Here is a 137,169-nt window from a genome sequence, read left to right as displayed (position 1 = left end):
TAAGCAAGAATCCCGATGAGGCTCATTACGATTTTCTTACTCCCCATTCCTCTGGAATTTCTCTTGCTGGAAAGATTTTGTTAATTAGTGTTTTTGGAATTGGTGATTCTGAGAAGGGCAACTTCAGCTGGTTTTACAGGGATCAGCTTGTTAATGTGTCTGTTCAAATAACTGAAAAATTCCAAGTGGCATTTTTATTAGTTTTTCAAAGAATCACCTACTCTGTTTAGACTTGTTTACTTAGGAGAGGTGTACCAGCATATAAAACTGTAATTCAATTTAATAAATGTGAAAGTGATTGTGAAATGAGGTATTGACATATTTCTTTTTGCAATGTGTCTTTTTTTTTTTTTTTTTTTTTTTTCCCAATGCTTTCAGGAAGATTATTCCATATTATCCTATGGAATGGAAAAATTGATGACAAGTTGATGTATCCTTAGTGGGCCTGCTTATCAGCAGAGGCTGTATAGGTGACATCTGCCGCAAATTAAGCATTTCTTTATTTTGCTCTTATCACTAAAATGAGGTGCTGTTACAAGAACACTATTTCCATAGCTTTGGTAGTCATGCTTTTTTTTTCTTAATCTGAAGACAGATCCTTAAAGGGTAATCTATGATAAATTCTGAAGGTCAGAAATTTCCTGAAAATACAAGTATGTGCTCTGGTAATTATGTAAAACTTGTTGGGTATATAATTTCTATTAACTAAGAGGTCAGTCATGCATCAGTAGCTGCCTCAAAACATCAGGTATGATGTCTATGGTGAATTTTTAATGGAGTTCACAAAAGCAGTTTTCCATCTGCCTGCTGTTTTTCATTGTCTAAACTTAGAGACTGTAACAAAGAATTCAAAGTAACTTCTACCCAAGGCTGGTCCAGCGTGCTTATTGTTAGTAGAAAAATACAGAAACTGTGTTCAACCCAGGGCCTGTTATGTCTGACTTCTTTTCATCAACAGTGGTCTCAATGCCCTGATTAATTGCATTCTGATTTGTTCTTATTTACTTGTAAACTTGTGAAGAACCTGAATCCTTTTTCTGGATCAATGCTTTGTAGCTTTAAAACTTTCTGGAGGTGTCTGCTGTGGTTTACTGCCTTTAAATGTGTTTCAGACAAAACGGTTTCAACATTTGCTGCCTTTCTCAGAATTGCCCATGTTTTCTGAATTGGGATGTGTTAGTTAGAAGCGATGTTCTCAGAGAAGCTGGCTGGCTTCTTTCCTGAAACTCACTGCTTAATAAAACTAGTTGTCTTCATGCCACCTTGATTTACGCTTGTGCTAAAAAGTCTTCGCAACCTGCCGTAATTGAGAGTATCAGAAGTGCATGATGCTACAAACATATTTTGTCCTATTAGATACGCACACTCCCAGAATCAGAACCATAGAATGGTTTGGGTTGGAAGGAACCTCAAAGATCATCTAGTTCTAGCCCCCCTAGACCAGGTTGCCTAAAGCCCCATCCAACCTGGCCTTGAACACTTCCAGGGACAGGGCATCTGCAACTTCTCTGGGCAACCTGTTCCAGTGCCTCACCACCCTCACAGTGAAGAATTTCTTCCTAACATCTAATCTAAATCGACCCTCCTTCAGCTTAAACCCATTACCCCTTGTCCTGTCACTACATGCCCTTGTAAACAGTCCCTCTCCCGATTTCTTGCAGGCCTCCTTCAGGTACTGGAAGGCTGCTGTAAGGTCTCCCCAGAGCCCCCTCCAGGCTGAACAATCCCAGCTCTCTCAGCCTGTCCTCATAGGAGAGGTGCTCCAGCCCTCTCATCAGCTTTGTGGCCCTCCTCTGGACTCACTCCAACAGCTCCATGTCTCTCCTGTACTGGGGCCCCCAGAGCTGGATGCAGTACTCCAGGTGGGGTCTCACACGAGCAGAGTAGAGGGGCAGGATCACCTCCCTCGACCTGCTGGTCACACCTCTTTTGATGCAGCCCAGGACACAGTCGGCTTTCTGGGCTGCAAGTGCACACTGCTGGCTCATGTTGAGCTTCTCATCAACCAACACCCCCAAGTCCTTCTCCTCAGGGCTGCTTTCAATCCGTTCTCTGCCCAGCCTGTAGTTGTGCTTGGGATTGCCCCGACCCACGTGCAGGACCTTGCATTTGGCCTTGTTGAATTGCATGAGGTTCACATGGGGCTGCCTCTCAAGTTTGTCAAGGTCCCTCTGGATGGCATCCCTTCCCTCCAGCATGTCGACCACACCACACAGCTTGGTGTCGTCGGCAAGTTTGCTGAGGGTGCGCTTGATCCCACTGTCCATGTTGCCAACAAAGATGTTAAACAGAACCGGTCCCAGTACCAACCCCTGAGGAACGCCACTCATCACTGTTCTCCACTTGGACATGGAGCTGTTGAATGTGCACTGGCAATGTTAGCTGTGATGTTTAAGACTATTTTTAAAAAGCAAAGCACAGGCACATGTGTAAACCTTCAGTGGTGTCACTTTGTCAGCTAATGGAAATACGGCAACCTCACCTGGGATGGCTTTGTTGCTGGGAGGTATTTTTACTGATTTGTACCCACAAGCTCATGTTCATAAGAGTCACTGCCAGCTGATCAAGTTTTGTGGGTCTTTGGGGCCAGAAAAACAAAAATACTAGAAATTTATCTGCCACTGCATGTTTGTATGGAGGTGCTGTTTAGTTTGAGGTTTTGGGGGGGGAGGGTGAGGAGGTGTTGTTTGGGGTTTTTTGGTCTTGTGTTTTTTGGGGGGTTTTGGTTATTTGGTTTGTTGGTTGATTTTTTTGTTTGGGTTTTTGGTTTTTGGTTTTTTGGGGTTTTTTGAGCGTGCTCTCTCTAGATAGTAAAAGAGAAAACCTAGAACTGAATTCTTATTTGTTGGTCTGTTAAGTCCATAGAAAAACAAATCAGGTAAGTTTCTGTAGCAGAAAAAGGCAAGGTAAAAAATAACATTTTTTTCCTGGATATTACTCTAACACCTAGTAATTTATCCTTCCTCTCCTTTATACTCATGAATTTAGAGACTGAGATAATTCTGTACTTGCTTTTCATGTTGTTAACCGTCTTGTCTTTGAGACACGGTCAGAAGGACTCTTGTAATCATGAGGCATCTCCAGTGATGAAAGAAAGAGGCAAGTAGTATTTCTTCCAGACCTATTTAAGCTATTTTTTCCACAGACAACTTTTCAAAATGTTACCTGAAATGGAAAGTACCTAGGAAAGAAATGTGGCAAGATGGTACCTACATGATGACCCTATGAAATATTTTGTTTTGTGGCTCCTATACTTTTGTTGCACGCCTTTTTGATTGTGTGGAACTAGAGGCTCAAAGATGTTAGAGAGAAAGTACCCTTCAGAAAAAAAAAAAAAAAATCGGTTTCTTAATGTTTATTATAGTATTTGTTGTGCTTACCTGGTATTTATAATATCTGGGTACCTGTTTTCTGGCTTTTTGTCTCCTCACTCATGTGTTATGGTTTGGATAGAATTAATTGGATTTATGCATGGAAACTTCTGTGTTTGTTGCTACCGGCAGAATTTTGTGTGTCCAGCGTCCCCAGAGAAGCAGCTTCAAAATAAGAAAAGTAATAGCCATTTCTTCGTGGTTTGATTTTTTGCAGGCTACATTCTCGTGAAAGATGTTTAATATTTTAGGATCTTTTGCTGGCTTGTGTTTTGTTGTTTGTTTTTTTTTTTAGCTTGTGTGTTCTGACCTTTTGCTGTCATTTCCCCTCCAGGTTTTAGGAGAAAAGAGGAACCTGAGAGACTCTGGAAAAGGTAGAAAAAATGGTATTTAGAAGGTGTGCTGCCTAAGTATCTAGCTAATGAGGATTCTCCCTGTAGAAACTCAACACTGCTTTCAAACTGCCCTTTTGAGTAGTCTCAAAGAACGTCTGTGGTGGACTCCTTCCAAGTAGACAAAGGCACGAGAGGTTCTCCTCTTTAGGCAGCACTGGTGAGAAGGGCTAACCTTGCGGCTGGGAAGACGAAGGTGCCTGCTTCGGTCCCACTGCCGATGTCTGCCTTCCTCTTTGGTAACTGCTGCAACGGTGAGCTCCTTTCGTAACCCTCGTTGGGAGAGGCTTATGGAAAGGAGACTTCTTGCAGACATTTAGCTACCTACCAGTGTGCCAAGCTAGAATGCAAGGACTGTCCCTCTCATGGAAAAGCTGCTCTTTATAGCAACTTTTCAAAATATCAGCCACTGAGTACCGTCTAGCTGCCGGCCAGCGTAATGGGGAGGGCAGGGCTGGGCAGAGATGAACCGGAGAGAAGATGTGAAGAAAGGACAGGCAGAAGACATAAAATGGGGCAATGGGGAAGATGAAAAAGCAACGAATGGCAAAGAGCTCCTTTGCAGCAGGGATTTGAGGGGCTTCTTCCTCATTTTTCCCCATACTTCTATTTTATGCTGCATCTTGCATTTGGTTGTAAGTTGGGAGTGAAACTCAGCAGAAACCCATTAATTCAGGTTCAAAAGGGCTCTATTCCAAGGATAACTCCTGGTGTTCTAGTGTCCTGTTTTTATCTGTCCCGTTTCTAGGGTGGTTGTTGGTAATTCTGCTCATGTTCTTATTTTGAGACTTTTGGCCAAGGCCCTGCCAAAACTCGCTTTGGGAGGAGCATGCCATGGGTGGTACCTGCTTTACACTGCTTTGCACTTTATATGGGGAAACCCCAGGCTGTTATAGGGAAGCACAGACTAAAATCAGTGGAAGTTAAAATAGCAGCCCTGGGGGGTGTATCTTAAAGTGATATTCTCTTTTCTTACAACCTCTGTCAAGTAAGTGAACACTTAATGGCTTCTGTGACTAATTCTGGGTTCCTATGATTTGTCTTGGCATGAATTAAATCCTGCACTCACACTGGTAAAATTATTCCCCTGAAGTAATTTCTTTTGACAGTAGTATTTGCCTTGCAGATGCTAGTGATTAACTGCAGGTTTCAGTTGTGAATACTGCAGTTGTTTTCATCCACTAGACATTCTTGAATTCTTTTCCTTTCTCAGTGTTTCATGACCAAAGGGAACAGCAACAGAGGTCAAACTGATGCTACAATATAATTTTTTAATTTTTTTTTTTTAAACCAGCATTTTGGAAGTACCTGATATAGCAACACATTTTAAACCAAGTTAGAATATTCTGCTTTTTATGGGTTTAATATGCTTTTGAGAAATATCTGTTCTAGATATTATTGTTGCATAGATTTGAGTAACCATAGGGAAATAAACACCCAGAGAAGTTAGTTAGTTAGTTTGTGTATCTATTAAAACCAAGACAGTGAGAAGGGAATCTGTTGTCAGTGCCAGATAATTAACTTCCCATATCCCTTGTGTTTCTTTTCTGATACTTACCCCTTTTTTCAGATGATGTGATTTCTAAGTTCTCTTTCCAATTTTACTTTGATATGCCTCCAAACTCTCTTCTTTTGGGAGGATCCTTCTTGGAAATGAGCTTCTCCAGTAACAGCCATAACCCTAAAGACTTTTCTGAAGTAAATCAAAGTATGAAGTAACATCCAGGAACAAAAATCCCTGGGGGAGAGGATAGGAAACAGGGTGGATAAAAGCAAACAGTTACTGTGATGACATCACTACTCATTAATATTTTTTGTTCATTCATATCTTTTGCCTCTCCCCTCTGGAGCACCAACCATGAAGAAAAGCCTACCCAGTACTATCAGTCATTGTAAATACTTTTCCTTCACACACAGTCAGAAGAAATCAGTCTGGAAGAGATTTCATGAGGTTGTCTGCTCCATTACCCTATATTATCTGGAAAAAATAGTGTGTCTGCCCTCTTTTCATCTGTGATGGAGACTCCACTATATTTCCAGGTAATTTGTTCTGTTGCTTCACTGCACTTCATGTTAGAAGAAGTTTCCTACTGATTAACCTGAATTTTTCTTGCTACAGTTTAAGCTGATTACTGTTTCCGCTATCTCATCCTTTCCTTATGCAACAGCTTTGAATACTATTACTACATCGCCTTTGATCTGAAGTCTGCTAAATATGACTGTTTAGGAAAATTACATTAACTGGACATGTTTAGTCCATTCTCATTATTCTCCCTTAAGTGCCAGCACATTTCTTGTGCTGAATGTGATGCCCCACACTAGGCACAATGTTCTGGTTAAGGTCTTGCCAGCAAGGTACTATTTTTACAGATTTTCTTTCTCACCGTGCTCCTTTTTTCCCTTTTTCCTTCTTCCTTGGCAACAACCTGATCTTATTAAGTATTGCTGAGGTTGTGATGAGTTTTAATCCACAATTTTTCTTCTCAAGAACTTCTTTTTCTTCCATTGTTTCATTTGAGGAACAGTAAAGTTCTGCCACACTGAGATGTGGTTTTCCTCCTAGAAAACCTGGCCTTGAGTGTCTCAGTTGGGTGGGAACTTTGTGCTTATGCTTCTTTTCAGATAGCTAACATGCTCTCATCAGTTGTACCTGAGAATAGAAGTATTATTTCTTCTTCCTAGTTTTGCTTCATAGGATATATTTCAGTGAAATCCATAGCATTGACATGGAATCTTATAATGGAAAATAAAGAAGATCCAAACAATTATATTTTTTTTATTATTGTTATTATTTTTAGGAACAGGGGGGAGGGTAAAGGGAAGCTGAACCAAGATGTAAGGCGTTTAACAGCAGCTCTTTTCAGATATTGTATGTAAATGGACTCTTATGCAATTAATAAATATAATGTAATGTAATAATGTATGCAGGCATTTATTAGAATAATCTTAACATTGCTTATTTTTGATGTCATATGGAAAATCTTTTGTCTCAGCTGAAAGATATCTTTATTAGTTTTTGATATGCATACTAATCCCTGCTACTGTCCGATGTGCAGAAGTGCAGGTGGACCACCTTCAGTCTACAGTTACTTTACTGTAATTCCCAAGCCAAACTTTGCTTCTCTTCAACAATGTTCCAAATGTACGACTTCTATTATTTTCTGCTGCTCTGGTTTCTTTCTCCTTTTACTTAAATTAGGCTGTCTCTAACATGCTGAACTGAAAGATTTTATTCAGTAAATATACCGAAAGAGCACCGTTACCAGGTGAGATATTTCTTCAGCCCCCTTGTTAGCTTCACACTGTATTAATTTCTGCAGTGCCTTCCCCCTCCTCCCCAGTGAATTAACTACCATGAATAATACATAAAATTATGAACTGCCTTTCACCCTGAAGGAGCAGACCACAAGGTTGCTTTAGATGCTAGTCAGGATTACGTCAAGATTACTAACATGTTAGTACTACCTTTTGGGCTTAATTGCATTTTTCTCTCACTAAAATGAAAGGACTACTAAATACAGTAGCTGTATTAGTTCCAAATAATCATGGACTTCAAACTGTTCCTTTGCACTTTTACTTCAAAGACAGTCTTTTTGATAACTTGTTAGACTGAGTTGTGCTCTTGGGCTGTAGAGAGTATTTGATGGCAGCAGTTAATGTAGACTGTGCATTCATAACTCATATCTATGAGCAGTTTAAAGGTAGAAAAAGATGGTTCTGACACTTAAAAAAACAACCGACAATGGTAACAACATAGCAACGCTCAGTTTAGACTGTTTTAATTGCCAGTTCCTAATATCTATCCTGATAGAAAATGTACAGAAGCATCGAACAAAAATTGGCATGGTAGATGGCAATTTAGTAATCTAATAAAACGTAAATGGAGGCTGGTGCCATGTCTTTGTGCTGCTGGAAGTGCATTATGCTAATTCTGTATATGTATGTGAAGCTGAATGTCCTGCTGACAAAACAGGACATGGCAATGCTCTTCTTTTAGGAGAGGCGATTGACTGGAGCCCCTTTTGCCCACTCGTATTCTTGAACGTGTTTTGCCCCAGGGAAGGGCTGGGTGGCTGTAGGGTGTGAGCTGGCACGTGGAACCTCCTAAGCAATTTTCAAAATTAGTATTAAAAGCCTAAGCCAAGGAGTTATTAAAAAATGTAAATGAACCTGATAAGCAGTGGCATTTTTTTCCAAGATTAGTGTAATATTCACATTAATTATGATACTGTTAGATTTTAAACTGGAGCTTCATTTTCTGGAGGAGGGGTAGCAATCTTTCAGTCACAGCAGTGGGAGAAGCTTAAAGGTACATTTAAGATGGCAGCTCTGTTCTCAGAGCATTTCTTTTTGCGCTTTGATTTCCACTGTGTTTCTCCTTTTGATGCTGAAGCTTTTTGAACTGGGACATATGTCAGTTACTGTTTCATTAATGTGTTTTCTAGCTTTGAAGCTCCTGAAAACTGAGCCGTGGGCTGAGCTGGGCACTACGCAAATGATTACTTTGGGATACAATCCTTGCCTCAGAAAATGTAAAATCTTGAGTTGGAAAAGGTGCAAGAGAAGATATGAGGATAGGAGACAGAATAGTATGTTAATGATACAAGCAGCTAGCATTTAACATAACAACAAACATCTCAGGTTGCCTCTTGCTTAACAAATATCAATGGTAACGATTTGTAGAATGAAAAGTCAGAGCAAATCTTCATCTCTGCATTGGTTAGCAGGAACACTAAAGTAGAGCTCTAGATAGGTAGGGGTTTAAAATATTATGAGGATATTCTTTGTTTAGGCAACTCCCAAACAGAAGATCTTTGGAATCCATTCTTTTTTAGAAAGGCCCTTTGAATCTCCCATGTGATACTTCTTGACTACAGAAGGTTTTATAAAAAATTATCACATGATATGGGAATGCTTCTTCCATTTTGACAGTCAACATTTGCTAAAAAATGTAACAGGAAAGATTTTGTTGTTAGTGGTGGTTTTGTGTGTGAGTTTTGCTGTTGTGAACCTCCACCTTGGGGAAAAAGCAGATGAGAACCTGGGTGGAACAAAGTGGCAGTAAGGCACTTCCCCGTGCAGGCCTTGCCAGTCCTTGTCTTGCATACTGAAACGGCTTTCCTCGCTATGGCAGTGACAGATTGACTTCTGTCTGTCTGCCAGAACTGCTAACTGATGCATTGCAAGCTAAGTAGAAAGGTGAAGGTTGCAAAACCGCCACCCCGAATTCCCACCGGCGCCTGGCAGTAAGCTTGTACTCGGGCTGCGGCACACGCGCTGTGATCTTGAAGTGAAAATATCTTCTTAAGAGGGGTATAAAACTCTCAGGTCATTTTAGCCTGCGTGCTTTCCAGGTGTAGGGGAAGGAAGGAAGTGTTACAGCAACCCATTCTCAAGAAAGAGAGCCATGAGTGGTTGTGGCAAGTTCTCGGTTTGTCTCTGGCATGAGTGTGCTGCTTAACTTCAGGCAGCTGCTTTAGGCACCTCTGTGGTGCTGGTACATTCTTTAGGCTGTCTGCTTATTCTGTAGAAAAAGCCGGGTCTTCCAGACCTTGAGAGGCATGTGTCTTCCTCTTGTTGAATATGTAAAAGCTTAGGGAAATTACCATAGCTAAACTGGCTAGCGAAAGGTAGGAAGGTATTGGGAAAAGCTCTCAAGGGTATCAAACATTGTCGAAATGTTTACAAGATTAGCATGGGCACGGCATGTTCTTTGACAACTAAGTATGATGGTCATTGTGACCAATGACCAATGTGGTTTTATTCTGCACTGAAGTATATAAACTGAATTGTTCAAAGACATGCAGAGACTCAGGAAATTAACTTGCAGTTTTACATCCTCATTTTATTTTCCTTATACTGAGATGGGCTACTAACTGAGAGTTAGCTACGCTGTTTCTGCCAAGACTTCTCTACCTGGCTGTGACCTTGCACGGCTCTTTAAGGTTCATTGGCACCTTGCCCCTGAGGAGCAAATGCTGACAATGCTACCCATGATGGAGCTGGTATTTCCCAGCTAGCTCTCCCCTGCCAGGTAGGGTAATGGTCCAGTTTACAGATTATAGCAGAAACCTGTGCCAGCACCTCTAACTCTTGGGAGCAAGACTGAAGCACAAGCAGAGGAGATGCAGTGTTTATCTCTTGAGAATACTGTTCTGTTTCCATGGCAGTAGACAGCTCAGTCCAGATTTGGGCAATCTTGTCTGCAAAGTAGCATGAAAAAAATTAGGAGAGAAAAACTTGACTGCAGCTGAATGGAGGCAGTCAAAATTAATCAAGCTTGCATACACTAAGATTGGGTCTGCTATATGAGACTGCAGACGCTATGAAGGAGCCTCTTTGCTTCCTGCATAGCCAAGGCATCTGATTTAAAATCTGCCTGCCTCAGTCGGCGAGACTCTGCATGAGACTTCTGCCACTTGCACTCTAGGAGTTTCCCTTCTGACAGGTAAACTATAACTGCTCACAGTGGGAAGACAAAACCATTGCAAAGCGTAATTATTAAACTTTGAATCAATAGTAGAGAATGAACTATTGTTACAAAATCTCTTCAATACACTGACAGAGTGATCAATTAAATGTCAGTAGCTTCAGGGATGCCTTGAAGTTCATCAGTGCAAACATCTTCAGAAGATAACCTATTAAAGCAGACCCCTTGCCTTCTTGGGGTACATTTATTATGGTCTCTTACTAAAAATTAATGAATGGAGTTTGTTAGTCACAGAAAGGAAGAAAATGATAGATGAGGTAGGTGTCCAGTTAAACTTTGGTGGACCACAGAAGTGAGGTGGAACAATGCCAGATTAATCTGAAAATCCTTGTAGTCCTTTTACTGTGTTTTCACTGATTTTGATGCAATGTGAGGAGAGGGTTTGCTGACTTCCTCAGATAAATCACCATCATATGTGGGTTATATATAAAATTTGAAGAGATTTTAGGAGAAGATCAGTAAAAACTAGCATTAAATGAAATGTAAAACTGCTCCCAGAAAATTTTAGTAAGTGGACCTTTTCTTTTAAAAATGTAGACTTGCAGTTCAATAACAGTTTGAATATTGATTGAGGTAGTAGATATTATGTGTGCTGGATGATAGATAATATAATTTACTAAAATAAAAATGTAAAGGTATCTTTTTCTTTTTTTCCCCCTAGGCATCAAATTAAGTTCAACTCAATTTGATCACTTCAGGGACTTAGAAACTAAGGATTGATTAAAGTTTCTTTGTAAGGTTGTTTAGTGGTAGTTGGACAGTGCCCCTGTATATTGGCTGTTTCTTAATAGTCTTTCCCAATGAAATGAAAGTGACAGATGTTTCAGAGAAACCTGTGTTATAGATCTGGGGGGTTTTGTTAGGTTTTTGTTTTTTTTTCTTTTCTGAAGAGACTGCTAAAATAGATAATATGGCGCCTCTTCCATTTAGACAGATTTAGTTCTTTCAGGGCATGTTCTTCTGTAGCTGAAGAAATCTATTTGTCCTGTATCTCCCTGGTGATTGTCTATTATTTTTATTATGGGAATGCTTAAGACTTGCAACAAGATGAGGCCCTTGTTATGCCGACACAAAGTTTTATTATTGATGTGTTGTCCAAAAACTTCAGTCAAAATGAGTGAGATGGACAAAGAATACAAAATTCCAGAAATATTGGGAATAGCACTTCTCAAAATTTTCATGAGGCTTGTGTTCCAGTGCTGGGAAGCAGAAGCAAGGTCAGTGGAGGCTAGCTTCTCTATGCTGGCTCAGATAGCCTTGCTGTTAGAGAAGATACATGGCTTGGGCATTTCCCCACTTTCCCATCTCTCTGCGTTTTCTGCTCACTAATGGAAAGGTTTACCCCTTTTGAATGATGGAAGTTTGTACCCAAGAGCTGTAACTAGGTTGGAGGCACTGCATTCATTTCCCTGTCCCTCAGGACTCTCTATGTTTGACTAGGTCATTCCAAGACTTTTTTTTTGTTGTTTTTTTCTTTTTTGTTTTCAGTCTCTGTAAATATATAGAGCACCTGCAAGAACCTTGGTCCATGTATTTATATTCTACTTGAACTAAGCTCAAGCCTGTTGAGGACCTCTGTACTGTGCTCACTGTTTAATTAGTCTTCTTTACAAAGCCACTACCTTGCCAGCAGGTGACAGTGCCTCAGAAGTGGCATCGTGGGCTGGCAAGTTATGGATGAGAACTGACCTTTAACTGGAATTGAAGCAATTTTCAGGATATATCAAAAATTCATTCCCACTATTTCAGCATTGGGCACTAAAAAAATGTAAGTATGGACAGAGCCTGAGGCAATACCTCCTTTTATAAGCAGAATGTAATATCCTGTATCTCCTGAGAAAATGTGCATCCCACAAATGTGAATCAGCACTGACAAAGCTACTTGAATTACAGTGGAAACAGGTGAGTAATCTTTCTTTCCACCATCTTGAATTGCTAATACCTCTGGCATGAGTAATTGGGGGGAGTCAAAGGGCACCCTGGAGTCATGAATGAAAAAGGCGGTGCTGTGAGAAGATTCTGGAATGACTGTCTTTTGGGCAAAGGGCATGTGGGAGCTACTCCTGATTTTGAGGAAAAATGGAATCTGAAGTGGAAGGCGATGGTTTCTAAAGGATTGGCCCCTGTGAGAGAAGGGGTCTTTGGGTCTGGAAGTTTATCAGGGTGGTTGGAGGACGTGATTGAATGGAACGGCTTCACTTGCATTAAACGTGTGTTTGTATAGTGTTGTGGGCAAAACCCAGAGGGACCTGGACAAGCTCGAGAAGTGGGCCCATGTGAACCTTGTCAGGTTCAACAAGGTCAAGTGCAAGGTCCTGCACATGGGTTGAAGCAGCCCCCAGTAGCAATACAGGCTGATTGAGAGCAGCCCTGTGGAGAAGGACTTGACGAGAAGCTCAACATGACCCAGCAATATGTGCTCACAGCCCAGAAAACCAACTGTATCCTGGGCTGCATCAAACAAGGTGTGACCAGCAGGTCGAGGGAGGCGATTCTGCCCCTCTGCTCTGCTCCTGTGAGACCCCACCTGGAGTACTGCGTACAGCTCTGGGGGCCTCAGCACAGGAAAGACATGGAGCTGTTGGAGCGAGTCCAGAGGAATGCTAAGATGATCAGAGGGCTGGAGCACCTCTCCTATGAGGACAGACTGGGAGAGTTCAGCGTGGAGAAGAGAAAGCTCTGGGGAGACCTTATAGCAGCCTTTCAGTAGTTAATGGGGGCTGATAAGAAAGGTGGGGACAGACTTTTTAATAGAGCCTGTAGTGATAGGACGAGGGGTAATGGTTTTAAACTAAAAGCGGGTAGATTCGGACTAGATATAAAGAAGAAATTTTTTACAATGGTGGTGATGAGACACTGGAACAGGTTGCCCAGGGAGGGGGTAGATGCCCCCTCCCTGGAAACATTAAAGGCCAGGTTGGACGGCGCTCTGAGCAACCTGATCTAGTTGAAGATGTCCCTGCTCATTGCAGAGGGGTTGGACTTTTAAAGGTCCCCTCTAACCCAAACTATTCTATGATTCTAAACCAGTCATGAGTTGGGGAATTATCACTTTATTTTAACCATGCAGGAGGCAAGCGCTGGGGCTCCTGGCTGGCTGAGGCTCTGGAGGGCGAGAGGCTGCTCACGGCGGGGCACAGCCAGTTGGAAATGGACGGGACCAGCACCGGGCAGCTCACAGCCAACTCCCCACAGGCACCCTGCAGTCCTACTGCCCAAACCTTGCCATCTGTGCCGAAGATGCTTAGTCAACATGATCACGTTTGAGATGGGAAAGATGTGTCTGGAGAGGGCTCAGAAATGGAATGGGACAGGCCCTTGTTCCTCTGTGGGGGGAATCTGAGGGACAGCCCCGTGAAAGGAGTGCAGCACCACCTCAGCCCCCAAAAGAGAATTTTGCACTGGAACTGCCTGAACCTGGAAAGGTCAAAGAAATGGTGTAGTTTGTGGTATCGGAAGCCTTTGAAGAGGAATGTTGCTTTGAGATCTTTCAATCACCTGTGGGAGGACTGAAGAACTGAGAAGATGACTTAACCATGTAGAATGGATTGTGCTGTGGATTACTAATTAGGCAATGCAATTAGTGTTTACCTCTTTTTTCTACTGTGTCATGCATGTGGCTTCTCAGGAGACTCCAACCTTGGGTTCCCTAGTTTTTCTTTCCTTAAGAAATATAATTTACAAGGAACTTCTCCAGTTTTTCTATGAGACACCCCACATTCCCCAGAATTTCACAAAGAACTGAAGATCAGGGGTGAGGGAAGGTAGATGAAGCACACCTCTGAGCACCCCTGCCTACTACTGTGGGAATAACAGTAGACTGATTTCATGACAGCTTTCACATTTTGTCCATCTGTCTTGCCCAATCTTAGTTTTATTTGTATTTTTCTAGAGTAAGACCTTTTTTCACCAATTCTGTGTTACTGATCAAGCCAAGCTTACATTTGAACTGTATTAACTAAAAATGCAATCATGCTTTGGAATTTGAAAATAATGACAACGTTCTGTTGGCTTTGTTTCCAGCCTTGTCCAATTTAACTACACCATGGCTCCTTACAGTTATATTTCACAGACGTTTACTTAATCTATTTTTTTTTTTTAACTTCAGAGTAGTGATTCTGACTTATCACCAATGTACTTCAATATAATGTGGCTGTCATGTTCTGCAAGATCTGTAATGAGTCAGTACATGTATTTGTAAATAGTAGAGATTATTATAAATAATAAGGGAGAACAGAAAAATATGTGAAACAAGTAGCAGCTTAATAAAATGTTAATGACTGGATATTTAAAATAATTAGTTCATTTACTTAATCATCAACTAAACTGATATAAATTGATCGTATTTTGGCTATGTTGCACTGTCTTCAATTATAATTTTCCATTATAAAATTGATTTTTTGTGTGTTTCCCAATTATGACGTCATATGAAAAATACAAAATGGTGACCTGCACTAAAAAATCTTGGTGGCTTCTGCCCCTCATGTCCTCCTCAGGAAGACAGACAGTAGCTGGGCAGGTTAACCTTCCCAGGGACCCCCTGAGACTGAGTCAACAGGGACTGAGCTGCTTCAGAAGGTGATTCAGAGCATGGCTGTAACTGGGGTATACTGCATTTGTCCTCGGATTTGGTTTTCTTTTCCACAAGCCCTTTCTTCCATTTACTCTCTTGTTGTGAGACAGCTGGTAACCCAATGACTTTGTATTGCAGTACTCAAGCTTGCAAGAAGAGTGAGTGCTGCTAGTAAGTAAAATGCTCATTTGGCTTGGGTTTCTGATAGTGGTCTTCACATCTAATTTTATTGCTTTCCTAGCTAAAACAATAACATAGGACCTTTTCTTTCATAATACCTATCCAGCAGGGAAAATTGCTTGTGTATTGCTCACCGTCACTCAATTCTTCAAAGAGAGTTCAAAATGTGAGCTTCAGAAATGTTTCCACGTTTACATAAATATGTTTGAGAGTATGTAAATAATTTCTGGGTTTTTCCCATTTGCAGATATATTTTATGGTAAAACTCATTCAGGAGGCGCATTTCTCTTATATATGTCCTATGCTTCCACTTTTATTTGAAACTGAAGAATGCAAAAATTCAGGTTGGTCTCTTGTAGGGTGGGGAAATTAATTCATAAATGTTACTACAATTGCCTATGTAGAATATTGTCATTCAAGAAAATGTCGGCTCCGCAAGGTCAATGTCTAATATAATTTCATCCTTTATTGAGAAGTCTGCCACATGCTGAAAATATAAGGAAGACTGACACACAGAGAAATTAATAGCATTATATGTAGTAACAGACATGTTGTAGAATATGGACATTTTGACATGACTGAAAGACTATTATATTCTGGAAGAGACCATTCCTTTTCTTACCAATTGGAAAAAATATTTCTGTGGCTTATTCTTGCCCATGCAATAAAAAACCCCGTGTGCTTAAGAAGCCTGAAGCATAAGCAGATTTCTCATAATAAATGCCTTTTCTTGGCATTGGCATTATGGAGTATGACTGTCAAGTTTTTGTTTATGAGATGCCATCCTTGCTAGTCTTAGGTTTCTTAGGTTGTTGGGTGGGTTGTGGGGTTTTTTTGGGGAGTGGTTTTTGAAGGGGGTTCTGTTTGGTGGTGTTGGTGGTGGTGTTTTGATTTGGGTTTTTTGTTTGTGGTGGTTTTGGTTGGGTTTGGGTTTTTTTGTTTGGTTGTTTTGTTTTGGTTTTTTTTTGTGGAGAGGTTTGCTTGACTTGTAACTTGACCAGACAGGTGGGACTTGAGCAGCCAGTGACAGTTCAGAGAGAAGTCCTGGTATTCTGTGATGATACAGTTTATCTAGTGTTTTGGCAGCTACTGCCACCCCATGGTTTTCCATAATGGATGAATGCTGCAGAGCTTTAATCTGTTTTATTTCTCCAGAAACCTCTCGTAGGTCAGAGAGAAGACAATGAATATTCATTTTGCTCTTACTCCCTCCTTCTCTATGCCCCCTTTTCAGAAAAATCTCCTCTGCAAAGAAAAGGAAGTATGGCATGAGCAGCATTGCTTTGGTTTAGGATGGGCGAGTCCTTTCCACTGGATTTACAATTATGTAATTGAATATTAATTTTGGCTCCTGGGAGTTTTCACTAACTGATTATATCTACTTTGGCAGGATATATTTTGCCTTTTTTTTTTTTTTTTTGGAACTTCAAAACATACATCTGGAGAAAGCTTTTGAAACTCATTTCTTAAAGTTGCTGCTGCTTTGGGAGTCTGTGTTTATATCATGGATGCCACATATAGACAGAACTGGGTTAAAGCAATCTGGTCTAAGCACTGTGTCCTCTGAGCATTGCTTCCAGCAGAGCTTTGCCCTCCCAATGCCAGCAAATGCCCAGCCAAAAGCTCTGACGTGGAAGGGGGACATCTCAGATACCATTATTCCATTCATTACCATACTTCGTGCCAGGGAATACCCTTGGTGTGGAGGAAAATTCTTCTCTTGAGGAAGTGGCAAGAGGGATCACCTTTAATATTCCCTATCTTCTCTCCGGGGCTGGAAGCTTCTTTCCCTTTGACCAACCCAGCTGAAACCAGGCATCAATAAAATAGGCTGTAAAAAATAACTCAGCTGGTTTGGAGGCAGAGACTTTGGCACAGGTATTGGGCTCCCTTATATATTTTTGGGGACTCTCAGCTTCCATCCCACCACTACCTCCAACACACAAAGTGTACCGAGTATGATGTCTACCCGCTGCACCGTATCTGTTTTTTCCAGCTGACATAAAAGTTGAATCCCCTCTCCTTGAGCCCGCTCTCCCTCCCTCCCTCCCCCCCCGACCCCGGGAGGCCGGGGCCCCCCGCAGCACGGTGCGCATCCCCTGCCCCGCACGCCCAGGCTGCGGGCGGTGTGTGACCCAGGTGCTGCAGGCACCGACCTGCCAGGTGACGGACCCTCTCCTGGGGGGCTGAGCAGCTCCTCTCCGCAGTCACCTGTAGCTAGGCGCTGCTTTTCCTGCATTCCTCCTAGAAATAGCTATTCTCAGCCCCGATCCCTTCCCGCGTGTTTTCCTTAAGTGAACCAAAATTTACATGTAGCAGGAGCGGAGGTGGTGTTGCCTTTTTCGGAGAGATGTGGTATTTGTTTTTGCTATCGCCTCCCTCCGCCCCACAGGGCTGGGAGTGGGGGGCTGGAGGGGTGCGGAGGGACGGCTCCCCCGCCCCGGGGAGGAGCTTCAGCCCCAAATGAGGTGCGTTTTCACCTTTGGGTTCGTCTTCCCGAAGAGGCGCTGGGATTACGGCAGCACCGGTCCCCGAGGTGCCCCGACCCGCCGCCCATGGCTCTGCTTTCCGCCTGCGATGCTCGCTCGCAGTCCCGATGTGGAAAGGCGGCGTCTCCCTTGTAAAATGAAGGGAGCGGGGTCTCCGAGCGAGCCGCTTTTACGCCTGTCGGAGTTGAGCATGGAGGGAGGTAAAACAGCTACCTGAACGGGGGGAAAAAAACCCCCAAAACCCAACCTCAACAACAAGTAGTTCTCGCCTGGCAGAGAGGCACGGAGAGCGGCGGGGAATCGGCGTCCGCCGCCACGCACAGCCGGAGCCCGCCGGAGAAGAGGAGCCACTTTCTCTCCTCTGGCAAAGGTAGCGGAGGGGCGGCGGGGAGGAAGAGGGGCTGGCGGGAGGGAGGGAGCGTGGAGAAGCCCACGGCAGCCCGGCGCTGGTTCCACCGGCTCTTCCCCGAGATGCACGCTCGTTTTCAGGATTTGTCTGAGAAAGTAGCGAGCCGAGCTCCGCACAGCCAGCGCTTCCAAGGGTGTGCCTGCTGCCCGAGCTGCTGGGGGGCTCGCTATTTTCTCCCCGAAAGCAATCCCTCCCCCCCCAAAATAGAGACGAGGGAGAGAGAGACAAACCTCTCATCCTTCTCCTCCCCCCCCCCCCCCCCCCCCCCCGTTAAGCTGTTAGGATAATAAAAGATAGATGTCCGTTAAATAATTAACCGCACACTTTCTATTCCATCAGCTCGGTTCACGCAGCCCCGTGAGGGAGAAGGGGGTGGGGACGGTGGCGGATCCGTACGCGGGAGAAGCGGCAGTGCCATTTCGGTAGTCCGCTTTCGGGGGAAGCGGGGAGAGAGCCCGGAGCTTTGGCCAGGGCGGGGCGGGGGGGCAGGAGGGAGAGCCCTCCGCGGGAGGATCGCGGCGGAGTTGGCCGGCAGTGGGTGGCGCGGGCCGGGAGGGCTCTCCAGGCGGTGCGGGGCGGCAGGATCACGGCGGGAGATCGGGGGCGGTGATGGAGGGGGGCTGGGGCAGGCGACGGATAGCACCCCGCACCCCCCTACCCCGGTGATGCTTGGGGGGCTTCTCCTCGATTTCTTCTTTCTGTTTGCGTTTAAGGCAGAAGCTCGTCCCCCGCGGACCTGCCCGCGACCGGCTGCCCCCCCCCGCCCAGCGACCGGTCCCCCCCTGCCCGCTGCCGCCTCCCGCTCCCTCCCCAGTCATGTCCGACCCGGAGCGATGGGGAAGCTCGAGGACAACGAGAGGGTGATCCTCAACGTGGGGGGCACGCGGCACGAGACCTACCGCAGCACCCTGAAGACCCTGCCGGGGACCCGCCTGGCCCTGCTCGCCTGCGAGTCCCAGAGCGAGTCCCCGGGCGGCGAGGAGCCGCCGCCGCCGCCCCCCAACCCGCCGCCGCCACCGGCGGGCGGCTGCCCTGAGCCCGGCAGCGGCTGCAGCCCCCGGGGCAGCGGCGGCGCCAGCGAGTTTTTCTTCGACCGGCACCCGGGGGTCTTCGCCTATGTGCTCAACTACTACCGCACCGGCAAGCTGCACTGCCCCGCCGACGTCTGCGGGCCGCTCTTCGAGGAGGAGCTGGCCTTCTGGGGCATCGACGAGACGGACGTGGAGCCCTGCTGCTGGATGACCTACCGCCAGCACCGCGACGCCGAGGAGGCCCTCGACATCTTCGAGGCGCCCGACCTGCTGACGGGCGAGCCGCCTCCCGACGGCGACGACGACGACCTGGCCGCCAAGAGGCTGGGCATCGAGGACGTGGGGGCGACCGCCGAGGGCAAAGGCGGGCGCTGGCGGCGGCTGCAGCCCCGCGTCTGGGCGCTCTTTGAGGACCCCTACTCCTCGCGGGCCGCCAGGGTAAGCGCCGCCGGCCGGCGCTCCCGCCCGGGGCGGCTGGGGAGGCCGAGGGGCCGCCGGGGCCGCGCACGGCACGGTGCCCTGCGTGGGAGGCAGGCGCGCAGGGCGTCGAGGGGAAGCTCGCCCCGCCTGGGGTGGGCATGCAGGGGCGGTGCTTTGGTGGCCGCTGCGTGGGGGGGTGACGTTCGGCCCGCGTGGGGCAGTGGTGCTTGTCCCCTCGGCATCTGCAGGCAGTGTCAGGCAGTGAGGGGGGTCCCGCTGTGCCAGCATCCCCCCGCGGGAGTGTACGTGGGGTGAGGTGGGAGCTGTGCCCCGAGAAGCCTGTGAGGGAGCCGCGCTCACCCCCGCGGCCTGGGCGGGGGTGTAAAGGTGTGCTCGTTGGGGGACCCGTTTGGGTGTGTGTGGGCAGGAACAGCCCCCACGGTGCCCTCGTTCTTTCTGAGCACCTGCATGGAGGTGCATTTGGGGCCGGGGCAGCTGGCCCCAGCGGGAGGCCATCATCCCTCCCCCAGCTGTCAGTGGTCTCAGGTTTGGGGTGAGGTGGTGACAGTGATGCAGGAGAACGGCCTCAGCCCTTTCCCGGCTTCACTCTGTCTGTGCTGGGGGGTGATCCGAGTTCAACAAAGTAAGTGTGACAGGGGGTCACCCTGCCTCTTCCTCCATTGATTTCTCAGGGTGACCCTTGCTGATTCTGTGACTGAGGGTATGGGTAAAAGTACGCAGTAAATGGTTGTACTGAGTTTCTGTTATTTAGATAGGGATTTTAGATTTTTATGCCAGCTACTTTATACTTTGCCGATTTGGATTTTAGTTCTGTCTTTTAGTTGCTGTTGTCAGTGGTGATGTGGGTTCACTTTCTAACCCAGGGCTTTGGAGCAAACAAACGGTTGTAATTCCTTTGAGAGAAATACACGGGGATGCCTCAAATTCAACAACGAGAAAAGCAACCACCAGCAAATCCTCTCTGTCATACAAGAAAAAACCCTTGTAACTGAAAATGTTTCATTATAAATAAGTGTTTTGCAGCATATTTACCAGGATTCCCACAAAGTATTCAGAGCTAAGCCTCACCCTGCAGAAAGTGGAGTTCTGGTGGGTGTCGTCATCTGACCAGTTCTACTGATTTCACTGGCAATCTGATAGATGTGACCATAAGCATGTGGTTAAGTGAGTTCCTGAATTGTACCCTATGGCCTGATGCAGTTTCTGTGAAAGGTAGCAACTCCTATGAGTTAGTGAGGTAAGTTAAACAGAGCGTAAAAGTCCTCGTATTTATTACTGTCGCTTGCTGCGTGCCAGCGTTATGTTTTTGAAAGTTACCCACCAATACATTTTCCCTTGACAGCTGGCTCCAGCTGATACTTGAAATAAGTTTTTGATAAAGGATCGGTTCTGAAAACTACCAGAAGTGTCTATCTTTGCTCATCAATGACATACCCACGTTGCTTGCATCTTGGCTGTCTGAATCCTAAAGAAAATTTGGCCATCGGTTACCTGAGGAAACAGCAGTGTGGCCGGTGATTACCCTGCAGATTGTCTTTCACTTACTGTTTTGTGGAAAGTTGCTGGCAGTGTTGAATCTCAGCTTTGCTGGAGAACCAAGGAGTACAGAGTCAGTGTTAAATGGAAGATACTAAGAGAAATAGGAAGGTAGGCGTGCTGATTGCAATTGTATCCTGGAATTGTAGCTGTCGCTTGGGTTTTCAATCTGCTTTGGTCCACTCTTTGACGGAACCTGTAGGCACTTGCTTTCCAAATTTTCCATCTGTACTAGACCAGCCCACTGTCGGTGGCTCGGGTAAAGATATTTCAAGTTTGCAAAATGAACGCTGTAATTATCACTATAATAGAAAATTGCCACATGGCAATATTAATCTCTTAGAAGATAAGGTATTTACCTTTTTATAACTTAAAAACTGGCTTTAAACATTATATTCTGTTTTCAACCCCAGGCAGCTGGAGTAAGGCAGTGTCAGAGCCATAACAACAGCGTCTAAATCAGTGTTTTCATTTTTTTCAGGCTGCTACTCTGTACCTTGATCTTTCAGGTAGGGAAACAACTTTGAGAATTGCTGGCAAGTTTTAGAGCATAAAGTAAACTTGTATTTAAGGACTAGCATGCATGTAGTAAGCACTCTTGAACGCAGTAATTTAAGGTGATGGTAACTTTAGTTTGGAACTGAGACATTACTGTCAATTCAACATTTTCCCACACCTGAAACAAAGATATTATTTTCTTAGTATTGTGGCAAATACACTTCTGTTTTGTGTCAGCTGAAATGATGACTAACTCTAAAAACATTTGAGTGAAATCCTGGCCTTACTGAAATCAAGACAAAACTCTGTGAACATCAATCTTTGTCTCATAGCGTTAGCTACTGACTCATATACCACTTAGATTATGGTGAAGCTGCTTAGTGGTAAACTTTCTTAATAACCGTGGTAATTATTTTTTTAGCATTGCTGCCTGATTTAACTTCAGCAATGGCTTTTCTGGGAAGTATGTTGATGATAAAAATGGGATATTTTCTATTAATGAAATGTTACTTAATATTTGTGATTTTTCTTTATCCTAAACTGTGATCTCTAAAAATAGAAATTTATAGAAATTCAAATATAAGTTGCCATGGTAACCTATTGGGGGATAGTGCACGCACAAGATTATTCTAGCAAGACCATCCAGTGATGTTATATAAATAGTGGAACTAGTGTGTTGACATGAGGGTTTACTTTACTTGAGATTCTAAAAAAAAAAATAAATAAATAAATTCAACTTTTAGTGTATGCTGTTTGATAGTCAGATAGAGACATCTACTAAACATGTATTTTGTAAATATAAAATGTAATCCATGTACATACAATTGCTACAAAACCTGCAACACTTTTCTTTGATTCTCAAGTTCAAGAGTTACATCTGAATATTATTTCTGCTTTGATTTTATTGTTTTGGATTTCATAGACTGTGAAATGAAATTAAAGAGTACAGCAGTACTCCTTTCACCCCAGGTTTAATAGAGCAATCATTCACAAACTGCTATTTGACAGAATGCTGTTATGTAGATATGGAAAGCTACTGGCATAAGATGCTGTCATAGGAGGAGAAGCGTTGGGCAACTAAGATTTTCTGTGCATTGGTTTAAGCATCTCTGAAACAGACCCCTGATTCTTATCTGAATCAAACCTATGTACTGAGTTTTGTTAGTTAATACCTGTAAATGATTTTGGCATCCTTTGATGGCTCATAAGTGCAAAGTACTCATCATGCTTTAGTGAAGTACAAAGATACATCTGAATAGTTTGTAAGAAAGTACAAGAGGCATAATTAACCACTGAGTTTAAAGGAGTGTAGATGCCCAGCAGGACCTAGAATGGCAGCACTAGTCTCAGAATATCATATTTCAAATTAATTAAGCTTTTAAGACATTTTGCTTTTGAATAATAGTTGAAACATGATGCTGTTTAAAGAAGTAATTAGTATTTGTAATTGATTCCCCCCCCCCCCCCCCAAGGATTATGGATTACTCCTGTACTTTGTACAGGAACTCAAAAAATGACCCTGGGATTCACAAAGTTCATAGCCACATATCCTTCACTTTCTGAGAAGAGTGTAAATCCGTTCCCAGATACGGGGACAGCCCCTGTGAAGTTGGGTAGCTCAGCAGCGTGGGACTCGGTGTGTCGCCGGGCTCTCGAGCAGGCGCCTCCTGCGACACCCTTACCGCTTTCAGCAGCTGAAGGCAAGTTACACAACCCCTTTGCTGTACAGTCTTTATCTATACGAAAGATCGTAATTACTTGGTTTACAAGAGAAGGATAAAAACTAATTAGCAAGTATTTGTAAAGTTTGCTGTAAGTAAGAATTCACTGAAATGCAAATAAACCCACAAAAGCCTTGCAGTCTAGGCATCGAGATACTTATGCCTTGCAAGTGTTCTTAAAAACACTGATCTTGTGCTGCTTCCTTGTGACATGAGGAACTGGGCTTGAGCGGTGAGTGCTATTATTTGATGGAAATACAAAGTTCCCATCTACCGCTTTACGTGAAGTTATGCTGTCAGAGACTCCTTTCAGCGTCCTGTAACATGCACACCAGCTTTGAACGTTCGGTGCGAGTGGTTGTAGGAAGAATCAGAGATGGGAGAGGGAGAAAATAGGATTTTATAGATTCCCCTCGAAAGGCTAAAGCTACAGAAATCATATTGGAGAGCATTCTTATCAAAGATAACTTATGTCTTTATTTGGTGGCTTGCTTACGTTTTCTCCAGGTACCTAGCTGCCTTTCGTGTACTATGGCGAGTGACTGGAGCGGGTTATGTTTTTAGGGCTTTGGCTGTTCGTGATGCAAGACAGTTTTTATTTTTGGTGGAAGCAATGCTGCTGGGATAGATTGAGATATTGTGAATGGAGTGGTGAAGATATGTTAATCTTAGAATATATGTTTGTAGACTAATAGTAGCAAAGTTTATTTGCTTTCTTAACAAATAGAAAGGCTCTTTAATTTATATGTGGAAACGTTTACTCTCTCTTTCATTAAACAAGGCAAGTAAGTATACTTGAGATTTTACCATTTAATAATTTTTTACTTATGCAGACATCTACCTGAAAATGATACAAAGAAAATAGTAAAGGTTGATAAAGAACTGCAAAGAGGGTGTTCCTTTTGCCATGTTGGTAATCAAAGTGCTGAATTTATTTTTAAGTGGGAAGAAAGTCCATTAGATTAAATTGGTGAGAACCAGTCATTTTGCTTGAAGCATTTTGCCTATGGGAGCTGTCATTTTTTAAAGAAACAGCAACACTTGTTCCTAATGACAAAAATCATAATGCATAACTGTTACAGATATTCATACGCTCTATAGCTTCATATATACATGGGCCGACTAAATTGCATTGTAAGTAAATTTTATTAATTTAGTTCTAGTGTGGTGGCTTTTAAAAGCCTTAATTGCGAATTGTAGCTTAATACATGACATATTCAACATAAACTAGCTCGATCTACCTTAAATGTAGATGATCTCTGATGGTACTGACATATTGGTGAGGTAAAATCAGCAAGATTTCTGCCTCCCGAACTTCTGCCTTTTCCTCTACAGCTGTTCTGCCTGATGCTGCTAGTGTTTCCATGGAAACAAGCCAGCTCTTGGCTTCCTCTTCCCATTGAAAACAGCCTTCTTGCTGTCACTTATTCATCTGGGAAAAGCATTTTGTCATGGCTCTGACATAAATGCCACAGAGATGATCTGTCCTATCATTTCAGAAATAGATGCTGTTATGTATGTGCACATGCATACGGCCAGATCCGTCTTCCAATGACTCTAAAATAATTCTGTTAATGGACTTCGGTTGAATTTGCTTTGGTGCAACTGGAAGTGGAAATTAGTTTAAGATTCACAGCTCCAGATAATAACAGTGTGAGAAGTGTTTTTGGTTGAGAAATCTGGCAGACCACGTTCCCTTCCTTTATGAGGTTAATATGTGATGTGCTCTGTCATCTTTGTTTACAGTGGTAAAATTCTTAAATGGTTTACTTTGGGGTTGGATGAGAACTTACCTTCAAACTGATGAAGATGGTGGTGGGAGAAATAGCTCACAACTTCTGGTGAATATTGTATAGGTTTCAGATGAGGTACCACATTATCAGACCATTGTCACATGATGCAGTCAGAGATGAAAAAAGCGATGCAAGAAAACTGCTATCTTCAAGGTCCCTGTATTCCTAAAGTGTCTGCTGCTTAGTCCAAGGCAAATGTATCAATCAATGCCCTGCGAAGAAGTCAGCATTTTTGCTTGGTTTGGTGAATTTGTGTTGAGCCATAATCAAAGAAATTCAGAACTCATACTAATCCCAAATCCCTGATTAGTTTCCTTCGCTGTAGGTACTTTAATATTTTTTTAAGGGAAGTTTGTGTAAAACTTGCTTGTCCTTTTCTCCCTCAGTGATCATTCATTGGCAGAAAGTGACTGTTCTCTTCCTATGAAGTTACCTTGCAGTTGGGGTAGAAAGATCAGAGAAGAGGAAAGGCGTCCCTATGTAATTTTTTAATAATAATCTCTTATGAAGTGTTGTCCAGTAGTTTTAAGATGGAAGAGACAAGTTCTTCTCATTATCAAGCGTTGTTTCAGCACTGTTTATGTCTCCAGAGACTCCTCCTGCTCATCCAGCGCTTCAGACTCTTGGCTCATCTTGAGGAAACACGGTTTCCTTCAGCCACAACTGGAAAGAAATGGTTTAAGGTCTCTATATTTAGCACCCGATGGGGATAGTATATTCCCTTTTAATTCTCTTTACTAAATTCTTCTTTAGACCTCTCTTCTGGCAATGTGATTTACATAAGCTTATTGATTCAATGTAGGAACTTGTGGGGATTTCTGCAGGTTGGTTTTTTGGTTGCTTTTTTTTTTTTTTTTTACTATGAGTAAAGAAGTTAGAGAAAATATAGATCTGGTAATATTTGGAATATCAAACTATCGGTTATTGTTCTGCTTAGTATATTTCTTACAGTGATACTGTTCCTTTACACAGTTATTCTTTCACAAGCACACAGCCTTTCCAGTATAAATTAGTAACTGCATAGGAATAAAAATTTGTTTTTAAAGCAATGCTAAGCAAGGCTATTCAAGAATTTTATGTGGAGAGCAAATAGAGGAGCTATGTCCACTCTAACTTTCGTGTGCTGTTATTTCCAAAGAGCCTTTCTTCTGGTGCAAGGGCTGAAATGTGAGGATATTTCACACATCAGAAATAATTTGAAGTGCTGAACACAATAGATAATTGTGGAAGTGTGTATGGACATACTAATATAAACGTAGCTTTGGCAATATTTGTCGATGTGATAAAAGGGATACAAGTTGTTGAGATGACCTGGTACGTTTTCTTCTCTATCCTGACATACACATGCATATCTTGATATAACGAAATGGTAATTTTTTCAGAGAGCACTGTAGAAATAGCTGTAGAGAATGAACATGAAATCACACATTTTTTTTTTCTTAGTTCTACAAATGTGTTTAATTAACATCTTTGTTGGTACTTTATGATGACTAAAGCACTTTTGAAGGAAAAACTCCACTTCCATCTGTTAATCAGTAGTGTTAAAAATAGAATGCCATCTAATCACATGAAATACAATTTCTTGTGATTTGTGATTTGCTTTACAGAATTTTTGACTGAAGTGGTGACTTGAAGCTTAAAAACCGAATTATCCAATTGCGTGTTATAAGCATGTGTTGCCCCCCCCTCCCCGCCTTTAAGTTGAAAATTCTGAGATGTTGCTGTGCTTTTGGTCTTTTTACCAGTAGGTTAATTATTACGGTGGTGTGACAATTCCATCTTTTCTTATTACAGACAGCCTTTTGTAGGTTCTTAGTGTTTCTAGGTGAACCATAGATACTGGGTCTTTGATATGCTCCTGCAAAATGCAGTAAATGGAGAACAGTCTCTTACCCCTGTGCTGAATAACGTGGTAAAGTTTATTAATATACATTAAATATACCACACTATCATCTAGTCTTATTTCTGAAATAAGTATAGTTTCTTAAGTGTTTACATTTTCATTAGCGTATAGCATACAAAACTGTGGTTTTTTACTGTGCCTAGTCTTTGAAAAAAGGCAAGCATCCCTTGAAGATTGTACGTTTGGTTTTGATAATTTGTAGAGTACTAGCTGTATAGCAGTAATCTTCTTTTTAACTGTTTAATCCTTGTCCTAAGAGAAACAATTCTTTAGGAATGACTTCCACCACACTAAAATGCTTTCTTTGGTAAAAGCACAAAGCTACTCCAATCCTAGGGGTCTGATAGTACATGGGATTTTAGAGCAACAGAAATCAAATGCTGAAACTCAATTAATGGCTGAGAAAATTATTTTTCGGTGAATTGCGTTGGAGAAGATGAAGTTCAGCAGAGTGAAAAAGAGGGCTGCGGAACAGCGCTGTGAAATGCTGCGTACAAGCTGGTGCGATGATGAGGAGCGCAGGCTGAGTTCCTGGCGGTTTTGCAAGGGGACGGCGTTGGTGCCTGCCGCGGCACGGAGAGGAGGGGGCTTAACCACCCCCAGTGGCGTCCTGCTGGCGGGTGCTCTGAAGTAGAGGGAAGAATAATGTCTTCTAATCATATTCCTGTTGGCCTACTTTAATTTCTCAGATCATAAACGTTCACAAAATATATTGGGCTTTTATATGCTGTCTACTATAAGATTGAGGGTAGTCAAGTATGTAGTAATTAGTATTTTATGTAAAGCCTCTGCAATAACAGAATTTTTTTTTTATTAAAGTAGTGGTAAAAATTATTACAGGACAATGTAAAGGATGTTTTTTAAAGTATACAGACATGTGGGTATAAACTTTCTTTAGTTTTTAGATAAAACCAAAGGAGATGTACTCATTAGTCCTTTTTTACATAAGTATTCAAAAATTCTCTGTACTTTTCAAGTGAGCTGTCTATTTTATCTTATTCATTGGCACTTGATAGTCCTTTACCCGTATGAATGGCAATTATTTTTTATAATTGGTTTCAGGAGTATCTTAATTTTCACAGGATAATGATTGTTAGGAGCTGAGAAAAGTTAACTTAGATCTTTTTTTTTTTATATCATTCCAAGTGTTAGGCAGGTTTTTTTTTCTGACAGGAGTTTTGCAGTATTCTAAGTTTAACCTAGATATGGTTTGGAGAAGAACCTTACTTGTCTTCCTTGCTCCCGATCACATTTGAGAAAGGAGTTTTCTTGCATTTTCAATTCTAGGTCTGATATCTACCTTCGGTTTTCCATTTGAATTTGCAAGCACATCTGGATTTCATCTTGAACATTCTTTCATTAGTCTGGGAAATAATTTAAACAAACTGTAAAAAAAACTCAGTGGGAACTTGAGTTTTGGCTCTGCAGCTTCCTGAGGAGGGGAGGTGGAGAAGGAGGTGCTGAGCTCTTCTCCCTGGGATCCAGTGACAGGACACATGGGAATGGTTCAAAGCTGTGTCAGGGAACATTCAGACTGGACATTAGGAAGCATTTCTTTACGGAGAGGGTGGTCAAACACTGCAACAGACTTTCAGAGAGGTGGTCGATGCCCTGAGCCTGCCAGTGTTTAAGAGGCATTTGGACAATGCTCTTAACTCCCATGCTGTAACTTTCGGTCAGCCCTGAAGAGGTCAGGCAGTTGGAGTAGATGATCATTGTAGGTCCTTTCCAGCTGAAATAGTCTGTTCTAAATAAAGAAGTTCAGGTCTTCCAACCTTCTTTTCCCTTACCATGGAAAATGAAGTCCTTTACTTAATAATGATGATGTTTCATATTTTGATGATTTAAAAAATAAAGTATATATTGTAAATGGAATATAATAAATTACATCAACAGCTTTTTTTTTTTTTTTTTTTTGTAGAAACCAAGTGGGTATTTCGGCACAGGTATTGAACATCAGCACTGTTGTATAACTCACTGTGTTCGTTATCTGGTAATACTTTGTTACACAAATTGATTTAAACACTTTAGGCATCTTCATCCTTTGGCCAGTAAACTTTATTACTGGCTATGTTCGAGGCTATTTGAATATAGTTTTGAATTTGAGGATTGAGACTTTTGACAGCAGGCTGGTGTTATTTTCCTGCTTGCCTAGGTGATACACCTGTGCAGCTTGGAAAAAGAAATGGTGGTGTTTGTCATTTGTCTCCAGAACAGGCATGTGAAGCTGATGTTGCAGTGACCCGTGAATGGTCAACAAAATTGGTTTGATACATTGCAGCTACAGGGTCTCCTTGGTTAGTCATTGCATGTTTTAAGTTGGTGCCTAGATAGCAGAACAAATGAGCTGGGGAATTAGAAAGGAGAAAATATTTGATAAAAGGGAAAATTACATTTCCGTGAAAAATGAGCCATTATGGACTGAAGCAAAGAATGTATTTTAATTATTTTGGTTTATCACAATATAGCCATCCAAATGCTAAAACTGGCAAAGGCATTTTATGTTGCATGTGTAGGTTTTTTGAGTGATGTTCATTGCTTTAAGGATGGAAGATGTTGGTTTTCTTTAAACTGCAGGTTTATCTACTTATACGTCTTGTTGCAGTTGCTGCTTCCTTAACCTTAAAGTGGGAAGGGAGCTTTGATCTTTTTACAGATGACTTCCTTAAAGACTACGTTTATCGCACTTTGGAAACAGCTACCGTAGGTAGGTACGGTCTTGCAGCTGGTCTCCAGGAGCTGTGACAGCTGCAAGTCTCTCCCAAAATTATCTCCGAAGGCTCCCAGAGTTGGTTCTTAGTTTTCTGTTTCCTTGCTCTTATTAACCATTCTGCTATGGTTTGGAGTACAACGATAGCTATAGATACCTTTCTACTGTTAATATTACCTTTAGTAGCTGTGTTAGCAGCTTTGAAAGTGTGATGGCATGCATCACTTACTGAAATGAAAACCCAGGAAAATTGAAATGACTTTGTATTTTCAACAATTTAAAGACATTTAAATTTGGTATTTGGTAGCAGAAATGTACCCACTAGCCTCTAGAGAAATGCAGATGTAGTTCACGCTGGGTTTGTATTTCATTAGAGCAACCTACCTTGCACTGCAGTCCTGACAGATTCATGAGATGAAGGCAATCCTCTTTGATATTTGAATAAAAGCAGGCATTATTTCAATAGCTAACTTTCTAAAATAGCGTGAGGAAAATGATGAAACTCCTGTCTTGTGCTGCTACTGTTTGTGTGCTCCTTGAAAATATAGATCAGAAGGTGTGTATTAGTAATTATAATGAACAAATTTTGCAAATCTTGTTTTGTTTGTTTACTAGCAATGCAATTTTAAAATAACAAGGTAATTGTTACAGTTACCTAATCATACTGTGAGTAAAATGCTGCCTCCAGAAACCCAAGCCATGTCTCTGGGTGGGAAAGTCTTGGCAATAGTGGAGGCTAAAGGAAAATGCGTGACCTAAATTTTTCATTGCAGTTCTGCTGTTCAGACGAGTACAGTGTGACAACTGTGCGAGCTGCAGAAACAGGAGTCAAATGTGAGTCTGAGACCAGGGAGGAGAACATTTGTGCTTTCAAACTTCAGGTGGAGTTTTCATCCATATATATAAATACAGACGCAAATATTTGCGTGTATGTGTGTATATGCACACACACCTTTCTAAACAAATGCATATATTGGTGTTCCTAACCTGTAATTATGATAGTCAAGAAGATTTATTTTCTTTTTCCCCCCCCGTTTGTCCTTGAAGATTTTAATGAAGAAGGCTGCGTCCCAAATCTCATGACTTAATTAAATGTTCTTGATTTTACTTGTTTAATTCAGCTCCCAGCTACAAGTTCAAGTAGAGTTTTGTGGACTGTCTGAATATCCTGCTTTATTAGACTATGGTAGATCTATCTTACTGGATGTACATATATATTACTACATTGGCTTACAATATTTTGTTAATCATGTTTGATTATAGAAGCAGTGTTCTCTTCTTTATAAATTTTGTCTCACTAAAAATGGGAGAAACCTGAAGCAGTTATGTAACTAAAGAAATTTTGCTTTCTGTGAATGTTTATCTTACAGGTGACTCTCAGGTTCAATTAAACTTTTCCCTGCACTTGGCATATTATAAAGTCTCCCGTGAGTGCAGATTTGTTGCTGTCAGAAGGTTCTGAACTTGCTTTACAGCTTTTTCTCACTGAAGGTTTTGGATGAGTCTTTGTCTACATGGGCCCCTTATTTTCACAGTCCTGTTGAGATTTAATTGTTTTCAAAATCTCTATGTGTTGGTCTAACTTTGTTATAAATGGCCAGCTGGTTCAAAGTTCTTGGGTGAGGGATCCCTAAGTCTTTTCTCTTTAAAACAACCAACCAACAACAAAAAATCCAGCAAACCAAAACAAAAGAAGGTAAAGTTGCTTTTCACTTGGAAGTCCTGACAACTTAGGGCATCTTTTCTCAAGAAAGCACATACATTTACACTTGTTACATCAGGAAGCATCGCTCTGCTGAAGTAACTGAAGCTCGGGGACAGGTTAGAAGAGCAAGCAGAGGTTCAAAGACTGTTGTGACTGGGAGGGGAAATCCCTCCGCTCTTGAGAGCTCTGCCTTTTGTACAACAAATACAAAATCAAGATGGAAACTGATTTTACAGTGTTTTGTGCAGTCAGTACTGCATTATGACGTGCATTATGTCATTTAAAAGATACTTAATTATTCCAAAGCAAAGTTATATTTTTGTGGTATCTTTTTTTATTGAAAGCACCTATAAAATGTAAACAAGGAGATTAGTCTTTCTATGACTTTATTTCAGACATCCTAATACAGGTAATTATGTTGCTTTTATATATATATATATTTTTAATACAAGTAATTATATAATTATATTGCTTCTATAGAGTTACATAGAATGGCTCAAAAACCTATAAAAAGGTCAAGTTCTTCTGGTAAATTATCTAGAATTGTGCTAGAACCCTACAAATTTTTATATTGTAAAAACCTAAATGTTCTTTATATTATTTTATAAGACATTTTAAGAAAATCATGTCTCCCAGGGATGCAGCTTTTCCCTTCTTCAGCTGTTGGTAAAGGGATACATTAAATACAATCAGATTTGGCAATCATTTTCATCAAGTCATGTTGATGACATATCCCATGATTTTTCATCTTTGAAGTGTTGCAACCTGGTTTATTATTCATTTATCTGTGGTTTTTTTTTTTTTTTCATTTAGTTATTTTTTTAGAAGGAAGAGAGTATCAGTTCAAATCAAGTTCATAGATCTCTGCTTCTTGTGAGGAATACTGAATAAAGAGAAGCACAAAACCACAAAACCAACATTTAAGCGGAAGATGCAAAAAGTCATAGTACCATGAAAGCTGTGGATGGTGTGGGGATTGTGTTATGATGAGCTCATTTGGTCAGGCTAGGAGAGATATGGAGAGTGAAGAGGGCTCCGTGACTGAAGTGCTAGCAGGGAATTCTGGAGATCCAGGTTTATGTCTTTGCTGGGCCGCAACATCTCCTGTGATTCACCACACCTCTGTGGTTCACCCTGTCTGCAACCTGGGAAGGTACAAATGTTCTCTTACCTTAGAAAATAAATAAAAAAACCCCCACCTTAAATCATGCGGTGCTCAAATAATGCAGTTAAAAAAAAAAAAAAGGGTGATTGTATTTTAGTTGGTGACTGTCAAATATAGTGCAAAGGAGAGCTTAGGTACTTTTTAAAGGAGGTTGGGGATTGTTTGCTGGTTTCTGTGCCTGAAGATTTAAGCATGCATAATTATCTCATGGTCCTTTTTTTTTGGTTTTGTTTGTTTGTTTGGTGTTTTATTCAGTGGATCTATGATGGGAGTAAACTGGGAATGTAGTCATTTGGATATATCCATTAAGGAGTATGAGAGGAAATCCTCCATAACATATTGATAATTTTGTTTGCAGAGCAGAGTTGGAAGAGTCTATTCAGAAGAGGAAGTATGTATCCTACACCTAAGCAATATGGAAAAAGAGAACTTTGAATTCAGTAGGAAAACATTGTCCATTTTGTGAACTAACTAAGGCAGGGTCTACATGGGAGAAGGCTCTTCAGTCACATTAGTAAAAATTGCTTTGTGGGATGTGAACACAAGGAGGTTGAATTAAGGTGGGGTTTGGCACAGATACAGTTTGTCAAAGTTATTCCTCCAAAACTTACTGTTAGCATTTCTGATATAAAATGTGTCCAGAATTCAATAAACCTGAGACGATGTAATTCTCCATATTTCTCACAGATTGCTGAATGTTTGCAAAGACATTTGGCATTTGGCCTGTGTAGTTAAATTCTAGCACAACAGAGTAGAGAGTCTTAAAATGAGAAATATTGGTCAATCGTTGCAATTGGCTCTGCTACCAATTCGATCTGCAGTATATTAGAAAGATTGTTAAATATTTTCGATGATCTTGCATTGATTCTTGGTTGTGTTGTGTAGCAGCTTTTGAAGTGTAGACTGATGGTGAGCCTTAGCCATCAGGTACAGGGGAAATGGTTGAGCTTGTAGGCTGTACTTCTAGGGGATACATTTTATCAGACTTAAAAAAAAAAAAAAAAAAAGCCAAGATCCCAAAGGAACACCAGAACACTACTTACGGTAGCACTTAATTTTGTATTTCAGGACCATTGCATTGATTAGTGAAAGCTGGTTACTATTCTTTGCTGCTTTTTAATATGTTAATTAGTTGTGCTCAACTATATAGACAACCAGTATTGGCTAAGCAAACAGCAGTGTTGTAACTGAGTTACTGTAAATTTTGGTAAGAGATTTTTCCAAAGGAATAGGTAATACCTGTTCCTTAATTCTGAAATAACACCCATCTTTGGGTCCTCTTATGTACAAGAATTCTAGCTGTGGTTTCTCCCTGGAGAGATGAGTGAATTCTTCTGTATAGGTGAATGCATTTTCACGAGTAAGGTGTTGTTTAACAGTTTATTGTGAAACAAAACCAAACATTTTGCTGACGTCATCAGAAACCTGAATTGTTCTGTGAAGTGGAAGCCACGGAGAGGATTGCCATCAAAATCGTTGAAGTGTTTTGAAGATCTGCCTTTACAGATGCCTGGGAGCACCAGTCATGTTAGTTTCGTGGGGCTTTTTTTTCTTTTTTTCCCCCTCCCTCTCTTTCCCCACAAACACCTTAGTTCAGCACTACATTACTTTTACATATCAGGGAAGCTATACTGAATTATTACAGGAAATCCATTAATAGTTTTAACTGCTGTGTTTCTATGCTGGAAAAAAAAAAACCCAACCCAAACCCATCTAGCTATGTCTGGCCAAGATTTGAGGACATGCTTGAAGCACGTGACGATGTTGGCTGAATTAATTCCAAAAAATGGCAGTTGACAAGCGTTAAGTCTGCTGTGATCGTGGACAGGCAAGCAATTTCTTCATTCACTTAATTGCTTTGGAACAAGATGCAGGATAAACAAATGAGCTGAGTTTCTTTTTCTACCTGAAATGAACATTGCCTATAGCCTTAAGAGGAAAAAGCTGCTTTTTTGGGGATTTCTTCTAAAGCTTTTGAGGTTTGAAAAATTCTTCTCTGGTGTGTTGTTAATAGCTGCATAAGGCAGGGCTGGATTTCAGCATGAATCCTTACACAGAGTAATGTCTGATCTTGTAACAATATAAAATATTTTATTTAGAATTGAATGCACATTCCCAAGCAATAAACCAACTGTAAGGTATTTAGCAAGAGAAAATTTACAGAATTACAGCTTTATAAGTCTGCCTCATATGCTTTCGGTTCTGCACATGCACCATGCTGATATTGTGCAAGGTTCTGAATTTGGCAAAGCTCGTTCTGAACCAGGAGCGCGGGACAGATCATGTTTCACATTCACCGTGTAACTTTAGAAAAACAAACCTTCCATTACAGGAGTTTAACATGAAAAAATAGTGCCGTGTATTCCTAGTGGTAATTGCAAATTGTTGGCATGGGTGACTACTTTGGCCCTGAAAAAGCTATGAGCTGATAGCCATGATAACAAGCTGCAGTGCTTTTTAAACTGGATTTGGCACTAGAGGTTAAGAAGGTCCTCCTTCACTGCTGTGATATTTATTAGAGTGAAAACCCTAATATCTTAAAATATTTTCAAGTCTTATCAAGCTAAATAACTCACCTTGCTTTTTATAAAGCTTGGAGTTCATAGTTCTGTTCTTTTGAATCAAGGGTATTTGTATTTCCCCATTAGCGTGGCAATCTCTGAATCGGGAAAGAATTTCCTAGAATATGCAGGGAATCCTGCGCACACTGAGCATTGTCGAATTGCTAAGCTAAGTGTGCTAGAGGTTTTGAGTGCTCCTATAAATAGGAAACCAATCTGAAAAAAATACATTAAGACCTTGAGGAGAGAGGATCTTAAAGGACAAATCAGGAGATGCAAAAGAAAAATGATACATTTGAAACGGCAATTAAAGAAAAAGAAAAGCCAGGGGAAAGAAAAGAAAAGACCTGTTGGGGAGGGGTTTTTTGTTTGAAGACCACAAAGTAAGTAAGGCTCAGGAAATTAGGGGCTGGTGTTGCCCTGAAATGTAGGTTGTGTTGGTTATAGTTGCTTTTGGATTTGTTTTATTCTGCTGCCTAGGGAAGGAAAAAATATGTTAACAGTTTTGTAGGGTGAAAATATTTGCATCTATCACAGTCCTTGGGAATTCTTCATCTAATTAGAATGAAGTATTGGCAAGGGGAAGGGAAAGGAGGAGGACAGGGAGAAGCCTCAATGCCCATTCGTGCAGAGTTACACAGTCTTATTAGGCACAATTATGCACTTGGTTCTTCTAATTTTGAAAAGCAATATATAAAACCTTTCAGTTTACCATAAATCTCCCTGAAGCTGTATCCAAATGGCAAAAATTCAGTGTACCTCTCTAAGCTTCAGAATGTGATCCTGTACATGCATTTGCTTTTTGTTTTTCTAGAGAGTTGGTAGCTCATAATCTTGACGCTGTGCTCATGCATAACCTCTCTGTCAAAAGTGGTGCTTGTTCTGCAATATATGTAGCTTTTTAGATAGGAAATTTTGAAGTTAAATGCTGGGAAATATGTGACATATATGGCATTGTGGTGTAACTGTTAGACAAAACGCTTAGAGTTAAGTATGTACTGATACTATGAATATTATAATACGGTGACTTTCAAGAGAACTGAATGCTGGGTTTTTTTCAGTTCATAGGAAGGTAAAAAATAGGTCATGTTAAAACAAAGAGGCTACTAAGATTAAATTTTTAATATTTGAAATTCAGGAAAACCACTAAGTAGTATAGAGATTTTTTTTTCCCTTTTATATGTAGCTCATTAGTTTTTTACAATATAGCCTTGCAGGAAATTATCCAAAAGGAGGCTGTACTGTACATTCTGAACTGACATACTGAAATCGAGGCTTTTTCTCCATCTCAAAACCTTCTTTAGGGCTGTTGTTGGAAGAACATTGGTACTGCAATGGTAAGAAAGTATCCCAGTAAGGCTTTGAGGAACCTCAAATAGCAGGTGATTCTACTTTTTTTTAAACAAAGAAAACATTTTGAAGTTATTGGAGGCTAAGAAAAATAGGTGAGCTGTAGTCCACTGTGGGGTACTCTTCTGCAAAAGTTAATTTATGTGATATCAGCTAGTAGTGGTTTCTGTTCTTTTGGGAGAAAAGCACAGAATATAGTGTCAAGAATGGCTAATGCCTTGCTCTGCAGAGAAAAGGTGAAGACAACTTTAAATGATGGGGCGGAACTTTTAAAAGATTATGTCAATTTTTTTCTATGTTTCCCAGTGCAGGGATTCCCCTTCCTTTAATAAAGGAAAATATGAATGAATTAGAATCTTAAACATGTTTCCTAAGCTTCCTTTAATCTTATCTCATGCTTTTCTTTGCATAAAAGGTAAAGTCTAGAAGAAATTGTTGAACAAATCCCTCTTTTTAAAAATTTTTCTCTGTAGAATGTGAAGCACTCATTTTTCTCTCAGTCATTGTCTAGAATACAGGAATGTGATGACCTCTGGAATCCTAAGCTTGAGCTAATTCTTGATTTTTTGTGTCTTACAAAGCTATCCAATGCTTTATAGTAGAGTCCTTTTCATTAGATTTTTTTTTTGTGGTAAATTTATATTATGGCAATAAAAGTGTTTTTTTGATATGTAGTGTTTATGATTTGTAATGTATTTTTATGCTCACAGCAATGAAGAATAAGTGATTTGCTTCATCATTCACTTAACATACCTCTCTGTAGTTCTGACACTGGTTAAAGAAGTCATGCTTGTAAGTAGCCTAGAGCTGAAGATCCCTTGGCTGTAGGAGTCTTACATTATTTTCAAGGGGAATTTCAGAGTGAGTGAACTGTTTCTGCTAAGGATTAATATCCCCAAAAAAGTGGAATCATTGTCCTTGACTGTGTTTTCAGTTTTCTGTCTTTAAAGATAGCACTGTTAATGCTATTAGCTAATATTAATTTGATAAGAAGAATGAGAGACAAAAGTGACAGGAAGAACAAGTGACTTGAAATAACATAAAATGCTATATTGCTTGACCTGTAGGATACATTTTTATTACTGGTTTTAGGACATTTCTTATGTATCCATTTAATCAAGAAAAAGACTCAGAAAGGGAGACAAAGAACAGTAAAAACTGAAAATGCAACTTGGAGGTTTGTGGTACCTCTTTTCCTGAATTACAAATGATAGAAATTAAAGTGTCAGACAGACTTGATAAACTACTTTGTGTTCATAATCAGATCACTTTATGAAAATTGGACTTATTTTGGAACAAACAGAAAGAAATGGAACAGCCAAACACATGAAAATTGTTATGTGTGAATGATGGTTTTATGACACCTTTCATCAGAGGTTCACTTTGGAATGCCTTATTGATAATTGTGTAGAAAGGAAAACTCTGCCTAGACATGCACAGTCAGAGACAGTTCTAGTTCTGCACTAAATTTAGATTTTTCTTAACTTTTTTTTTATTCAAGTATATGAATCATCCTCATCATCATCCTTATTTCATAAATTTGTTAATTTTTGGAACAAGCTAATTTTCTTTTGGCTATTTCCTGTTTTCACTTGTTTTTTATCTTTATTTTTTCATATTCACTTTTTCTTATTACTTGAGGACTTTCTAAATTTAAGTAACCCATTGCTCTTCTGTAGAAAGATTCATCAGCAAGGCTCCATTTCATGTGTGGGTCTTTACATCTGTAGAGCTAGTGGTAAATCTCATGAGCTTAGGTGTCTGATCCTGCAACACAGAATACGTGGGCAGAGTCCATACTCTTTCCCCCCCCCCCCTTTTAATGGGTAATGGAAAAAAAAAATCTCTGTAGACTCACAGCTCAGCACTGTTAAGTATAATGAACAATATTCTTCTCTTTCTGAATATGGTTAGACTTACAAACTTAAAACTGCAGGGACAACTGCCTCTACTTTTTTTATCCGATCTGCAGATCCATTATGTCCCTATTACAGAATCCTCTACACAATTTCTGCTTGAGAAGTTCTCAAATGTTGTCGTATATAATTTTTCAGCTAGGAGGCCAGGAGGTGCAATTCAGAGCACCTAAAATTAGGAATCCAAGTTTCCCATCTTCATAATAGTTAGAGATGTAGGCCTAGATGATTAAAAATAGCTGAGAGGATGCATACATTTGGACAGAGTAAATCCCCTTCTGAGTGTTTTAAATATAATTCTGCTATATGTGTGACTGAAATAGGCATTTGTGCTCTCTCTTCCATTGTGATACATTTGTTTTCATGTAAGTTGTCCTGCTGAGAAATAAACAATGTGAAAAGTGAAAAAAGAGTGAATTGTATTTGTGGTCTCCTCAATACAGAAATGGCACTGATTTAACTAAATTGTTTGCTAAAGCTGATTTACCTAAATCAGCGTAGCAAGCTCGTATGACCATGGTTCAATCAGGTTGAGAATGCCCAGTACTCATTTAGCTTAGTCTGGCTTCCAAACCAATTTTCCCACACTTAACAGAATGCACCAGAGGCTAGCTCTGATGTAAATAAGTCAATTTGCAAACAAGTTTAGCTAAATTGGTGCGATATCTGTGTGATTTCTGTATAGGCCACTTGTGGTATTAAGGTGTTCAGACTCTCATGAGATATTCTAGGAAACCACTGTTGTATGCCTAGAGCTATCAGTTTTGCTCCTGAGTGCTTGGTATGTCTGAATTGCGCTTGCTTTCGGTATGCAATGCTTTTCTTGAAATTAAAGTACTTGAGTGAAATCAGATTGAACCAAGACTCAGCTGCTCAGATACTTGATTCCGAGCCACTCACTGCCTGTGTGTAGTACTTTTCTGTTCCTACGCCTTGGTCTCTTTCAGCTGTAAATTACATATAAGCACAGGCTTATATGTTTCCGTATGTATGTATGTACGTATGTATTTCACCTGTGCCTGTTTTGGATTGCGTGGCAGGAGCCCTGGTATCGGTTAGGGGCTTCCCTAGTTGTTACTGCAGCAGAGGTAGTAGTGAGTTCCCAGTGCAATTTGCTGCCAAGTTTGTGACCTCATCAAAGTCAAGCGTAGATTTAGAGAGCTTGAATGTTTGGGGTCTTTTTAGGAAGTCAGTAGTATCATCTTAATGCCATTCTAGTGTGTCTTATTAATGTTAATGGGGAAGAACTGTGACAGCTGCCAGCATATCTTATTGCAAATTATAACATCATGTGACCACCAACTGATTTTTTTTTTTTTTTTTTTTCACTCTTTACATTTGTGCTGAATTTCCTCCTTGCTTGCCATGCCCCTGAAATGCACAACAGAGCTATTGCATGCTCTTGGGACGTGCTGTGGCTGCAGGAACCCTGTTGAGGCAGACTTCTAAGGCTGTTACTTCAACGTGAGTGATTTCTGTTCCCCCAGCGCACTGCAGCTTCTGCCCTTCCGAGCCGGGGAGCAGAGGCTGGGATGGCCGCACTGCGCGGGAGGATTGACGTGAAGCTGGGATGTGTTCACAATCAGCAGAGAAATTCTTGTAGTAAATAGCGGGCTTGTGTTTTTGTGGTGGGGGTCGCATGCAGAAGGATCGAAGGGTGAGGTCTGCTTGTCCTCTGCCATGTGAGGAGCACAAGGAGCTGGCATGGACAGCTGCCTGGATGGACCTGTGGAGGTCCATGTAGGTGCAACCTTGTTTTTATCTCGCAGGCCTTTTTTGGTGATAGAATAAGAGACACACCACAGCATCAGCAACCTTAAAAGCTGTTTTTCTACATGAAACAATAGATGGCAATCACAATCAAAATGGAGGCCAGCACTTTTTCATTTTAAAAGGTATGTAAATAGTCTCTGTTGAAAGGGAAGGTAAAGCAGGGGCTCAGCAGGAAGCCTCAGACTAGGCTGCAGTAGGCACACACCTGCTCAGCACTGCTGAAGTGATGTTCAAGTGGAAAGCACTGTGCAGCATCACGGTAGCTCTGTTTAGTTTCTTTTTACTTTATGAAGCTGGACAAATTCCATAACTGTAAATTCTAGTTTTGCAGTTTTTATTTCTGATAGGAGAAGAAACTGTTGGGACTGAATTTTGCCTGCTGTCTTCTTCATTAGTCTCCTTTCTGCTGCTATACATTCCTTTTCATTTAGAGGAAATGAATGCAGCCCTCTGTGTTGGGTGGGGTAGGCGGTTATACAATTGCAGCTTTTATATAATTTACTCAGTTTGTGTCCGCTTGGGGAACAGAAACCCCAAACCTTCTCATGATCTTTTTGTCATTGTAGATAAGACCCATGCTTTTTTGTACGGGAAATACTTCCATACACGATATATATCCTTTAAATGCAGAAATTATGCTAAAAGGCATCTATTAAAAGTGTACCGTTAGCACCGTGAATTAGGGAATACTAAAATTCAGCATTTAGCAGTAACATCATCCTTATGTGTGTATTTAAGATGAAAAATTGTAGTGCTGAGTGATACTGTTCACCTAGTCAATGAGGACTGTTGCTACCTCTGCAGTTTGTTCACCAGACTCCATCGCATGGTATAGACATGCTGGTAGGTAGCTATTAGTTTGTCATGTCCTTATATTTCCTTGAAAACTCTGTAATGAATTCATTATCTGTAGATGAGGCAATCTGGTGTAATCAAAAGGAAGAATCCTAATGTGGACTGTGAATTGCTTTCATTCAGGACTGCTGTGTTTTCTTTTGTGCTAAGAGGCTTTCCCTTTCTTTGGATTCTATCTATTGTATCTCTGTGGGAAGTGAAAATATTCTTGTAACTTTGAAAGTTCTAGAGAAGGATGTTATTTTTTTAGGGTATGTTTGAAAGAAAACAGATTCAGAGATTAAATGAAGGATAACATGGTTATGCTGTAAAAAGACCACCTCAGCTTCTTTATTGCATACTAAGCTACCTTCTCAACACTGCGTGGGCATCGCTGTGATTTGTATCCATCCAAGCTGACTTTTTGTTCAGGATGACTAATGTATGCACTGGTCTGAATGGACGGTTTACTGCAATGTAGGGTTCAGCAGTGGCAAAGAGGCTAGAAAACAAACAGAGTTTCTGTTAAAGCCCAAGAACTGCTCTCCAAATATTGCCAGGACAAACAAAGCAGTGTGGAAAAACTGCTTTAGAAGGACGGCTACCCATTGCTACTTTGTTTTTCCAGAAGCTGGAAGCCAGCTCCATTTGCTCAACTGTAGTTAATAGCTTCAGCCATTTTAGAGGAAACTGTCTTGTAGTGCACTAGAAAGAGCTTGATTGCTTGACTAAATGTCATTGGAAATGTTATAAATATGAAAAAAACCTCTTGCTTTAAATTTCAAAGCAACAGGTCTTGCCAGTGGGACTCTAACCCGCTCATGCAATGTGTGGCTGCTCGTTATCACGCGTTTCAACGCATTTTGTTTCATACCTGTATTATAGCTTCCGGCAAATGGGAAAGGTTGCGAGGACCAGAAGTTTTGCTGCTTTACTGGCTGGTGGATGCTTATGTGGTGGTGCGTTACCTTATACCAATGGATTTCTTTAATGAAGTTTGTTCCTAAAGGTAGTAGGATCTATTACATTTTAAAATGTTTGTAACCACTGTAGGGTCTGACTTAGCAGAGAAATTAATGTTTCATGATTTTGGCCTCTGAGGATGTACAGACTTCCATGGTTTTGCTATTGCAGAGCTTAGATTTGATTCTGGATCCAAAGTAATGTTTTGTTTAGTCTGGAGCCAGGCAAAGTAAACAATAATGTGAAGAGGCATAGACTTTCTCATTTACCTCAGTGGATGCTGAAGCCAGGTTCTGACCATATTAGTGCCAACTTCATTAACCCTTTGACCGATGAACACAGTAAAAAAAAAAAAAATAATTCTTATTTTTCTGGTTATTTATGTAGTCTTGTAAAAAAACCTCCCCAAAACCAGGGAAGTCCATTAGCTTGAAAAGATTGTAGCTTAAGGACTAAGACTTAAACTAAATATTCAGATAGACTGATATCATATTTTCATTAATTGGAGTTGTGAAATTCTACAGTTGTGAAGACAATACTGTGGAGCTTATATGAGTTTTGTGGTTTGTAAGATTTTGTTGTTTTTCTGTAAAAGATGATATTATTCTTAGGCACAAAAGCTGTATGTTCAACTGCAGTCGAATACCTGTATAAGTATTTCCAAATGACTCCCTTTCAACAATACCTGACACAAACACAGAAAAAAATGGAAAATCAAAAATACCCGTTCATAGTAGCTTGGGCCCTTGTTCTGGTTTCAGCTGAGATAGAGTTAATTTTCTTTCCAGTAGCTGCTATAGTACTGTCTTTTGTATTTAGTATGAGAATAATGTTGATAACACACTGATGTTTCAGCAGTTGCTAGGTTTGGGGAAAGATGGTAAAACAGTGAAGAAGGTAATGACTTTTGTGATCAAGTCCTCTGGGTATGTGGGTGTAGCTTTTTCCTCGTAACTTCTGTTCTTGTAAGCGTGAGTTTGTTTTTATTGTGGAACAAGGATAGAAAAATGTGGGCTAATGAAGACAGTCCAGATCACCAAAGTATTCAGAAATTTAGAAATGAAGGCCTGTGGGAAAGTATAAAGGACCTAAGGTTGGTTGTGTTAGGGAACAGGATAATGTAGAAAGACGTAGGGGACTTCAAATAGGCTGCTGCAAAGAAAAGAGTAAGCTTTTCCAGTGTTCATACCAAAGAGACCAAAACATGATAGGATTAAATTGGAGGTGGAAAGATTTTGTATAGATTTAGTTTAGTTTTAGTTCAGTTCAGTGCTTTAGTTTGACCACAACAGATTCTGCAATGAGGCTGAGCTGAAGCCATGAGCATGAAACATCAAGCCTTACTTTGCTCCTGTCTCCTTGCATCTTTCCTAACTCTATGGAGTTGCAAATGGTCTTTAGGTTTTAAAGTTCAAACTGTACTTTTGTAGCTGGAGAGTTATAAATTAAGAAGCAATTGCCTTGGATGAGATCATCCATACTTTATTCCCATCCATGCTTGTTTTATGTTTTGGTCTTAATTAAAAATTCTTACAAAGTAGTATTGTAAAAGTGATAGAAATTGTTAATGTTTAAGAAATCATATGTTTCTAGTCACAGAAATTTGGGAAATGTGTATTTGCCAGAAGATTGTGAACTTAGACTTGTAGAACAAGAGAGCAGCCTCAGGTTGTAGGTTAAGGTTTTGTGTAGTCATAATTAATTTCTTTTGCATGCATTCTTATTCTGTGTTGTCATTGTATGTAGCTGCTAAAAGCATCTAATGACAAAAGTAGTTCCCTATGACAGGAGTGTTGGGAGCGAAGAGAATTGTGTTGTTAAGCAATGTAGACTAAAGCTATTTTACGTACATATTTAAATCACTGTGTAACAATAATGATGATAAAGAGAGCAGTAGTCCACCAGGAAGAGTTGGCTGGGAAGTTGGAACACTTTTGCTGTACAACCTCTATCTGCAGTCATGAATTTCTGCTCCACAGTTTCTAATCATGAAGCAAGCTTTAGGTGTTGTGTTTTTTTTTTTTTTTTTTAAAAAAAAGTAGACCTGAAAGGTGATTAAGAAGGTGCCAGATCCTGTTGTTCTGGCCACATCAAATCGAGTCATCATTTATCATTTCTGTCACACAAATCAAGATTTACAAGCCTCCTCTACATAAGAGAAGATGCCAGCCAATTTGTACCTCTGTATCTGTGCTCCATGCAAGAGACTTGTATTGGTTTATAAATAATCAAGAGGTATCTAAATAAGCGCAGGGAAAACAGAAACATTTATAGTGTGTGCTTGTGCCAAAAATACTTCATCTTTATTGAGAGACCTATCTTTTTCTCATGGAAAATGGTAGCAAGATTTTTACCTGAAACAAGGTCTGAAAATAGGTTTTGAAAAACTTGAAAATAGTATCAAAAAACTTCTGGAATACCCTTCAAAACCTTGAACTGAACCAGATTTTATCTTCCATATATTTTATATTCATTCAACTGTTTCTTCTGAATTTGTCATTCTTTCTGATGTTGTGGCTTTTCATGTTTGTGCTTATGCAGCTAAGTGCCTGTTTAATGCACTTATGTGCTTTTCTGAGTCAGGGCTGTAATATTTTCCTGTAGTGTGTGTGTTTCATATACGGAAGTCCATTCAAATACATGAAAAACAGCTGAAATGCTGGGCAATATTTATTACTTGACCAGTAGTAAATTTGTCCAAACTGCAGCTTGGAGGAGATAGAAACTATTCATAAATTTTGTTGCTGCTGTTGGGTAATTTAGGTATGGGGAAGGAGAAATAATGGGAAGGGGCAACATTTTTAAGGTGCTGAATTTTTTTTATCAGCTGTTAATTCTGAAACGTCATTTTCAGTAGAAATCTCATTAAAAATTAGAAACAAGGATAAGATAAGTTTAAGTATTTTGATGTTGAGGAAAAAAAAAATTCCTCCTGAATAAAATGGAAAAATATCCATTATGGACTGATCTATATTAAAATTTAGTATTTCAGTGTGTTTCTCAAACTGAGAAGTCCATTATTTTTATCGCTCAAGTGACTGTCCCTGGTTAGGCATTTGAGGCTTTCTGGGGAAGTGAGAAGAAAACAAGCAGAATTTAGACCTCTCTGGAGGAGTCTTACAATAGCAGCATTAAAGGGCGAAACACCCTGGATGTCAAACACCCAAAGCAAAACTGACAGACTGCTCAGGTTGGAGAAGACGATGTCACGTGCTTAGGCTGCCTGAGATGTGTACCGGTATGTCCGAGCTGTGGGTGCTCTGACCATGGTTGTCTGGGGAAGGTTCATTAATTTCAGAATAATAGTTGTCCTGTGAGAGGGGAAAATAGAAGTTGCGTCTCAGCGTTTCAGCAGAAGCAAGACATGTGCAAGGAGTTAAAAAAAAAGAACCCCAAACCTGGCATGCTTAGTGGTCTTGATGAGTTCATTAAATCTTAGGCTCAAGTAGAAGCAAATTTTAGAAAAATAAAGTAGATGAGATTTCTTATATAAATATGAAGGCCAGGTTGGATGGGGCTTTGGGCAACCTGGTCTAGTGCAGGGTGTCCTTGCCTGTGGCAAGGGGGTTGGAACTAGATGGTCTTTGAGGTCCCTCCCAACCCAAACCATTCTATGATTCTATGAATGTTTTCTATTAAAAGTATGTGTCCATAGAGGTAGTGAGTCTTTATGAACATCTGTTGGTTTTTTAACAGAGTTCATTATGCAGAAATATATCTCTGCTCATTTTAAAGTTTGGACATTAGACTGAATTGATTCACAAGAAGGTGACATGGGTAATAGGCTGTTATTAATGTGCATAACTTACTAAGGTGAGCTTTGTTCTGCTGAATTAGTAAGTGAATTGTAACAGAAATGGCCCAATTACCAGCCAAAATGGAACAGAATTTCTTTGTAGTCAAGGTATAAATAAATATTATCAATTTAGATGACTTTTAAATTTTATTGAAACAAAAAAACAAGTGGAGAAGAATGATGGAAGTTTCAACATTAGAAATCACAACAGTTAACTTCTCCAGAACAGCAACTGTTCTGAATTAAGGGAGTATGACTGCATGCAGGTAAGGGAAAGACTTTTCTCTTAAAGGAAGAAAGAAATATCATCCTTAGATACACCACTGCAAAAAAACAAAAAACTCTTTTTCTCTCTTTTTCCCTTTCTCTGCAAGGGAAATCAGTTGCTTTTGCTCTGCTATTAGGAATGCCTACTCAAAAATTCTTCCTATATGCTCCTGTAATTTGTGCCATGATGCATCTTTACACTGCGAGTAAGATGTGCGTGTAAATATTGTTGTCCAGGTGTGGTTGAACTGAGCGGTTGAAGAAGTGTGTGGGCTTGTCCCTGGCCCTGTGAATGTCAGCTGTCCTGCTGGGGCCACCTTATCTACTGCCAGTGGTATGAGACTCTGCTGTTGAGTCCCACCTGGCTGGTGTGATGTCAACTTGCAGACCTGTATGAGTATTTCTCCTTTTCTAGAGAACATTGTAGACCTACTTGTGTGTGTAGAGGGACTTTCCAATACACGGGAGAATTGGGAACTATGTTCTACATCCTCTCTCTCTGCATGTAATACAAGTCTTTTGCACAGCACTCGGTTCTGACTTGACTTCGTTGATGAAGCCCCATTTGCAAGGTTTAAATGGCTGTTTCACTTTGAAAACTCAAAGCAGGAGAAATGCCATTTCAATTAAATGGTAATTGCTCACCGAGATGAAAAAGTTATAAGCTAGTCAGAAATTTAGACCAGAACTGTTCTTTGCAAGAGTAGTTACTGGTTGCAGGAAAGAGTTTTTGAGGAGAAAAAGAGTTTGTACAACTTGCTGGCAGCCTTATACTGGAGCAGTGTACCGCTGCTGTGTGTGTTCCCTGCAGATGTATGAGAGGCCCTTTTGCATAATTATGACACAAAGGTGTGTTGTGCGAAGGAATAGCTATGAAAAAGTCTTTAATTATATTAAAATTTTGTTCTAGTATTAATGGAAATTTTTTTGCAGTCCTTATGTGCACTATGCTCAGTGCTGTTTCCCAATCTCTGTAGCATGAGTTGAAATATGAGTTAACTCAGTTCAGTGATCTGTTTGACATGGTAACGAAGATGGATGGAGTCTGAGGTGAAGGCCTTTTGTATGGGAATGTCAGCAGACAGATGTGCCCACAGCACAGGCTGGTTTTATTATTAATATTTTTGCTCACAGGATTGTCAAGGTTAACTGTCTCCAGCAGATGTTTTACCAGGAGTGCTAAGTTCCTGATGCCGCTGGAAGGTTTTCATCTGAGAGAGGCAGCAGTGTGTTTCTCTGGCACTCATAATGTTAGCGAACAATTTCCTTTCAGAGCGATGCTGCTAAAGGGAGAAAGAAATGTTAAAGTAATGAAAGCATATCTCTTGAACATTTGAGGTTAAAAAGTTCTTTGAATGATCAAAGCAGCAAATAATTCAATCAAAAAAGGGGTGGTGGTGGGAAACCCTGAAAATACTAGACCTGCTCTGATAACTATGTGACTAGATATGCTGATTTCTCAAATCAGCCCAGAGTTTGAGCAGAGCCGGGATTATTTTGGCAGCTATGCAGAAATGGGCACCTTGGCTTCAGTGTAATCATTCAGCTTGTGGTTTTCTGCCTGTAGCTTTGAAACGTGGTCTTTATGTCCTCTTTTCTTCACTGATTCCTCTGCCTTAGAAATTAATAATTGGCCAGGTAAGTCTGGACACTGAATCCATTTGAATGTAGAGCAGCGAGGGAGGTGAGGAGTGATCCACACAAGGACCTTTTGAACTCGCTCTCCAGAATGTGCATCGTGAGGGGCTTTTTAGGGCAAAATGAACCTCACAGTTGTGTTCTATATTAAGGAGACTTACTTGTTCAGTGAAAGAAGGGCTGTAGTACCTGTGGTGAGGAAAGATGCACGAAGGGTAATTATAAAATGCATTTGTGTAGCTGAAAGGGCAAAATGTGTTACCTCTGCTCTCCCTTCTGTCCGTCCCAGGAGTGACAAGCAGTTCCAGACAGGTTTGTTAGGAGTGATAGACTGGATCTGCTTCATAGCATTTCTAGTACGATGATGAACTAGTTCTCTTTTTGGAAAAATCTGATTTTGCATTGGTGAATAACTGCTGTGAGTACAACCAATAGCTTTTAGGCAATAGGTTTTTTGTTTTTGTGTTTTTTTTGTTTGTTTTTTTTTTAAGTTGTAGTAGAGATGGTGTTTTGCTCTATATGTAATTTCAGCATGTATCCAAGGCAGCCATTCTTTTGATTGTGACCCACTGGCATTACAACTATTTAAAGAATACCAAGCCGTCTAATGGGCAAGTGGGAGAAAAGCTAGAGAGATCTTCCAATCCCAGGGAAACCAGGGTGGTCATCATGGGAAATGGTTATTTGAAGAAGTTTGCCAAGGTAAAGGCCCTTCTAGCTTATCTAACTATTTCTGATAGAAAACAGAACTTGAAGCAGTATTTTTTTTATGTCTGTCTCTTCTACATAGAAACTCTACTTGTCATAAAACAATGGAAACTAGAATAAGCTTCTTATTTTTCTTAATCACTATTATATTTGGGACAGATAGAATAAGGTGAAGAAAACAAAAAGAAATGCGAATATGTGGGTTTTTTAAATTCACTCTGTGTTTGTATCTATTTGGCTTTCTATCAATGAAATATATTTGTATGAATAACAGTTTTCTTACCCAGATTTTCCATGACTTCAAAACAAATCAGCTACTAATAATGGGAACAGAATTTCGCAAATGACTACCCCAACTTGGCAATAACATTTGTTAAATGTCGTCTTTTTTTTTTTTTTTGCTATAGTATAATAGAGCTCGTAATCTGAATATATTTTCTCTTCAATGGAGAGTGATAACTACTATAATTATTAATGCAATGCCAGTCACTTAAACATGTGGTATTCAGTATGAATAATAGTCTTTCTTTTAAAACAATTTTCACTCCTACGGTAATAATTTCATTACTTACTTCATGTCATGTTATTATTAAATGGAGTACACCTAAATGCTCTTCAGAAAAGATACTGCTGACACTTTCAAATTAGTTTTAGGTCTAATTAAACTTCCACCATAACAGATCAGGCATTTGGGGATTTCCAAATTGCTATTTTTTTTTTTTTTTAAATAGCAGATGAAGTGTCACTGGAACACAGAGAGAGAGAAATACAAGTAGCTGCGACATGATGTTTTTGATCAATCACACAGAGCCTTTTTTCCTTGTGGAAATGTTAAATGCAGAGTGCCAAGTGTCTCAGGACAAAACTGAAAATTAAAACTGCAACATTTGGATGTGTCACTGGTCAGATGGGATGCCACAGAGGTTGATGAGGCAAAGTAAGAACATCTGATGTGTTGAAGCCAATGGGAGTACTGAAATGGGTAAAAGAGTAGGACAAACCCTTTTTGTAAATTTGTGATATTAATCACTGTCTTCAAGCCCAGAGCCTGTTAAGTTTCCATGAGCAGACAAGTAGTGCGATTAGGTCCACACGTAGGAATGCCTCCTGTTGATGTAGACGTGAACGATCTGGTCTTCCTGATACACGTTTTAAAATTAGTCTTAGGCCTGTGAAACCTGCCAAGAGAATACCACCCCCAGTGAAACTGCAGGAGGGGTCACATTATGATTCACATGTTGTATTTGCTTGTGTTCTGAATGCAGCATGACTGTCTGATTTGTGGTAGTATTTTTTAGCTCTGGATCAGATGTATATATTGAGAACAAATTTGCTTTTCTCAACACTGAAATGTTTGAGAAGGAAACATTTAAGGAGTGAAATTGTGGATCTAGCTGCATCCACAGCTCTGGAGGTAAGAGAAGTATCGACTGATTGTGTTTATCCTACATGCAATGAATAAAACTGCTATCACGTGAGACTTCTTTTATTCCAAAAGAAGAATTAAATGATACTCTGGCTTCTTGTTGCTGAAGTTCTCCATGGCTCAGAGCTGCAGTTTTCAAAGGAGAAAAAGCCATGTGCCAAATTGTATTGCATGCCAATAATGTTTCAACTCATTAAACTGCTTTGTGATTCCTGGTTGACAGATGTCAATAGTCAAAATATCACCCATCTTGTGAATTGCTTTAAACTGGGTTTAATGAATACTGGTATAGTTTAGTGGACCAACTCTTGTTTATACCACAATAGAAGCTCACTTTTTTTTCTTTATTGGATGCACTAGAAAGCTATTATTACTATTTCTTGATTTATTTCAGGATTTTGTTTTTCTCAGTATCACTATCCTTTATCAAGTAGGACAAAAGCCTCAGTTTTGTATGTGAGAATTCCATGGCTTTAATTTTAATAAGTATTTGCATCCTTAGTTTTCTACTTGTGGATCAGACAGTAGTATTTGCTGCTTTTGACTATGCAGTAAAAAATTGGCTTGGGAGAATATTTTAATTTTGTGAGGGAAAAGGATATTTTTTTAATATTACACCAAAATAAAGTACATGAGAGGCAGTTGCTTAAGAGTTTGGCATAAGGTTCTACTGGGCATATCTGGAAAGCTTTAGAAATTAATTTAATGTGGGATGGAAGCCAAAACGTAGTCCTCTCTATGGGACTGTGAACAATGCTAGGTTTAGTATCAACTTCCTGTTAAATGTCACTGTCACAACTGATCGCAGTGTTTCCTAGACCTGATTAGGATTTTGATTTCATGCTCTTATCTTGATAGTTCCTTGTATATTTTGATGATACAATAAGTCTTTTCCCATACTATTTTTTTTTCTCTCCTAAATTATAGTTAGAAGTCTAAATCACATTTCATTTCTGTCACATAACACAGCCCTATTTACAGTTCTGGCCCTGTCAAGAGCATGGAGGTGCTTCTAAGTCAGAGTCAAGCCAAAAGGCTTATTGGCTTCATTATTTAGGTTAGAAGAAGAGTTGAGGTGATGACACACATGCAAAAGATAATAAAGATTAGGTCAGTGATCCCAAGAAATTCCAGTAGAATCACAGAATGGTTGAGGTAGGAAGGGGCTTCTGGAGATCGTCTAGTCCAACACCGTGCTCAAGCAGGGCAACCTAGAGCCGGTCGCTTAACACTGCGACCGGTTGGGTTTTGAATATCTCCAAGGATGGAGACTCCACAGTCTCTCTGGGTAGCCTGTGCCAGTGCTTGATCATCCTTGCAGTAAAACATGTTTTTTTATGCATTTAAATATCATTTCCTCTATTCTGATTTGTGCCAGTTCCTCTTGTCCTGTCTCTGGGCACATCTGAGAAGAGTCTGGCTTCTGTCTTCTTTCACTTTCACTTGTGTGTGGCTGAGCTGGGTCAGGCCTAAACTTGACTTGAATTGTCATGATGTACCTGCATCAAATTGCTTTAAGCTTCTCTATACAAACATTAAGATACAAGTCTCCTAGATTTGTCTAAGACCATATGGGAAAACAGTATTCTTAGTATTCCATTTAGTGTGGTTTATTAGTGTTGCATTTTGATGAGTTTTCAGTATTTAAAATAAATCATCACTCATTTGATTAAAAAAAGAAACATTAACAATACTGGAAGAAAGGTAAATCTCTGTTCCACGTATTGCACCTATTCATTTCTGCTGTCTGTTACAAGTCGTCTTTAGCTCAGTGAATAAAATTATTATGCATTTATAAAACAATGTACTTCTACAGTGTCACTTTTGTTGGCAGAAAAATTTGATAGCACAGAATGGACCCTTAATAGTGAGGGTCTAAATGGTTGTCTTGTCACTTACAGGTGAATTTACTGTTAAAAATATACAAGACAAACAGCTGGTTTAGTTTTCAGCCAGTGGGAGGGTGGAGTATTTTACTTTTCCGCAAGGAAGAAATCCAGCACAAAAAAGCAAAATTCCAGATGTTTACTTCACAGTATGGGGACGAATCTTAATAACCTCCCCTGCCATGCCAAAGAGCAAGACCATTTTTCTCTGTTAAAACTTGTGTAGCCTACATGGGTTCATAATTGCTTACTGTCTGAGCAATGCATGTGAAATGTCCTGGTTTGCAGCAGCAAACGTTTCAATAAATCTCCGTGAACTATGAGTACAGCACACTAGCGATAGAAATCCAGCTTGGCTTAATAAGAAATGTTTGTTTATGGTTTCTTCAGTGCTGAGACATTTCCCTGTTATGTAGAAAATTTTAACAATTTGAAACAGACTAGCCTCAGAGACTGCAAGTGGCTGTTGCCAAAGCTCATGGCTCAATGTTGTGTGTTTGGTGTCCTCTATGACCTTCAGGAAATCATATATAAATACCTAAAGGGTGGATGTCAAGAGGATGGGGCCAGACTCTTCTCAATGGTGCCCAGTGCCAGGACAAGGGGCAACGGGCACAAACTGTAACACAGAAAGTTTCATCTGAACATGAGGAAAAACTTCTTCACTCTGAGGGTGACCGAGCACTGGAACAGGCTGCCCAAAGAGGTTGTGGAGCCTCCTTCTCTGGAGATATTCAAAACCCGCCTGGACGTGATCTTGTGCAACCTGCTGTAGGTGATCCTGCTGTAGCCAGGGGGGTTGGACTAGATGATCTCCAGGGATCCCTTCCAACCCCTGCCGTTCTGTGATTCTGTGATATTGTCTGGACAGCTTTTTTTTGTGTGGTGTTATTAACTCTACCATTACTCTCCACTGTTGTTCCTAAGCTATTAAAACAGTGCTTGAAATCTCCTTTAGCTATCATAGTGCTACTTGTGGCCTCAAACAATGCAGGATGTGTCAGTGCTGCCATTGTAAGTCATGGTTTTCAGAATGTTACTACGCTAAACACATTCCTTCTGCTCTGAAATATGATCAACAAGGTATGTTAGAAACAAGATTTGATTTTAATTAATTTAACGGAAAGCTCTTGAGAGTGAGAGAGATTGGCTTTGGCTTGGGTTCAAAGCCTCCGCGCTTCCCACTGATTGCTGTGTTGCTTCCCCTCAGCCAGTGTCCCCAGCCTTCCCAGCATCATCTTTCCTCTGGAAGGCTTTGCATTATGGTGAAAGGATAAAAGGCTGCTGTGAGGGCTTTTTCCCTCTGAGTGCTTAGGTTAAGAGCAACAGCCTTAGTTTCATCTGTACTGAATGTCGAATTTGAATCCAATTTTGTGGAAAATAAAGAACTCTGTCATTAAGACATTTAAACACAAGGTTTGCCGATTTGGCTAGTTCATGTTCTCTGCTGAAAGATAAATATTTATTCATGAAATGGCTCTTCTTTAGCTCCAACAGTATTATGAATAAAATTAATGTACTACTTTTTTCAGATAAGTAGAAATGATGCCTTGATTATTAGTTAAAGAGGAAAAAAAGAGAAATAGGTAGAAGATTAGTTTCCAATATCGTGGTCTGCTCATTTTAAGCCTGCAGATTTGTGTAGGGGCATAAGCCTTTGTATAAATAATTTTTTGCTCCCCTAATGGGACATTTGTGCTTTGAGGTGATTACTCCTTGAGAAGAACATGTACACTCAGACCGTCCAAGAGTTAAGGCAACAGGACATTAGCTTCTGCACTTGTTGTCCTGCAAGAAATCTGTAGACTTTGCTTGTGGAGGTTAATTACAGTTCTTTTGGGAAGTAAAAGTCCTCTCTCTTCATGCAGCTGCATGCATTAGGTATCATGAAGCATTGCCTTGGATTATAACCAGTCTGATTGCTGAGCCTGAAAATCTGGTCGTTTAAACTGCCTGCTGTTTGATTATGCCTCTCTGTCAGGACTCGGGATTACAGCAAGTGTCTCCTAAGGGCAGAGGTACCCGAAGCAGGTTGAAAGCTGCCCGTACGCTTCAAGATATACTCCCTTGTGGCTGGTCAGGACTGCATATGCATGTGTGTATGTGCTGAGGGGAGAATGAAAATTTTCTGTTTACAAAGAAATGCAAACAAAACTAGGCATTCCTTGAGTATCTGCTCATCTGGGAGTAGTTGGGGATCTTTCATGAAGAGGACAGCCATAGGTGGGAGTGCTTAAGGGACTAACGCTCAGGAAGAGTGGCTGCAAGGTGAAAAAGTATATCCTTGTCTTCCATTGTCTGACCACTGTTTTTAAGCATTGTGGCTTTTTCATGGACTCTAATGATAAAATCAATGCTGCTGTAGGCTAGCTTGGGCTTTGGTGGAACTAGGAGAACTCATGCAATCCAACAACTAAGATGAAAAACTCATTTAAGGTAGAGCTTGGTAAATTTATGGGTGGAATTGGGTGACAGGGTTGCTAGAAATTGAACCAATTAGTATGAGTCTGTGGGTGTCCAGCTTGGTGATATCACCAAAGGAGATGTGATTGGCATTGATAGTGTTCATTTGTACCCTTTTTGTGTGAATCACAGCCCACAGCTTAATGGGATTGTCCCCTGACCTTCCATTGTATATCCTGTCTTCTCAGGTTTGTTGGTTTTTGGGTTTTTTTTTTTGGGGGGGGGGGGGGGGGGGGCTGGGTGGTTGTTTTTTTTTTTTCTTTTCTTTTTGAAGTATACAAGAGTGGCTGCAAGTACACAGGTAGGAGAAACTGGTGGGATCTGCTGATGCTTTGAGAAGTACCGTCTGTCATCGATCCCTGGATGGTTTGTCATGTTCACATGCTCGGACTTGTCACCAGTTTTACAGCTAGGGGAGGATTCTCACCCAGGTTTGGAAGTCAGGAGTGGGTTGGTTGGTTGGTTTGTTGTTATTTTAATTCTGTTGCAGAATAGGGTCTGGACCACTTCCTTAGGTCTCTTCTATGACAGAAATGTAAGGGGTTTTATTGTTTGGGAAGGGGTTTGTTTTGTTTTAGAGAGTTGTAAAGTGCTTGTTAGCAGCAATCTGGGGTCATTTCTTTAAAAAATAAAATATAATAGAAATCTATTGTCTACTTGCCTGCAGTAGTAAATAGTAATACTTGTCTACTTGGCCTGTGAGGGATTATGCTTGATGATGCTGGTAATGTGTTCTGTTCCTGTGAATGGGAGCTGAGAAAGTGAGCCTGACGTTTCCAGCTTCTGAGTGTTTGATTATTATGACCTAATTAACAATTTTAATGTATTTCTTTATGAATGGAGTATGTAATACAGAATATTCCTTTAAGCAAATTGTTTTTTGAAAAATACTGAATAGAAAAATATCTTATACATTTCAGTTAGAAACAAAGCAGCTTTCACATGTAGGAAATATCTACAAAGATGATACAAAACATACTTTTTCCATCAGTCTGGAATATTTGTATTTTTCTTTTTGTATTTTACGTTTTTATATCAATGTATTTATCAGGCAGTAATAACTTTGAAAGACGAAGCATTTACCTTAGGATTTACACTTAAAGAAAACAAAATACAAAAGCAACAGACATCTGCTTCAACAGTTGTTCCATTAGCTACATTCCAATGACTTACAAAATGTATTCCTCAGAAAATGTTTTTAGTCCTGGGGTGGATCTCTCTCAAAAAAGGTAAATCTCTATAAATTAAACTAATTTAATATTCAGTCATTTTTAAACACTTGCAAATTTACTTTATGCTGAGGTAGTGCACAAATATTGCACCTTCTCACTCAATAGGTCTTTTGTTCAAACATATTAACAGATTTCTGTGTTTAATGAGAAATATTGAACTTCTGTTGCCACTACATAGGCTGCAGCTGTTATGAAGAGTTGACTAATGATTGCTCTTTCATGTACATCAGCGAAGGAATTGTTTACCCAAATGGTATTTATCAATTGTCTGTGAGCTATGGGAGTGTTTATCATATAAACACATTTTCTCTTTTCAAAAGACATGAAAAAATGCTTCAAAATCTTCTGAGTGGAGCACTGGTCCAGGCTGTTTGGAAAAAAAGCTGCTGCCTTCAGAAAGTTTGGAATATTATCTAATTACCTGCCATACTGTCTAACTTCCAACTATAAAACTCCTGGAAACTGACATCTTTCACTCTGTCAGAGGTATAGGAGGCCACGGTAGCTCCTGGGCTGAAAAAGCAGTGTGCTGTGATCTGACCTGAATTTGCGTGGGTTGTACATGCAAATGTCTTGGGAAGGGTCTCGAGGCTGTTCCTCCCTTGGGGCACAGGTCAGTCTGGACATTGGCAGGATGACCGGTTTATTGAAGTACGGTTTTCTCCTGTATTCCTTATACAATTGAAATTATCATCAGAAGTAAGATTGAAGGTATTTAATTCTGTAAGTTTTGCAAACTAAAGGCTTGCTAAACTTTTTTTCTTAGCTTAAATTTCCTCCCATGGTTTTTATTTTTTACTGTACAATGTTTATTCTCTTTTAAAGAGATGCTTTCTTTAGTTGCGTTTTGCTCTGCTGTCTGACACAAATTCTGCCTTTTTTTAGCAGTGTTTCTGCCTGCATTGGAAAACAGAGAAAATTCTCCAACCTTCTTTGCCTGTTTTCCATGTGATACAATGCTTTTTGTGAGAGGCATTGGCAAGGAATTTGGGTGCATAAAACTGTGAAATACATGAAAATCCTAAAAGCATCATATAAAAAATTGAGTGTCTAAATGTATAAAGCTCACACAGCATATCATCCTACTACATATTTAACAGTTTTTCCTGAGCAGTAGGCAGCTAGTGTTGGAAAGTTCATGAATATTTTATTCTCTGAGATGAAAAGTAACCATGTAGCAAACATACAAGACCTACATTTTTTATTTTGTTTATTTCTTTTTTTGGTTTTTGTTTTCATATGGGTGAATCAGCCTTTCATCTCCCACAAACCTTCTAAAATTATTCCCATCAACTTAGTAGTACTCATTGCTGAGGGCAGACCTCATCAGCTGGAGGTTCCCTTAGTGAAGAACTGAGCTAAACAGCATATCATGACTGTTTCTTTAGTCTTGCGACAGTTTATGAAGGAAAAAAAATGACAATTAAAAAAAAAGTTCTGAAATGATAATGCTGAATGTCAAAATTAATTAAAATATAGTTTGAACCCTTTGTGCTGCAGGGAACTGTAATGTTCTGTAACCTTCTAAACTTAGAACAGAAGCAAAAACATGGGATGTTGGCAAATGGGCTTTTTGACAGAACAACTAGCTGAAGAGAAACTGGGCACCCTCTGTAAGATGTTTGTTCTAGTTATGGTAGTCGGGCTGTTGTAGTTCTGCTAGACTAAAGATGGAAGAGAAATCTGATTTATAGGTAGAAATAATACCTTTTCGTAGATCAGAAGGCGTACATGGAAGAAATAGCCAAGGCTTTGGCTGCATCAGCCCTTGTTCAGCTGAGAAACAGAAACAAAACCAGAGGCAGTACAGGTTGAAGACAGTCGCTGTGAATTTAATTATGCAGATCATCTAGACAACTCAGAGAAAAGGATTCTTCCTACCTGTGGTGCAGAGAGCACCGTTGTGATGGATCACATTGTTTGTTCTGGAGAAGGCAAGCCTTAGACTGGTAAAACTTGCTGATATACAGATACTCCTTCAAGTCTACAGGTACGTTAGAAGGAATGCATTTTTGTCTGGGCAATTATTTTGTCACCATGTTGGAATTTCTTTTACTGCTTGTTGACAGGCATCTGTTCAAACTATTAGAATCCAGGTTTTAAATATTGTTTTATGGCTTATTTTCTCCCCCAAGGACTCTTGAGAGCTTCTGTTGTCCTCTGTCCTCATTTTTTTTTCTTTTTTAAAAGGTTTTTTTCCTTCTTCCCCCCCTCCCTCCCTCCCTTACATTTCACTCTCATTTTTCTGTGTTAATCAGAGAGTTCTGCTTTCTGTGGCAAGATATCAGGAAAGTTAGCTGAACATGCCAGTATAAGTTCCCCAGATGTCATATCACATGCATGGTGTCTAGAACAGAACTAAAGAAATGATCTGTACGCATTGTAGTTGGAGGCAGAGGAAAGGAAAACCTTCAGCAGCTGCCAACGTTTATTTAGTACAGATGCTGAAATCAGGCAATCATTCTGCAGCTGTAGTTCTGAGGTGGCCAGGAGATCTTCTATAAAGGGCCAGTAACTGAATAACTGTCTTTTTTTGTAAAATGGAAATGCTAGTTCATGGGTAATCAAATTCCAAAATGGTCCCTTGAAGCAGAACACAGATACAATAGGATGGCCAAGAGCACCTGAGCAATTCATGGCTGGTGGGAGGGGGCAGAAACCAAAGGAAAAGAGGCAGTTTACACCAATTGTAGATTTGTGATAAGTTTGTGTTTTATTTCTGTAAATCCTAAAATGTATAATAGTATTCTAAGTGTGTTATTCCTCTAAATCAGAAGATGAGATGAGCCAAAACACATAGAAAACATACAACATCCATAGCTCCTCATTTGAAACTGAGGATTCAAAACACTATTTACTGTATACTTAAGAAAAAGTGAGGACAGTTTGTGAATTGTGTGTAATAAAATGTGTATGTTTACACATACAGCAGTTGGAGGAGGGAAGAGAAGGTTTTGTCACAGCCTGTTGAAGAAATAATATCTTGTTGAGCGACACTGGGAGCAGGAAACGCTTTGAGCCTGCTGCCTTTCTTCCAGTTCACATGGCCTAAAAAGGTGGCCATACAAACGGGCCTGGGCTTGCCTCCCTTGAAGGGACTTTTGCTTTGCAGATCTATCAGTGAAGATGAGCGTTGTACTTAGAAAGATGTAAAGTTCCTACATATTCCCATTTGCATTCTTCCCTTTCAGTTTTTTTCTGTGCGTACCTTTCTTGAAAGGGTGGTCGTGAGGATTAAATGCTGTGGCAGTGCATCTCAATATGTGCTGGAACTCCCTGAGTCCCCCTTCAGTTTTTCAAGTCCTGATGGCTTTTCTTTTTGCATTTAAGTTTGAAATTATTGCAAATCTTCGAAGCCTTTGTGCTTTTCTCTTAGCATATGTTTATACCAGTAGAGTACCACCGAGTATTCGCTATTTCATTACATTCATGCCCCCTAATCAACACTGACTCTGAAGGTAAAACAGATGGAATTTGTTTGCTTATGAGTTATGCAAAATTATAGTTTATTAAGTTCCTGCATTTTAATAGGTAAATGAGCTAATGGCTATGTGGGTGGGCTGGGTACTACACAGTGTGTAGCTGCGTAGATGGACTACAATTGCTTCAATTCGCTAACTGTGCTTTCAAGTACACCTGTTCTCCATTGTGGTTTTCAGCTGGAAAATCTGCCATCTGGAATCAGATCAGGTTTTGAACACAAAAATGAATGGCTATAAATTTAGGTCAAAACACTGCGTTTTTTTCAGCTAAAAGAATGCACTTTTCATGGAACTTGATGAAAGAAACAACTATTTGTTGAGAAATATAAGGATAATTAGACAGTAAAGAGTTTCGTATTGCATACTAATAGGTGATGAAAGCTGAAAATGAGGGAAATGTGTGAAGTGTATTGGCACCACTTAAAATTTTGCAGATTGCACTTAATCAGAACCTGATTTGGCTTGAAATGGCTGTTTGTTGGAATGCCAATTTTTGTGTTCTGAGAGACAGAATATAAAGCTCCAATGACCTTTTTTTTTATTTAAAGCGAATGAACTGGAAAAGATAGGAAGCAGCAGATGACAGGTGTGTTATTTGGCCACTGTCTAACTTTATTTACATTATTCACAGACAGGAGATGGGCTTCTCATCTTAATTTTTTTTATAGCTGGACAAAGTTTAATGGAAGATTCTTTAAAAAATCAAGTTCCATTTTGGTTTTGAAAGTCACTGCGCCAACCCAGTTTCATAGTATTAGCCCAAAAGCACAATAAACTCTATTGCAGGGTATTTGGTAGTGTAGAAAAAGGCAACAATTAAGGTGGGAAAATGAATCTTTTAAATTACTTAAAGTTTTCTTGTAAGCATGACGAGTTTGTGGTCATGTGGGCGACTTACTAAAAAGAACCGATATGTGAAGAGAAATAGGGATAGTATGTATTAGCAAATTAATGTTCATCAGTTATTTAATTTTATAGCTCCGCTTCTTTTTGGTGTGGGAAAGTAAAAAATGAAAAAGATGAGCCAAAGTGTGCCTTTATATGCACTAGTGCCAGTGCATTGACCTCAGTGTGACTGCAGAGCTGTAACAAATGCTGAAATGTGGCTGATAAGAGGGAGCCTGGATGACAGTTTCCCCCTCTGCTAAGGGCAAAAGCAGATCCCCTTTCCTGCAGACATCAAAGATGACGTTACAGCTACCTGTGTGTAGGATGGAGGTGGTTATGACCAAAGGATACTAGCCGCAAGGAAGAATTATTTATCCATTTGTCATTCAGGTCTTCCAAAACACTTTAGGAAGTTATTTAGAGCTAAGATGAAAAGCTTTGCTTTGATATGAAATAAAGACACTCATTTTTTTTCCTATGGGACTGGTAAACTTTAGGAGAGGACAAGTAACAAGCTTGGGGAAAAGTGGTAATATTTAGCCACTCTGGTAGCTTCCAAAATAGTCAAGGGTATCTCTTCCCTGTCTTTCCAGTTACTACTTTGTGGTGATTACTATTTTTATGCCAGGGAAGGTGATTTTAGGTGTTGATTTTGGTGGTTTGAAAACATTTATTTATTTATTTTTTCCCCTTCAGAAGGGGAGTGTTCGTCTGCCAATACTGCGTGATGCATAAATGATGAGTACTGATGACAGCTGCTCACTCACATTTGTCATCATTATGTAAACCGCCGTCTGTCAGAAATGGGCACCATTGGAATAAAAAGCAGAAGAGCTCTGCTGAATATCAACCGCTGGGCTGGGCTGTGTAAAGATTGTCTGGTTGAAGACTCAACTTCTTCCTTTCGCGTTTCTTGCAGTGATTGGCTTTCCAATGAAATTGGTGTGCCTTGGCTAGGCGACGTGCATTCCTTGCTTCTAGTACTGTGCTCCCAAATAAACGTTCAGCAGAGAAGAACTAATCTAATGATGTGGCTTTTATATTGCGTTCGCTGTGAATGACAGTGCTATATTTGGGAGAAAAGTTGGACTACCTGGTTATTGCTTTTCCAACATTATAGCTCTCAAATTCTGCAGCCGACAGGCTTGGAAATAAGTAATGATAGACTACTGTGGCCAGAATTGAAGGAAAAGAGAAATGCGTAATCTGATATAGAACGATAGAACTGTTTTCTGCTTTGCAATATAGCGTCCTTTGGAAACATTTCTCTGAAGATACAGTATTTTTGTCCAATTAGTAAGAGATTATATTTGAGAAAATTCCACTTAAATATATTAGAATAACCTAAAGATAGTTACAAATTTCTATACAACCTGTTTGCTGTTCAGGTGCTTTTTTCAAGTCTATCTCCTTATTTTTATGTTACAGCTAAGTTATCACTAGTCTAAACCCAGCAGGATAATATTCCACATTGGCCAGTATACACTGGTACTGTAATGATCTCCAGCTGAGAGAGCTCCTACAGCAAAGGGATGTGTTTTGTTCAAAGGCTTTATGTTGCTGTAATGTTCAAAATTTTCAGTCAGAATTACTGATAGACTGTGAGTCTTGATTAAAAAAAAAAATCTTGAAACTTTTTTTGTTTTTAATGTTCCTCATGTCCTGTAAATCAGAGTCCTTGCAGAATGATGATGCCTCAACAGTGCTGCATCCCAGTGCGTGAACAGGGCAGGAGACAAGTGAGGGTTAAATTTTGTGTACTCTGGAGGTTTACCTCTCCATGTTGACAGTGACGCAATATGATACATCCTGCTCTTGATCACAGCCCATTTAAAATGTGATTAGTGCATTTAGTCAAAACTTAAATATAAATAGAAAATAACCATCCATATAAAAATATTTGTTGTGTGTGATTTTTTTTTCCCCTGGAGTAATAAATTAGCCAGTAAGAGGTTTCATACAGTTTTATGATGTTTATTAACTCTTATGCCACACTATAGAAAAAAATTAACTCTCTTCGATTTTATAAAGCGGTAGAAGAACCTTTATTTGAGCAGTTTGTGGCCAGATGTCCCAGATGACAGATGCAGCAAACAGTAACTTTAATTTTTAATGTGTTTTTAGCCTTACTTTATCAAATACTCAACATATCAGAATGAAAAATGGTTTTCATTGCAGTTTATGCTTGATCTCAGTTACCTGAGATTGCAGATTTTATGTTAAGGAGTTTGGAAGTACAAGGACAGCAGTGCAGGATCCATAGATTTGGCTCTCTGAACTGAACGAATGTACGAATGTAGCAACCAGCTACAAGTTTTTCCCCAAGCCTAGACTCCTCCTTATCCCTCTCTCTGTTTTTAACAGTGACACACTCCTGCGTTATTTATGTTTTGCGGTCAAGCCTTTCTTCTGGTTCTTCTTAATTCACCTAGAAAACTTACTTTTTCCATCTTTTGCCTTCACTAGGAGGCAGAAAGCTAGAAGTCAGCTGCGTTTTCTTTTGCTATACTTCCTGTGAACCTCTGTTACTCCTTTACAAACTCAAGAAATCAGCTTCAGGCATAAAGGCCACCTGTGTTTTTGTCTGTAGGTGACTTGACTCTGACGCTGACTGATCTACACCGCCACATTGGGTGTAATGGATTTTTAGGTAATCTATGGCTATTGTGTCTATACTGTAATGCCTGTGCTTTGCAATCTCTTTTGTTGTGCTCGCTTGGCACCTGAGTTCATGCTCAGCCTCAAATTCTGTGTTGTCTTTGCTTATTTGGTTTGTTTCAAGGGATGTAGTCCTCTTGTCTCGACTTGAGAAAAGAGCCAAGCTCCAAGTGGGTTTCCCTGGTTGGCACTGTGTTTGTCGGCTTCGTGGAGAACCTTCCACCAAAACATGAGCACCACTATTCAGACTTTGTAAGACCTTCATAAAGTGTCCAGCCATTTCTAGCCTGTTCAAAGACTTTTTCACTTGCTGTTTGCAAGGGATTTAGGATAAAAAGGTGGAAGAAACAGTAGAAATAGATGTGTGAACCATTTGTCATCTGCTAATGTAGACAGCTGTCCTTGTGTACCAAATATGCAAGTACCTTCACTCCAAGTGATTTTGTCACACTTACAGCTAGAAAGACTTTATATTTGCAGTACTTCTCCAGTATTTAAAGTGAACCAATAGTGTTTATTCTGTTACAACACTTACAGTGTAGCAGCTTCTTCTTTTGTTTGATTTTGTGTTTTGTTCTTGTTCTTTTCCTTCTTAATCTTCACCTGTGAACGGATTCATAGGATTTGTTAAATCTTTCTATAACATGTCACATTTGGTCTGATTCTAAGAATTTTTTAATCTTGCATTTGCTGCTGAGATAAAATAAGCAAGGGGGAAAATGGAAAACTGCTTTGCGGAAATGAACGTTATTACAGCTTTGAGGAAATGACACTGTAATTAAAGCTGAGACAGACATTTTATTCAAATCCCTTCTCTTCAGCTGTGCATAGCATATTGAAAATAATGTTGCGATAATTTATCATATTTAAACTCTTTAATGGACAGTTTGTGGAGAGAATTTGTACTTAATTGAGAGAGAAAATAGAGTATTTCTGCATGATACATTCAGACTTCTGTGAACTTTTGCACAAAGTAACTTGGAAACTGGCTTTATACTTCTATTTTGCATCAAACTCCATGTATACTATTTCTATGGATGTTTCTATATGGTGAAATTCTGTCTTTTCCTTTCAAGAGCCAGAAAATTGGAGTTTTGATTTTGACATTAATGCGTATCATATTCTGTAATGATTAAGGATTTCTTTTTGCATGAGTAGATGTGGAAAGGGAGAAAACAGAAAGAAAAAAATATTGATACAATTGACTAGGTTTCAAGTTCTTGCATTGCACCTGTGACTCTACCATCTGGAGACCTTCCAGATTTGGGAATTTGGAGGGGGAAATAAAAAGAAAAGAAAGAAAGAAAAGAATAGGAGTAAATATGAGCATACTTGCTCTCATTTCCTCCAATCTCAGCCGTGATATGTACTACTGAGCTGGAAAAGTCCATGAAATCAGACAGTTTTGATTAGTTTGTCAGCATGGGAATACTGATTTCGGTCATCTTTCTTTCCTTTGCAAGTCAGTTCTAGTAAGTCAATTACATGTCAATTCTCATTCTCACAGCATCTCCATCCCTATCTTAGAAATAGCAATCTATATTTTTCAATTAGAAAATAAAAAGATAGAATACAGACAAAATATGGAATAGGAGACTTGAAGATTCACCCAGACATGTTCCACAATTAGCTCTTCCCCTTGTTCTGGTCAACACCACCTCAAATTATTTTAGTCTTTTCTCATTGCAGCCTTTTGTAATGCCTTCTTCTCATTTAGCAAAGACGATAGTTTCTCTGAACACAGAGAATCAGTTCAGTTTCTCTGAACACAGTGGGAATCAAAGAAACCCATAGCTGTAACCTGCAGTTCTATCACCTGTTATTTTTCATTACAAATCCCTTTTTCCAGTTGCTTATATTTTTGTCAAAATCACTTCATACCAGTATGTACTGATCTAATTTACAGAAGGGGAAGTTTATCAAGCAGATCCCTTTCACTAGCAAAGGGGAACTGTATTTTTAAAAGGTTTATGCTTAAATGAGAAGAAAGTTATATGCATGAAATATAACAAATTTCATGTATACATGGAAAAAATACACAATATTCGCAAAGATGCAAATATAGAACTTTGAAGAATCTAGCTTGTTGGTTTTTTTTTTTAGCATGATTTTTGTAATGTTAAGTAAGAGGTTTTTATTTTTAGACAGGAAAAGTAACAAGTAGTATTATCAGTGTCCTTTGTTAGTGTAGGGTCAGAGTTCCCAGCTATGGAAAGCATATAACTAGTGGTATGAAACCCTCTTCAAAGTGGCTTGTAAAAGCTGCCTGAGCAGATAAGTGATATCTCATACTAAGTTTGAAAACCTTTGATATAAGCCAGGTAGGCTGAACTAAAATCCTTTCAGGTGAGGAGAAGGATGACTTTCTGCCCTGTCTTCTGAATCCATTCAGAGCGTTTAATTATGAGCTTTTGACTGTGAAAATTTGTGGTATATTGTAAAGTAGTATAGGTAAAACAGAGAAATGACCTTTTCTCCTGTGGTAAACTTTTTTTTTAAAATGTATTTTTGTTAGCAGAAGGAAAAAAGGCAAAAGATCTACTGCAAAATACTACACAGCTAAAGATATCAACTATGAGGAACACTTTCCTAATAAATCTGCTCTCTGCTTCAGCTTTTCACCCCTCTTGCAAGATATTTTCACAGATACTTTTCAAGGAGAGTTTCCCCAGTATGAGTGCTGAGCTGGAGAGGAAGGCTGAACACATACCTGACTCGCAAGTCTTAACAAGCTCAAATTAGTGAAAGAGTGAGCTCTTGTCATCATCTTGTTCTGTGTGATGAAATTTGTTGGAGCTCAACAGGTTATTCTAAAAAAGCCTATGCCTAGCAGCAGATAACTTATTGTCAGTTCTCAGTGTTGGAGATGCACTGAGATTTCTAAGATCATTCTGAGATAACTATAAATAGCAGCATGCACAAAGAAGGCCTATAATGCTTCAAAGGGATGCACAAAGCCTAGGGGGATGCTCAGACTTACTGCTGTGTGTGATTGCAGAAGAAAGTCGTGAGGCTTGCACACTTCAAAAGTCAGGGCATGCAACAGTTCAAGCAGCCCACGCAAATTCACCTCCCCCCCTTCTGCTTGTTCATTACAGTGCATATAATTGCTCAATCACTTTCATTTCTTCAGGACATTTCCTTTAGCAATGAAGAGATTTGATGATGTAAGTATGAATGAAGTTCTTAAGTAATGTTTATTGGTATTAAGCTCTTTAGCCAAATAGAAATACAAGCTTTTTGTTTTATTGCTGCTGCCTTTCCTTTACAATCCATGTCTTTTTTTTACCATGACCTTATCTATTAAAGATCTCTCTTGTCTATCAAAGCAAGCTTCTGTTCTCAAATGCCTATATGGTACATCATTTACTAGTGTTTTGGTCTATGGGTCGCATTTTTATGTGCTGCCGTAGCTGAAAGAAAAATTACACTCCAACAGTATCCTGTCTGCCAATATTTAAAAAGAATCTGTTAAAAAGATTTGATTTCATACAGTGAATAAAGGTATTTCTTTAAAAACGTAGGGCTAAGTGATGGGGGATGGAGTCTTAATTCCATGTGTCATGGTCCTCCAGTCCAACAAAATGATTCTGCTGCAGTGATGACACATACAGGTTTAAACCGAGCATAGTTTAAGCCCTCTCTGGAGTGTAGGAGGTGAGGTGACAATATAATAATCAGGACTACTACAGGTTTAAGTTCACGAGTGTCAGCCTTTTCATTGTATTATGGAGGCTGAGGTACACATAGCAGTTAGAGCAGCTATGTCCTGCAGTGGCTGATGTAATATGCCCTTTACTTTGTCTAAGTTAGGCTCTAGCAAGACTGCAATTAAGCCTTTGTATTGCTGTTGTTGTTGTTTTTATTACATAATAGTAGTCTGGTTTCTGTGTTTCAGTGAGAACACTCAGCCTCATGTAATGCACAGACCAACCTTTGCCTTTGGTTTCAGTGCTGTCAGTCCACTTGTGGGAGTGTTTTGGATTTGGAGACTGAGGTCTCTTTTCTCTAACAAAATAAAATTAATCCATTATTAAGTGTGACCTCAAAAAGAGGGAATGTATGGCACTGTCTTTATCCATATAGAGTCAGGTAGTTTCTATGTAATGGCTTCAAATAGATGCTTTTTGTTGCTGGACATTTACATTTCTTGCAGAGTACTTTACGTAAAGTGATAGATAATAAACTGGTTAAAAATACTACTGTAAAGGATTTTTATGAAAAGGTGAAATAGTCTAAACAAGTTTATAGTAACTGAATAGATTTGAGGCGTAAGTGGCAGGTGAAATTTGACAGATTTGACGTATTAATTGCCTCCAGCACTAGTTATTGCTGACTAATCAGTTAGTAAAGATACAGTAATGTCAAATCTGCAAATACAAGCCATATTAAAATACTCAAATTTATGTTCACGAACAATTCTTTTCCTCTGCATGCTCAGCCAATTTACTTCCAATGCCTTAATCACAGAATTATCAGGTTTTGATGAGACTACTGCACTTTCAGGCTCTTCTTTTTTTTTTTTTTTTATCAAGTAGTTCAGTGTTGTTTTTTCCTGTCTCCCAAAACAGAAATGCTAAAGCTAGTAGTGAACTCGAACGTTAACAATGAATGAGAGATAAGGCAGAACGTTTTGAAGATCCTGGAAATTATATTTATGAAAAAGTATTTTAGAGGAAAAAGGAAATGGCTCATAATTAAAGCAAAGAAATAACAGTCAGGCATGATCTTTATTTCAGTCTCTGGCAGAAGCTTTAGGAAATTGTTTAACGTTTTTGCCTGTCTTTGTTTCCACATCTATAAAATGGCATGATAAAGGTGTACAGGAAAGCTAAGCTAATTCAAGGCTGCAAAGTGTTTAGAGACCTGTGGATGTGTCAGATGGAAACAACTGCAACTTATGTCAGTATTAAAATGTACCTTATTTAAATTACTTGATTAGTATGCTAATTAATTTTTTATCTGAGCATAAGGCACACTATTGAATAGCTCATGTCTATCAGAATCATAACATATTAAAAAAAATGGTGGCAGAACCAGAAATTAATCTCATTTTCATGTCATACAAGGGAGACCAATTTGATAGTCTCTGTTTAGTTTATTTCAACTCTGAAATAATTTTGAACTTCTACTATGAATATGCAACAACAAAAATTCTCAAGCATTAAGAAAAGAAATGATCACAGATTTTTCAAATAAAGCAAAATCTGGAAATTCTGATTACAGGAACTCAAAAATTGTATTGGGAAACCCCTCAGTTCAACTAACTTGCACAGGTTTTTGATGGATAGTCTGTCCCTTCTTGGCCATCCTACCTATTTGATTTTGGAAATGCTTCTAGAGTTTCCCAGAGGCCATGGTTTTTGGGGGAGTAAAAAACTCAAGTTCCTTGGAGATACTTTTGTTGAGATGGTTGAGATGAAGTGTTTGGCTTTGAAATTTGAATCTGTTTTAATTTCATATTACAGTGTGAGGTGGAAAGTAAATATTCTTCAATAGAACTGTCTTCAAGTAAGTAATTTTTTTATTGAGAAACAGCTTCATGTTTTGAAACATCCATCCCATTCAGATTGAGCATACTATTGTTTTTTATTTACTCTAGATTAGAACATTTATTGTCCCATGGTGAAGTATTTAAGAGCCACTCTGCAAATGACACAAACAGCTAAAAATAAGTGAATAATGAATTAATGAGATGCGTGTTACTTGCTAAAGTGTCTCTAAGGGTTTATTGCCTTAGTGAAAAGAAAATGAAACGCTGTGTATATTTTCCTGGTGATGATGTGGAAAATCAGCCAGTAGGAAAATAATGTCTTTGTCATGGGTAACCTCCCAGGGAACAAATACAAAGGAAGCCAAATCAGTTCTTCATCTAGGAAAAAATACTGAAAGTATCATGATTAACTCTCATCTAATTAAATGATAAGCTTTTATTGAGTTAGGCAAATAGTATATATTTGAAAATTTTATCCTTAACTTATGGTTTATTATAGTTACTAATTTTGCTATGCTAAGAAATACAGATATGTAAAGCAGGTGAAAGGAGGAAGTTATTTGAGATCCAGAAGGAAACTCTTTTAATGTTTCTTTTCAAGAAAAGAACCTGAGGTACCTGATTGCAAGGTAATATGTGAGAGAGGAGTGCAGGCCTTCTGAACACGAAATTCCTGTGTAGATTTCAAAAAGAGGTAGTAACTGAATTGGTTACACCTTTTGATAATCTGCCTTTTTATAAAAGACGAAGCCTCCTCCATCCCTGGCAGTAATTTTGAATGAGTTTTAGGCTATACGATCCAAACCCCTCACAATATATAGAATAGGAATGAATCAGTACAGTGAATTGGCCCAGCCTCATGGTAATAAGCAGAGTGAATTGTGCCAATCTTTTTATACAAGAAAAGATGTGATTTTTAATGCGAGATCGAAGGTTTTGAGGCAGCAATCTCAGTCCTTCACAAAGCATTGCTACATGTGTATAGTTTACTATGTCTCAACATTGTCAACTCTTAAAGGAAAAAACCACCAAGTGTATCTGAGACTTTTCCCTAGCCACTTATTTTGTTAATGTCTTACGTGCTTTGCTTGTTGATTCTTACAGTTTTGCATTGCAACTTCAAAAGCTATTTAAGTATACTGGCCAGATAAAGCAATTGCTTAATAGATGCAAAAAGCATCAGAGCGAAGTTGCTCACTGCAGCTAAGACATAATCAAATAATGATTCTCAGTGTAAGTTATAGGCTAAAGATGGTGGTTTGTGTAGCTCTCTGGCTTAATAAATGTACAATATTTCGTTGTCTCTGTTCCTTCAACCCTTAGAACTGTGGACGTTTGTTTCATTTATGTAAGAAATATCTGATTTACTTTCCTAAATGACTAAATGATTTGCTTTCCTCTTACATCTTTAAAGCTAACTGTGCAAGAGAGGGAAATGTCTTAAAAATTTATACTAGAAGAATTTTAATTACCTAAACCCTAGCTTTAAAAATGTTTTTTTCTGTCCTGTTTAGTAATGACTTGAAAATCATTAATATTTAAATTGGAGAAGAATCAAAATAAGCAAACTTCAAGTTAGCTTTTCAAAATAGGAATTTGAAAAGCTGTAGTTCCTGAAAGAAAAACAAGTATTATTTGCACATAAGGTTCTTTGACCAGAACAGTTTCTATTAGCTAGTAATATATGGTTTCTTATACTGAATTTCTTTTGAAAACAATGACTTAAGGGGAAAATCATGGAAGTTAAAATGCTTTGTAGAGACTGTGTCCTTAAAACTGGTAGTTCTGAAGTGTAGGTGAAACCACACTGGTTTTATATGGTGCTGCATAAAACTGTAGAAGACTATCCAGGCAGAAAGATTTGAAACACCATATGCACCATTTAGTATGATTATGCATGGAAAGTTAGCTGAATGATAATCTAAACTCATAGGCAGTTGCCTATAGCCACAGTTTTTTGATGTATCTCTAGAGAAATTCAGAAGAAATTCATCAGGGGAAGATTTTCAGCCTTCTCATAAAGTTTTTTTTTTTTTCTTCTTTTTTTCCCCACTGTTTAAACACAAAAAAGGCAGATATCTGGGTGACAGCTGTTGGAAATAGAATGCAAGAATTTTTTATGAATGGGAGTGGGATTATTCTTAGCAATTTGTCAGGCTTGTAAAACATCCTTCACCTACTCATCTACAACTATTAATAACAGATTCACGCTGAGCTTGAAAGACAGCTGGACTTTCAATTATCTATTTTCCTTTTTGTTCCTAATGCATTGAACAACACCATGACCCTAACTCAATAAATGGTAATTGCCTGTGCTGGAGAACCAGTGATTTCACCATGTTTCTATTAACTTCATGGGGAAACAGGATTTGTTCTGCTTTTTAAAGTTCTAGCAACCTGTCTTCTAGTGGGAGTTACCACCTCACCTGGATTCTCCAGGGTGAAGATTCATCTTAGGAAATAAACTGAAATGCATACTGAATTGTTTATGATACCTCTGAAACCCATGAAACCTTTCAGAAAGAACTTCCCCAAGAAAGTCCTTTGCTTACATGGAGTAGGGTCCCAATGGAGTCCCATACAGGACCTGATTTAGTTGTGCTTAAGCAGTAGGCCAAGTGTGAACAGGCTTAGTATTAGAGTCTGTACTTGAGTGGAAAATAAGGTTTTGGGCTTCTCCCCCCAAAAAGGTGGTGGGATCTGATAGCCCGTCTACACCAATGCACGCAGCATGGGCAACAAACAGGAGGACCTGGCAGCCATTATGCAGTGGGAAAACTATGATATAATTGCCATCTGTGGTGGGTTGACCCTGCCTGGCGGCCAGATGCCCACCAGAGCCGCTCTGTCACTCCCCTCATTCACTAGACAGGGGAGAAAAAGTATAACAAAAAGCTTATGGGTCGAGATAAGGACAGGGAGAGATCATTCACTAATTATCATCACGAGCAAAACAGACTGAACTTAGAGAGGAAATTCATCTAATTTATTACTAAGCAAAACAGAGTAGAGGAATGAGAAATAAAATCAAATCTCGAAACACCTCCTCCCGCCCCTCCCATCTTCCCGGGCTCAACTTCACTCCTGGCTCCAGTCTCCACGCCCCTCAGCGGCACAGGGGGACGGGGCATGGGGGTTACGGTCAGTTCATCACACGTTGTTTCTGCCGCTTCTTCATCCTCAGGGGGAGGACTCCTCTCATTGTTCCCCTGCTCCAACATGGAGTCCCTCTCACGGGAGACAGTCCTTCATGACCTTCTCCAACGTGAGTCTCTCCCACAGGCTACAGTCCTTCATGAACTGCTCCAGCGTGGGTCTCTCCCACGGGCTACAGTCCTTCAGTAGCAAACTGCTCCAGTGTGGGGTCCCCCACGGGATCGCAAGTCCTGTCAGCAAACCTGCTCTGGCGTGGGCTCCTCTCTCCACGGGTTCACAGGTCCTGCCAGGAGCTTGCTCCAGCGTGGGCTTCCCACGGGGTCACAGCCTCCTTCAGGTGTCTCCACCTGCTCCGGCGTGGGGTCCTCCATGGGCTGCAGGTGGAATCTCTACACCCCCTCATCCTTCCTCCATGGGCTGCAGGGGAACAGCCTGCCTCACCATGGTCTTCACCACGGGCTGCAGGGGGATCTCTGCTCCGGCGCCTGGAGCACCTCCTCCCCCTCCTTCTGCACTGACCTTGGTGTCTGCAGAGTTTCTTACATCTTCTCACTCCTCTCTCTGGCTGCAAAAGCTCTCTCTAACTGTTTTTGTCTTTCTTAAATATGTTATCACCGAGGCGCTGATTGCCTTGGCCTTGGCCAGCGGCGGGTCTGTCTTGGAGCCGGCTGGCATTGGCTCCATCAGACACAGGGGAAGCTTCTAGCAGCTTCTCACAGAAGCCACCCCTGTGCCCCCCCCCCCCCCCCCCAAAAAAAAAAAACCTTGCCATGCAAACCCAACACATCATCACAGAAACATGGTGGGATGACTCACGCAACTGAAGTGCTGCAATGGATGGCTATAAACTTTTCAGGAGGGATAAGCAAGGAAGGAGAGGTGATGGGGTATCCCTGTGTGTTAGGGAGTGTTTTGACTGTCTAGAGCTTAATGATGGTGATGATAGGGTTGAGTATTTATGGGTAAGAATGAAGGGGAAGGCCGACAAGGCAGATGTCATGGTGGGAGTCTGTTATAGACCACCCAACCAGGATGAAGAGGCAGAAAAAATATTCTATAAGCAGCTGGGAGAAGTCTCACGATTGCTAGCCCTTGCTGTTATGGGGGACTTCAACTTACCAGACATCTGCTGGAAATACAATACAGCAGAGAGGAAACTGTCTAGGAGGTTCCTGGAGTGTCTGGAAGATAACTTCCTGACACAGCTGGTGAGTGAGCCAACTAGGAAAGGCATCCCACTGGACCTGTTGTTTGCAAACAGAGAAGGACTTGTGGGTGATGTGATGGTTGGAGGCTGTCTTGGGCATAGTGATCATGAAATGATAGATTTTTCAGTTCTTAGAGAAGTACGGAGGAGAGTGAGCAATATTGTCACCTTGGACTTCCAGAAGGTAGACTTTGGGCTGTTTAGGAGCCTAGTTGACAGAGTCCCTTGGGAGGGGGTTCTGAAGGGCAAAGGAGTCCAGGAAGGCTGGACATTCTGCAAGAAGGAAATCCTAAAGGCGCAGGAGCAGGCCATCCTCATGCGCCAAAAGACAAACTGGTGGGGAGGAAGATTGGCCTGGCTGAACAGAGAGTTTTGGCTGGACCTCAGGGAAAAAAGGAGAGTTTATGGACTTTGGAAGAAAGGGCAGGTACCTCAGAAGGACTATGAGGATGTTGTGAGGTTAGGCAGGGAGAAAATATTGGGCCAAAGCCCAACTGGAACTTAACCTGACTACTGCTGTAAAAGGCAATACAAAATGTTTCTATAAATATGTTAGCAACAAAAGGGGGGCTAAGGAGAATCTGTCCTTTACTGGATGCAGAGGGGCAGGGGGAAACAGAGTGACAAAGGATGAGGAAAAGGGTGAGGTACTTAATGCCACCTTTGCCTCAGTCTTCAATAGTAAGACTGCTAGTTCACTGGGCACCCAGCCCCCTGAGCTTGAAAACAGGGTCAGGAAGCAGAATGAAACCCCCATAATCCAAGGGGAAATGGTTAGCAACCTGCTACATCACTTAGACACACACGGGTCTATGGGGCCAGATGGGATGCACCCAAGGATACTGAGGGACCTGGCAGAAGAGGTCACCAAGCTGCTTTCCATCATTGGTCAGCAGTCCTGGCTAACTGGGGAAGTCCCAATTGACTAGGGGTTAGCAAATATGATGCCCATCTACAAGAAGGGCTGGAAGAAGAATCTGGGGAACTACAGGCCTGTCAGTCTGACCTCAGTGCTGGGTAAGCTTATGGAGCAGATCACCTTGAGTGCTATCTTGTGGCACATACAGGACAACCAGGTGTTCAAGCCCAGTCAGCATGGGTTTATGAAAGGCAGGTCCTGCATGACTAACCTGATCTCCTTCTATGAGAAGGTGTCCCACCTAGTGGATGAGGGAAAGGCTGTGGATGTTGCCTACCTAGACTTTAGTAAAGCCTTTGACCCCATTTCCCACAGCATTCTCCTGGAGAAACTGGCTGCTCATGGCTTGGATGGGCTTCACTGCGTAAAAACTTGCTGGATGGCTGGGTCCAAAGAGTTATGGTGAATGGAGTTGAATCCAGTTGGTGGCCGATCACAAGTGGTGTCCCTCAGGGGACAGTATTGGGATCAGTTCTGTTGAGTATCTTTATCAGTGATCTGGACAAGGGGATCTAGTGCACCCTCAGTAAGCTTGCAGATGACATCAAGTTGGGCAGGAGTATTGATCTGCTTGAGGGTAGCAATGCTCTACAGAGGGATCTGGACAGGCTGGATTGATGGGACAATGGCAAATGTATGAGGTTCAACAAGGCTCAGTGCCGGGTTCTGCACTTGGGTCACAACAACCCCAGGCAACGCTACAGGCTTGGGGAAGAGTGCCTGGAAAGCTGCATGGCAGAAAAGGACCTGGGGGTGTTGGTTGACAGCTGGCCGGATATGAGCCAGCAGTGTGCCCAGGTGGCCAAGGCAGCCAGCAGCATCCTGGCTTCTATCAGAAACAGTGTGGCCAGCAGGACCAGGGAAGTGATTGTCCCCCTGTACTTGGCACTGGTGAGGCCGCACCTCGAGTGCTGTGTTCAGTTTTGGGCCCCCTCACTACAAGAAGGCCATTGAGGTGCTGGAGCGTGTCCAAAGAAGGGCAACGAAGCTGGTGAAGGGTCTAGAGAGCACAAGTCTGATGAGGAGCGGCTGAGGGAACTGGGGTTGCTTAGCCTGGAGAAAAGGAGGCTGAGGGGAGACCACATCACTCTCTACAGCTACCTGAAAGGAGGTTGTAGCCAAGTGGATGTTGGTCTCTTCTCCCAAGTAACAAGTGATTAGACAAGAGGAAATGGCCTCAAGTTGTGCCAGGGGAGGTTGAGATTGGATATTAGGAAAAATATCTTCACTGAAAGGGTTGTCAAGCACTGGAACAGGCTGCCCAGGGAAGTGGTTGAGTCACCATCCCTGGAGGTATTGAAAAGACATGTAGATGTGGTGCTTAGGGACATGGTTTAGTGGTGGACTTGGCAGTGCTAGATTAACGGTTGGACTTGATGACCTTAATTGATTCTATGATTCCATAATCAAGTAGGTGAAAGTCTGAAGAAGCTTACTAATTTTAATCATGCTTGCCAGAAAACAAAATAAGCTGACTTCTGTCCTTAAGACCTTCTGACAGTTCATGTTCTACCCTCATTGCAACTTTCAGGAACTATCCCTGAAGCTCTACATGTGTGTATTTGTCAGAGGTAGGAATGTTCATTGGAATATCATGTGCATAAACCTTTTGTAAATCTCTTCATGATAGCAGTAGTGTGTTCTAGTGATGATGATTCACATACACACAGGTAGAAACACAGTTAAGGAAAGCAGAAATTTCTTTTGTAGATTTTTAACTCCTAATTTTTCATTTTACATGGCTTGTGGTTGGGGACCATGCAAACTTGCTTACTGGAGTGGTATAAATTGTCTAACATTCTGCATGCAGGTCACTGATGTGTGTAACTGTACTTAGCCTGTTGAAATGCTGATCCCAGCCAGCAATATGTGACCAATAGGTTAATACAGATTTAGAATAACTGTTGGTGGAAATGGTCAGTGAGTATACCATTCTTTTTGCTTAGCCTGATCCATCCAAACAGTATTTGTCTATTAGTTAGTGTCTGCACTCTCAAGTGACAAGATGGATCGCTCTCCTGAGATACCCATCTCTCTCCATAGACTATAGAAAAGGAGTAATTCTCCTCTTGGTTCCTCATCCAGCATATTGCTCTCCTGAAGGCATCCCTGTTTAACAATGATGTTTGGCAAAAGTATTGGTGTTTGTCCCAACTTCTGGATTTTTTTTCCTGTATGATGTGCAACCAGATCTTTATTCAAACAGCCAAGGGTATATATAAGCCCTACTTGGATTTATACTGTGAAAAATATAAACCTAATGTATCTGCTTTCCTCCTTTTTTTCTGATTTGAGCTCAGTTGTGGTACTTCAGGCTCTCAGACCCAAATCCATCCTGTCCCCCAGCGTACCCCTACCTGCAGACCTATCCAGGCTAGAAGGTCAGTGACTCTGTTGTGTGTGTGACTCCTTAGCTGGAAGAACTCGATATGTTCTCCACCTGAGGTGTGGACCCTCTTCTTTCAAAATGAAGCCTATCTGCAGCAAGTAAGCTTTTTCCAGTTGCTTCTCAGCTGCCTGTTCTCCACACAAGTTATCTGCTATATCCTTAGTTATCTGCTAGTCATTCCAGCCTCTGCTAACCCCCTCTTCAGGCACTTCCTTTCATCTTTGTTTAATTCTATTTATTTGCTGTCTCTTCTGCTCTTGTAACCACATTGTTCACATAACGTACAACATTACAAACATTTTACAGATCATGGATACTCCTAAGGTAACTGTAGTGGTACTGTAAAAAAAGAAACCCAAATCCTTGATTTTCTTTTTGTTTGTTTTTTAGTGCCTTTTCTTGTAGCAAGAATCTTTCAGCAGGTTTACTTTTTTTTTCTTTTCTTGATGAGAACAAGAAACTCTTTTAAAGTATATGAACATTAGAATTCTGGAGAATCTGAAATTACTACTGCAGAGGAAAAAGGGGGCTTCGCATGCTGGGAGTATGATAATTATAGCTGTGGACAAGATTTAAATAATTCTTCCCGGCGAGCTGGGTGGGTGCCTCAGGCTATGTCGACACTGAGCAATTTCTGCCTGAAGAGATCCTGGATATGCCAGATCCTCCCAGGACTCCCAGCTTTGCACGCCTGGCTTTCTTTCCTTCTTGGGGAAACCTTCTGGAGGAGGGGGGAGAGGGAACTGTTGCGTGTCTGGGTCTTGACCACAGCACAGTTTCAGGACAAGTGAAACCAAATTCCTGGAAAATTCCCAGCTCCAAGTGCAGCCACAGCTTTAATATGCAGGAGCCTTTTAATCAGATGGAGAGTAATTCTTCTTTAATACACCAGTAAACTTATAACCCAAACTACATTATTGTTTTCTCCTGAAAAAAGTTTTAATTAGGATTTACTTTTGTGAAACTTTTCTGAGGGCTGATATTTAGCTGAACTGTAGTCTGCTTAGAAAGGGGACAACTGAGTGCTCTCTTGAAGTCCCTTAAGCAAATGTTAATTGTCTACACTTGATAAGGACAGTAAGTGCTGGAGGAGTGATGCTGCCTGTAACCCTTGTGGTAACAAACCTAAGATTGACTAGAACACAAAGAAGGTAACCCTTGGCTAAAGTTAGGCTCAAAGTGAGATGCTGCCTGTGAAAATCTGAGCTTAAAGCAAAAACACGATGACGGTTGGGGATTTCTGCTAGCTAGAAAATCTTTCTAATAAGAAAACAAGGACTGGCAGGATAGTGCTACTTTTAGCAGGAATTCTGCTCCAAGGCTCGGGCTTGGGCTATACGTGGAAGCTGTGACTTTCACTCTTTTCTGTAGATTTTATTTTATTGAGCTGTAAGTCTTATGTGCGAATAACCATTTTAATGTTTCTGAGGCTACCTGCCATGCCAAATATTTAGTTCACCCTCAGATAAGCCTATAGACTGCGTAAATTCCACAACACAGATTTATTGCATCTAAATATCTAAACATTGATAATGAATTGAGAAGACCTGTTAAAAATGCATGAATACAGGCTTTATAATTTACATTTCAGCTGCTTTTGTTCCTAAGAAAACACTTTTAAGAAAAATTTCTAGGCATTATTTCATTGAGGATTTATTAGCATCTATGTCCTTCTCTCTGTAGGCTCATCCAGTCTCAGGCCTTTTGAAAAATAATCGGCGTTTCAAAGTGTAGCGCTAGTGTAAAACCAAGTACCACTCAACATGAAAAGATGTAGGAATTGATGCTGCAGAAATATAAACAATCAATTTGGGAAAATACTTCAATGATAGTTTCACTCATAGCCCTTGCAAATGTCCGTTTTGGTTGTGTCGATGTTCCTACTAGGAGGCATTAGCAACATGAGGTTTCCATGGGTCCAACTATTCATTGGCCGGGGAGGAAAATCACTAAGAAAATACACAGGGTCTGAGTAGTCCGAGTTGAATTAAGTGACGATGTTTCTACTCCCTAGGCAAAATCTTGCAGGAATTAGCAAATAATTTCCTCCCCTTGCCCCAGCCTAAAACATGCGCTATGGGTAAAAGACAGGACCACGAGCACTTCCATGTGTTAACAACAAGTATTTTCTGTTTTTTTGAAACAGCCATGCAGTGTATCCAACAAGAAACTAAATTGGGTCTCTCGGCTCCCCTGTGTACTTCCCCTCTTCAGTATGGCATAAGAAAAAATAACTGACCTTCAGTCATTTATTTGCAGACCAATAAATGAATGTGGAAACCGTTCCATGCTTACCTATTGATTTGAGCATTTCACCCTGAATCATAATGCACAACGTTTGCATATGTTCCTGTCTGCATTGGTCATGCTAAGGGAATAAAGTTAAAAGTTTCAATAAATTAATTCCTAAAACTGGTGCTTTATTAAAATGTCTATTGATTTTTTTTTTTTTTCTTTGAAGTCACATGAAGCAGAGAAGCTTCCAGACAAAAGCTGGTTACCTCATGGGCTTTGGAGTAGTTCAGGATCAGCACTGAAGTTTGTGGCATAGGTCCCAAGTGAAGATACACAGAAAATTAAAAAAAAAGTGAAAGAAAAGAAGTTGTAACCTTAGAGTAAAAGTTGCACGAGTGTCTCTTCGCAACAGAGACCATAAAAGTACGGAAACTAATGTTAATATGAGCACCCAAAGTGCCTATCATGCGGATGTCATGGCTGTATAGAGTAGTCTCTAGGGTGAATTAAAATGCAAAATGGTTCCTGTCTTTATTACTTGGTGGCAAGAGAGTTGTGGAATTACCCTCCTTGTTGTGCTCATCTGGTCCTGTCTGGAACACAGCAAACCCCAAAAGGTCCATTTACTAACTAGAAAATGAAAGGAAATGTTAATGCGTCCAGTTTCTTTTTCATCCGTGTAATCCTCAGTTCCTTCTAGTAGATACGTTGTCTGGTGGTTACTGGTAATTGTTTTGCATTTTCCTTTGAGGAAACAGAGAAGAATTTCTGCAGCTGATGAAGTTAAACCACCCTGGACCTAGATCGTGCTTTGCCCTTTCCAGGGTTTCTGGTGGGTGTGAGTTTTTCTGTGAGTTTTCCCTCTGGAGCCACTTGAGTTTGTTCTTTCATGTCTGCTTCTTTTTTTATTTGTCTTTGTGTACCTTTCGCACACAGAAGACGACATCTTCAGCAAAGCTTCCCACTTCTCCAGACTTTTCTCTGTAGAACTGAGTACGTCAAACAGTTTACGTGTTCCAGGACCATTATCTCATGCCCTCCTGAGCTGCAGTGGCAGAAGAAAATCTTTACTTTGGACCGAGATGTTGTGCCTCTTAAGAATCCTTATTTCTCTCCACTGTCTATTAAGGGAACCTAGATTTGGGTGTCTACCGTACAGGCACCTACATTAGATCATTAATGCCTGCATAATGCAGCATATGCTAGTTGTCCTTTTGGATTCCATATAAAATAGCCCAGTGATATGGAGAAATTGGGGAATCAACCATAAGAATAAAGGAGAGAGTTAATTTTTCCAGATTTACTATTCTAGTCTCATTTGGATGGTGAGGTCTAAGGATGAAAAGGGAGCAACTGATTGGCAGGACCTGTTGGTTAAATGCTGTGTTAGAGCACTATGCAAAGTCTTGCTTTGCCTGCCTGCAGAGAAAGCCGACTTTTATCTAGCTGGGAGGAACGTGAGTGTCCATAGTGCTGGTGTCTGTCTAAACGAATTCTAGGAATCTGTTTTCAGGATGAGCATGGAGAACCCAAATTCTCGGTTTTGTGTGTGTTAGCTGATTGAAACTGCAAGGAATGTTGTCCTTACCAATGAGTGAATGGTTGTGTGCATATGTATATATAAATTCTATATAATGCAGATAATTATATTTAGAATGCATAAATTATAACGTATATATACTTACATATGCAATTTTAATGTATGTATCTATTTTAGAGAGAAAGCATCAACTACTGCGTATCTGTTTTATTTTCACGTAATCCCTGCAATCTACTTCCATTCTGCATGAGTAATAAATATTATGTACCTTTTAAGCATACAGCTGTAGGGCTTAACAGATTAATTGCTGTAATGTGAAATGACTCCACTGTCCCTGAAGATCATGCTCCGTCAAAATTGCAACTAATTAAGGCTTGTTGGCTATCCAAGTTTATGCAAGTAGAAATAACAATACACAAAGCTATATTCTTATAATGAATTAATTAAATAGCATTTTCACCAAGCTTATTCAGAAATTTCTTCCATGCTTTCATCAAATAGATAGTTATATTCTTCATGTAAACTTTTGAAGCAATTAAGCTATTACTGATTTCATGGATTCAAATTATGTTAGAAACTCTTTGGGGCAGGAACCCGTCGCTTCAGTGTTTGTGAAATTTTGCTCTCATTGCAGTTGAAGGTTTTGGTACTACCACAAGATAGGAATTTTTAAACTTCATATATTTAGGATATGTGTTAAATAATTTATGGAGAGTTCTACTTTGTGAATATGACAAATGTTATCATTGCTTTCTTAAAAATTGACCATTTCCTCTTTTTACTTCTGCGTGTACTTTGCTAACATGACATGTTAGTTTGCATTTGCATCTGTGTAATAGAAGTGGTTTTAAAACTGTAACTTCCACATTTGCTTGTTTCTGAAGAAATGTCACTTTCATACAGGCTTATTTTTCTTCCTTATGGGAAATATTTCCTTTTTATCAGGGAAATAAAAAGCCCTTTTAAATGCAAGGATAGTATATATTAAAAAACCCAACAACCAACCAACCAACCAACCAAAAGGAATTAAAACCTAGAAATCGGTTAGGTAATGATCTAGGTTTACATGACTTTGTATTTGAATGAGTCCTGGTAATTGTGGAAGGAAAGAACTTGATGTTTAGGTAGTTGAATAGTGGGTTCTGAAGTCTTCCATACTGAATTGGTGGCAATTCATAACTGTATTTAGAGGAACTGATAACTGCACTATTTGTGAGTATTTACTAGTCTTTACTGTCTGCTTAGCAGCAGTCAGATAACAAAATGAACAGATGTCTCTCCCAAGAAAAGAGCTCAAGAAGAGGGGGAAATGACTTATTAAGCGTAACTAATGCTGCACAAACTACCTCTTTCTTCAGCATTGATTCACATTGGCATGGTGAGGTAATATGGTTCTTGCTATGACTAAAGCAAACCTGTTCCTGATTGCATCCTGACTGTGGTACATTTATAGTGCTAGCCCTTGGCATAATCTCTGTGGCCTATGTGTGTTTTGGAGAGCTGCGTGCATCTATTTTATTGTCGGGCTTCCAGGTAACCTTTCCAGGTTATTTGGGGTTACGGAGAGGGGAGGCAAAACTGACTCCAGACTGATTGTTGTGGGGCTGCAGAGCATCAAGAACCTTGCAAAAATGAATCGCTGCTGGCCTCAGCAACTCACACATTTTTAAGGGACTCAGGGAAGTTTTTCCCACCTTAATCAGCTCAGCCTCTGCGGTCCAGGAGGCAAGGTGACTTTTGGGGACTGAGTCTCCTGACACATACCCCAGTCATTCTCTCCAGCTGGGTGACTTCCTAGTTGCTGATGCAGGCCTGTGATTAAAAGGCATTAGCTCAGAACGTATAGTTTGTTCTAGAGGTTTGTCTAATGCAATTTGTATAATGAATAATCATCCCTGTCTCACTTATCTAATATGAGTGGAAAATAACTCAGGTTATGAAATTTGCAAGAGAAGCTTGTGGCCGCAACATTTTGAAAATAAAAATGCTTGATGATTGTTTATGCTTTTGTTCTCCTTTATGCAAATTAGCTGATGATAAATGAATGCAGTATTTTTTCTGTAGGCAAACTGAAAACATATAAGACATGAAATCCTCTACCTTGCATAACTCCAGCTCATCAGTAAACCTGACAGAATGTTTGTATCTTTGGTTTCTTTTTTGCAGTTTAGCATGGAGAATGGCAGTAATTGTTACTGCTGAAATAAATCTGTCACTACCTAATCATACTGTGTCAAATACCCTGTTAAAGTGATGTTAGAAGTACTTTGGATGTGGGTGCTTATGTAGAAATTCCCACCTCTACCTTTCAGTATGTTTCACGTCCAAGGAGCTCTGTCTCTGCACTGCCTCTTTGAATAATGCCATGACAGTGTCTTCCTCTCTTTGCTGGGTTTCTTCCTACCTCCTCCCTTGCTGAACAAGCCTTTAAACCCTGTGCTGGGAATCAGGAAGCTCTCCAGCTCCCACAGAGATAAGCTATTCTACGTGCTGCAGCATATACCTTGTGCACTCACTGTGTGGCACTTGGGCTGTAGCTTCTCGTGTGTCTACCTGTCTTACTTCACAGGGCGGTGACTTGGACACATGCTTAACACCCACAGCTTCTTTCAGCAGATTTGCTGTTGCCTGTTGATCAAGGACTCCTTTGGTGACAATTTTTGATGTTGTCAAGCAAACAATAGCAATAGTTCACTTGTATCTCTGGCACAATGTAGGCAGATCATAAACAGGAATACCAAATGCATCCTGTTTAAAAATGCTGTGTTGTATCAAGTATCGAACATTTCTATCCATCTAGATTAATGACTAGGTCAAACTGTGGTCAATGTTATGTCATTTTATGAGTCTGTGTATAATTTCTGTCCTCACTTCCCTTGACAGTAACAAGAAAATCAGTGAAAACAAAGCTGTTTATTGCATGTCATCTATGCCATTCAATGCTACCGATCGATGTGTTTCATACAGATGCACTTCAGTTGGCTGCGCTGAGATTGACTTTATCGTCTTGCAAAATGTTCCGTTTCACCATAATGGTGTCCCGTCTCATAATTTTTACATAATAGGTGGTCCTGCTTCATAATGTTTTTGTTAACTTTTCCAAAACCTCACCAGGCCATAGTTGAAGCTCGCTGATATTCAAAAGTCACCTGGAATCTTTTAAGAACTTACACTTTTTCAAATTTTCAGTAAGTCTAGAAATAGTGTGAGAAACAAGATGATTGTGTTGTTAAGGGCTTTGGTGGCAGGCAGAAGACAGGAAGATGAAGGGGATAATGGACTAACTGTTGAAGTCCCACAGTAATGGGAACAGTTAGGATCCTTTTCAGGAGCACTGCCTTTGCTGAGATTCTGATTTTTTAAGTGTTAATACTACTGGAGATTTGAAAACGCAATATCCATTCAACTGTTGGGTCACTGGATGAAGCAGCATTGTGTCATACTCAGCTAGCTTCCGTGCACTGGATAAAGCTCATACTGAAGGTAGTGTTGCTAAATCTTTGGCAAAGTTCTGAATAACCATTCTCTTCCAGAAACAATTCTTATAGGGGAAGGACGATGATACCACTAGTCGTTTATGTTGTCTGTTTTTTGGTTCCTTATCCAGTAGATACTGATTCCTTTAAACTCTCTAGGGAAGTTGCAGTGGAGGATGTGGGAAATGAAGAGGTAAAAGAAGATAGTAAGAAGAGAGTAGTCTTGCAAGGAGAAGAAGATAGTAGCTTTGAGACTACTATCTATGGATACATTATCTGTACATCTGACTAATTTAAATAATATAATGGATATACAGAAACAAAACAATCACATTGCAAAAGCTGGACAATATTGAGACAGAAGGTTATATGAGATAACATCTACAAGGAGAGACAAGAAAAGCCATCAATCAGTTTCTGAATTAGCAACCTGTTTTTCAGATCAAAATACGGATATTTTCAGTAGAATCTGAACATTTTATCTGCTTACGTGTGTGTGAATCTAAGTTAGAAGCAAAGTAATTTTAAACAGCTTCCTCCAATTTTTCAGCTACTGAAAAAGATCCTATATTTCTTTTAAAGAACTATTTAAGTTACTTTCAAATGACAAAAAATAAGGTAAGGGAAAGAAGCTGTAGCTATTTTTCCACCAAGGTTTTGGTAATTCCATTGAAGAAATCAGGCAGTGACACATGGAAAGGGAGCCCTGTATACAAATAAATCATTCTTGACATATCCCCTGGGCAGTTGGCTTTCTTATGCTATGCAGTGCACTGGCATGTACTATTATTATTTCCCATGTGATTATATGTGTGCATATGCTGTCACTTTCCATTGCTGGAATAAGCTGTTTGAGCTGGATTGTTTCTGTGTTTAAATCTTCCCTCTGTATTCATCAATGAAAAGTTGTTTTGATGCAAATGAAGGCCTTGCTGAATTTGATTAGCAAGGGAAAATATAGTCTTTCTTTCCTCTGTCCCATCTCCAATTGTACAGATGAGGGGAGTCAACATCCTCTAAGGTGATACTGTAGATGCTGGAAGTGGTGTGAAGTGAAAAAAGTGCAGCCTTAGCTGTCCATTTCCAATCTGAAGGCCTCCAGTTTGAATGTGTTGAGTGTTGGCAGCTAGCACTGAAACCCAAAGGAGCTGTATGAGTGTTCATTATCTCCCCATATCTAGACCTAAGGAAACATGCCTTGCACGAAGCAGTGGGAAAGATAATTGTCTTTTGTAAATCACCGTGTGATGCCCTGTGTAATTTTCAGAGAGATTTGTTTGCGGCTTTCTGTCCTTCCATCTCTTCTGCTTAGAGCCTGGCAGCATGATGATGATGTTTTCACTGTACTAAATCAGGACTAAGACCTCTGTGACTCCTGATCACAATCATATCTGGTTCGTCCTGGAGGGAAGAAGAGTCTGGTTACGTTTGTTTGTTCATGCACCCTCCTCCATCATATCCCTTTTGACAATTATTATTTTTCACTGGCTGTAGGTGCTTGTTGTAGGGCCAAACACAGTGTTTAGCATCCCTGTCAGTGTAGGGAATGTAACATGCTCAATATTTTGCACAGGGAGTACTAATCATTCTGTGGCGGATTGATTATTCCAGTAAACATTACTGAAATATGACTGTTCAGGTTTTTATTGTTCACTGGGTGTTTCAGGGTGTGTGTTGCTGTGGAAAGCCGTAGGGATTGTGCAGGTTGGCTGCAGTGGGAAAAGGGGCAGCGACTCCTGTTTTCCCTGAGTCCTGCTGTGTTATTTGCCACCCCTAACCGCTAAGGTGTTGGGTGGGAGAAGAGAGGAGATTTCATCACCCGAGTTCAGGCATTTCATTAACCAACCACAGGCAAGGTTTTATCAGACAAAGCCATATGTGTGATGTTGGCCTGTGGTAGTCCCGCTTTGTCACCAACCCGTCATTTTCCCCTCCTGCGATGCTCCCTTTGCTGTTTTGCCACAAAGCCTTGTGCAGCTGTGCCGTGAATTGGATTTGGAAATGGATGACTTAAGAACTGTGTGAGCTAGGAAAATGTAAATCAGAATGACAATGTTTCTCATGAAACCACAGCCAAATTCAGAAGATAGTCTTCTGAGGAACCTTATGTAGTAAGTGGAGTGAGTGATTCCTTCATGGTGCTCCTTTCATTACAGGGGGAACTGGCTGGAAGTTGACCGGTGTGAAAGTGCCTTATAGAATGACATTTTTGGAGGAGCCCTAACTCTGAATTGCCCTTCTTTGTAGATTTAAATATGGATTTTGTTTTAACAAGCCTTCCTATGCTCACAGAATATGTAGAGTCATGTATTTTGTGCAAACCAAGTTGTTATCAATAGCATCAGTGCAAACTGGATTTTTTTCTTGCAGTTACCTATTTTACATTCACCAGTACCTGCTCTCTTTGTGTTTTATGAGAGGAAATACTGCGGCTTAAAGCTATTTTGTGTTTTTCCTTTAGTACCTCCTCATGCCTGAGACTCCAGAGATTTTCCTCTTCCCCTGGCACTTGTAATGTAATCCACAATTAATAATCACTGTGCTTTGGCTGCAGCTGCTTCAGAGCCCACTCACTGAGCTGATGCTTTGGGCAGAGGAGGAGTGAGAAGCCACAGCCTGAGGGGTTGCCTTCAAAACACACCTAGTGCCTGGCTGGTGTATTTCTGTCGAGTTTCCTTCAAAGTATCTCTGACTGTTACTAGCTGCACAGGCAGTGTTAGCTGTCATGCTGTCAGATGTGCACGCTGGATCCGACCCATTCTGACTTCAGAAGTTTATTTCAGCCTTCTATTATTAAAGCATTTAAAAATAAACTGTGGCTTTGAGCTGCTGTCCAAGGTGAGGGCATGGTGAATACACCCTTCCCTGCTGGAAGCACAGCGGAGAGCCCACGGTTTCAGCTCTTTCCATGTTGTTAGAAGGGGGTGAAGAAAACTGTGTAGTTTGCTGTCTCTTTTCTTCCCCCTAGTCAATTATCAGACTTTTTGATATGTTATGATATGATATGTTGATATGTTATGTGTTATGATATCAGTTGCTAGGAAGGAAGACTGCTTTTAACTGTATGTGTTGCAGACAGTATATAGGATCTCCCTATAGGTAAAATTATGGGTCCATCCTAGTCAATGTGATTTGGTAACTTCAAATCAGCTAGCAGTATTTTTCTTCTGTCTTTGCTTTCTTTTCTTTTAACTGTGGGATTTGTCCTTGTACAGTAGAGGCAGAGAAAGAAAATTGTTCCATGTAGAAAAGTAAACTGTTTTAGGATTACAAGTATTATACCAGAACACACGTAACAAGTTTTCTTGGAAGTGTGAAATATGCATGTTTACATGTCTATATACAGAGGGTAATTTGAAATTATTTAGTATATGATGGTATACATACTGTCACTTCAAATACATATTATAGAATTTTCTGCCAAGAGGATATGGGGAAAGAATAGAGACATATCAGTACTTCTAAATGTTCACAATGATATGCTGTATTCCCATCTTAACCCTTGTGGTTTTGTGTGTATCAATGCATTAACAGTTTAGAATACATTATTTAACTTTAAATATAATTCTGCTGAAGCCTTCTAAACAGAAAGGTGATTTTACGTCTAGCCCTAATTGTGTGTCTTAAGGTACCATTGCAGAAATGTGTGTTTTGTATAACTCATTATTTCATAGTTTTATTATTTCATAATGAGTAGCATAGTGAGTCAACTGAAGTATGAAATTATGAAAAGCAACCATTTCAATACCAAAAGAAAATGCAAAATCAAAGCGAGTATTTAGACTTCTTCCTTTATTCTTTGTTTATATGGCAAATGGAGCAATAGATAAGTGATATATCCATAAAAGAGTCAAGAAGGATTGAAATCGTGTAAACACCATCTGTTGTCATTTGAAGTTCTGTAAACGATATCTTGTATGTAACCTTCATAGTCAATGGCAGAAATGTTTCCCTGCCTCCTTGTAATTTTTTCTTTCATTTATGTTGTCCATCTAACTTTTTCAGTTTCAGCCGCTTACTGAAGTGTATGTTCCCAGAATGCTGACCTCCCTACCTCTGTGGTCTCCTGTGTAAGGGATTCTAGTTGGTGTCATGGTATCATGCTCATGTCATGTCTGTGCTGTGAAGCATCCACTGTGGAGTATAAACCTTACTGCTGAATTATCTTACTAAACTGTACTCTGAGGGCCAGATGGTAGCACGTTGTGGGCATTCGTGTAAGCATTTTATGGTCTGAAGTGTGCCCCATATCCTGTGTACTTGTTTCATGGGACGTGCTTTTCACTCCCTGTGCCTGCAGACTGCTCATTGTTTGAACTTTCTAAATGACAGTCACTCATGGACAGCTTGTACTGTTAGTTAGACCCTGCTGCTCCCTGACAGTGCCCCTTTTCCTGCATTTTTCCTTGTTCCTGGCTTCTCTGACCTTCTTTTACTCTTTGCAGCTCCCTGACCTACCAACCATCCCTGTTTCATTGGGAAGACCTGCAACGAGAACATGGTTCTGGAGAGGACTGTGTAACAAACAGGGCTTTGCTGAATGTCAGGGAAATAGTTACTTTTACACCCGCCTTTTCCCCCCATATTTTAAGAAGGAGGTGCCTGAAGGTGAGGAGAAATCGCCTGTCTGATAACAACTAATTCGCCCTTTTCTCTGTAGAGGTGAAATGGACAGAGAAGGTTCAGGAAGGGCTTTCTTTTGATCGTCTTCCTAGCTTTGAACAGTGAAATACAGAGCCTCCTCAGCCCTCTAATTGACTAGTGGCAGATGAAACAAGGGAAGGAATGCTAGTTTAGCATTGCATGATGAGCATAAGAGGTGTAATGGATTCCTTCCTTTCCTTTGGGTCCCTGCTGGTTTCAGTGGTCAGTCAGAAATGCCACCTTCAACCCCGCAAACCCCGAGAAATGTGAAAATAGGATAATAAAGGGTATTGGCAAATGTAGTAGTTCTTCATGGGAAATTTTTAAGCTGAACATTTCTGATCTTCTTAGTTCATTTAGCATGCACAAAAAGCCTTCTTGGTGTATAATGTCTCAAAGGGCAAGAACATGTTTCACATATTTTCTGTTCTGCAGAAAGGAAGGCACTTAGACTTCTAATGTCTATGGATTACTGTTAAATATTTGTAAGCAGGTGGAGACAATCTATACAAGGGAGGTAAAGAAAAGCCTCCCTAAAAAGAGAAAGAAATTTCATGGAATTATGATAAATGTAGGTAATTTTACTTTACAGTAAAATTAATGCTGCTGAACTGAAGAACTTTTCAATATCTAAAAGCATATTTAAAAGTCAAACCAAACAATGTTGCACCACTGCATTACAAAAATATGCCCCCAAATTGAAGTCACTCCTAGGTCTCTACAGCAAGCATTTTTACAGAGCAAAAGAAAAAGCACTGAACAGAAGCAGTCTTGCTGTTATCTTCTGCCTGATATTTTTCAGATACTATTTCTAAGCACATTTTTGCATCGTTAAAGATACAGATAATTAATTCCCATTTATCATGTGAGAAGCAAGAGATGAAAGTCATAGTGGTTTAACTCACACGTAAACCTGCCTGTCAAGACTCAAGGCTGTTTTTTAACCTTATTACGTGAAGATCAGGGATGAAGGGCAAGGAGAGTAAAGCAACTAAATACTTTAAGAATTCTGAGAACTCCCGAGGCGTTAGTTCCTCAGTCAGACATCCTTTCCCCTTGGGAGGCTTACTGACTGAATTAAATGAGAAAACAGTGCTTTCTTCCATAGTGTACTCTTACTTTTGAAACAATAGGGAAAGGAGTTCATCGGGTGCTGAATTTTGCTTTGATTTTCCTCTTTCAAGGCAAGCAGTATTTATTGTATTTTTGTTTTGCTTTGCTTTGTCTTGCATTGATAACTCCATAGGAAGATGCAGTCTGTGTATGTGTAGACTGAAGATGAAAAAATAAAAGGGAAAGTATCACAGATCCTTTTTAATTATATGAAAAACATAATTTATTATTATTGAATAAAGTCAACTAATGCTTTTAAAGGATGGCAAAAATATATGATTTTTACTTGAATTTTATTATTTAAATACTTCTAATTCCTAATTGCTAATAATTTCTTAGCTTTGAAGATTTAAGGAGGTATCTGCAATGCAATGAACTGTCATTATTATTATTTTCTTTCATTTTTTCCAGAACAAAAAAGAGAATATAGAATCTAACGGTGCATGTGCCAGGCAACAAGTCGAAGTTCTCTTTCCTATGCTGTAAACCTAGAGGTATAAATAGATGTAGTTATCAACAATTCTGAAAGTCAGCAATTTGAAAAATTAATTTTTCACTCCATAGGGACAATATGTCACCCAATGCCTACACCCAATGGTTATAAATCTGCTTATGTTAGTTTATACTGGTCTGCTATTTCTTACATAGGAGGAGTTCACCAAGCAACACAATAATCATCCATCTGTTGTGGGTATATTAAAGAGGTGACACTTTTCCATTCATCAGTGTATTTTTGACATTGTTAGATCCATACAGAGTCCTACTTAACTGAAACAAGAAATGCAAAATACATCACAGTAAAATATATCTAGCTTAGGAAAATGTAGCAGTGGTAGCACATCTAAGAAATAGGACGTTGATTGTGAATATTATTATTGACTCACAAAATATTATGAAGGGGAATATTAATGTGCTGCCTTAGTTGGCCTCTGTGTGTCACAGTTACGTGTATGTATTTTGTGAAACCAGTTCATTAAAACATTCAAGAGTGTGTTTTTTATAGGGCTAGAGTGTTGTGATTTAGTTTTTTTTCTGAATGAGTTTTTCTATGATAACCTGAATAGCAACACTGTATATTTTCAAAGCATTGATATGATGGAGAAAACATGAAGAAGCTCTTTGAAAAAGAGAGTGGTTTTAGCTTTTATTTCCTCATGAAAGTAATTGTATGGTCTATAGTTCCTTTTTTATCTTTGAATGCAGTGGCATTTTACCTAGGGAACACAGGGGAGGGATTAGGCTTTGTTAGTCGTAGTTCAGTAGTCAAAGTGGGAAGTAACCAAACTAAACTGGGTTTGGGTAAACCAGAAAATGTGATGGCAGTATTAGTAAGTTAGAGATGTTCTTCTGAAAAGTGACGTAAATGACTGGCGAGGATACCGCACCTAGCTGTGGAGCCACAGCCCAGGAAGGGAGGGGAAGCTGCCATGCAGACCTTCTGTAAGTAAACTCGTTTGACTGCAATAAGTGTCAATTTCTTAATTTTTAAAACATGCAAAGATGAAGAGGTGTGCTGTGATGATTTGCTAATGATTGAAAAACCCACACTGTGACCCAAGAAGAAAGTTTGTTATGTTGCAGTCAGCCTTGATCTGAGCAGCATGTTGTCCCTCTGAAGATCCCGCTTTCCACTGAAAGGCTTCACACCTGCGTGTGTGCGTTAAAACACCTTCTGAGTTCCCTGAAAAGCCAGTCTTGTTGGTAAGTCTCTGGGGAGACCTTCAAAACTCATGTTCTCTGAATCATGATGTCTAGTTTGAACAGTAGCAAGGAAATCCAGGCTTGCTTCCATTAAATAAAATCGTGTTAGTGTAACAGGAAATACCACTTGTCCCTGGGGTTATAAGCACTCTTTAAATCATACTATATAAAAAATATTTTTCTCATAGACTTTTCTTTGCACTATTACTCTAGAGCAAAATATTTCTTAATTCATATTTAAAATAAGAGGTTTTGTTCATTTCTGGTGGGTTGACCCTGGCTGGGGGCCAGGTGCCCACCAGAGCCGCTCTGTCACTCCCCTCCTTCTCTAGACAGGGGAGAAAAAGTATAACAAAAAGCTTGTGGGTCGAGACAAGGACAGGGAGAGATCACTCACTAATTATCATCACGAGCAAAACAGACCGAACTTAGAGAGGAAATTCATCTAATTTATTACTAAGCAAAACAGAGTAGAGGAATGAGAAATAAAACCAAATCTTAAAACACCTCCCCCCACCCCTCCCATCTTCCCGGGCTCAACTTCACTCCCGGCTCCAGTCTCCACCCCCCTCAGCGGCACAGGGGGACGGGGAATGGGGGTTATGGTCAGTTCATCACACGTTGTTTCTGCCGCTTCTTCATCCTCAGGGGGAGGACTTTTCTCATCGTTCCCCTGCTCCAACGTGGAGTCTCTCCCACAGGCTACAGTCCTTCATGAACTGCTCCAGCGTGGGTCTCTCCCACAGGGTGCAGACCTTCAGGAGCAAACTGCTCCAGCGTGGGGTCCCCCACGGGGTCACAAGTCCTGCCAGCAAACCTGCTCTGGTGTGGGCTCCTCTCTCCACGGATCCACAGGTCCTGCCAGGAGCTTGCTCCAGCGTGGGCTTCCCACGGGGTCACAGCCTCCTTCAGGTGCCTCCACCTGCTCCGGCGTGGGGTCCTCCACGGGCTGCAGGTGGAATCTCTACACCCCCTCATCCTCCCTCCATGGGCTGCAGGGGGACAGCCTGCTTCACCATGGTCTTCACCACAGGCTGCAGGGGGATCTCTGCTCTGGTGCCTGGAGCACCTCCTCCCCCTCCTTCTGCACTGACCTTGGTGTCTGCAGAGTTTCTTACATCTTCTCACTCCTCTCTCTGGCTGCAAAAGCTCTCTCTAACTGTTTTTCTCTTTCTTAAATATGTTATCACAGAGGCACTGATTGGCTTGGCCTTGGCCAGCGGCGGGTCCGTCTTGGAGCCGGCTGGCATTGGCTCTGTCAGACACAGGGGAAGCTTCTAGCAGCTTCTTACAGAAGCCACCCCTGTAGCCCCCCCACTACCAAAACCTTGCCATGCAAACCCAACACATCATTACAATAGTTTGTCAATCTAGTGTAGCAGTTCATTTGTAGATTTTCTATTACTGCATTGTTTTTCTACCCCAGGTTGTATATCTGTGTTTTAAGTAGAAAGGAGTAAGCAGCCACTCATTCAACCAAATAAAGAGTATCTGAAGGTCAAATTAAGATGGCACATTTGTTTCATGACCTGAATAAATTGCAATGTTATTCTTTTGATAAAAATGTCTTCTGATCTGGCTTAAACAATACATCGGAAAAATTATTTAAAAACCTGACCTTATATTACAATTCCCTTTAATGCCTGACTTAGCAAAATTCTTTCTTTTGACATAATTTCAGAGCTACAAATGGCTTGAGATGCAACAAACAGAAACTATTCTGTTGTGCTTCAGGGTCTGAAACAAACATTTTGATTTGAAAATAAAAAAAATTAATGGACATTCAAGGACATCTAAAGCATGTGATGCAGTCTAGTCATAATGAAATATTTCAGGTGGGGAATAATCTCACTGATTTTTTTTTTAGTGAAATTTTAGAATGCCATAAACATTAAAAAAATTCTGAATTTTCTCTCCAATGTGAAATCTCATATTCAACATTTCAGACTTTCCTCATGTGATGTGAATTTTATAGCTATACTTCCCCTCTCCCCGTCCTCAAAATGACGGTAAATTAAGCCCAATGGATCTAACTAGAATTGCTGTCACTATGGAATCTACTGCCTTACGAAATCTGCTCTTTGTTGTTTCAATGGTATTAGTATCCAGAGTGCATTAGATATGAGGATGGGAGGCATCCACTCAAATGCTGTGGTGTCCACACAGAAGGTCAGTCACGCTGGTCTCCTTTCATCATCAGCAGAGGCAAATGCCCACTTTCATGTCCCGTGCTTCAGTTCTACAGGAGACTTCTTTCTGGGTCGGATCAGTAGCACCTTGAAATTGTCGTACTCTCTCCGTTGACTATAAAAAGAGGCTAGAGGGTAGAAACTCTGTGAGGACATGCTATAAATGTGAGAGAATATCTATTGTCTGGAGCCCCCGTCAGCTTAAACAGAACAGAACCCTTAAAACTCCTCAAATGGGACTGGTCTGAGTAAGGAGGATATGCGCATCCCCTGATGCCCAGAAAATTATGAAGGCACACTAGGGAGTCAGCTAGTAATTTTGGTCACCTCCAAGCTCTGGTGACAGATGAGGAGGCTCTTTTAGACTGTGGGTTTGGGGACTGGAAGTCACATGTGGTATCCAAGACCTCTGAATTTGGCCTCATGAACCTGGGAACCCAAGAAGAGTGGAGTTTATTAACTAAGAAGAAATAGAAAATGCATAGGTGCCAATTCAAAAAAATAAGCAAGTACTAGATTTTCACCACAAACTTATTTCCCACTATCTTTGATGAGATTTTTTAGTCCTACAATAACAAGATGTAAGAAAACATCTTTTAATAAGACCTCTTTGAGATAACTTCCAGCTTGGTCAAGGATTTCATAACACTTTCCATTCAAAGATGATGTGTGTATGACATTTACATTAAACAGCACATTTTCATAGTATTATATGTGGTTTCAACTGCCCTATCTCAGCACTTAAGAAATATACATCAAAGAGCTTTAAATCCTACCAATCCCACCAGCTTGGTTTCCCCCTTTCTGTATAATTAAGTTAATCTTTCAAGGCAAGTTGACACATGTAGTCAATTGGTCACAGGGATTTTTAAGATCATATTTCATATTTCTCTAACAGACTAGTAACTATGGTGAAATCTAACTTGGGAAATTTTCTACCTGCACTGACAGTTTCTTATTATTAAATTCAAAGTGCATATATGCTGATTGATTTCTGATTAAATTCTTGTCTTCTGGAATGCTCCAGATAATTTATATAGACAGTTTCTTTTGCAGTCAAATATTAAGAGAGAATAATTCACTGTTACGTGCAATTATTTGCAATAATAGTGATTTAATCAGTCATATTTGCAGGATTCCAGACACTGGCAACATAAACTGCAATAAAAAGTTATTATAGTTCAGTTTGTTATAATTTTCCTCACATTTAGCTGCTTTCATGCGTTATTAGTTGAGCTGTGAAATTTATAGGGAGCTTGAGGAACAAACAGCTACCTAGTATGGAGCGTGACCTGTTTTTAGTGACTGGCGTCTTGACTGATGTGCTATTATGCTAAAAAAGTGGTATATAAACACTTCACTGATGAAGGAGGAATCTTTAATTGGGAGTTTGACCAAGGCCAAATAGATATTAAGGAGAAGGTCATGTGCAGAAAATCGGTTCACTGATAAATGGCATGATCATCTGCAGAATGAAATCAGGGACTTTGTGTGACTGATTGCCAAAAGGGAGAATGCAGTAGGGACTACAAGATAAAACATTTAATATCATCACAGTGAGATGATGGTCGGTCAGATGCTGCTCCTGACACAGCTCTCTGGACTAACTTCTAAAATTGCTGAAGCAGCTTGGGTTTCTCTTCCCTCTGTTTTTCACTGTTGCAGAGCTATTTCTGCTCAGCACTTTCTGGAGGGCACACAGCTATCTGTGTGTTTATTTCCACTTGTTCCTGCATCCCTGTAGGAGAAGCATCCAAGGGAGATGAGCCGGAGAAGTGGGCAGGATTGTAACTAGGACTGTTTGCTGACCCTTGGCTTGCAGAACCACCATAAGCAAGCCTTCCAGCTGGCACTAGGGGAACAGCTACGATGAAAGACAGATGTAGGACTGTTATGTTCAGTGGAACTAGTCCAGGCTCTCAGTAACTCAAGTGGCCTGTTGTTGACAATGGCATGGCTGTTGTTGCTATGAGAAACCAACCACATACTGGCAAGAGGGAAAGACTGCAGATTAAATATTTATGTCATGTTTGTTTACCTTTTTATTAGGAAAGCAAACAAATTAATTGCCTATGGCATGGTCAGGTTAAAGATGATGTATTTTTTTAATTGTTCCTAGTGAAAATATGGTCTCTCTTTAGATGTATTCTTAAAACTCCTAAATAGTGAAACTAGCATGCTTTGGAAGTTGCAGGGGAGCCAGTATTAATGGCGTATTTTCAGCTATGTATATTTGCCAGGGAGGGATCCTATCTTCTAAACAGCAGCTCTTTCTCTTTGTACTTTGTTGCTGAGTGTACAAGAACAATTCCCAAAGCTGTTGCACTGGCAGAAGGAAACGCTTGTTTCATTTAATCTTTTCCAGCTATGGTAATTGTGATAAGCTCCTTCCTCACAAATTTTCGGTATTAACTCACCAACTGTGGACATGCCTGTGCAATGGAACAAGCCTCTGTTCTGATGTATGTATGGTAAGTGGTCTGAGTCTAAACTACACATCCCATCTTAGTCTTTCTGTGGGAAGTGGTAGATGTTTATGGAAAACCTGGTTTTGACTGTGGCACGAGTGGCTGCCAAAACATGTGTGAATGAATGGCAATTATGTTAAATCAGTACTGATGATCAGAGTAGATGTTCTGCCCGTGACCCATTTTTCCCCAACTAGGCTGTCCACTTGAGGAATCAGGATGCTCCTGCCAGGGGAAGCACCATAAATAACCATCTGACTGAGGTCAGCTCTAAGAAAACGAATTACAGTTATTCGTGGTGCATTTCTACACTGCAGTGCTAAGAACAGCTCGGTTTGATTTGAGGGCCAGAGCTCATGGACTGCTGGTGACCCCCAGGCTAGCCCATTTAAAGCTGCACTGCAGCTCCCACTTGTAGACATGTTCCCTCAGGCAGACTGAGTCCTATTTTTCTGTTTCATCCAATATCTAGTGTTGCTTTTGAAGGTCCTGATGGGTTCTTTCTTCTTCTTTACTTTTTTCTTGGACTACCAAGTTGGGAAAATAAATAACCCTTTGAAGCCTGGGATTTATTTCCTCTTTCAGTGATTGTGGGTACATCTCTGTTAGAGCAGTCAAAATTTGGAATGGGCTATTCTATTTTCTCTGAGTTTTCTCCTTATTAACAGTGTGGGCTGAAAATGTAAAGAGTGTAAAAGAACTGCACAGAATATACAAACACACACACAAGAACACTTACACACCCAGGACAGGAAGAAATTTAGAAAATTTAAACTTATGCCTCACAGTGTTTTTATCCATGACTGGATAAAACCAACTGGGACCAACTGTCCAAATTACATGTATTGAAAAAAGATAAAATTCTGAAGAAGTACTCCTTCAGTGTTGCAGTGCTGCATGGTGGCAGCAAGCCTCTGAACTAAATTGGACCTGCCCTATTTGCAGGTTACTTATTTAAAAAAAATTAATAGGACACTGAATTGAAAAAAAAAAAAGTTTTGTTTTTCTGTATCAAGTATGTGACCCTTCCTTTCCCTTCTAACCTGGGAATTCCTTCTGTCTCCTCTGTAAGCTAGTTAGCACACATATGATAAGCAGCTCTCAAATCTAGCCTGAGGTTTAGAGTGAATTCATGCTCAAGATCAAAATAAAGCTTCTAATCAGATTAATGCCATTAATTCAAAACATTTCTGCTGGCATTTCATCGACTTGGGTTGCATCTAAGATAGGAATATTACCAGAGGTTGAATAAGGCTGTGTTTACTTTTTCTTTTGTACTCAGCTACATTATTTAGTGTAATTATTAGTACTATTCTTAGAAATTAGGAGTCCCTTTATGAAACTAAAGCTTGGAAATAGCAACATCTATTTTCAGTCTCCTAGAAGTCATTCCAGCTGGTAATCTTAAAAATGGCAGTGTCATAGTCTTAGGAGTACCCTGGGGAGAGCTGGGTAGATTTTATTTTACCGACCTTCTCTGTTACACAAACCTGTCTACACATGCCTGGTTTATGGTGACAACTGAGTACTTTCAATTTGGCTGGTTTGGTATATGAAGAGTTTCCAATGCCTTGATGCGTATATCCTATCCAGATTTAGTTTAATAAACACTTTTATCATGCCAATAGCTTTGTGGAGAAATTTAGCAGGGGCATGGGAGAAACGGAGCTTTCTTATGTACGCTGTCACCATCTTGAACTTCATCTCAAGCTTACTTCTGAGGGAAGCATGTAAGAGAATATTAATTAATGATTCAAGACCAGCATCTCCCTGCATGTCAGCCTATCTTACGAGCCTGCACTGAGTACACTTGTTGGAGACTTCTAAAATACATGAGCCTTTCCAGATTTAGTGTGAATAAAAGAAAAATCTTAAGGTCCCTGTCACGAGCTGAATCTTGGATCATGTAACAACAGATTTCAGAGGTTTTTTATTGCTTCTCTATAAATTTACTACACCTAGTAGCTGCAGAACAGTACAGCAGCAGTCTGTGCACACTGAGTGAGCTTACACGCACAGGGGACACAGAGTCAGCATCACATTACCAAAATCGATGTGTTTATTCCTGGGTCAATGGGATTCTTAAGCACGTGCCCCATTGAAACCTCTGTGTCGTCACATTGACTTCAAAAGAATTGCACAGTCACCATCTTAGACAGTCTGACATTGCCAGGCTAGGTTACATTTTTTTTGCTTACTCTCCTATTTCCCCAGTTCTATGACACTGGGTTTGTCTCTGGTATCAATTCTAACAGCATGAAACTCCACGGGGTCGTACTATGTTATTCTGTTATTATACCAGTGCAGCTGCATTCATAATCAAGTCTCGTATGGCGATGGTCAGCCACTGAAGGACTACAAGCCTGAATCAGCATATATTTTTGGAAGAGTGTCACTGATACCAGCTAGCATTGCAGGCAGCCTGGGTCTGAATGAAGTGAAGGAGAGAGGTCTTTGCCTGTGCAGGCTGTTGCTGCTCTATCACATAGATGGGTACACGAGTACCACACTAAGTCTTGTCTAATGGCCTACTGCCTCCCTAGCGTGCCTCGTAAATGCACATTCAACTGATAACTGTTCTTTTTTTGCTCTTGCGTGTTGCTTGCCTTATTGCCTTCTATTATATTTGATGGGCCGAAATTTTCAAATGGGCTGCTTCTGGTCTCCATGTGCATCTGCTGATATACGTAAATCTTATATGACCATATTTTGCATGAGCCAATTTTATGCATTGTGATTTCTGCAGCCAAAAAAACCCCCAAACACTTTAATAACTGGCTCTATTTATACAGGATTTTGTCTCATTTTGGATTCATAAGGGAAATTTTCCACCTACCCTATATTCTTTCATTGGAAAGTGCAAGAACCTCATGTGCCAAACTAGTTATGGCAGTGACCTTTTTAGCCTCTTGCAATGTGCGTATTTCAATAGCAGAACTGCAGAAAACAAATATAGTAGTGTTTTCACATAGTACTATTATCAGATAAGTGAAATAAAATGAGGAAAATACTTTAGCTCCACCAGTACAGGTAGTGATTTTCTATTTTCCTGTTCTGGTTATCCATTGCAGTCATGGATTTGTGACAATGAGTAATGTTGTAATATACCAGCAATCTGTTGTCCTAGGGTGGCTACAGGTTTATCTAAAAATGCACAAAAATTTTTAACATCTGAGTATTTGGATCATTAGCCAGTGGTAGATGAAAAGAGATTTCTATTTAATAATAGAGTACTTTTTCTGATCATATCCAGCATAATTTTTCATGCATTTGAAATAAACTGTTAATGAATATGAAGCTGTGAAGCTTAAATTTTCACACTGTTACTCTGCTTCATATCTGAAGCATTGTATCACTTGATAGCATGTTAATAGTCATAATGTTTGATGAAATCCCTACAAGCAACATGAGGAATATAACTTTCTCTATCTTTTAAACATAGGCCTCTACCCAGTGAGCAAAACTCCATCTCAGCTGGCCTGACACATACTTCAACTGGGGACATAAGTGTCTATAACCCCGTTTTTTACAAAAGTACTCTCCAAACGTGTTCCATATTGGTAATCGTCCAAGAGAAACAATATTCCTTGCTTCCCAACTTCTTGCTATCCATAGTGTCAGAACCTAGCTTTTAGAATATGTTCCTAGACTATAATGTTTATCCTAGGATGCCTGTTGAGATTCAGCTGGAATTTTGTGGCTGAAATCCGAAAAAAGTGAACAATACACAAATCACTACTTTTATTTCAGAGAACATCCCATCCCGATACTGCAGTTACATGTACCTGAAGGGTTATCTGTTTCCTACTCATTTACCTGATGAATAACCTACAATGAATTTATGTGTAAGAAAGGTTCCAGGATAAGGAGACTTGCGTAGTGGCAGCTGCTCGATGACCCATCTTAATCTCAGTAGTGATTTAACCCCATGTAACATAGAGAATTTTGTGAATCCCAGATAATTTTTAAAGATTGGGCCAACAAAGAAAGCTGTAACTGGCAGTGTGGGTAATTGTAAGAACTGCACTAGTAGTGTATATAATCAAAGAAACAGCAGAAGAAACATTAATCAAGTAAAAAAAAATCCAGAAAGCTGTGACAGCAAGGCATGAGCTCTGGAAGCACTAGCATAAAGTTTGACATAAATGCCATACGGAAATGGAGATAAAAGCCCAAGAATGTTAGATGAAACAGTGTGTACAAACTGAGATTTCTACTGGTTTTATTTTCCATAAAGGTAAAGACCTTTGTCAGATTCCTACATTCCTATGTTTCCTACAGGGAACCTGGGCAAAGAGCCATCATGGGACTAGTCCAATGTTCTGCTTATCTCTCCCTCTATCGAGTATCCTCAGTTCCCACTGCAAGAGGTGCTCAGTATTTCACAGGACTGAGCCTGAAAAGCTCCACATTTTTGACTCTGGTTGAGGTCCAGCCATTCTTTTTATTAGTGGGATTTTTGTGATAGAAATAGTATTGGTGCCAGCTGTGCAAAATGGAAAAAGTCCTCACCTTTGCTTTGACTCATTCTATGTCTGATTTCTTCTGGAGAGAAGCTCTTGTATTCAGTGAGCGTGTGGCCAGGCCATTTGTCTGAAGGCCGGTTTTTGTTCTGGGTTGGCAGTGTAGTATTTTTGTGAGGCCCCCCCCCCCCGCTATCACTGCAGCTGCACCTGGCAAGAGGAAGCAACCCACAATCTAATCAGAACAATAATGTCTATTTCTCTCTTGACAGGTTAATTAATTGCATGCCATTATATTTTGTGTGTGGTTTTGGATGGTTTTGATACTTTTCCTTTAAGTGTGTTTCCCAGTAGGGTTTGAAAAGGCTGGTGCATTGTCTGCCTGTCTGTCACTTCAGATGGTGCTTGATGCAGAAAGAAGAGATGGAGAGGAAAAGAAAGAGAGAGAGAGTATGTTGGGGTGTTACAGTGAGAAAATCTTACCCACTAGGAACTGGGATAAAATCATGGTTATAGCTGACTGGAAAACAAAAATTTTCGGGGTTTGAAGTTTGTTCCATTGCCCTTTGGAAGGCAGGTGGACACCACATCAGTCCAAGGCTGTAGTTTGGGGCATGCATTGACTCCTTAGAGACTTTAAGATGGTCTTTCACCTCCCCTGTTGAGCATCCTAACCCCCAGCTACTGGCTGTTTTGGTGGGAAACGTCTTTTGTGGGAGGAGAATGGGGGAGAGCAGAAATTGAATTCTGTCCTGGAGAGACTGGAATTCCTAATGAAAATTTGATAAAAAGTCTTTTTGTGAATAACTGCAGCTTTTCACCTCTTGGATTGCATTATTTTAGAAATTAAAGTGGCAGCATGTAAATAATGTGCTAGAACTAAGGGAGTTGACCAGACATTATGATTTTTCAAACTGGAACATTTCCAGAGGTTGTATAACACCTCTTTATGTCCTCCCACTCAGAAATATATTGAGACTTATGGGATGAAGAAGTTTGACAGTTTTCAGTGTTGGAAGATTCACTGTTACAGAAAGTTTTAAAAGACATAAGTGTCATATTCATGTGTTAAGACTATTTTAGATAAACAGGTAACGTATCAATGTCCACATTCAGCATAAAGGAAGATATTATTAGAAATGTGTTATTCATGTGCAAATGTGTAGGTTTGGAGGGCATCTGTCATATGGCCTGAGACAGGAGCTTTGTCTCCATTGTCTCCACACAAGAATTTGCCAATGAAAGTGCCATGCACTATGAGGTCCTTCCGAATGCTTGTCACTACTGTGCAACTGTTTTGGAGGTGCTAATGGCTGTTATCGGTTGCTGCTTTTGTGCACCGCTGTATGTAGTACCAATGCAGAAAGTGTGCCCTGGCATTGAGGTTTCAATTTCACATGAATGAAGCAGGTGCAAGTGGGCATATTTGGACCAAAAGAAAAAAAACCCAAAGCATAACAGACTTATCCAAACACCCTAACTTACAACTGGATGTCATTCACTGTAGAGGAATTTTTCATTTCATCTAGCAATGACAAAGAAATGAGAGGTCTGAAAGTCTGGGAAGCAACCAGACTCCCTGCGACATGTGGGAGACTGGTTATTTCTATCTGAACTTCAATTATTTTCATCAGGAAGCTAGAAATAGTCCTTTTTTTTTTTTTTTTTGCACTGGGACATCTGGAGCAGTGTTGTGGCCTGGGAGCTACCTGCGCTGGCCATAGTGAGATGGAATTGAGCTCAGGATCAGGAAGCACTAGAGGCACCTGGGATCCAACATCCCAGCCCACACAATACAGATGGTATCATGGATCATTCTGCAGTACTTGAGCTGGGTGGATGAAAAATATTCTGTACAGGTGAGTTTATTATTAATTTTAATTTAGCAAGTAATGTCTTTTTCCATTGTTTTCCTCTAGAGAAGAGGGGAACTGGATTTGCAAACAGGAGTCACTACTGCTGTTGTGAAATAAGATGACTGTAGTTTCTTGCAATGCTAAAAATCCCCTTTGTAGCAACGTTCTTCCACTTGTTGACTGGATGTGGTGGTCCAACCTTGGTGCCTGGTGTGAGTCCTGCAGCACACTCATCTGACACCCCCTGTCTCTCCCTAGGGACCAAACCCATAACTGCTCTGAGAGACACGCACCAAAGGTGTCTGTTATAAAACTGCAGGTCAAACATGACGAAGTGTAAACTATCTGTATTTGAACTGGAAATAACATATATATAAACATAGCATACAGGGCAAACCCTGCTCATGAATGGTATTTTTTTTGAGCTGTTCATTTGTTGAGGGCAGGGGAAATACCTGACTGGCTGAGATAGCATTTACATTATAGCATATCCTTTACTAAAGGAAGAAGTAGCCTTTTATTCCTAAAATGGAGCAGAAAGAAGACCTCTCTCTGCCATGTGCTGCAAATCAGAAAGAACTCTCTGGTGCATTTAAGTTGGCTTCTGTTTCCCCCAGTCTTCCACTTTTGTCTCATGCCATCTCTTAATGTGTCTCTGCTCTTGCTTGGCAAAGTAGTCCTGTACACTGCAAGTGATAACTTGACTATTTTAGTGAGCATCATCTCTCCTGGTAGCCTCAATCCAACCCCCTCCCCCCCCCCCAAACTAAACTAAATCACCAACCCTCTTTGAATAAAGGTTGCTGTTTTAATGCAGTTATTATAATTCTTAACATCTTAAGGGACAGTCTTAACAGTTAAGAATCATTTGTGAGTAACAGTGGTTTTTTAGAAATTAGGAGGCTATAAAGAACAGTCACCACTAGCATCCTGCTAATTTTTTTTGGTTTGTTTTCAGTTTTCTCAAGAGTTACCACGGCAAATTTCATTAGACACCAGGGAAATGGGCTTTCTTTCAAATCCTGAAGAAGCAAACCATCTGGAAAATTAGTGATGAAATAGCTTATCTTCATATTCTACATCTTGAACTGCAGAACGGTAGGAGAAGAGTGAGTAGGTGAACTGATGAAAAAGAGCTGAAGAAACAAGGTGAAAATGAAGGCTGAGCCTGCCACTGGATTTCTCTGCTTGTATGCTGTTAAATAAAGTTGTTTTTCTTGGCATGCATCATTTTGTCAAGATGTTGTACGACTGTCAGTGATATGTAAACAAAGAGAATTTATTACCCTTCAAATCAGGACTGCAAAGCTTTAAATAAAACCACAGAGTTCCCCAAAGCCCAGTTTGCTACTTTCTAAACACCACCAGTGACCGACCTCTGCTAGTATGTCACATGCATATTTCAGCAGCGACAACACTTGTAAATCCATGTACAAGCAACCTACTCCTTATTTAAGAGAAGTATGCACACAGACGTAAGCAATCTTGAAAGGAATATGCCAGCAGTAAATATCCCATGTAGACCTTAAACTGGAAATGGAAACTGTGAAACGTGCCTCAGCTCAGCACTGCGTGCCGCTCCTTTTGCAGATTACATTCACAAGCAGTCTCTAATGAGCATAGGCTGCCTGGTAGTGGCAGCGGTGGCAATTCGTTCCCCCAGACTTCCCACTCTATGCGTAATCAGCAGCAGGATCTCAAGTCGTGTCAAAGAACCCCTTTACCGCGTGATTTCCTGACTCTGGTCTCTGTCACAGAAAGTGTCTCTAGACAATTGCGTTCCCTTAAGGCAAAGTTTCCACTGCATGCTACAAATGTTGCCTTTCATTGCTGTGAAGATCTTTGTAAAGATACCAGCCCAAACTAAAATCAGTGCAGAGTTATTTTTCTTCAGATCACTCGAAATCCTAGTTGCACGGAGCAAGAACTGCCCCAGCCAACTCAATGGCATATAGACTCTGACACATAAATGATAATTAAAGTATTGATATTGCTGGCTGCTTTACTGCAGATGAAATTTAGCCACCCAAGACATCCAAATGTTTATACTAAGTTTATATTTCTTCCCATGCCCCTTTGTGTGGAGAATTTAATCAAAAAGATCCTGGAATGGGTCCACTGTGTATATTCTACTATTGATTTTTCATAAGTAAGCTATTAATGTAAGTTAAAAAATAAATAAATGGGGTTTAGAATCACAAGGAAAAGGATAAAGGTATTTATTTTCTGAATAAATGTTATACCTCTGAAAGAAACATAATTGTTCTCCAAAGCAAAAAGTGCAGCAGACAGTAGCTTTCCCCAGCAGGTTGGGAAGGCAACTTCCAAAGCCTGCTGGATCGCGATGAAGACTCTTGTGCATCTCAGCACCTGGTTCTGCAGATGTATGTGCTTTGGTGGACCAACAGGTTTGACACAGAAATTCATTCCGTGGTTCTCCCAAGGTAACAAGGCAAGTCTGGTTCCCTTCTGCTGCTCGCAAGCTCCCTCTCATCTGTAACAAGCTCTTGGATAAAGAAATCTTCAGCAGGATAATGGTCTGTGCAAAACATCACTAGTATTTGTCATTGTGCTAATTAGTCCATCCCTGAGTATAAGGATTAGTGTCAGTCCCTAGGGCAAACTGGTGATAAAGCTCTAAGAAAATGTTTAAGCTAAATAATGTTGGCAACGCAGATGCTTTTAAATAATAGGAATACATTTGAAATGGTGCTGTATGCGACTTCAATGCTAATGCTTGCAATGGCGATAGCTTAGAACATAATCTATGTATTAAATAAATGTGTAAATTGGATTTGGAAATATTCATGGGGACAGAGGGCTGAAGAAGCCTCTTGGGTCTTTCAGTCCAATTCTCTGTTATCACAGACCCAATGTCATATAATCCCTCTCATAAACTTGTGTAATCTTTTTCATATGCTTAAACATGCTTCTCTCAGGATCTAGAGGAGGGACTTGAACTATCTTTCATCTCAGTTCAAGTGTCTGCTTTGAATAGGGCAGGAATGAAATCTGAACGTCACAGTTGTCTGACTATCCTAATAACTGTTGTACTGGTGGCTTTTCTCTTTCTTACATTCCCTTTCTCAGTTCAATTGAACTGTCACTTCTGCATCCCTGGAGACAGGGGTAAGTGGAATTTTAGTGTATTAAAAACTGCAAGTAAGCTACATATAGGTTTTTACCTATCTTTAGGAAAACCTTCAACAAGATTCTGGGCAAGTGGTTGACCAATGCAATTTTTTTTGCACCGTGAAGTCAAAAGATAGATAGATCTGGAAAAACAATGTGTATGTATGAACTAGTGTTGTCTGGGGTGATGTGCTCAGTTCCTGAGGGTCCGGATAAGCCTAGCTGACTACTGTTGCAATGAATAATTCACTGTCTCTAAATTTAGCTTTGATCTATGTGATTGTGTTGTGAGCTTGAAACATACTCACATACATCATGAGCAGGAGCTTTAACAGCCTTACCCTTCCCCCTTTCATAAAAACGCCCTTCTGACCTCAAACTGTTCTTCAAGTGCATCACATCACTCTTACAGCTGTACCAGTGTTAGGGTGCACAGTTCATCAATTTAGATATCTCAAAGATTTTTTTTAAACCTTGAAAGACTTTTCAGAGGCTCCTGTGAGATCATGGAGGAATTCCAAGGACACTGTCTTGTCTGGCCTAGGAAAAGGTTAAAACTGAGATCCTGGTTTCATTTTATATACTATCCAGTGATTTGACTATAGAAAGGCATAAATATTCCTCTGAAGAGGAACTGTTTTAATTTTATTAGACGGTGTATTTGTTTAATTAAGGTCAGCATTTATCCTATGCTCCCTTCCGCTTTCCTGGCATCTAGCTGATGTGGGGGAGGAAGCCTTCAGCCTCAAAATGAGGCCAGGTTTGGAGGAGAAATAATGTCTTTCGTTAGACCAGTAATTTGGTTGGAAAAAGCAGATGAGTTTGTAGGCATGTGTGCCCTTCAGATTCAAATAAAAAAGTCATAGAAACCACGCAAGGAGAGTATACTGGCATAAAAATCCTGATGAGATTGTGAGTGGAAGCAGAAAAGATACCCCAGAGTGGCTGGATCAGAGGACCATGGGATGGTATCAGCACTGGAGCAAGACAAAGTTGCTTTTGGAGATGGGAAACAGGGAGGTGGTTGTTGTCTATGTCAAAGAAGGGCTTGAAGATCCTCCAGAAATGTGGAGGGAGGTAGGAAGATACAGAGATTGAGACTAAGAAGAAAACAGGGTTGGCTGAGCAAACTGCCTGGGACAGAGAGCCAGGGGCATCCTGTGAAGTGAAGGCTGAGGCTGGAGGAGGACCCTGGAAGAGGGGAGGTGCATCAGCTCTGGAGAGAGAGCTGTGTATGAAAATAAGGAGTGATTGGAGATACAGGACATGGATGTACAAATCAGGTAAGAACAAGCTGCTCAGAAGAGAGGAGGAAAGTTTGGGATCCAGCGGTAAACCTGAGGAGTAGAGCTGGGCTTGAGAAAAGGAGTGAAGGACAGGGAAGAGACAATACCAGGGCAGGGTCACATTGGAGTCCGAAATGCAGAAAGGAGCAAGCTATGGACACATGGCAAAAAAAAAAATTTGTACTCCGTAGAGGCTTTTCATGTCAGAACCAGGGAGCTTAAGACTGCAAAGTCTCAGCACTGTGTGTTCTAGCATGAGTCAGGTAAACTATGCCTGATGTTGGCTCCCCTGCCAGTGCAAATGACAGAGAGGTGTTGTCTACTGGATTGCAACTGTGATAGTTCCCATGAGAAGCCATAGGATAAAGTTTCTGGGTTCATCATTTGCTTTTATGAAATCTAGATTATTCCAGAAAACCTGCTGCATTGGAAACTCATCATTAGACTACCATACCAACTAAGATTTAGGTGCTTTTATGAAATCTAGATTATTCCAGAAAATGTGCTGCATTGGAAACTCATCATTAGACTACCATACCAACTAAGATTTAGGCAATGCCATAGTCTAGATAGCCTATTCATTGTGTTTATGCTGTCCCATAACTAAATTGCAATCATGAAACAAGGGTATGAGTTAACGTCAACTGTATTGTATTACTGTGGTGTAGGTGTGAAGAATTAAACCAATGCTGCTTAATTAGTATAAGGAAGAAAGAGCTTCCAATGAAGAGAGACCTGGTAATCAGCTGTTTGAAGGCTCTGCATACATTTTTGAATACCTTGGAGATGGCTCTGTCCCTTCAATTTTTAAGAAGTAGTTTGGTAATTTCTGTTCCAGCATTTGCAGTAGAAGTCTTATTATGTTGTACAGGAAAGACACAGGCCTGGAAAACTTGTAAATAATTCCAGTATATTTTTATTAGATTTGGGATGGCAGAAAAAGGTTATATGGTTTGGTTATAAGGCTTCTCAGGTGAAAGCTAAGATGGGCTCCATTACAAATCTTAATGGATTTCAAGCCTCAAAATCTTAAAGTTTTCTACATTCACCAAAGTAATTTTAAATTAGGCCATCAGACTTGTTTTGAGTGAGAGAAAAAGTAGGCATAAATGAGCCTGAGTGCTTAAGTGAGACAGAAATGATAGGGCTGAAAATGTTTCTGTAATTTTAATGGACATAAGATTTATGTACTAGGCAAACTACAGTATAATAGAATTTTCATGAATTTGTCTTCTTAAGAATTTCTTTTCTCCATTTGTCTGCATGAGTGTGGAAGTCTATTAATAATAAATAGTATTATACTAAAGTTGGGGTTTTTTCCAGTTTTGACCCATTGAGCCAAATGAAACCTTTTCATGATAAATCAAGTGCAGAAAGACACTGACTGCGTAGTATTTCAAGTTGCCAGGTCCCAGAGCCCACTCTGCTGTAATGGTGTGAACAGCGGGTAGTCTAGGAAGGGGAAACAAAGCATACAGAGAGGCTAATTTGGCTCAGCATGTAAATTTCGGATTGGCTGAATTGGGTCCTTCAAAATCTGCCTTCTTCAGCCCTCCAGAGAATTTTAGCTTCTTTTTGGAAGATGGTCTCTTAGTAAAAAGAAGCCTCTAAATGTCTGATACCAGACCCAGAATATGGACTGAGAATTCCTTTTTTTCTCAGCTTTGCCTTGACTCCAAGAAGAACGTCCATTGCAATCTTGCAGCCACTAGAAATATTTGCCTATTTCAGTGCATAGATTTATAGCAATGTTTAATGAATGAGTGGCAGTGGTTTGCTTATTAGGCTGTGTAACCATGCAGACTTTTTCAATAAAGCAAGGTCAAAGTGAGCCTTGCCAATGCTTTTTTTTGAAAAATGACTGCTAGAATATAAATGCCAAGTCTAGTAAAAAAAAAAAAAAAAAATCAGCACAGCTGGCTGTAAAACCTAAAACATTGCTGGGATAGTCAGAGCTCCGAAAGATCACAAGTAAAACAAGCTTGATTGATAAATTCAAGTGGGTGGGAAAAGGAAGCTTCCGGAGGCAGCATAATTGCTTTTCAGGCAGTTCTGCTGAGTCTTCAGGAATGAAAAACAGGCAGTGGGATGTATGTTGTATGTTGGTCTGACAAGTTTGACTTAGCCGCTCAATGGGACAACAAAGTTAGATGATTTTGATTTTCCTAGTGTGAAACCATGCTGATCATTTAGGAAATTAGTAATTTTCTTGGACATAAGGCAACCAGGAATGGAGTACAAGGGAATATTCTGGGCAGATCAGTCCTGTCCTGGGGACCCCCACTGCATGGTGTGGTCCCACCACTGAAGCACACTGTTACATCTGGCTTGTATCAGAAACAGTGTGGCCAGCAGAACCAGGGAAGTGCTCGTCCCCCTGTACTTGGCACTGGTGAGGCCGCACCTCGAGAGCTGTGCTCAGTTTTGGGCCCCTCACTACAAAAAGGACATTGAGGTGCTGGAGCGTGTCCAAAGAAGGGCAACGAAGCTGGTGAAGGGTCTAGAGAGCACAAGTCTGATGACAAGCAGCTGAGGGAACTGGGGCGGTTTAGCCTGGAGAAGAGGTTGCTGCTGAGGGGAGACCATATCACTCTCTACAACTACCTGAAAGGAGGTTGTAGCCAAGTGGATGTTGGTCTCTTCTCCCAAGTAACAAGTGATAGGACAAGAAGAAATGGCCTCAAGTTGTGCCAGGGGAGGTTTAGATTGGATATTAGGAAAAAATTCTTCACCAAAAGGGCTATCAAGCATTGGAAGAGGCTGCCCAGGGAAGTGGGGGAGTCACCATCCCTGGACGTATTTAAAAGACGCGTGGATGTGGTGCTTAGGGACACGGTTTAGTGTTGGACTTGGCGTGTTAGGTTAACAGTTGGACTCAATGGTCTTAAAGGTCGTTTCCAACCTAAATGATTCTATGATTCTGTGATTCTATGGTATTTCCAGTTGCTCAGCAGAGGCAAGGTTTTCCATGCTGAGCAGAAGAGCATATGTCTATATCAGGGTAGATTTGTAAATCAGTTTTGAATCCTTTGGGAAGATATATGTCACTTACTTACTTAAATGTAATTAAAATTCAGCATAGTTTGTAACTCTGGTTTTCTTTACAATCTGCTTTAAAATGTAGATGTGTGTAAGATTTGTTGAGTATCTGGGTTAAACTGGTGTCAGACTGCTGATTTACCTGACGGCTGAGTTAGAGCAACTTAATTATGGACCTGGATTTCTGAATACGAGAAGTGGCATTCATAACCTTTTGATTTGTGCTCCAGTTGGTAATGAAAGACAACTGCTTTGTAAAACTATGACAAATGGGAAAAGAGTGAGCAAGCAAGAGAACATTTGTGTTCCCACTACTATATACAGATGGTAGCTAGTCTAAGCTGTAAATACTATAAATCTATGCATAGCATATTACTTTTAGGCTCTTCTTAAAGAGTATATCAATAACAGGATATTGATATATAGATTTTTTCATTCAAATATGACTATGCACAGAATTGTAACAGCAGAATGTTAATTGTTAAACTGAATGCGAAATAATGTTAATAAGAGAGAGTACAAATGAAGAGGAACTGTATTGGGGATTTGAAAATAGGGACTTATCTTTCACAGGATGAAAACTAAAATATTAACCAGAACTGTACCAACTGTGGCTTCATGTTTAAGAAATGTAATGGGTAGAGTTTCTTAATTAGGATGCTACGGTTGGGCTGTTAAATCTTTATGTAGACATTTAAAAAAGAGCTAATGCTCACATTCCACCTTACCTCCCAAAAGGAGGATGAGTTACAGATTTTTAGAGACATTATATTGGTCTTTTTTTAGTGACTGATATTTCATGTATCATGTTTTTGTTTTTCCTTTGAAGATACATTTAAAATGCTGTGCCTGTATCCATTCCTTAATCTTTGGAGAGTGATAATGTGAGAGATTATGACTTATGAGTGTTGAAGAAAACTGATAGTATATGTGCCTTGAGTTTGTATTTCAAATGCCAGTAGTTTGGTTAGTAGCTACTGATGGTATTTGAATTCTTACGCAGTATACCCAGATGCAATGCACTGAAAATGTATCACACCATAAAAATATGTGACTTTTTTTTTTTTTTTCCTGTGAAATGATGATTTTCTAAGGGCACCTTATAGCCAAGGAAGAATAGAAACTTTGAGGAATAGTCATGAAGACACTGATGATCTGTTTGGTGAGATATTTGGGTTTATGTAAAATGAATGTTAATATTTAAATTTCACCCCACAGAACATTAAACCATACAGAAAGGTAAGGTCATCACAAGAGCTCATTCTGAAATCACATTATGATTTTAGCAGTCTCCTGATAACCAGATGAAATTAAACAGAGGGAAAAAAAATCATTCTGTTAAAACCAGAAATGAGGACAATCTGTCAAATCTAAATGCAGAGACAACTTGCTTTAAAGCTGGAAGTGGTATCTAATTCTGTGATTTCATTCTGATGTTAGTTGCTACTCATTAGAGTGAAACACTCTATGTAATTTACAAATACAGTTTCTTTTTCTGCTTACGTAACATCCATAGTCAAGTCATAGTTTCACCAAACACCCAAATCCCTCAAATTTATTGGATTTTTTATGGGATTTTTCTTTAAAGACACTGGTTTTATATGACTAAGCAGCTATAAAACTAGATTAAGAAATCAGCATCGCAAGTTAGTTGTGACTGACTGAAAATACAAGCTTTGTTCCCTGTTTGAGTCTCACTCCTATAGAACTAGAGGCATTCCGCAAAGTAATGGGGCTTGAATTCCTGGAAGAATAAAAAAAGCTTGTGGAGAATATTATGGGACAAATATATGGAAGATTTACAGGAACAAAGTCTTTTCTTTCCTGAACCTAGAGAGGAAAAAAATCCATATCAGATTATAATGTTTATAATGGGAATATCTAATTTTTATATAACCACTTATAACTGTCTTATTGTAAGAAATACTGCTGATTAATGAGTCTTAGAGTACATATGAAGAAAAATTGTAAAATACAGTTTTGTAATGAATACCTGTGACTAAATTTTTGCAGTCAATGAGATTGGATGCATTTAATGCATAGCTTAGCTTTCTTATGTGGTCAGGAGGAAGAAACTGAATCAGTTCTTTTTTCAAATAACTTGTATCATATGCTGAACTATAAAAGATGAATCTTAAACTAACAGATGTGAACAAACATCACTGGAAATAACTTTTAAATCTCCAAAGTATGGAAATTTATTTTTGATTTTTTCAAAATGCATGTGATATTAAGAAAAAAAAAAGTTGCTTCCCTTTTAAGTATTTTGTTATCCAGCAGAAAAATTACTCTGTTTTGAGGGGTCTGTTTATCATGAATGCTCTGGTGGGAAAGCAAAGAACTCATGACTCTGGAAATTCTCCCACTCCTGTTTTTGGTCAGGAAAAATTAGGAGTCGGTCAGTAAACTCTTATCTTTTGTAATGAAAGCAAGATTTTTATTTCAATAGCAGACAAGCTATCAAAGCTGGTTTAAGAAATAAAACACAATCTCTTTTCTGTGCCCATCTTCTTATAGTTGTCTTTTTAGTCTAAGCGTGATGGGGAGGATTATTGGGGTTTTTTTGCTAAATTGTTTTAAATTCCAGCAACATGCATGTATCATATTTCATAATGTGCCTGTGAAGATATTTCTTTAAAGCAATGTTGTCATCTTTTTTTCTTTAAAGGCAATTCTGTACCTGCATTAGAGAATATTAAATGTTGTATTTCCAAGGGCTTATTAAATATTCAGTAGTTTTCTTTTTCTGTAGTCAAGTGTGTCAAGGGCAAGCCTTCTAAGTCCTGGAATGAAACTCGGATGAATTAATTGAACCTTAAAAGCAGCTATTGAATACTCACATTAGAAAATATACATTACACAGTGAGGGAAGTTGAAGGATGAGGTGTTGAGATCCAGCCCCAGAACAAGTTGTATCCAGACAGGATATAGACTTTCTGGGAAAATACTGAAATGCTGTGAGATATTTTTATTCAAAACTTAACTATGAAACAAGAAGTAAGGGTGACTATGACGACCAGCAATTAACTGTGCATTAACCTCTTCACTGACTATGACCTTTCCCTCTTGGAATACTAAATAACATGTAGAAATAGCCTGTTTTAAGGGTGCAGGATGAACAGAAAAAGCACATCTTGAATATGGAGTAGTATGAGTCTGGTTTTATGAATATGAATAACACACCTGACTGCAAGGATCAATTTTTATGTCTGTTGCTGTTTTATTTGTCCTGTGTATAAGCTGATAAACCTTAGAATGACTGAAGTCATGCCCTGGCTATATCACAGGACAACATCAAGTTGTGCAACCAGTCCCATGTCTGGGTTTGTGCTGGAGAGGAAACTTGGACAGGCAGGCTAGGTGTGAGCCACAGCCTCCTCTGACCAGGTGCCTTTGCCTACTGTGAAATCCAGATACAGCCTACAAGGCTCTTGTCAGGTCACTTGCAGCCACAATTTTTAAATTAGCCTTAATTTCTTCAAGGCATGTTAGAAGCTACGTGCAAGGTAAAACATGGTATTGGGTGCACAGAAGTTCTGATAATCCACAGACTGCTCAATTTGCAGCCCTACAATTGGTTGTCATTTTTGAAATTGCTTTAAACTCTGAGCAACTCAGTTCCGCATGGGACACTGAATTCAAAATAGGAATTATAAAGTTTTCTACTTCCAACAAGTTATCTGCAGGCATCTGATACTCGCTTTAGATTTATACGCTTCATTAAAAATCAAGTTGTAGATGATTAATCCACTTACGTGAACATTAGTAGGACTCAGCAGCAGAGCTTGACTGGTGATCCCATCAACTAGAGAAGCTGGGAGCTGCAATCTGTACCAACATTGTCTGAAATGTGATGCCGACACACATGAACAAAATTGGGCGCACGCTGCCTTCAAAATGTGAGCAGCGGGAATCAGCAGCCTACTGAGAGCTTTAACTACTTAATGAGGAACATTCTGCATGCTGTGTATTACATACTGAACATTTTCGTAACGTTTAACTGCTCTCTTCTGGCAAAAATGGACTGAAATTTTTATTAATTCCATTTGTATTAATTTCAGTTTTGAAAAAGGCTGGTTTGGTGGCCCTGACGTGTCTGTACAACCATTCTCTCACTTAGAAAAGTGTTGTCCGTCAGGGGAAAAAAAAGAAATCCTAAATGAAGACGGATAATTTTATCTCATCCATTGAAACAAACAAGAAACAACTATTTTTTAAAAACTTCTAACAAATGAGAAAAGGATCCTGATTATTTGGATCTTATTTAAAAATTTTTCTTCATTTTTTTTGCCAAAGAGTTTCAAGCCATGTGCTTGAGCCACAATCTTTGATTTAAAAAAGAGGGCTGATAAAGTGGTTTTGCTGTATATTTGTCTTGCAACTAGTCAAAACCTAAGTTTTCAGAACTTCTCACAGTGAAAGGTTGCTAATGATTGAAACAAAAAATTGTCTCTTCCTGTGACCTTTCTGAAATGATGATCAGGCTAACTCCTTTTAGATTTGTGTAAAAAAAAAAAACCCAAAATTTGTGTGTGGTACCCCAATTATTGTGACATTAGCAAGACTGAGGAAGAGAACTTGGTTGGTCCCATCCATCAGAGAATCTGGGAGTTTGGATCTGTACCGACTTTGTCTGAAATGTGGTCCTTTCCCACATAAACAAAAATAGATATGTTTTTAGAGGCTACAAAATGAGAGAAGATGGAATTAGGATGAAGCAGAAGGATAGTATAAAGTGAGGATAGCACATGACTTAATTTCATTTCTATCATTACAACTGTTTATGAAAAACATGCTACACATTGCCTATTGTGTAATACAATATTAAGGAAATATCTTTGTTATTGTAAAGTAAAAGATAAAATGTTCCTTCTTGCATTGGCCATTGCATTTTGTTCTTGCATTTTCTCTGAACCCTCTGACTATTGCTATAGGTTATCATCTTGTCTATGAGGTTTCATGGTGCTAGGTGCTGTGCAAGCTCTGTCCAGAATGTCCTGATCCAAGGAGTTTACAGTTTAAAATAACATGCAACAAGAGTTAATAGTAATGAGTGTCTTTGCTCAAAATCAGTGATCTATATGCTATTGTGTGCATGGCAAAATGTGCGCATCTTGTTGTTTTACATTGCTATGAATGGAAATTGTGGGATTATCAAGAAATCTGTCACCAGATTAATAGTTTTTTCTTGCCTTTGTTTGTTCTACCCTCTGAAAGATGATTGTCTTTAGGATAGCAGAGTAGGACACTCAGCAGATTTTGGAAATGGCTGAATGTCTTTTTCCTTTAGGGATAATAAAGCACTATTGAATGTAGGTGCACAGTTAAAAATTTTGAGCTGCTTTGCCAAGTGCAGAGTGCCAAGTGCACTGTGGCCTTTCACTGTGTGAATGGTGAGCAAAAAAGTAATAAATAGCTTGTCAGGCAGTTCTACCTGTAGTTAATCTCTTGGTATTTGGCATTTTTTTAGAAAGGATCTGAACCAGAGTGGACTCTCTTTCTGAAACACAGCCCAGAAACAGGTGCTAATTATTTATATACTATTAGATTCAGTGCACTGTTGAATCCACATTTAATCCTTATTATATCTGAGTTGATGGTAAATTTTAGTTTGGCTAGGTTGAATGTAATTTTCTGTTCTTTTCAGACAAAAAATGTTCACAGTTGCCTGAAATCACCAAAATGTTGTTGTTAGAGGTTGCCCAATATTTTATCTCTTAAAAGTTCCCACCCAGATTGCAAACTACAGTGCTGACTTAGTTTCATTGATCCTCAAACTCCACAAATTTGTTTGCTTTTTCCCTCCTTCACTGTGCAGGAAGATGCTGGAGGATGTTCTAGGAGCATCCCAAGGGTCATACTTAGCCCACTGGTGGCTTGGAGTCTGATAAATTCTCTGTCCATATTGCAGAGAGGTTTTGTAGAGATCTGCTGAAATTAATTCACTTAGGTAATATAAATCTGTTTGTATTTGCTGACTCTGGTTGTCTCACACAAGACTGAGGCTTTTTGGTGTGTGTTGGTGTCAGGTGCCAGGAAGAAATGAGCTATGAACATGCAGCAGTTTTGTAGTTAAGACAAAGGCAGAAAAGCCTGTTCAGTAAAAATCAGCCGGACAGTGTAAGATTGCTTAGCTTGTGACTAGAAGTTCAGAGTGGATGATAAGTGTTCAGTTCAGTCCCTGAGTCAGTCCTTTCAGAAAAGATAACAGATTTAGACCGTTTGTAATTGAGGGGCTTGGTGTAATAACTTTGTTTCATTGATTGAGGAAGGAAAGCCATAAACAAGCTGCAAATCTCTGATATAGGTAGATATATGGGGTTTTTTGATAGATAGATAGATATATCTTGTGAGTCTGAATATAATAAATTTGCCAGGCTTGCATTGCAAATTTAAACTTGTTTCTTAGAATAAAAGCAATTCTCTCTACCGGTTGTAGAGACAACATTTTGTTGTCTAACTAATGTTTTGTGTTAGAAAAATGCAACCATTCAGTATTGTACCAGCCCAAATGAACTCCTGTGGCACACAGTACTAAATCTGTGTGCTAATATTAAGTTTAGTGATTGATACCCAAAGTACACAAAATCAGTTTTGCTGCAATGTTGCAGCCTGGATTAAGTTCCCTTGTAACTAGATTTTTTCAATGAGATTCAAGATTTTGGTGTGATAACATACCAGCATCTTGCTGCCATATTTTCTCTTGCTTCTACAACTGTGACCTAGACTCAAACCTGCCTTTTTTCAGTAGGCTGGTTGTAGATGACAGGGAATTTTTTTTTTTTTTTCTTGCTGGGCTTCTTTAAGATACTCAGTTTCAGGTTGGGGATTAACATTAAAGGAGTCATTCCCTGAGTGATTTGTAAGTAATATTAAAGGAAACATAAAATACGTTAAGTTTATTTACTAAAATAAATAATATGAAAAAGGATGGAGAGCCTGCCTCAGGCTCTGATCCCTATCATATATTTTTGCTTTACTAGCAAGTGACAGTTTAAAATTATAAAAATTCAATGCCAATTGAGTTAGTGATTTGCTGCCATTTTGAAATAAATGTTTCTTTCATGATACCATGCAATGGTAGAATTTCAAGCTGTTAGATATGAAAGGAAGCACACAGGCACTATATATTTTCAAAAGCCTCTTTAGGCATCTTTTTATCTCTTTGGGCCCCTAAAACCTGCAAAAATCTTCAAGTTTTTAGAAAGTTTTTTCCAGGATAATACTGGCTGTAAAATGTCTATTAAGCTGAACATCCAGAATAACAAACACATGGATAACATGTTATAAAACCTGGCTCAGGGAGGCATTTAAACACATTGTCTATTCATGCACCACAGCATTGCTGTTGGAGTGCTAACATGGTGGTAATGTACTGTCACTTAACAGAATTTAACCATTGTAGCAAAGGAATAGCTGCCTTCAAAACACCTTTTCATTTGGCATGTAAGAAAGTGTATCTGTCCTTCCAGCTGTTTGGCTCCGTGTTAATTTTTATAAGATCCTCTCCTGGATATTCTTTTTTCTTCAATGCTTGACTGTGATGACTGATTTGAAGATCAGGCAGTGAGTGTTTTTTAAGTCCTTAACAATCCCCTGTGAGGGCTCTCTCCAGGTTATTTATCTGTATTTTATCTATTCATGCTTCTCTACTAGAACTGAATTTGTATTTCCCTATTTGTTCAGATTGTCCTGGATTTGTAATTTTGATAGCAGGATTGTGGATCCTATCCCACTTGCAAAGCTCTGCCACCGCAGCGAGAGAGGTTCTGCTAGGTTTACTCGTAGTCCTGCCTAAGAATATGAGCGATGGATGACTGCAAACATAACAGGCTGTGCAACCAACTCTACCTCTAACATGGAAGGCATTTCCTATCAGTAAATACCTTGTGTTTGTGAATAATTGAAAATCCAAAGGAAACCCAGTGTTTAGATCTGTTATTAGGACCATCTTGAGGTGCCCTTCAGGCCTGGTGAATTCCTGAACCATAATCTCAAGTCCATTAGGGTCAGCCTTGTTTTCCAGTATGTGAGAGTTGGACAGCCTTAAATCTTGCTGTGGTTGGTGTGTATGGGGGCTGTTTGTAAGGTACCTTGACAACTGAATGGAATTCAGATGATTTAGCACAGATTAAAAAATTTGTTGCCACTTTCTGAATGAGAGGCAGCTTGTCATGGTGTCCATCACCAAGAGTTTTCCTGCTCCCAGACTCCTGGCCTACGTGTGAGAGCTGTCTGCTGCGCTCCTCTGGCCTAGATGCAAAGTTTTATGTGTATGAATTTGTGAATCATTTGGGGATGAATCAGTAAAAGATTTATAATGATCACTGACATTGTAAGTATTAATGTGAAGAGCTTTGTAGTTCTAATGTCTCTTTTCCCTCTTTTTGTTTCAGTTTATCGCCTTTGCCTCTTTATTCTTCATCCTAGTTTCAATCACAACCTTTTGCCTGGAAACGCATGAGGCTTTCAATACTATTATAAACAAAACTGAGCAGGTTGTCAACGGGACAGAAGCTGTGCTACAGTATGAAATTGAGACAGATCCTGCCCTGACGTACGTGGAAGGGGTCTGCGTGGTCTGGTTTACATTTGAATTTTTAGTACGTGTTGTTTTTTCCCCCAACAAACTTGAATTCATCAAAAACCTCTTGAATATCATTGACTTTGTGGCCATCCTACCATTTTACCTAGAAGTGGGCCTGAGCGGGCTGTCCTCCAAAGCTGCTAAGGACGTGCTTGGTTTCCTCAGGGTGGTAAGGTTTGTGAGGATCCTGCGAATCTTCAAGCTCACCCGCCACTTTGTGGGACTCAGGGTGCTGGGCCACACTCTGCGAGCCAGCACCAACGAGTTTTTGCTGCTGATAATATTCCTGGCACTCGGTGTTTTGATATTTGCTACCATGATCTACTACGCAGAGCGGGTGGGAGCCCAGCCTAACGACCCGTCAGCGAGTGAGCACACACAGTTCAAAAATATCCCTATCGGCTTCTGGTGGGCTGTAGTCACCATGACCACCCTGGGATACGGGGATATGTATCCACGGACTTGGTCAGGCATGCTGGTGGGAGCCCTGTGCGCGCTGGCGGGGGTGCTTACCATAGCCATGCCCGTGCCTGTGATTGTTAACAATTTTGGGATGTACTACTCCCTGGCCATGGCAAAGCAGAAACTGCCGAGGAAGCGGAAGAAGCACATCCCTCCTGCTCCTCAAGCCAGCTCGCCCACTTTCTGCAAGACAGACTTGAACATGGCCTGCAATAGCACACAGGGGGACATCTGCCTGGGCAAGGACAACCAGCTGATGGAGCACAACAGATCATCAGGTAGGACCCCACTGGAAATGCATGTCCTCTGAAAACACTTTATAGACCAGTACGTTTGGTAGGGGTCAGAAAGCAGCCAGTCTTTCTGCCAGGAGAAGACGTAGCTCCCACCCTTCTCCCCTCCAGTGTTTGCGTGTGTCAGTCTCATAGAGGACAAAATAGGTATAGTGATGTTCCCAAACCTCTATGTAGCTGGTCTATACAGTTTTGCTTGCTCTGTTGAGAATGCTTTCCTGCTGATGATATCAACCTTTTCTTTTGCCTGTTGTTTGTTGCGTTGTATGGATGTTTCTTGTTTTTCTGCATGACTGTGACTATTTGAGCAGCCACCGTGTCCCACCCTGTTGGACTCCATGGTGTTTTGCCTCAGTGTCTGTCTCTTGTGTCAGCTTTGCCTGTGCCACATCGTGGCCTGTTAAGCAAGATCCTACAAAGAAGCAGTCATTTAAAAGGAGCAGGTGCTTTACATCAAAAGCCCAGCACTCAAAGGAAATAAGAAGAAATTCTCTTTCTAGCTTTCTTTCCATTTGGCAATCTGCTTCCCTGGCTAGAAGAACTTCCTTCGTCTGTGTTAGATGAAACATTGCATGATATTTACTATTAATTGAATGATAATAGCATAGCTGATGTAAAGTTTGTCAAGAAAAATGAAAATAACAGCCCCTAGCAACATCATCGTTATTAGTGTTGATTTTTATGATTTATATTACCTTATTTGTTAGAGTTCCAAATGATGGATAAGGAGTATTTTGTGCCAATTGCTGTGAAAATGCATATCAAATGACAGGCTCTGCCCCTCCAAGCCACTGCCCTATATTCCATATCTCTTCAAATTAAAGACTAGATTTTATTTCTCAGTATAATTAAAAAAAAAAAAATTAGCAGCAAGGATTTTTTTGTTTGTTTCTTGAATGTATTTATTCTTAAGCCAAGCACAATCTGATTACAAAGCTCATATACCAGTCATTAGACTCCTGTTGGAAAACTACTAAAGAATAACAAGAGCAAAACAACCCATGACTGGTGTCATTCAGTAATTGAAATTTATTTTTTAAAAAGAAGAGTCTGGAAAATCGGTCTCTGAACAATATTTGTCTTTGGTCTGTTGCTTTGTTACTGAATAGCATTTATGTTCAAAGAAGCTCGGTTTCAGTCTCCGAGCGAGTGTTCACAAAGTTAACACAGCTTTTTGAACATCCTAAATATATTTAAGAGGATGGAAACCCTTGAAAGGACTCACACTGAGGGTGGAATATAGTTAGTTTTACAGTGCTTTGACTGATGATACCCATTTTCAGACAACACCTTTAAAGTGTTAATGATAACAGCTTTTTCATGCCATCAGGTCCTACTGAAGGTATTCCAGAATGGAGGAGGCTCAGTGTGATCAGAGCAAAGAGACACTTTTCTGTGTCTGCAGCTTTATTTACAAGGGGTTATAATCCTTGAAGTTAGAGAGAAAGCAGATATGCAAAAAGGACCCATTTTAAAGTGTTAACTTTCTCTTCAGTAGTGCTACTGCTCACATCATGCACTGTAGCTTTATTTCTAGTAGAGCATGCTAGTGGAGTCACTAGGGATTCTGTGCAAAACTTCAAGGCTGAATATAGCCCTTTGCAGTACCAGTTCAGAAAAACACATGCTAATGCAAAGGTAAAGCTGAAGTCAATAATGTGCCATTACCTGTTATGTGCTGTACTGAGCAGAGATTTTTTTTCTTGAAGTGTGGCCTGAATCTGAAATAGTAGATAATTTTAAAAGAGAGTCCTTTCGGAGTGCCAAATCAGGAGAGGTAAGAGTTTCACTGTTTGACAAAATAAACTACACAGACCAAAGACAGCATCTAATGTTGGGTACTTATGATGACCAGCAGTGCAAGCGTGCTAAGTATAGAAGTGAAAGCTAATTGGAGTATAGAAATGAAAGCTAATTGGTTTTAATGCCAAATGTTGAAAATTTAACCCTTCTGGGGAGGGGTTGTCTTTAAAATATGCTAAACAATATATTCTAAGCAAAAATGACTAACATTGCTATCCTCTCGTTTAGCAAAAAGGATAGCCAAAACAGTAATTACTTGTTTGAAATATCCAAGGCTGACTGTACTCTGAAAAGTTACAGTCCATAATAGACAACTAACTGAGCCTTGATTTGATTATTTCTCATTTCATGTTCGTTTAGTAGAACTTCATGTGAGATTTAAAAGAAGAACAGGAAAGTCAAAAGATCATTTGTTCTTGCATAAAGAAATATACTTTTTGCCATTTTGTACTGATTAATGGTGAATTGCAATCTTGTTTTCTTCTAATGATTTACCTTATAACTATTTTTGAGTGATGGGAATATCCGGCATTCAGCATAAGCTCTTTGTGATGTCTCATTTCCTCATTCATTATTGTCTGTAAATGGGCATGGTGCTTTAACCAGTGTTATCAGGTGAAGACAGTGCAGGAAGTGAGCAGCCACTCTCACCTGGTGAAAGGCTCCCTCCCATCAGACGTTCTAGTACCAGAGACAAAAACAGAAGAGGGGGAACATGTTTCCTACTGACAACAGGTGATTACACGTGTGCTACTGATGGAGGGATCAGGAAAGGTATGGATTTCTTTCATTAGATCATAAAAGGTTACTCAGCAATGCGCTTGTGAAAAGCAAGCTTAGAGTAAAATGTTGTGCACAATGCTCTTAGAGGAAAGACTGTACTCACAATGTATCTTTTTTCTTTATTCCTGGTCATTCTTTTCTTGTTTTCCTTTTAGAAACACTCATCTCCTTTAGTCTTCACGAAATGTGCTTGATGTTGGACCCTCATTTCACTTGTGTCTTCATTTGTCTGTTACCTTTAATGGAAAACCTGCAATTCAGACCTTGCTCATCCAACCACTCATCACTCAATACTACCATTTGTCATTCTAAAAGACAAATTAATTATTTAATAACTTTGATCTGCACTTAATAACTTAGTAAAAATTACAGCTGAATAAATTACACTTAAAAGGTTGAAATGTCAGAAGTAAGCAACGTTTTTGTTCTGAACACAACAAAGCATATCATATGAGATGCTATTTACTTTTCTTTCAAAGAAAAGTTTGAGTTTATAATGCCACAAAATGCTTCCTCTTTGTAGCACACCACTAATGCTAAAAGGTGACTGTCAACCCCAACCAGAATTTGACTACAATAAACAATGTTTGATCTTGCAAGGTGCTAAAAATGCCTTTCTATTTATTCAGCCTCTTCAGATCCGATTACTCACTGTTCTGTAGGATTGGGTTCCCCAGGCAGAGCTTACAAAACCTTCTGTCATTATATATATCACCCAGGCGACTGCTGGTGGGACTATCCCATCGGGCCACAGCTGGCTGTGGCTGGACCCTAACTTCATGGCACAGACCCCAAATGAGCAATGCCAGTGGTAGTCACGCCATTTTCTTAGATAGGAATTGCTTTGGTTTCTTGGCATATGGTATCATTCCACCGGGTTTCACTTTCCTGAGTGCTGATGTGCAGTTGTTCGCCTCAGAGTTCATCTGCAGTAGCCATGTGGCACTGGACAAACATTTTGGCTGAGATTTTTCTGTCCCCTTCCCCCTTTTTTTTTTTAAACTTGCTTTGTGTACAGCAAACATGGCTGTCACAGCCAGCCATAGACACTAAAGGACTTCTCTTGGGTTATTCTGCAAATGCTCTTTTTACATTTTGAAAGCATGAGCTCAGTAGGTTGAACCCGTGAAGGTAGATATGCAACTAGAGTTCGATGTATATGGTATTTGTAAAGAGTTTGATTGCTCCTGTGTTTTACATATTCCTATATATAATGGTTAGATTAAATGGGACTTCATTACAAACATGTTTTTGCACAGATTTAGGACACTTTCCACTGAGTGTGTATCAATTTCTTCTTAACAACTAGGATTATTTACAATATCTCTAATGGTAAGGGTCCAGTCTTCTGAGGAGGTCAGGAAGACCTGAATAAGGCAGATGATTGCCATGGCATCTTGCAAGATAAGGTTCTTGACTTGTTTTAGAAATGTTAATATAAACGTTTGAGTGCTGTTAACTTGGCAGTAGCCATAATTAGAACAGATCAGAAATAATAAAAGAAGTTACCCATTAGCTACTACAGACACATTCATATAACAATAAAACATATTTTATACTGAGACCACGTGAACATTTTCATTTAAAAATCTAGATTCAAGAGAAAATTGTTTCATAGTTTTTACTAGAAAAATGGGGCTTGACTTCAGAACTGACAGTTTCTCAATGAGAAATGTGCTCTTTGACTGGCTCTGATGATAACATTAGTCTAGGCTGAAATGTTTTAGCCACTGGCTTTGAAGTTTATTTTATACAGAATAGGGAAGTTAGCTCATAAACAGAAAACATCTTCAAGTTTTTGAATACTTGAATTTAATTCACACATCAAGTCTATTACTTTTTCATTTTATTTTTTCCCCTTCTTTTGGTACATCCTTCTTGTTTGTTTGGTTCTTGGTTGTGTTCAATGATCATTTATTCTGCGCTTTTTTGCATTAGCACCTTATTTCCATCTCTGAGATGATACTGATTTAAAGCTGATCCAAACCCCACTGAAATACCTGGAAAGCGCCAATTTTGGATCATGCCTCTATATTCATCTTGTGTATTTGTTTTTCATTTTTTTTAGGAGTTCTTGTTTTCTTTATCATCTTCCTCTATCAGTTCTTTGCTTTTATCATTACAAAAGTAGCAGGAAAAATGTTTTTAAAAAATAGTTTCCTAGTTTCTGTGTAAAAAAAAGCTAGCTGATTATTTTGATTTTTTTTTTTTTTGTAAACTTTATGTTTACAGGGGAGGTTAAATATATACACTAGCATTGTGCTTCCCTTCTATTCCCCTTTCAAACATGATTCTTTTTAATCTTTGTAAATACTGATAGAAACTCAGAAACTGGAGGCTGTTTTTGAAATGTATCAGAAGTCTGTGAAGCATCACAGTCTAATCTGCCCTTGCAATCTGGAGATAACATTGTACAAAGTTTTAGCAGACACGAGGTTATACATTTGCTTTAAGTATAGTTTTACAGTATGTAATTCTCAGTAGGTAAGAAATGTGTTAATTGTCACTAGGGGAGAACCTAAGATATATTTTTTCCTGAAGATGCTAACAACTATCTGTTAACTGTTTGTTATCTGGAGATCTGGAATTTGAGCCAGTAACTGTTTGAATAAGAAGAAAAATGTCTGGTGACATCCTGTGTAATGTTTAGCTGTATTGTCATTGACATTTTATAGTTTCTGTGGGAAAAGTCTCAGTATTTCACTATAAGCAATTTATACCTAAATGTCTTAACCTGACAAATGCTTAGGCACATACTTGTCTTCAAGGAAATGGGTAGTGCCACTGAAATCAACGGGAGTTCTCATGCTTGCAGTGAAGAATGTATCTCTGTAATTGAGGAGCAAGGTCCTGTCTGGCTTCATCTTCATTGTATTTCCTTTCTGATATCTCTCTCCGGACCGATCAGCTGATCCTTTTCTTCATAAGTGGGATTATTCAGGTGTTATTGAAAATACTTGAATATGAAGATAGCGAGGCAGTGAATAGCAATGCTGTTCCGATATTTTAGAGAATAGCCTCTACATGGTGAAAACAATCTATATGTAGCAAAAAGTAGGTAGCTAGAGCTCATAGTGCATGTGAACAGAAATGTCTGCAAGTGCAATGTTCCCTCCAAATTGTGAAGCATTATGTGGTTGCCTCGTTTAATCATTAACTATTTACTATTTGCTTATGTGGATGAATACCGTTTATTTCATTTGAGTCAGCTGGAGAATGAGCACAAATATGGTGTGTTAAATCTGCCAGTCAGGAGTCATTTGCAAATATGTCGACCTCTGCTATCTTATTATACTTTAATATTAGACACAAAGTCTTAGAGTTAATATTTCTGAAGATGGAGCTTCTTTCCCATAGTATCATTCAGTCCTCTTCAGAAGCGATTTACAGATACTGTATGCAATTTTATCTGGGTTCTGCTTTATTTATTTTTAAATAATAATCATCCTTTATTAGGAATTGGGTTTAGCGAACTTCTAACAGTTTTTATAGTCTGTCTCAATGGGGTTTTGGTTATGCTTAGCCAGCGAGCTCACACGGTAACCCTGTTGGGAGCCTTTATCTTGCACTCTGTGCAACCCTGCTGAAGCCAACAGAGTGGCACTGAGCGCAAGATGGGATGTGGAAGAGCAGGTCAGACCTCTTGTGTGATGGTCTGTTTAATTTTCTGGAAAGAATAACGGCATTAATTTGTAAATAATTTTATTTATCAATATATTTTGGTAGTAATGTTTCTCAGCATTGAGTTCTTTTGCAGGCAGATTCCCTCTGAGTCCCAGATAGTTCCTTGGATTACATTACATTGTATTGTTTGTCTTTGTCTATTTTTTTGGCTGAATTCAACTGATGTCTGTGCATTTTCTCATACAAGGCTACGAAAAATCTCGAAGCTTAAACAACATAGCTGGCTTGACAGGCAATGCTCTGCGACTGTCTCCAGTAACATCACCCTACAGCTCACCTTGTCCTCTAAGGCGCTCTCGGTCTCCCATCCCTTCCATCTTGTAAACCAGATGGCATCAATCGGCTACATAGTATTAATTCAAATACTGTTTACCACATATGGGAAATAAATGTAGCATTAACCATAGGCTCCACAAATATGGTATAACTCCTGCATGATATAACTGTCAGTAGTAAGAAATGCCACTTGGGTAGCTGAAGATTTAATCTTGGCTTCTAAAGATTACCTAAGATAGCGCTTCTCCTTTTATCTGCTCTATTGTCCTACTTTCCTGTGGCAATAAAAGGACAGGTAGTGGATGCCGTTGGCCAGTATATTCAATAAATAAGCATATTTTCAGGGAGATTTACTTAAAATAATGTGCTTCCAACTAATTATCGGTCACTCCATTGAACCTCCATTTCTTGTGACTCTAATCCATTCTGAAGATGTCTGGAATCATGTCTTGGTTGCACACAATGTGACTTGGGTCTGCACATTTGCATGGACCATCCTGTCTCCATCACCTGACAAGCAGTGTTGCCAATTGTGGAGACCACAGAGGGCTCTGGATGTGTGTTCTCGCATTGTACCATCCTGCTGAAATGAAAGCACTGATAAACTGGTCTGCATGTGGGATTGTTTTTCTTTGTTTAACCTTTTCCTTTATTTTTTAACAATCTACTTGTTTATAAATGGCTTTATTTTGTGATTAACTTACTTTGGTACTGGATTGCTGTATCAGAGTTCTGAATGTCTCCGGTTGTTTGCACACAGATAACTGCAAAGAGGTTGTCATTACTGGTTACACGCAAGCAGAAGCCAGATCTCTTTCTTAATGGCTTGGGGAAGGCACAAAACATGCAAGAAAGGTAAACGCCATCCAGACTTGCAATTTTAAGCTAGCAAGTGCTGCTTGGTACTGTAGTCATTTCTCTACTCCAGGGTTCTTCAACATTTTCAGAGGCTGAGTACCAAGTAAAATCGAGAAGATTATTGGGGGCTTTTTTGTACCATTGTAAGAGGGTAGTAGTTCTCAAGTCAGGTTTTTGACCAGCCTTATACCTCTGGCTCATGAGCTTCAAAAATTTCTTCAGTCAATGTTTTTTGAGGTGCTTTGTCCTATATGTTGTTTGTCTGTCTGTTTTGCAACCTGTCTACTGTATTCTCCATCTGTCTCCATAAAGCACAGAGATACTGTTAAAATGCCCCCCTCTTTTAAGGTTAACTAAGGACATTTTTCTCCTTTTCTCTTTTTTTCATATGGACTATACTTATGTGTATAGATACAAATATATATATTTTTCAAGTGCAAGTTAGTATCGTCTAGACTAACTCATGTGAGCACTCTGAAGATTTTTTGAGTGGGATTTAGTAGCGGCTTTACAGTACTGACCGGTTGCCTATTGCATTAATCTTCCTCCTAGCAACCAGCATTCATTACAGTTTTGAAACTGTATCTCCTCTAGCGGCTTTTTCATTCAATATTAACTTCTGTTTATGCAACAGGACAAATGCAATGGCAGATTTTACATTCTGGGCTGGTGAGGAAAAATTACCCTAAACTATAGAGTTTTAGAACTACATGGGGAAGACCGTAACAACCCAAATCTTAAGAGATCCTTGAGATTGTTGAATAATCCCTGATTGTCATGTTTTATTTTTTGGTAGGAAAAGAAATATAACTTATTGTTGACCATGTAACATGTTCTTCTGTATATAGCCTAACCCAGTAGCATGATCTGCATGTCAGAATTCTTGTACAATAATGTATTTATCAAAGTATACATTTCTGATATTTAGAGATGTACATTGATTTAGTTTTGGTAAAATATTGTCAATAGAGAGATAATTGCAAACAGCTTTTAGCAAAGGAATTAATATAATATCTGGTGCTGCTGTTATATTAACTACAGTGTTGTACAGAATTTATCATGGATTTTTGACTGCTGAAAAAGGGACAATGGAATTTAGCCATACCAAGGACTGTACTGGAAAGAGACTGCTGCTGCTGAATGGGCCCTGATAAACAACTCACGCCTTGAGGAGGTCACTGAGACTTTACAAGGGAAGTAGAGCTTGTTAAAGAAGATTAAAGACTGCTCGTAATTACTGCTGCCAGAGGAAGGGGTGACTAGTCACTGTTGATGAATCAGCTGTAAATAAAACTTGCGTGCATGGAATATCAGTTTTAATCTATATCAAGGAAAGCTGAATTCAAGTCGTCATTGCTAAGGCTCCATGCAAAGACCCACACCCCTGTGTGTATTCTTCCTGGTTCCTGCAGTAAGTTGTGCTGTGAATCATACAAAGACACACACTTAATAATGATAGTGATGTAAACGACATCTGTCTTGACTTCTGTCATAATAATGGTATATTTTGCAAAGGTCACAAATATGAACAGAGTAGGGTTGCATAAGTCCTTGCTTTCTCGGTTTGCCATGACCTATATTTGTATGAATTCTAGTGTACTTGCCAAGTCTTAAGTTTACTTTTCACTTTGATAACAGAAATGTGACTGCAGACAAACATCACTGACTTTGTTCACAGCACACAGTCTTCTTTCATTGTTACCTCAAACTATAAGTATTATGAGAAATAAAATTCTGGCAGCAAGACTATTTTGTTTTTTTTTTTTTTTGTTTTTTTAATTCAGCGTTGCAAACCCAACATCAACAAGTATAAAAGTTGTATTAAAATTATATCCTACAAATGTATATTTTACATAAAAGAGATATTCTTTGATGAGTTACTTTCTGTGATTTTTGTGGTAAATGGATCTAGTCTATTCTATGTTTATGAGGCATTGTAGTGCTACGATGTGGTAATTATGTTCTCTCCATCCTATTCAGTGGGAAATTCTCCAGAATCTGTTTTGTCACCCTGGTGTCCTGATTGTAGGGACCTGTCCCAGTTGTGAAACTGTGTATTGTGGAACTTCTGTGAACATGTCAAGGTGCATGCACAATCCTGGTGGAAACCAGTGGAAATGTAATACCTGAATTGGAGAATAAAAGGCAAAAGACCTGGGGAGGAACTTGGAACATATCTTCTGAAGTGGCTCATGCGCTTTCTTTAGCTGTATCGGTCCCTTGCCTGCCACTGGCCATCCCAGTTCTCAAACCAGTTTCCTGGGGTACATGAGGAGCTAATTCAAAGACTAGCATGAGCTGGCTTCTAAAATTTTAAAATCTTCGTTCTTGTTAATGAATTCACGCCTTGTACAGAAGTTGTAATTGGGCTAGATGTTATCAGACTCAAGGCAGTTTTATTGCATCTAGGTGTGAAGTCAACCTAAAAAGAACGTGGTAAATGGTTGCTTAAAACTCCTAATCCAATACTGTATTTGGGGCAACCAGTGAAATCCCTGTACAGCTGTACACATGATCTGAGAGGCTGTTACCGCACTATCTTGGAAAAGGTGCTGGAACGTAAAAGATTCCAGAAAACAGGATCAAGAGGTGTTCAGATTTTGGAAAATGTGTTATAGTGGCATACCATGAAAACTCAATGTGCTGAGTTTGACCAAAGGTTGAAAGTTGACTGGACTGTGACCTGTGAGTAGTACACACATGGAGAAGAGGTGTAGTGGCTCGCAGCCAACTCCAGTCACACAGACCACCAGAGAGAGGTGTCTGACTTTTCTCAGCGCTACACAGGGCTCTGAGGAGCCCCACATGGGATGCAGACAAGGTAGTGCTTTGTATTGGGCAAGACTGTAGAAAACACTGACAGCCAGGTGGTGTCTGACATCTACTGTCTCTGGATGGTAAGGAGCTTAAGCCTGGATGGACCTCCACCGACACAGGACCTTGAGTCCAGAATATCCTGATTGCAGCTACTTATTTTCCCCCTGCAGAACCAAACTCATGTTTAAATGTTTTCTTTTAAAACACATCTGGATGACAAGCTGATGGTGAGTCTGTTAACTATTCATGTATCTTGGGGCTACAACCCAAATCCGACTGTTCTAAGAGAAGGATTGGCTTAACCACCAGCCCTCAAAGACTAGCTCCCTCCTGTTCTTCCCCAGCTTCTGGGTCCAAGAAGGGGTGAAAGTGGGAGGTAGGCCACCAAGGTATAACTTTCTCAGACTGAGGAAGGCTTTGAACCTAGACTTCACTCTTCAGGGTAATGCAGTTCTGTCTCAGATATTATGTGAGGGATGGGCAGCACATTTACATTCGCTTCCTCTTTTGGCTGTCTTTAAAAAAAAAAAAAGTAGGAATAATGGTCTTTCGTAAAAGGGGTCCTCACAGTGTGATGTGCTTACGCAGAGCAGATCTATCTGAGTCCCCGGAGGCCTTCTGCCCTGCAAAAGCAAAACTGTTCCTGCAGGAAGGAGTTTTGGGTCAAGCAGGAAGATGCTGTGTGAGTGTGGGTATCTTGTGGATCAAACACTCACCAAGGGGCAGTTGTGGGAATTTCTGGGCCTACTTTGAGAGTCCAAAAACTTATTTAATCCTTGTGTAAGTAAGACTTGAGGGTTAGAAGTAAAAACTAGATCGAATTAAACAAGCAATGAGTTTAGAAGCAATGCGTCCATTAAGACAATTTACCAAAGGCTGTTGCTTGTTCACCTTTTGTGAAGTTGTAAAGTCAAAATGTCAAAAATGAAAATCTTTTTGAAAGGTAAACTAGTGCAGAGATCAGAAGCTACAACGTGTCATGGAGATGAGCTATGACATATTGTAGAGACAAGCAGATTATGAGACCTTCAGACTTTGAATGCAGTTATTGTTCTTATGGGGCCTCATTCAGCACTGAGAAAACATTGCTGTTCCAGCAAATCTTGAGACACTGTATTACGAGTGTTATAGGGGTGTACCAAAAACTGGTGCCAGAATTCCTAAGAAGCATGCAGCTAATGATAATTAATGTCATGCTGTGTGTCAGGGGGCTTTTTCATGTGTGAAATGATTATTGTTCCTAAAAGTTCTCTTACAAAAGGTCTGGATTAAATTACAACTTAGAAGAAAATTTAAGGAAGCCTCTGTTCAGATGGGTTACTGAAAACTAGAGGGGGAAGGGACCAATCTAACATGAGCAAACTTGCCAGCATATTTAATGTGAAGATATGAATTTTAAAAGTCATGAATGAATTAAACTGTATGAAAGAGGAGGGCATTTTATCATCAGAATAAATCATGCAGAAGTCAGATAAAGGAAATTGGAATGGAAAACTGCTACTAGAAAGAGCAAATGAATATATTAATATGCTGTATTACAAGCAGTGGCTTGAACGATTCCATAATAGAGCCTTTGAATACTAACCGAGTGAGAAGAAATTACAAAAAAAAAGCAAAGGTTTCTATCAGGTTAAAGTTATCAGAAATATTAATATTTTTATAATACATTATTTTCCCCTTGGAAATACTTGTTATTTATTTAATTTCTAAAGAGACAAGTTATTTAAAAAACAGTGGGTTTTAAAGTCGAGAGTTAGCTCATGAGCAAATACCAAGATCTTAGTGTTGGGTGTTGGGCACCTAGCTGGTGTGCCATTACCAGCATTTCCCTCCTACTTAACTGAGTGTCCCTGGGTCACTTTGAAATGGCAGAGGTGTCTGATTCCTGGCCCCAGAAACGCAGACCTGTCACATGCCGGCTCTGCGGGAACGCCGGCGCGTACTCCAGCCAGGCAGGAGCGGTGCAGAGCTCCCGGCTCCGCGGCACAGCCTGAGCCAAGTCTACGTGCGGCTTCTCATTGCCTTCTGGCAAACTACACGTGCTTCCCCCATCTTCTGCAACCTCCTCCCCAAAACCCAGCCTTCTGTCACTTGTATTTTTTTCTCATGAGCATGTTGACGAAGAGCTGACAGATTTCAGATTCATACTTTCACAGCTTCACATTCACAGATGGCAATATCCTAGCATATTTAAAAAAAAGAAATCGGAGGTGGACATTTCTTGAAAATTTGGCACCAAAATGTTATGCATTTCATTTAACATGTCCTGTATTATTTGCAGGTGGAAGACTGGAGATCAGTTTAAAACCAGGGCCACAGCTAGGCTGTACTGAAACTTTCAGGATGTGTTAATTTTATATTCTGCATCTGGTTAGAGCATTGCTGCATTTTACTGTTGCACGAAGCTCTCAGTTTTCTCCCCAAAAGGGATTTGGAGATAAGATGCTAGGGCAAGTCAGAGAGTACTATTTTAAGTCAAATGTTTTCTCCATAGAATGGTTGTGACTCCTATAGGACTGTAAACATGAGTTGTAATATGATGAAAAAGATATTGCTTGGGAAATACTGAGGCTGTAATAGATGGCTGTAATCCATCTTTGTCTTGCAGAATGGTACAGGCACCCTTTCTTTGAAACACGGAAAGCAGAGGACTTTGTGTCCGCCTCCTCAGGGCAGCATTAGACTTGCCTAAGATAATGAACTACCAGAAGAAGAAAGTGGAAGTTTTTTCCCTTGACCTTAAGACAGCATATTTGCAAAAGCAGCAAGATCAGAGTTATTTAAGAAGCTTGGCCTTTGCAGTGAAACAATGCAAAACTCCGTCAATTTGAAGAATAGTAAACTGTAGCCACATTATCCTATTAGGCTGATGCTAAATATAGAATGGATTTTCAGTTTCTTACAGGGATTTCCTTGCTTTGTGACTAAATGCAGCACCAGGGTTTTATGAAAATCTTATTTTCTTCATGCCTATGAATATTGTTGGTACAATGCAGTGTTTGACAGTCTGAAAGTCTTAAAACGATGCCATTGTTTAGTAATACTTTTTGCATTTTGCTGGCATGAAAAATCAGGTTTCTTCTGAACTGGAAGGGGGGTAGAGGGGGCACTGAAGGGTATAGTTTTCTTGAACTCTTATGGAATCTGCCGCAGGTAACTATGACCACACAGAAATAAAAATACGCAGCTTTCCCTATGTCAGTGTCTTGACATTGACTGTAACTTTTCCAGTTCTGAAACTTCTCCTCTTAGCTTTGGTTGGAAATCACGGCAACAAAATTTATTTTGTTACTGCTGTTTATAACCTCTATTTAACCCTTGATAAGTTTGCTTTAAATCTGCGAATACAGAGCTTAACAGTATTAGGACTGAGCTCAGAGAAGAACTTATGTACAAACTTAATAGCTCCATCTGTAATTATTGAAGCGTTTTCTCAATACAGGGCATTATCTGAACAAGTTCCCAGTGTGGAATGGCCTCACTGAAATGAATGGCAAAACTGTCCTTGGTTTACTTAAGCGAGACTAGGTCTTGGGAAGCAACTGGTTTATGTCATGGACATTTCCAGGAAATTTATCACCAAAATCTTAGTATTCAAACATATTTCAGCTGAAGAAATAATAATAATAAAAACAGCAACAATAATTACAACAATAATAACAATAACATAATAATAATGATGATGATAATGTAATTTATTGTGGTGATTACCGATTCTGGTTTGAGTACAAGTAGCCATGAGGATACACAGACACAGCCTTAATCTGTGCCCCAATTTCCCTTTAGTCCATCCTCCACCGTCTGCTGCAGCTGCAGCTGCAGCAGAACAGCCCGTGCGAATGCCCAGGGCTTCACCCTGAAGATGGAAGGTCCAACCTCCCCCCGCCCAGTGCAGGCGTGAGGAGGAGAAGGTGATTGTCACCTCGATGCCCAACTCAACCGCAGGGTGTGCGACAACATCTCTGTCCTGTGCATGACTGGTGCCTGCTCCAAGCAAGCTGCTTGGGTTTCTCCAGAGCTAAAGAAGATGGATCAAGAATGTCCAAAAAGTGATTTTACCCTTATCTTAGATACCTCTTTCAGTATGGGTCAAATTGATCTCTGCTAGTGCATGTTGATGAAAAAGCAGCCGGATGTGTCTCTCTCCTGGTGCGGGGCGGAGGCTTGGCGTAGAGACAACGTGCCCCTGCTCCAGTGCCTGCCCCTTCCGGTGCTTTGCCTGCTCTCACAGATGAGTGGTGCCAAGGCTACTTCATGAACATTTCCCTTCCACTGCCCCAGAAATAGTTTCTTTTTCAGCACTTGCGTTCTTGTCAGAAGAGCAAGGGCGTGCACAGTCAGAGCCTGCCCAGGAGGTGGCTCATGCTCACAAGTACGTGGGACTGACATGTGCCCAGACGGACTCTCAAGCTTTCTCCTCTTTTTTTTTTGTTGCAAGAAATACAGCTCTGACTGAAACCATCCTATTATGAGCACCAGGCGTACTTCAAAAACACATCTTAGAAGAGCATTTGGCTATCTGAGAAGCTTTAAGCAGGGTTCATGTTACTTGTTTGCTTTTTTCTTTTTTTTTCATTCTGCAGTCTCCCGAACCCACTATGTAGATTATTCCCTTGTTTTCTTTGCACGTGCCTTCACTTCTCTGCCTTCTGCAGCCTTCCAAGTTTCAACTCTGCCCACCCAGGACTTACCCGCATGCCTCCTTTGCCTGTCTCCTCATTACAGTGCAGCCGTAGTCTGCATGAGAGCTGCTGGGAAAGAAAAAGGTAAGTGAATTTGGGCCTTAATCAGAAGGGTAGAGGAGTACAGGACTGAGTCTCCTTGTGAAGCTGACTAAAACTTGTTGGAGGTGTCGCCTTAGGCAGTTGGGTCCAGCCCAGCTTGGAATGAATTTGCAATTCTCTGCAGCTCCTTTTGTATGGCCACCACAGTTGGGAACATTACATTTTGAAACTACAAAGTGCTGTCTAAAACCAGCACAGCTGTCAATGAAGAGCAGTTTGCAACTGGAATATGGCCAGTGCCAGGGACACTGCAGAGGGACATGCCAAAAAACACGTAGAGATGATTGGTTAGAAACCAAATCCAGAAATTAGATTTTCTAACCACATATTTACTGAACTATTGATTTACCAATCAATATAATAGTCCTGAGCAGAAGGATTGGAGTGCTGAATATATCATAATTTATCAAAAATAATGTCAAATACTGACATGATTCTTTCTGCCCTTTTCTAAGGCTTACTCTAATACCAAATTTCTTTCAGACCTGAAGATAAATACAATGAAAATAAGTGCATTAGCTGAATTAATGTCAGGGAATAAACATCCCTCAAACCTAACTATAAGAATTTACTTTAAGAAAAGATTTTATATTCTAGTCTTAGACAAAAGCTGTTCTTTAAGTTTTATTCATAGTCCTCAGTACCCTTCAAATAGGGCATAATTTCAAGACTTCTACTGTCCTTATTACCTGGAAGCCTGTTTCACTTATCTGTATTTGAATCTTTAGTCAGCAACTGGTAAGTTTTTGATTCAGTCGTTCCTGCATTGTCTGCGTCTATGTAAAAATGCCAGACAAACTGTGTTACTTGCTTCCCCAAGTTTTTAGAGGAGCTGTTTTGTTAACGACTGGCAGGGCAGGCAGACATACGCTTATCAACAGAGATGCTCCAGATTAATGGTGTGCAGTTCACAGCAGGTCCTTGGGGTGATTTGTGGGGCTGGCTTTGCCTCAGTGGGGCTGTTGCTACCATGTCTAAGCTAAAGGAGGGTCTGTCTGACTCCCCATAAAGGTTTCAGCACGCAGAGCTGAGAGGTGCCAGCATGTGTCTATGGGTGGCGCTGGGATTTAATTCCCTGCCTCCCTAAAAAGCCTATCCCAGCGCAGTGAGCAGCGTGGACATCCTCTGCAAGGCACAGTGCTGGTGTGACACCTGCATTGCCAACACCTTTTCAGGTCCTGGAGCTGATTTCACCCCTGTGGCCAGCTGCCTTGTTTGGGACCCAGCAGCGGTGCGTGGGGTAAGTGTAACAGCATTCAGGCCCTCACACTAAACTGTGCAACCCTGGCAGAAGTTTCAGTGCGTCAGCTGGAATGCGCTGTCTGCCCAAGAAGCCGTGTTATGTGACAGCCACAACGCTGCTGCGGCACACGTCCATGTCCTGTCGTCCTGAAGATTTAATGAGGGTGTTTTCTCCTGTGCGGTGGGCCTTGCTCACAGAGCTGATGGCAGGGAAGCAGAGCTCTGCAGCGAGTGCCAAATGTGTTGCAGCTCTCTCCCCCTTCCTCTTCGCCTCCACGGCTTCATAGAATAGTCACATCATCACAAAAATGTTTGAATAATGACACATCTTGGTGTTTTACAATATCACGTGCTCAGTATAAACTGTAAATTGTTCTGCATGGCACAAGGCAGTGGGAGGCAGGGGATCTTCTCCAAATCTCTCTGCAGGAGTACGTCTTTGGGAGATCAGCAGTAAGTGATTTTTTTTTTTCAGAGATAGAAAAATAGTTTGTGTTTTTGCCTGTTGGGTAGGTGAGTGAATTTGGAGGGTCATGCAGGCCCAGGTGGGCCTGAGAGGGGGACAGATGTGCACTGGATGGTCCGTGTGTCCACATGCACGCTGGCCTGCCTGCACCAAGATCTGTGGGATCTGTTGGATGTGGACCACACTGTGCGGGCTACAGACAGTATATGCCAAATCAGTCTCAGTGGCCAAATCCTGCTGGTCCTTATCTGCTGAGGCTCTGGGTGTGGGCAGGAAGTGAGTGAGCTGTGCTGCACAAGGAGGTAGGCAGCTGCAGAGGCTGCAGGTCAGTGGAGAGAGCTGCCACCAGGGCCTGGGCACAGGTATGGGGCAGTCCAGGGGGTGCAGCATTGCTCCCCACTGCATGTCCCCTCCTGCTGACAGCCAGAGGCATTGGGCCCTTTGCCCCAAAACCATACCTCGCTCCTCCGCAGTCCCTGTGTTTTCTCTTTTAGGGCGTGATGTGGCTCCTACAGACCAAGGGAAAGCACAGAGCATCCCCCAGGATGAGGGCAGAGAGAAACATTTGCTCCTTGTGTGCCCTGGGTATGGGGAGATCCTCCTCTCCCAGGCATCACTGCAGCCACTAGCTCCTCTCCTTCCTGCCCAGTCTTGCCCCCCATGCATCCCCAACAGCTGGAAAATGAGAAACCACTGTGCATTTCTGTCCATAATGAGATTCTTCCTTCCCTGATGCTCTATGTAATGTAGTGTCACCATGAAGATGACACCAAGTATGTTTGTCACCACAAACAGCCCAAAACAATGTGTTCAAGCATAAGGCAAGGTTTGTTAAATGGCTCTGTGGGCTAGGTGTGGACTCTAGACCTCTAGAGATTCAGTTATTGTCATGCATTTTGCACAAGGGATTGTACTGGTTTTGGCTGAGATAGATAGAATTAATGTTCTTTCTAGTAGCCGGTATAGTGCTGGGGGTTGCATTTAGAATGAGAATAATGTTGATAACACGCCGATGTTTTAGTTGTTGCTGGGTAGTCGTAGTGTCTGCACTAAGTCAAGGACTTTTCAGCTTCTCACTCTGCCCTGCCAGGTGCACAAGAAGCTGGGAGAGCACAGCCAGGACAGCAGACCCGGACTGGCCAGAGGGATATTCCATACCATAGAACAGCATGGTCCATATGTAACTGGGGAAGTGAGCCAGGAAGTGGGATCGCTGGTCAGAAGCAGACTGGGCATCAGGTGGGTTTTTTTTCCTGTACGCGGTGAGAAATTGCATTTTTTAATGCAATTAAAAATCTTTTTTTTTAATATATATATGTAAAATTATTAATATTTTTTTTCTTCCTTTGTTACCCTATTAAACTGTCTTTATCTCAACTCATGAGTTTTTTTTCCATTCTGCTCCCCATCCCTTTGGGGGCGGGGAGGGGTGAGCGAGCAGCTGTGTGGTGCTTGGGTACTGGCCGGGGTTAAACCACGACAGACAGGGTCAAGTCCTTTTTTGCATCTCAGACTGCCCTGCCAGTGAGCAGGTTGAGGGTGCACAAGAAGCTGTGAGGGGACCCAGCTGGGACAGCTGACCCCAACTGACCAAAGAGGTGTCCCAGACCACCATATGACACCATACTCAGCAGCAAAAGCTTGCATGGTGGGCAGAGCTTGCCAGGGCTGCTGTTGCTTGAGGACTGACTGGCTGGGCGTCAGTCGGCTTGTGGTGAGCAATTTTTTGGTTTGGGGTTTTTTTTTTCACCATTTATAGAATCATATAATAACAGAATCGTTTAGGTTGGAAAAGACCTTTAAGATCATCAAGTCCAACGTTAACCTAGCACTGCCAAGTCCACCACTAAACCATGACCCTAAGTCTCACAGCTACATGTGTTTTAAATAACTCCAGGGGTGGTGACCACTTGTTTTTCTTGGTCTTGTTTTTCTTTTTTATGGTTTTTTATTTTACTTACTAAACTGTCTTTATCTCAAACCATGAGTTTTTCCAGTTTTACTATTCTCCAACAACCTGTTTTTGGTTGTGTTTAAGGTGATGACCTAGTTTGTTTCTTTGCTTGGATGTTTTTGACTCCAGTTAGTCAGGCTTACATATCCAATTTAGCTTCTACATAGGAAATTCCTTTTTTTCCTTTTTTTTTTTTCAACAATATTTTCTCTTTCAAGACCAAAACTTGAGCAATTTCAAGGAGACATCAAAAGCATAGCAGCTGATGTTGAAATGCAAGTGCCAGCTCACAGTTTCACAGCTGCATGTGGTCTTTAGCCTCATCAGAATTACAAGGCCAACAGTGCTTCTGAATTGATTTTGCATAACTTCAAATGGGTTTCTGTTAAAAAGCATACTAAAGTAATACAAGTGACCACCTCCCCCCCCCTCAGAAGATTCAAACAAAAAGTAAACAAAGGAGAAATTCTGTCCTTTCATTGGCACTGTGGATCTCCGGTAATGGGTTTTACGGGCAACAGACATTGTCAAACATCCAAGGAAGGATAATAGGAACTCTCCCTCCCGCCAGTGTTTGACTTCATGTTTCTTCTGCGTCAGAGGTC

General features: G+C 40.1%; 1 protein-coding gene across 13 annotated transcripts; it reads left to right on the top strand.

The window, feature by feature from the left end:
* The first annotated feature begins 17,338 nt into the window (after positions 1-17,338).
* KCNC2 (potassium voltage-gated channel subfamily C member 2) lies at positions 17,339-127,477 on the top strand. Of its 13 annotated transcripts, none has more exons than XR_012834261.1 (6): positions 17,339-17,865; positions 18,618-19,373; positions 116,952-117,882; positions 120,307-120,474; positions 124,355-125,298; positions 126,343-126,391. XR_012834261.1 is itself a non-coding variant. In XM_075747085.1 (6 exons), the coding sequence occupies exons 2-5, from the start codon at positions 18,738-18,740 to the stop codon at positions 125,263-125,265; spliced, it is 1,797 nt and encodes a 598-aa protein (XP_075603200.1). In that variant the 5' UTR covers positions 17,340-17,865; positions 18,618-18,737; the 3' UTR covers positions 125,266-125,298; positions 126,343-127,468. The 13 variants fall into 13 exon arrangements, 12 of the variants coding, with proteins under 12 accessions (XP_075603187.1, XP_075603194.1, XP_075603172.1 ...); XM_075747085.1 differs by having other exon boundaries at positions 17,340-17,865; positions 125,204-125,298; positions 126,343-127,468; XM_075747072.1 differs by lacking the exon at positions 126,343-126,391 and having other exon boundaries at positions 18,622-19,373; positions 124,355-126,336.
* The last annotated feature ends 9,692 nt before the right edge of the window (positions 127,478-137,169 follow it).

The sequence above is a fragment of the Balearica regulorum genome, chromosome 1 (assembly GCF_011004875.1).
Source record: "Balearica regulorum gibbericeps isolate bBalReg1 chromosome 1, bBalReg1.pri, whole genome shotgun sequence".
In the NCBI taxonomy this organism is placed as follows: domain Eukaryota; kingdom Metazoa; phylum Chordata; class Aves; order Gruiformes; family Gruidae; genus Balearica; species Balearica regulorum.
This window is presented reverse-complemented; position numbering and strand designations above follow the sequence as displayed.

Bases quoted from the DNA above. Each gene is read 5' to 3' on its own strand.
- KCNC2 (XM_075747072.1), top strand. From the start codon at position 18,738: ATGGGGAAGCTCGAGGACAACGAGAGGGTGATCCTCAACGTGGGGGGC. The intron at 19,374-116,951 runs GTAAGCGCCGCC...TTTTTGTTTCAG, and splicing joins ACTCCTCGCGGGCCGCCAGG to TTTATCGCCTTTGCCTCTTT. The intron at 117,883-120,306 runs GTAGGACCCCAC...TGCTTTAACCAG, and splicing joins GGAGCACAACAGATCATCAG to TGTTATCAGGTGAAGACAGT.